We start from the raw sequence: 142640 nt of genomic DNA, 5'->3' as shown, positions 1-142640 counted from the left end.
TGCAGCCTTGGCTGACCTCAACTGACCATCCCCTTCACCACCTCTGAGCTCTGAGGGTTACAAGCCTCTACCACCACACTTAGATTCTCAATTTTACTTGAAAAAAAAATAAATAAAAAGTCCCCTTCTTAAAATTATTCTACAAATGAGTCTTCCACATTCCTTTCTCCGCAAAACACTGCTTATCACTTGAGGGACAGTGGCTGGGCCCGGGCTGGGTGGCATTTCACTGCGATCCCAGCCCTGAGGAGGCTGAAGCAGGAGGAGGCAAAGTAGCAGGAACCCTGTCTCGGGGACAGTCACAGGCACCTCGCCTATGTGAATATTCGCGTGCTGCAGATTTCTACAGTTTATCACTAGGTACTAATTATTGTAACTGTTGCCTGTATCAGAACAATTTCGGTGCATTTATTACTCTCATATACTGTATTTCATTCGATCCTGACCACAGGTCTGTGGCGTAGATGCTAATTCCTGTCTGCAATTTTAGATGATAGAAAGAGATCTGTGGAGATGCCATGACTGCTCATGGCTTCTAGTACTTGAACTCAGATTACGAAGTCACTGATTTTCCAAGAAAATCAGAAACCCAGATTTTCAAGAGAAATGCCCTTTGTGAATTTGACTAGCATAAAGAAACAAGAAAGTCATGAGTGTCGATAACTGCGTATTAGTGCAAATACAATTGAGTTATAAAGGAAGGAAGGAAGGAAGGAAGGAAGGAGGGAAAGAGGGAGGCAGGCAGGCAACTCCATGATGTTTAAAATTTACAATTTTATGTTGGGCCACATTCTTGAGTAACCTCGGCTGCATGTAGCTTCAAGTTCAGCTCTGGGAAATAGGCTCTGAGACAGAAAAGTAAGAAAAGATTAGCACTCAAGCCTTCCTTGAAATAACAATGCCACCAGCTAATGAGTGAGGAGCCACCAAGAGGTCAGTAAGGAATTAGCCATTCCTTATTCCAGACTGAAATCTCAAAACATTTCAGAACAGGAATCTGAGTTCTGATCACAACTTGTCTGTAAGTATACACTTCTATCACACCTTCCACACTACGGTCAGAGTTATAGCGCCTCCTAGGGGACGGGGTTACAGCGCCTCCTAGGGGACAGGAGTTACAGCGCCTCCTAGGGGACGGGAGTTACAGCGCCTCCTAGGGGACAGGAGTTACAGCGCCTCCTAGGGGACGGGGTTACAGCGCCTCCTAGGGGACGGGGTTACAGCGCCTCCTAGGGGACAGGAGTTACAGCGCCTCCTAGGGGACGGGAGTTACAGCGCCTCCTAGGGGACAGGGGTTACAGCGCCTCCTAGGGGACGGGAGTTACAGCGCCTCCTAGGAGACAGGGGTTACAGCGCCTCCTAGGGGTCGGGGGTTACAGCACCTCCTAGGGGATGGGGGTTACAGCGCCTCCTAGGGGACGGGGGTTATAGCTCCTCCTAGGAGACGGGGGTTATAGCTCCTCCTAGGGGTTACAACGCCTCCTAGGAGACGGGGGTTATAGCTCCTCCTAGGGGATGGGGTTACAGCGCCTCCTAGGAGACGGGGGTTATAGCTCCTCCTAGGGGATGGGGTTACAGCGCCTCCTAGGAGACGGGGATTACAGCGCCTCCTAGGGGACGGGGGTTACAGCGCCTCCTAGGGGTCGGGGGTTATAGCTCCTCCTAGGGGATGGGGTTACAGCGCCTCCTAGGGGTCGGGGGTTATAGCTCCTCCTAGGGGACGGGGGTTACAGCGCCTCCTAGGGGTCGGGGGTTATAGCTCCTCCTAGGGGACGGGGGTTACAGCGCCTCCTAGGGGTCGGGGGGGGGGGGTTGCACCAGACCTGCCATGAGGTCTTTTGCTGCTGTCCGTATTCTTGCCTGGGCTCTTCCCTGTCTGTACCAAACCTCCCCCCTCCCTTTAGTTTCTGGTCCCAACCTTCTGTAAGCACAGTGGGGCTTTCTGTCATGCTCACTGGTCCAAGCAACACAGGTAGATACAGATGCAGTCCTTGGACAAATACGGAAAGATGTTGGGGAAGCTTCCGGAGGCACTGGAGAACATGTGTCCAGGGCAGATGTGACGGCCCCTGCTGTGGGAACAGGGGCAGGGGCAGGGGGGAAGTGCCTTCACGGTGTCAAGGTCACGGTGGCAAGGTCACGGTGGCAATGGCTGCAGTGGAGCGGCCCACTTCATCTCACCCAGCCAACCACAGGGTTGGAGAAGGGAGCGCTAACTCTGGGTTCACAGTATGTGCTGTGCAGGAAGGACCTCAAAGGGTTAACAAGCCGCAGAGGCAGGCAGAGGTCAAGGAGTGTGAGGCCAGCCTGGTCTACAGCGAGAGTTCCAGGACAGCCAGGACTACACAGAGAAACCCTGTCTCAAAACTCAAAAACAAGCATAAAAAAGGAATGTGAGGGTGAAGACCCCCTCCACAATAAGAGCCCTGGGGACAGAGGAGCTAACTGACGCTGTGTCTTTCTCAAGCTTCGCAGAGCAGCTGTCAGCCAGGAATGGCGGCCGCACTGAGGGAGAGCAGGTTTTGGAACCCCAGATGCAGGCCCCCTCCTCTGCTCCTGGGCACAGTGAGCAGAAGGCTGTGCTCTAACAGGTCAAAGGCTCTGGCCTTTCTCTCTGGCATTCGTGCTTTTCTAGTTTGTCTATTTCCAACCAAGACTGCGTGATCTCTGCCTGCTTATGTTTATGCTTATGGTGCACATCACCTTGGGAAACCTTGCTTGTTAAGTTTCCTACTCTAGTTGGGGTGGATGTAGCTGAACGAGGACCGGAATAGTCTGTCCATCCCAAGCTAGAACGATGCCGACTCACATCACAATGACATCACAATTTACTATTTCTTTACTATTTCTCACTTCTTACAGGCGGGGTGGGGCAGGGGGACAGCCACGCCTTTGAGGACAGCCTGAGCTCACAGTGAACACCAGACCGGTCTGAACTAGACAGTGGCGTGCTTGCGGCTCAAGCAGGAGTAGCCGTGTTTGGACGACAGCACCCATGTGAAAAGCTGGGCACAACCAGCTGGCACGTATGACCACAGCTCAGGGGGAGCAGAGGCAGGGACAGCCGTGAGCTGGGTGAGCAGCCGGTCTGGCTAAATCAGTGAGCTCAGGTTCAGAAGGTTGGCAGTGACTGAAGAAGGTGTTCAATGTTGACCTCTGGCCCACACACACACACACACGTTGGACTGCTGAGTTTTAAATGTCAACTCGACACAACCTAGAATTACCCGAGAAGGAGGCTCGTGAGGCCTGACTGGACTGAGGTGGTCTGCAACGGAGTGTCCTGGTTGGGTTCACGGGAAGCATGCAGGACCCATCCTGAATGTGGGCAGCACGCTGTCACGGGCTAGGCCCCGGACGTATGTGAGAGCATAAGGAAGCTGGCAAGCAGCCAGCATGAGGCAGTCCTCTCTTCACTGAGGGAGTCATGTGGCCAACTGTCTAGCTTTTGCCTCTGTGACCTCCCCAGGATGACGGCTGTGGCCTGGGATTGGAAGTGAAATACGCCCTTTCGCCCCTAAATAGCTTTCTGCCGTCGTCTTTCATCACAGCAGTGGGAATAAAACTGGGAAACGACCTCGAAGTTCTGACTCTTCCACCAAAACCTGCCAAGTGCTGTGGCTACAGCTGTGCGCCGCCACGCCTGCCCCACCCACCCTACAGGAGCTACAGCTGTGCGCCATGGTGCCCAAGGAACCACACTGAGCCCTCAACACCATGCCCAGGTTTATTTGGTGCTGGGGAACAACCCTAAGGCTTAGGGTGTGATGGTCAAGCCGTCTATTCTCTACATAATAAGGTTACAACATTCTTACCCCCAAGAACTCAATGGCCAGTCCAGTTGACGCAACACGAAAGAAGCTTTAATGAACAGGAATCATTTGCGCAAACGGGCCCCCTCAGCATGCAGGCTAGAGAGAAGCCCCCTCCCCTGGGCACAGGCAAACCCACAAGCTTAGGGAGGGGGTGGGACCCTCTGTCCATTGAGTAGTGACCCTTGGAGGCCGGATGGTCTCACTGTTAGGGTCAGCAGACCTTAGGGCCTCAGGGTGTGCTAATTAATCTTGTCTGGGCAAACCGGAGGTGCAGCTGTCTCTTTGTTTCCTAAGGACCCTATTTACCACCTGCTGACTCACGGAAAGGACGGGCAGTGTGAATTCTTGGTATCCTGCCATGTCAGGGCCGGTGGTTAGCAAACCAATCATTCCAGTTATTTGGGCTCCATTTCATTTCTTTGCTAGTTTAAGTCTTTCAATATGATTTCATATAATGTCATATACCTCCCCTTTCCTCCTTGTGAGCCCTTCCATACACCGCCCTTGTTCCTTTTCAAGTTCAAGCTCCTAACTATCACCGGCTCTTTCTGTAGAGTGTTACTTCTATGTGTGACTTCAGGGCTGAGCGTTTGGGACTGGGTGAGCAATTGGTGCGCTCTCCCCTGGACAGGACTGTCCCTCCTGCTCTCGGTTTCTCTGGTTGGCTGTCGTTCTTGGTGTGGGTTGAGGACTCCGGGCTCTGCCTGTCCACACTGACTGCTGCTGTACTTATTCCGCTCATGTGTGTGCAGTCAAGGTGACCAGACTTTGTGGGTGTAGCCTCTTTCCCGGGCCCATGCTCCTAATTCACCAATTACTGCTTCTCAAAGCCACGGGATGGGCCGGTTAGGTGCTAGGGATAGGGGCAGTGTCGTCAGGTGTCGGTGTAATCCTCTGAGGTCCCTCTAGGTGGCAGTAGTTTGACATCTTATCCTGTGGTCCTCTGGGTTTCTCTGGACTCCCGTGTATTGATTGCCTGGCTTGCCCCTCTTCTGCCTGGCTACTGGAAGTCAGGGATCCTCTCCTCATCCATAACTCAAGCAGTACACTTGGTTAGGGTCCCTTCCACAGACTCCTCCTAACATCTCAGAGGCATTGGGAGTGCCGCCCCGTCTGTGTCCAAGCCCACAGCCCCTCCCCCTCAGAGCTCTCCCATACTCCCAGAGGACAAACCACACTCCCCAAAGCAGCTGCAACAGAAACACCCTCTGGTTGCGTTCCTACTGTTCTGGTGGAAGCTTCACCCCAGCCCCTGGCATCCATATACCCAAAGGGTCTGGAATGTTCTGGTGGAATTTCCACCCCAAGCTCCCCTCCCCTGTCTCCCTCCAAACCCTACTGCACCTTAGAATGTCCTCCAAATGATGACCCCTCCCCCAGAGATGCTCAAGACCACTCCCACGGGGTATTTAAACTGCCCCCAGAAAATAGATGCGTGGTTTTCCAGTACTTCTTTCCCGTCTCCTCTCTGGAGGGCTGGAAGACCATCAGGGAGCATTGTGTCCATTAAATGTGGGCTTTTCCTTATTCGATTTGACTTGGTCTGCTCTGGAAGGCTGCATCAGTGGAGATGCTTATCAGGGTGCAGAGACTCTTTCTATCAAGTTCAAGCTGGAATTCAGGTGAAATGGCAATGTGGCCTCTGTGCAAGATTGCTTTTACCTTTGTTGGCTCTCAAGCAGTAAGTGATCTGATTGTGATAACAAATAAATAAATAAAGCAAGAGGTGGCCAATGAGTGCTGCTGCCTTTACCTACATTCACCCAGGGAAGCTAGCCAGGAGTACAGCAAGACAGAAACTGGCCAGAGGTCAGACAAGGACACAGACTCACCCCTGCACGCTCCTGTGGCTCCAATACCCAGAAACTCTCCTGCTCATACCAATGCGGCCTCCATTCCCTAACCTGCTGTGTGGTTTCCTTGGAGTCTGATTTGAAGTTTCTACTAACAGGATTTATTTATTATTTCCCATGAAATGCGTAGTAAGGTAAAGGAAATGCAAACTGCCCTCTTTCCCCCCCCCTCCCCATCTCCCCACAACCCCACTCCCCACCCCAACTAGAACAATGGTTCAGTTGGTAAAGTGCTTGCTTTGCAAGCATAAGGAGTTGAGTTCAATTCCCAGACTATATGTTAAAAAGCACCCCAAACAAACAAACAAAAAACAGAAGTAGAGGTTGTAGGGATGAGATTCCAGATGACTCAGCAAGTTCCAGGACCATGCTTGAGGTTGTCCTCCTGCGTGCGCGCGTGCACGCACAACACACACACACACACACACACACACACACACATGCACAGGAACACACACACACATGCACACAGAAACACACATGCTCTTGTCTTCTTCAAATTTCTGTGTTGTTGGCTTCCACCACAGCCAGCAAAACTAGGTCAGGACCTTTGAAGCTCCGCTGTCATGGTCCGGTGCCTCCTTTAGGGTGAGCACCCAGTGTCCCTTCCTCGCCAGCTTTTGGGACCTTGGACAGAGTCCACTGTCTTTTTTTTCCCGCCACACTGCCCTGTGTCTTGTGTCATTGCAGCTTGTTACCTGTGGTTGCAAAAGGCAGAGGGCATCTCACCAATGTGTATTGTTTGACAGCGCTCAACACTGATGCACTGAAGATTTAAAAGTGCACACACAAATGCTTGAGAAGTACGGCTTATGAAGGGTCGGCATTTCCATTTGAACACACACAGAAACCCCACAGCAGTCCCGGGAGAAGGATGGTCTTATCACCAAGTAGTCACGCCCATTCCATCCCCACAACTTCCTGTCTCCAGCCCCACCACTCCAGGAGCATGACCTCTTCACAGCTGCTCCCGATGAGCATTCAATAACGCTGAGTCAGGCTTTTAAAAACCTCAGTCGTGTATTTGAGGAGCAACTCCTCCACTCTTTTTAACTTGTGCTTTGTGTCATGCCAAAGTAAAGAAACCCAGACAAGAACTGAGAACTTACAGGTTATCCATGAGAGGGGGCCGTTCCTCACAGTTTGTCCGTTTGCGCAGTAACAAGTGCTGCCTGTGTCGCCCTCTGGTGGACATTCTATTAACTGCAGGTTTTATTTCAAGCTGTTTTAATTACATTTCTTCCTTCCCTTTTGTCCCCCTGAACCCTCTGGTTCACCCCTGTTCGCTCTCCTTCAAATTCTTGGCCCCTTTTTAATCAGTTGTCACAGAATGTATATAAGTGTTGGCATACACGCACATATCCCTAAATATAACCATCTTACCCACCCAGTGTTTCTTGTGTGTTTGTTGTTAGGGCTGACCTTTTGGCACTGGACACCAGCTGCCATGCTCTTCCCTGGGGAGGGCACCTCTCATGCTCCCAGATCTATCTGGTTACCTGTGGGATTGAGGCCTCTTCTTAGTGACAATCATTCCTACTTACTCCAAACTGGGGAAACTTCGGTGTTTAAACAGGCTTCATATAATAATAGCAGTTATTCACACTTCAAGAAACTAAGTTTCTGTTACTTGTAGGTAATATCCATTTAATCCCTTGGGTTATGGCGCTAACTATGTCTGTCTGAAGTTAGTTGTAGGGAGGGAGAGATGACTCAGTGGTTAAGAGCGAAGGAGCTGGGTTTGGTTCCCAGCACCCACATGGCGGCCTACAGCTGTCTTTAACCCCAGTTCCAAGGTATCCGACACCCTCTTTTGGCCTCCACAGTTACAGGCATGCATGCGATATGCAAATATATATGCAAGCAAACACTGGAACACACACACAAAAAGTACATCTATTCAAAACATTTAAAACATCCATATTTCGTTACATGTATTTTATCACATTAAATTAAACAGGTCCAGCAGCCCCATGGAGAGAAAGCCTTGGAAGAATCCCAAGGCAGAGTCTAGGTGTTAGGCTCCTGCAACCTCACCGTGTGTGTGTGTGTGTGTGTGTGTGTGTGTGTGTGTGTGTGTACAAGCGCATGTCGTATGCATTCATGTATATGTATGCAAGCATGAATGCCAGGGCCTTCCTAACGTGTGAGTCTGGGCAGTGGCCACATAGTGCTCCAGCCCTGTTAGAACTCTGCTGTAGGAACTCTGTGCAGAAGAGAAAATCACTTAATTTGGCAGGCAGCTTCAAGACTTTCTCCAAAAGTGGTATTTGAACTGCCTCTTAAATGATACTAATCAGATGGAAATTGAAGATATTATGCTCAGAAAGGCCAGGCTATGGCAAGCAACCAAGGTACAGAAGAACAGGACACAGGAGATAAATATGAGGAGACTGAAGAATCACATGAAATCAAGATGTCAGGGTCCCTTTCTGTGATTCATAGAACATTAAGAGGCTGGAGCGCAATCAGGGGTTAATAGCACTTGTATTTCTTGAACAGTAGCTGGGTTCAGCCCCAACAGCCACATGGTGGCTCACAACCAGCCGTGACTCCAGTCCCGTGGGGTCTGATGCCTTCCTGGAGCTGCTTCAGGGACATGGATCATACGTGGAAGCAAACACGAACACACGAGGTAAAGTAAGTATAAAAATGAAAGACAAATATGTAAATAAGCCTGCGGGGATGGCTCAGTCAGTAAGTGCTTGCTTCACACCAATGAGGACCAGAGTTCGGACCCCAGGACCCCAAGTTAAGAGTTGGGCATGGCACTACACACCTGGATCTCAGTCAGTCCCGGGAGCCGAGGCCATGAAGACCCCCAGGCTTGCTGGCAGCCATCTAGCCAAACCTTCCAGCCCCGGGTGCAGCTGCCTCAAAAACCAAAAAGTAAGGGAAGATTTGACATGGACCTGTAGGCCCCACCTGCATCTGCACACGCATGCATGCGTGGGTACCAGCACTACATGTACACGTGTCCACATGAACATGTACACACACAAAATTAGACATGATTCATTTTAAGGAGGCAAAGTCCCACTGTTTTTCCTAGGCTGGAACAGCGCTCAGGGGCCACTGGGTTGTAGAACTTCTTCCCCACGCTGGCTGAGGGAGGTGCACCCATGTCATGGACCAGTTTCTCTGTCCACTGCTATCTCCCTTACCTCTCAGAGGCTCCCAAACAATTCCCCATAGGCAACCTGAGCACAAGCCCCCACTCCGAGAAGGCCCAACGTAGGACATGGTGTGCATTGCGTCCCACAAGACTTATTTGTGCTTTGTTTGCTTAGCCTGGTTTGTTTGGAAACTTCTTCCTGGAACCCCTGGTCCCCTCCTCTCCACCTCCTGAGTTTGGAACCATAGGCAAGATCCAACAGGTCTGGTGTGTGCAGTGCCAGGGCCCCAGGCATGCTGGGTAATCATTGTACCCAGCTGCGTCCCCGGCCTCTAAACAAAGATTGAATAGCAACCTAGAGATGGAGGAGGGAAAGAAGGAGACTTGGGAACATCAAGAAGGGCGGTATACACAGCGGGAAGAATACTAACATGAAGGCCAATGGAACAGTCAATTGGGGGGGGGGGCGGCTCTTGAGCAGTATCGAGTGTCCTGATGAAGGAAGGGAGGAGGCGCATCAGTCAGGCTCTGCATAGTCTAAAAAGCTTCCTGTTTCCTTAGATTGATGATCCCTCTTATAGGCAAGCGCCTCAGACACTTGGGACAGGTAGAACAAATTACCACAGATGAGGTGGCTTAAACAGCAAACGTTAATTCTTCACAGTTCTGAAGGCTAGAAAAACCAAGGTCAGGGTACCAGCATGGCTGAATCCTGTTGCAATCGGTCTGGATCCCTTTTTTCTCCCACAAACTTAAAATTAAAGCCACTTCTGTAGCTGCTGTTTAGGAATCAGAAATTGAAATACACCACGAGGATAGCAAAGGACTGATTTGAAAAGTCAAGGAGAGGTATTCCAGGGAGTCACCAGAGGGATCTTTCCACCATGCTGGACAAACTCCACATGTGCTAGGTGTGTTCTGATTTGTCTCTCTCAACAGAAAAGTCGGTGTGTTCATCTCAAGGTGTTTTCCCCTTGATGATGTCAGCTGATGTAGTAAAACCAGAAATAACAAGTGCAGGTAGAGGATTAGGTTCAGTTAAAAAATATTCCTTGCGTTGGTGGCACACACCTTTAATCCCAGCACTCGGGAGGCAGAGGCAGGCAGATCTCTGTGAGTTCGAGACCAGCTTTGTCTGCAAGAGCTAGTTCCAGGACAGCGTTCAAAGGCACAGGCACAGAGAAACTTTGTCTCAAAAAAAAAAAAAAAAAAAAAAAAAAAATATATATATATATATATATATATATACATATATCTCACTGGGACAATACATGAGGCCACTGGCAGTGGGTCCAAGATCTAACACTAATGCACACACTGACTTAGTGGCGCCCATTCTATGTGGAGATCCCTTGCTCAGCCTAGACATGGGTGTGGGGTGGGGAGGTGCCTTGGTCCTGCCTCAAAGAGAGGATGGGACAGACTCAGTAGACTTCCTAGGGGAGGCCTTACCTCTCCAAGGACCAGATGGGATGGGGGAGAGGGGGGAGCGGGAGGAGAGGAGGGAGGGCGAACTGGGATTGGAATGTAAAAAGTAAATTAATAAAAACTAACACTGGACGGAGTGATATTGAGAAGACCCTGAAGCCACACTGCCCAGAGCTGGACGCAGCACCGTTTGCTTGCACGGCCACCAGCAGAAGGTGCCACTGCTTTGAGCCTTAGTCTGCTCACCTGCAACATGCATGATGCTTTGAATATGAAACGTCCCCCGTGGGCTCATGTATCTGAGCTCGCAGCGCTATTTGGGAAAGTTATGGAAACTTCAGGAATTGGAACCTTAGTGGAGAAAGTGCATCACTGGGAGTGAGCTTGGGAGTTTTAGCCTCGCCTCTATAAAAGAAAGCTTTTATGCGTTCTGCCTGGTCCCACAGCCGCATACAAAGTAATCACTCCGTGGCTTAATATCAATTATGATTGTTTGGTCAATGGCTCGGGCATTTTACTGACTGGCTCTCACAATTAAATGAATCCGTTTTTATTTTATTCTGTGACTACATGGCATCTCCCTGGCTCTGCCTTCTTTCTCCCCATAACTGTGTTCGGACTTCCTGCCTAGCTATACTCGGCCCGATACAGCTTCATTCATCAACCAATAAAAGCAACACACAGTCACAGCACACAGAAGCACACCCCCATCACACCCTCTGCCCTCTGTGCGCAGCTGAGATGCCAGTGAGCGCTGGGCTTCCTGCCACTGCCTGCGCCCCGCCTCCCCTGACATAAGGGATGCTTCCTCCGGAACAATTGTAAGTTAATGTCAGCTCCTTCTTTCACACGTCATTTTAGGTCGTGGAGTTTATCGCAGCAACAAAAATGATTGCTATAATTTGGGGTACTAAGAGGACTCTGCAGAGCTGCTGCTAGGATCCCTTGGCCTTTTGTTCCGCACAAACATGAGGGCTGTGCGTGCAGCAGAAGCTCTGCTTGGAATCTCAGCGCTGTGGAAACCAACACTGGAGCCAGTCTAGACAGATCAGTGAGCTACGGGTTCAGTGAGAGACGTCTCACAAGATGAGGTGGAAAATAAGGAAGGCGTGTCAGACGGAAGCTGCAACAGCTGGACAAACTGCACTGAACACCGCACGTTGGTGGAACTTCAATTGAGAGGTTTAACTTGTGTCAAAACCTGGCCGTTTAATTATAATCCAAGAAACAGCCACACAGTCCAGACAAAGCTCTAAAGAGCTCAGGGACCATCTAAACATGTGGGAGCCATGGTTCAGACTTCAACTGGCTGTGGGAACTACATTTTCAAGGCCAATGGTGGTGGGAACTACATTTTCCGGTTGGGTTGTAATCTTTCTTACAAAAATGCTCTTTCTCTAAGTGTTGTAGTGAAATGTTCGAGTGGTTTGGTTTCCCCACAGCAGGATGCCGCCAGTAATAGGGATCATAGCTACTGCTGAAGTGCTTGAGGAATTATAAAAGATTTTCCTTCCAAATGGGGGAAATCTTCCAAGGATTTCTGCCACCCCTGGGGGCCCATCTCATGTCCTCCTCCTGGTGCAGCAGACACTTCACCGGCTGCAAACCTCCCCAGCCTGCCCTTGAACTTGATATTTTCCTGCCTCAACCTCCCAGGTGATGGGATTACAGGCACGAGCTACAACAGCCAGTTCCTGCCGTCCTGGGGATTGGTCTCAAGGCCCCTGTGGCACCAAGGCACCTACTGGCTGCACTGCATGCCACGCCCACCTTTCCTTCCAGTTCCTGCAGTGCTCATTGCTCTTTCTTATTCCATTCATAATCTGGACTGCCTCAACCCCAACAGAATTAACAGCAGGTAGCCTACCTTGCTTCCCACGCAATAGCAAAGCTTCGGCTCTTTCAGACTTGCTACCTACCGGCTTTCGGTTTTGGTCGGGAAATTTACTTGTTTTCCTAGTTGCTAAAATTCTCAGTACAAGCTCGCATGAGTCACATGTACATGATCTATGTTCTCCAGAGGAATATTAAACTACCTCTAATCTGGTAAGTAAACATGGTTACCAAAGACCTGCATGACTCAGGAAAGGCGCAACACCCCAAATCAAGAAGCGTTCTTGATGCAAATAGCAAGTGTTATTCCACCAAGCTGGGATCCACAGCCATATGCCACACGGGTAGAGGACTGAGGACCCCTAGTGAAGAATTGTGCTGATAGGGGGCGCTGTCGTGGGCATCCTAAGAAGATGCAGATATCCTGGCTGTAGTCTGTCAGGCTGCTTTGTCCAGCTGTTTTGAATGTAGGATCACCTGGTACTCTGTTTCAGGGGGTCTGGCTTGATCAAACCACATTAGTCTGGAAGGAATCCACAGCTTTTCATTTTCTGTGGAAACAAAAATAGAAATCCTTTCCCCCAGTAACTTGTCCTTAGACTTAAATTTTAGAGTCGTAGCATTTTTAAAATATATAAATTGGATTGATCCAGCATTTGTTTTAACAGTTGTTATTTTCTCAGCAGTCAAAAGATACAAAGACAATATAACATCACACAGTAACCAGATTCTCTCTGAGCTTTTCATCTCTATGTGGCTTTATTATTACTCTGTTTCTTTTACTTTTTATTTTTTATTTTTTTGAGACATGGTTTCATTGTGTAACTTTTATCTGTCCTGGAATTCACTCTGCATACCAGGATTACTTTGCAAATCACAGAGATTTGCTTGCCTCTGTCTCCCGAGTGCTGGGATTAAAGGTATGTACCACCATACCCACTGTTAGGAATGGAAGATAGGAGGGACTAGGAGACAAGGAGGGAAGAGGAAGGAGGAAGGAGGGTGAGGATGGAGAGTCTGGAAAAAGCAAAATGCCGGCTGGCTCCCCAGTAAGAAAAATACATAGAAATGGGTTAATACTTAAGACAGAGCTAGCCGATAAGAAACTAGTACCAGGCCAACAAAATTATATCTAATACAGAGTCTCAGTGTGTTATTTGGGGCTGGCGCGGCTGTGGGCCAAGACCAGGCGGCAGGCGGAAAAACCATACTCCTTACAGAATTGAGATAGCTTTTATAGGATTTACATCAAAGCTAACAAGGCCAGTTTCAAAGCTAGCCTGTTATTTTCATTAGGCCTAAAAGCAAGGTCATGGGACAGTTCAAAACTTGGATGGTTAATAAGACTTCCTAGGTTACAGAGATTTCGTAGAGTATGCAGTTTTTACAAGGCGGGATTGTTTAGTGAACCTGCAAGTTTAGGGGGTTTTCTTTCTCTAGGACCAGCGGGCTCAGTGGCCTTGTCCTAAGATAATGGGGGGCAGGGAGAATGTGCTCTCCAGTCAGGGAGTTATTTGTATCTATTGGCAGAAGCACTTGTTCTTTCTGGCTTTCTCTTCTTGCCATGAGTCCCGTCTCTTTTAGTTATTAATTTTGTTTGTGGACAGGATGAACCATAACAGTTCCCAGACTGTTGTTGTGGATTTCAAATACATGCTGGTGGGTATTCTTTAGACTTCTGATTTCCAATGGTCATGGGAAAGCAAGGCTGTATATTTTTTCCTTTCAGTTACATTCACCGGCTTGGGTCATTTCTGCACTACTGTAGGGAACATTAGTGAGTCCCGGGAATTTTACCTGCTGAATTTAATATGCAAGTCCATTCTTTTTGGCGGGAAGGGGGATACCAAGCTGGCCTCACATTTGCTATGTGTGGAAGATGACCTGGAACATCTGACGTTCTACATTCCAGAGTCAGTGGATCGTAGGCGTCTACGGCTCTCTTAGCTCTTTCTAAAGTTTAGTGCTCTCTCTCCAGGTCTAGGTGACCTTTACCTCCTGGAGGCCCATTCTGTGTGAAGGTAGCATTTGCTAAACAAGCTATGTCTGAGCTGCTCCTACAGGTGCTGCCTTTATCTCTCCTTCAGTTCCCAGAACCCAGAGACCCCACTCCATCCTCCCTGTGTTTATTTCTAGCTCCAGAGATTCACTGGACGTAAAGTCTGCTTTCTGGGCATTCCAGTCCCTCCCCCCAGTGTGGTCCAAACCAAATCCTGAATCCACACTTCAGTCTCACTTGCAGAAATTGATGACTTCAAACTTCTGCACCTGTACATGCTTTTAAAAAGAGGGTCAAACCAGGCATGGTGGATAGTACATGCCTACAATCCTAGCAGCCCTGAAGCAGAGGCTGCAGAATCAGTGGTTCAAAGCCAGCCCTGGCTTCATGGAACCCCATCTCAAAACAAAACAAAACACAAAGGACCAAAATCTAATGTTTGGCTTCAAGGTGATTACACCTCCAGGGAACTGAGCCAAACATCTAAATCCAGTGCTCAGGGCAGTGTTACTGAACATGTGCGTGGGTTTTCACTGGCAAGACCAATGGTGACAGAAACTACAGACCGCATGGAGGTGCAGTCTGTTCTTTCCTGTCTTTCCTAAGCATTAGTGGGAATTGAACCTAAGTCTGTATTCCTGTTGGACAGCCACTCTACCGGTGAGCTACGACTCTAGCTTGTGTTGGAATTTTTATTTTTGACAACCAGGTCTTGTCCAGTGGCCCAGACTTGCCTTGTAGTCCAGGCCTTGAACTTGGCACCCTCCAAACTCATCCCCATGATTAGCTGGCATTATAGGTCTTAACAGCCGGGCGCCTTTGACCTACTGGTCCCCATGCCTCCAGAGTACAAGGGTCATATGCCTGAGTCACCAGGCCCATCTTGAATGCTCACATTCCTAAGTGCCTTACCACTGTGGGTATATTGTGAGTTTCTGCAGACATACAATTTGTATCTAGCTGGATTTAAATATTACTCTTGCTGGGGACATAGCTCTGTGGTTACTGTCCCTTTGAAATCCCCAGCTCCCTGCTGTGTGGGTGCCCGTAAAGATGGCTGCACTCCATCTTGGCACAAGGGCAGAGAGCTCAAAGCTGTCAGCAAGTCACAAGACCTAAAGGTCAAAGGTGTGGCTACAGGAGGATGTTTCTGCTCTGAATCTGAGGTGCGGCTACTCCTGACTGTCAAGGCTGGGCAAAGAGAAGTTGGAGCTAAGGTGTGGTTGCTTACTGAACTCTTAGGATAAGTGAGGAAGAAAAGTCTGTTCCGTATACGCGATACTGTGTTCCCCCTTTTGGTTAAGGTACATAAGAGTGGTGAAAAATAAACTCGTGGCATTTCAGTATTGACTGACCTGCCCTCCTGACCTTTATTCTGTCTCTCTCTTTCTTTATCTTCTATAGCTAGCCTTTCCTTCATCCACACTCCCCCACTCAGGTACGGACCTGGGGCCGCTCAGCTGGCTCCGATTGCAGACCTGCAAAGACTGCACTCATAAGAAGCGGGGCTTTTGACCATTCTTGGGGGGAAACCCAGGTCGTAGTGAGCGCATCCTCACCCCTCGCCTACAATCTATAACCCTTCCCACCTTACATGACTTCTCTGGCCTCATTCTCTGACACCAGTCAATCCTCCTTGGGGCTGCTTTACTCAATATACCTGTTGTACTCTTCAGCTTGATCTGGCTTACTGCACTGATATAGAAACCTGGTTTTCGGGGCAGAAAACCTATTAGTTACTTCTGACTAGCCAAGGGAAACTAAATCTTTGCCACAGAATGAACTACGTGTATCCACTTTTGCCAAATAACTAAACTCACCACCAGGAGACAAGCAATGTGAATGCCATGGGAAGTACTCAAGCCTTTATCAGCTTGCAACTTAAAGAGAATACAAGATCTGGAGACACAGAATGAATACACGACACCAGCATGTTTCGGGACAAGTGCCTTGGTCTCGTCAAGGAAAACAAAAGTGGGTGAAGAGATGGCTAAGCACTGAAGAGTGTGCACTCCTCTTACCGATGACCTGAGCCTGGACCTCAGCGCACTCGGCCAGTGGCTCCCAATGACCTCTCACTCCGGTTCCAGGAAGCCAGATCTTCTTTTGGCCTCAATGTGCACAGAAACACGCAGCTATACATATCATTAAAAAAAAAAAAAACAGTATTGTTGAGAGGAGATTGACTATGTTTAAAGAAAGAAGTTAAAACCAACATGAGGTAGGAAAACACTCATAGAATCCTGGTTTGAATACACATTACATGTAAAAGGCTGGAGAAATAACACATATTGACTGTAACTGGATGCTAAATGACAGTAGAAATACGTGTTCAGAGGAGTGTGATAAAAGGCCTCACAAGGCAATGTGTTACATAAATATTTAGAGTTGGGTGTACGTACAAATTAGTTCTTAGACAACATATTAAGCTCTTAGAAACTGTTCTTAACCAAAACCTCCAACTCTTCACTTGGGCTCAAAAAGATAGAAATCTGGTTGCTTCTTTGTGTCAGTCTCCTTAACTTTGGGGCTAACTCCTGATTAACTAGGAGGACAGAGCTTGCCACTAGACAAACAGGAAATGACGTGGCTGGGTGGAGGAGGTGGGAGGAGCCAGGAGCTCGGCTCCTTTTGACCGGGAAGTTAGGGGGTTGCAGGTGGGTGTGCCTTGCTCCTTAGTCCCTCTGACATTTCACCACCACCCACCCCCCATAGCTGATTCTAGGCTTTTATGATTCAGACCTATTAGAAGGCATGCTACACTGACCTGTGGTATTCCTGGGTTGGTGTACGTGCAGACTAAAGTGAGCACACCGCACCAGAGGCGAGGGCCTGCCTTCTAAAACACCCGAGAACAAATTCAGGGTTACAATGCCAGGTTCCAGTGACGTAGCAATTTTAATGGAAACAGAACAAAGAACATATGTCAACATACCTTTCAAGTGCATTGGTGGGAACATACCGAAAAAAGGTGGATCTCCACTGTAGGCTTCAGATGCTGACAGATTGCCTTGTGATCACAAATGTTAGATCCCACATCCAGGAGGGCAATAAGTGGCTACTGGGGGGCTATAAATGTCCAGATAATGTTGATTGTGGACCTGGGACATTCCAATCTCTCCACATTCGGAGGTCTAAACAAGTAATCAGATGATCTGGCGTTAATCAGATGACCTAGAACACTATTCTTTCCACACTCAGAGGTTAAACAATTAATCAATCAGACTTGCGTACCACTCAGTGGGAGGCCTTTTCTGGAACGCTCCCTTGCAACTATTAGAAGACTCTCCGAAGAGACTATTATTATTACTAATCTTACAGTTCTGACCATTTTTCTCACAATGAAATCCACACCACCAAGTCCAGACTTTGGTGTGTGTGATAATGCTACAGGCAAAGCAGAGAGGAGCTGAGAGTTTTTCCTCGTTCATTTGTGGCTCAAAAAGGAGCTCCCGTCTCCAATTTGAAGCCGAGGGCTTGAGGACTGTGACTGTATATTTTCCTTAATCTTTGGCAACTGAGGTGCCCAACATGGAGAAGTTTATAATCCCTCACACCCTTAACACCCCAAGCCACCATCTCAGACGCTAGGTCCAACTGGAAGATTTGAGATGAACTCGTGAACAAGATGTTTACTCCCAATGTTCACTGGCAGAGGAGTTTTTAGACAGGCTCAGCTTGCGTCTCTAAGGATGCATCCCCATCTCTCCGTGGATGGACAGTAAGTAACGTTGGACATGTTCAGAAAAGTAGGAGTCACTGAAGCTCTTCTGCTTTGGTTTGTTTAGGAGTTAGGTCTTGCTACCTAGCTCTGGCTGGCCTCAAACTGGCGGTAATCTTCCTTCTCGGTCTCCTGGCACTGGGCGTACGTCAGCTGCGCAAACAATTAAATTCCTATTTAAAATTTCAGAGGCACGGGCATCCTCTGGCTCTAGCCCAGTGTTTGAAGCTACAGTACACATTAAAGCCACGAAGTACAAGGGTTCCGCCGGACCTGACTGTCCGAGTAAAGGTCACAGTGGACCGCAGTAACCGCTCGCCTGCGCCCTCTGGCCTGGATCTGGGGCCAGCCATCCCGGGAGAAGGCGACCTCGGGGCGCTCGGGTGGCGGGACGCTCGCAGCCCTTCCCTGGGACAAGGTCGCGTGCAGAGCGCAAGCGCGCGCGAACCCGGACGCCTCCCTCTTGCTGGCACCGCTGGAGACCCCAGAATCTTCCTAACACCCCCGAATCCGCGGCCCTAGCCACGCCCCGGGGCCACGCCCCTCCAAAGCCAAGACCGACGCGTCGCCCGGTGCCGCGACCCCGCCCTGCCGCCAGGGCCCCGCCCCGTGCGGCCCCGCCCCGGGCTCCACGCCCGCCCCCATGGGCGGGACCCGGGCCGCGCGCTCCCTGCTGTGCGGAGGTCGGACCCGGCCGAGCGAGGAGTCAGCATGGCTGCGGCGTTCCGCAGAGGCTGCGGGGTGAGCGGGGCGCGCGGGGGTGCGCGGGGGCCTGCGGCTACTCCTCTCCCTTGTCCTCCCTGCCCGAATCGGGGGGCACCCGGGGCCCCCTGCTCTGGCGGGGGTGCTTCAGAAAACTGTCGCTCTGCGGCTTCGGGTGTGCGCAGGTGTTAGGGTCCCAACCGGCTGGCTGATCCTGGGAGTGTGCACAGCACAGAGCTAATCCTGCTGGAGGCTGGGGACGCGGCCGCTGCCCGCCGGGGAGGTTTGGAACGCCTGCGGTTTTGTAATGGACCGGCACGCTTCCAAAACACACACACACACGCACACACGCACACACACACACTCACACGCACACACACACACCACACACACACACTCACACACACTCACACACACATGCACTCACACACACGCTCACACACACACACTCACACACACACACTCACACACACACACGAGATCCTACGGAAGAACCTTCGCGAAGGCTGTCTGTACACTCCAGCGTTTTGTCCTCTAAAGTCTGTTCTAGTCACTAGTATCTTAACTGTTATCGACGTATTCGTAGAAGACTTCCGTTTCTGCCACTTAAAACTGGATTAAAATTGCCTTTGACCCCAAAAGATGTAGTTTTAGAACTTACAATGGTTTCTGTTATAGTATCGATTGATCTCTCCTCCTTCCCCCACCATTGCGATGTAAGTTAAGAGACTCTGAAGACAGAAACTGCAGGGTTTTTTTTTTTTTTTAGTTTTAATTCTGACAACGGAACTAGAAGAGGCTTCTTGGTTCCTCCAAGGGCAAATGAAGGAAAGTGCAACCCCATAACTAATCATAAAATGCATATTTCTTTATCTGTTTTCCCACACTGCTTGCTGTAAACCCAGACTTAAATGTCTAAGAAATTCGTTATTTAGTTGTGCTATTGTTGCAGATTTGAGACCTAAAGTTACCGTCCCATTAAGTGGAATTCTGCTGCTTTTGGCAGAGAGCCAGGAATAATTTAAGCACAACATTATGACTAGAATTTCAGAACATGGAATATGTTGCCTGTTTATGTCAGGGCTGGCACAGAGCGCACAGCTTCTCCCCTTCATTCCAAACACTGCTACCTACCTTCATCTCCACAAATCCACTAGGATTAGTGAGCCCTATTTTACAGGTCTGAATACAAGTTGTGTACTTGGAACTGTTCCTAGACCTAGACTGACATTTGGAGAACTTGGATTCAGTGTTGCAACACTAACTTCTTAACCCTGTGTTGTTTACTCAGTTTCTACTAAGATACCAACACACACACACACACACACACACACACACACACACACACACTCACCCAGAACAACCAATGAGAGGCCTGTGTGTTAAGCTACTCTAACTAAATGACTAATATCAGTATTTAACCAGCCCAGCAGTGGGCTCCACTCTAGTTTTGTAGAGTGGTTCTTTATCTAACCTCAGAATTGGGATGCCAAGGCCAGCCTGGATTCCACAGGCTGGGGCCATCCTGAACGACCTCAAAAGAATTTGTCCTAAAACAAATACCTGGAGTGTTGGCACACTCCTTTAACCCTGCACTTGGGAGGCAGAGGCAGGTGGATCTCTGGAGGTTCAAGGCCAGCCAGCCTGGTCTACAGAGTGAGTTACCAGGTCAGTTATGGCTACACAGGGAGGCCTGGTCTTAAAAATAAAACAAACGTAACAGTAACAAAAAAAAACTGCCTTCAGGGACACACACACACACACAACGGATTATGGTTTGTTTTCTTGTTTGTTTGTTGTTGTTTTTCAGTATATGAATAGGGCCTAGGTTTGCTTCCCAGCACTGATGTTGGTTGGCTCACAACTGTCTATAACTCCAACTCCAGGGGATCCCACACCCTCCTCTGGCCTTTTTAGATATCCTACGCATATGTAGACAAACACACAAGTGAAAATAAAACACTATTAAATAACATTTTCTTCATGGATAGGTATCCATCTAGCTTGTAATTGACTTTAAATATTTAGTTACTGACTATGAAAACATAGCTCTCGAATGTGACATATAGATGCTGTGCTCATTTTGGATGGTCGGTTTTCACAATTTATGTCTGTATGGGACTCTCAGGGTGCGCGGAGGCTGGAGGACAACAGTGGGAATAAGTTTTCTCCCACCGTGTGGCTCCCGGGTTAATCTCAGGTCCTGAGTCTATCAGGGCAGTGTGTTTACTCCCTGTGTCCCCCGGGTGGCCTAGCCAGCATTCTTCCGTTTGACTGATGCTCAGCCTGTCAGACTTACTTACTTGCGGTACACACATCTTTTCCAGATCCTAAGAAGTCTTCCTCACTTTGAGTGGCGAGCCCAACACACGAAGGCGTCTCTCAAGCAGGAGCCGGGATTGGGCTTTAATTTTGGTATGTGTTATGTCCTGTCCTTTGACTTGAAAAATATATGTTTGGAAACACGGTGTCTGTCGATGGGTGGAGCCACTCACCACCCACACACGGATAGTTCGCGGCTCTTCACACGTGTTACGCTGCGTCATGCTTTCGGACACACCTGTACATCCTACAGTGTTGACAGGCTGTGTGTAGCCGTCCTCTTCTCCCCAAGTGGATAGCTCAAACAAATGAGTATCTACCAATACACACCTAGAAATTAAATGCAACAAGTACTTTCTTTTTCTGGCTGGACTGGAATTCTCTGTAGATAGGCAGGCAGGCCTGGAACTCTCAAATATCCCCTGGCCTCTCCCTCCCTAGGACTGAGATTAAAGGTGCGGGCAACCACGCCTGGCTACAAACACTGTTCACAACACTTGTTCTATTCAACGCTGGATGCTGTAATAAGCCTGGTTGGGGGGGGGGGGGAGCTGGCCTGATTTATCTGAGCTACAGTGTGATGGTATTATTGACACTCTCAGACCCAAGGCCAGGAAGCAATATGGTATTAGAAAGAAAAGAAGCAAGATTTTTCTTTCCTTTTTATAAAATGAAACACTGAAGTAAAATATGTGAGAAATATCCTATTTTGGTGCCCTTTGCCCCCTAAAGGTCTTTTACTTCAGATTTGTACCTTTCCTCCAGGTAGCTTTCTATTGCTAATGGGTGTGTGTGTGTGTGTGTGTGTGTGTGTGTGTGTGTGTATACATATATATATATACACACACACACACATACATACATACATACATGTTAATCAGAATTAAGGAATTTTCAAATGGTATGAAGACAGCAGATTGGATCAGTGGGCATTTGAAGATAATAGCTCTGCTATGTATTCTCAGCTCTTTACAGACAAACTCCTACATATTAGCGCTAGCAAGATGGCGAAGCCTGCGAAGAGAGGTATTTAGGAGGGAGCTTGTGAGGCTCTGACCGAAGTACAGATAACACATCAGGCCAGTCAGTCTGGTTCTCATGAATAAAGTGGACGTAATGTCTGCAACAGGATGTCTTTGAAGATTATTGTGGGTGTGAAAGCAGTTTGCCAACAAACAGCACAATGCTAGATACCTTTCCATTGCGGTTTAATAAGGATCAGGAGAAACAATTAGGCCGAATAGATGTTTATTCAGGGAGAAATAACTCACAGCATAGACAGGTGAACACCAGCAGGTTCCTGGTCCCAAGGATGCCTCCGGAAGTTCTCCTGTCCCTGTGCTGCAAGCAAGAGCGCTCTCCCAGCCCCCTCCTCAGACTTAGTTCCCACCCCACCTGGCTCATTCTTCTGGGCTTTGGTTCTTACTCTAATTGCCTGAAGTACACAACACCACCTTTAACACCACCACCCACGTGAGGGGGAGGGGGTGGGACCCAGGACCTCACACAGGAGCAGCAGTCACTCCCGGAGCCACACTCCAGCCTCGTTTCTCACACTGGTGCACCCACACTGAAACACTAGACAGCACAGGTCTACAAAAATGCAGTTATCAATCCACACTTAACTCTGGGTGTCCGGAAAACATAGTCATCCCATTAATTTCACAATAACTACTTTTATTTTGTGTGACTGGATTGTTTGAATGTTGCCTGTTAGTAACACAGAGGGTTTTGTGTGGCCGTTAATATTATTTTGGAGAAATTTCTCATTGCTTTTACCAGTTTATTTGTGGGAACTCATATATGTTCTTCTTTGGAACATGTTTTATTGCTGTATGCGGACAGAGTGCGCCTTGTTTATTTAAGCTGCTTCCTCGGGTCAGAAGTGTGTCTTATGATAAATATAAATCTCCACATGCTAACTAACTTCATGGGGATTCTTCGTTCAACTTGATTTTCTCTTTTTTGATATGCTCAACATAATTTCCTTTAGAGCTGACTGAACAGCAGAAAGAATTTCAAACAACAGCTCGGAAGTTTGCCAGAGAGGAAATAATCCCAGTCGCTGCGGAATATGACAGGACCGGAGAAGTGGGTATCACCTGGCAGAGAGAAAAGTCTTATGCTATTATGAGATCATGCCACCATTGGGTATAGTACCACTGTGTTCCTGTTCCTTTTAGTACCCGTTCCCGCTAATTAAAAGAGCCTGGGAACTTGGCTTGATCAATGCACACATTCCGGAGAACTGTGGTAAGCGTCCTTCACATTTTTAGGGCTGAAATTTAAAAAAAAAAAAGTGGAAATTCTGTCATTGTCTAAAATGTTTGTTGTCAGCCAGTGGCTTTCCGCCTTTATCTCCCTGTTTAGAGGACATGGTATTTGTCTGCTTTGGGGAGGCTTTCCCCAGCACAGAAGGCAGGCATTTTCCGTTTACGTTTACTGACTTCTTCTCATTCCAATGCTCCGCTCACACTGTGATGCCGCAGGCGGTCTTGGACTGGGGACTTTTGATGCTTGTTTGATTACCGAAGAGTTGGCGTATGGATGTACAGGGGTGCAAACTGCCATTGAAGCAAACTCGCTGGGGGTATGTTACTAAGAAAACAATTTACAATGGGCCCTGTGAGATGACTCAGTGGGTAAAACTAAGTAAAATTATAATTTAATAGAATGTTAATTTGTTTGCCTGGGCTGTTAATGAGTCATTAATTGTGAAGTTAGGTTAAACTCTGCAAAACACCGTCAGGAAGGTTTGCTAGCCTGGCTTGGAGATACACGTGCACAGATTGGTCATGGTGGTTCTGTTGTGTCCGGGACTGGAGTTCTAGGTGGGTGTCCTTGTGAGGAAACTGCACTTTGGCTACAGCGTCCACGGGAGTTCTTGGGACAAGGGCAAGGGCTGAATCGGTCAGAAGCCACCGTGTTGGCCTGCTACCTACCTAGCGTCTGCTCACACGCTCCCTGTCATATCCTAGATTTACCCTGCGGGCATCTTAACTGTAGCCAGTCCCTGTATATCACCAGCAAGCCTGCCTACACCTTAAGGCAGTCTTCTTGCTTATTGGCCTTTTAGTTCATAGTGAATGCCAATTCTCTGAATTTACTCCCTCCGGGGAGGCAGGCAGTTCTTTTTTTATATTGTGGAATTCTGTTTCTGAGGCTGCATAACTAATAAAATAGTTTGCTGTTCTAATATTAATTTTCCTTGGTAGCAAATGCCTGTGATTCTTGCTGGAAATGACCAACAAAAGAAGAAGTATTTGGGGAGAATGACAGAGCAGCCAATGATGTGTGTGAGTAGGCTCTGCCTGTTCCTCCTGCTCCTGTCTTCCCAGGGCTGGGTCTACAGGCAGGGGACCCAGCTTATGTGGGGCCTGGGATCGAACCCAGGGCCTCGTGCACACCAGGCTCTGTCCGCAGCCCTGTCCCGTTTCTCACCCTCATCTCACACAGTTACCTCTGCTGCAGAGTACACGCTCTCCTTTCCCCTTCCCACAGTAGCCTCTCTGCTTGAGACCTGATTTAAGCATCATCTCAGAGAAGCTGGTTTCCCACGTCCAGGTGCTTAATACCCTGTGAAAACCTTGGTAGCTACTCAATGAATATCCACACAAATCAGTTTATAGAAAGTTGAACTCAATAAAATTTTCAAATATAACTAATATTTTAATATCTCCTATAATTTATTGATATCCTTTACCTAATTTTAATTTACATATTAAATATTTTAACATTTGAGCAATTTATTTGGTTTTCTGAGAACTATGATGAGTCTCTGTCCCACTAGCTCCCAAATAAAGACACAGAGACTTATCATTAGTTATGAAGGCTTGGCCTTAACTTAGGCTTGTTCTGTTTTGTTTTATTTTATACAAGTGCTCTGTCCACTTGTGTGTCTGCACACCAGGAGAGGGCATAGATCTCACTGCAGAAGGTTGTGAGCCACCATGTGGGAACTGAACTTCTGGACGAGCAGCCAGGGCTCTAGCTTCTGAGCCATCTCCCCAGCCCGCTTAGGCTTGTTTTTTAACCAATTCTTATAACTCATTTATATTAGTCTATGTTAGGCTCTTGCTAGGATACAGTTCGCTGGTAGAACACTTGCTTACCACACTTGAGAACCTGGGCTCTACCCTAACACCACCACACAAGCAAAGTGACGCTATTACCAGATACTCAGAATGCAACAAGTGATGTTTATTTCCTTATGTCCATATGTTCAAGGCCTACTGTGTTACAGAGCCCTCAGCAGGCTCTGACGTGGCTGGTATTAAGACCAGAGCAGAAAAGAAGGGTGATGAATATATCATCAATGGCCAGAAGATGTGGATAACCAACGGAGGGAAGGCAAACTGGTACGGTTCCTAACTGCTGTCTCTTGATTCTTCCCTTTTTCTTTTATTTCTGAGCCTCTCAGGTAGAGCAAGCCAGAGTTTTGAAGCTGGAAGGTTCATCCGACATTATAAATAACTCAGTGGCTCAGTAACCATTTTAAGCCCCTGAGCTATTTCTTACAGATCAATTTAAGGACTCTAGCGTGGAAAGTGCAGTGAAAATAGCTAATCTTACTTAATCTGTCCATTAGACTTTAGTCCCACCACCTCATTTCCTACACTAGGACTTCCCGGAACCCTAAAACTCTCAGCAAACAGAAAGCTATTTGTAGGATGTCTGGTTCTCGGTGGATTTGTGCTTCTGGGGTTGAACCTGGAGCTTTGTGAATACCAGGCCAGCACTATACATGGTACCCATCCCCAACAGAGCCATTCTTAAAGCTTGACTCAGCCTGGCAGTGGTGCACACCATTAATTCCAGCACTCAGGAGGCAGAAGCAGGCGGATCTCAATGAGTTCAAGGCCAGACTGGTCTACACAGTGAGTTACAGGATAGCCAGGACTAGTGCACAGAGAAACCCTGTCTCAGATAGATAGATAGATAGATAGATAGATAGATAGATAGATAGATAGATAGATAGATAGACAGATAGATGATAGATGACAGGTGATGATGAATATAGATATAGATAATAGATAGTTGATAGATTTATATAGACAGATGACAAGAGAAGAGAGAAGATAGGTAGATAAGTAGATAGATAGATGGATGATAGATAGATAGATAGATGGTAGATATATAGCTAGATGACAAAACACTTGAGTCATAAGAACAAACCCATATTTCTAGTCCTTGGAGCAAAGAATCAGGAAGAGTTCAAGTTTATCTTCAGCAACTTGGCAAGTTCAAGCCAGTCTGGGCTACATGACCATCTCAAAAAATTACAATAAAAGCTTCTTTTTATGCACAAAAGCAGGCAGTATTTGATGTTAGTAACATCTAAAACTTCCAAAATGTATAGGTCTTAACACAAGGACAAAAATCCCATTAAACATGAAAAATCATTCCCATAAACATAGGAAGTATCTGATCATTTGTTAAAGAAGAACGTTTAGTAAACAACTGTAAGTTTGATGGGATTGGCAGATGAGGGGCCGGAGATGCACTGTAGCAGTACAGTGATTTCAGACTGAGGAAACATGTGTACCACTAACCGGGGTGAGCGCAGTTGAGACAAGTCTTGACAAAAAGGACATCCAGGAGCTGTCAAGTTAGGGGGAGACTCTGGAACATGCTTAGATCTAGAACATGCTTAGAAACATTTTATCTGGTTTTGGAATACGGTTAGAATTTAAATTTTGGAATAATATTTCATGGAAAGAGGAGCAGTTACATACAGTAGCACAGGCCTTGAGCCCCCGTGCTTGGGGGACAGGTAGGGATAGAAACGTTCAAGGCCAGTGCAGGCTACAGTGAGACTCAAAGTTAGACAGATGGTAGACTGACGGATAGACAGATACCTTCCTGACCTTCTGACTAAGAGCAAATGGAGTAGGCTTCCATGGTTACTTCAGGAGGACAGTTAGGAACCAATGAACAAAAGTTAGAAAAATACAACTGTAGCTCATTATAAGGACAGTCTTCCCAGTATAGGGCCTGTAGGCCTTGCCTTGGAAGGCAGGGTCTTACCCATGACTGTAAGTACTTGACAGAAGACTTCTTAGGCAGGGTTTGGGGGATGTCTTAGTCACTGCTCTGCTGCTGGTAAGAGACACCATGAGCAAGGCAGCCCTTGCAGAAGAAAGCGTTCAACTGGGGGCTTGCTTACATTTTTAGAAGGTTAGTCCATGACCACCACGGTGGGGAGCAGACAGGAATCGTGTTGGAGCAGTAGCTGCAAGCCTCGCACTCTGACCTACAGACAGCAGGAAGAAAGAAAGGGAGACCCTGGGCCTGGAATCGGCTCTGAAACCCGGTGACACCCTTCCTCCAGCAAGGCCACACCTTATCCAATAAGGCCACACCTCCTAACCCTTCTCAAACAGGTCTACTCCCTGGTGAATAAGCATTCAGATATGTAAGCCTATGGGACCGTTCTCATCCAAACTATGGTAGACGATTAGGGTGGTAATTCTTTGTTTTTGTTTTTGACACAGTTTCACTCTGTAGCTCAGGCTAGTCTAGAAATCTCTGTGGAGCATAGTCTGAACTCAAACTCACGATGATCTATCTTCCTGCCTTAAGACTACAGAATGCTAGGATTACAGATCTGACCCGGCCCAGATGACTCTGGAAAGGTTCTACACTGTGCATGTGTGATGTGCAGCGTGGAAAAACATTCCACCATGGTGGAATGGGCAGCTCACAATTACCGTGCACAGGCATCAGAGCTGGGATAGGAATCAGGGAAATGTTTATTCTAAATATTTACCAGTCCCTTCTGAGTACCCTAGATGGGCCCAGACTATATAAACTCAGCATCCTGATCAGTATCAGTTAATGACAGCATCATTTAGTATCCTCACATCAGCATGTAATAAGGAGGTAAAAAAGCCATGACAATTGAACAAGCTAGGAGAAATATAATAATGTAATTGAAAAATCACTGTTTTAAGACCCGATTATAATTCTTTCTGGGAATGGCAAGTTCACTGAGTCATGAAATTACAAAATAATTTTGTCTTTTCCTATTATCAAATAAAACCATACCCAGTGATAAACTGATAAATTACTGGGGTTTTCAGCATAAAATTAATTCATTGTTTAAGGAAGAATAAAACACTCAATCACTCTTTCAGTGCTAGGACTGACTAGTCCAAGGCTCAGCTTGGACTCAAGCTGCATGGCTTTCCGTCCTTTTCAAAAAAAAAAAAAAAAAAAAAAAAATCTGTCAGGAAGCCTAGTTTGGATGTGGGGGTCACAGAACTTGCTTTCTCTTTATCCCCTCCTGTGCTGTATTTCTAAATATTTCTGTGGAAATCTTTCTACGTGAAAACCTGTGAATATCCCTAGTAACTGAGACACAGCGGCTTCCCTGCATACGGTACCACCCGTCACAGCAGCCAGAGCCCTGCCTGTGCATTGTACAGATGGCTTGTCCTGTGAAACAGACTGGCTCAGAGGGGAACACTCCAGCTCCTCACACACATTCTCTCAGATTGTCTTTGCCCAAGGGATTTTTACTGATGGCTCACATTCACCCTAAAGTTAATGCCACATTAGTAGAGAAGTGGATGGCTGAAAAGGGGTATCTGTGCAAATTCATTTCCTTTCCTGTTAAGTGGGGTTAGTAATGCTGGGGTGTTGGAGGCAGCTGAGACACTAATCAGTGTGTGTTATTCATATCGCCAACGTTGTGGGTTTGTGTGCCTTAGGTATTTTTTATTGGCACGTTCTGACCCGGATCCTAAAGTGCCTCCTAGTAAAGCCTTTACTGGATTCATTGTGGAAGCTGACACGCCAGGAATACATATTGGAAAAAAGGTAAACGCCATCTCTCTTAACAATTGCGTCTGTAAGTGAAATTTCAGCTGTAAATATCAAATTTCTTCTTTGTTTCCTTTAATGAAAATACTTTTAAGTTGTGTCTTGACGATATTGGGAACACAGTTTATGTGTCACTGAAAATCTTTCAAGTCATTTTGAAAGATGAGTCCTCTGTGCAGAACACATTCATGACCGCTGTAGCTGTGGACAGAAGCCCAGCTTCATTGATTGATGCCTGTCCATAGAGTTTAGAATTCTCAGAATTCTCCTTCCCAGTGAACGTGCACAAGCTTTGGTTAGGACCTTTAAAGTCACATGATGTAATGGATTACCCAGCATCCCACAGCATTAACAGAAGCAGCTGTACCTTGGAAACAAGAGGATGTCAGTTAGTGTTGGGTATGTGAAATAAGAAAGCAATGGCGTGTCTGGACACCAGCCTCAATGTTTGCAGATACAGAGTGTAGAAGACAAAGGAAATGGGTGTCATCAGAAGTCCTGCTGAGAGCTTACAAACGTGGCTTCAGATGATGACGGAAGGAGATGCTTTAGCGGAGTGGAATTTCCGAAGAAAACTGTTGATGAATGAGGGGGTCGGGAGCAAAGCCGGGATTGTGGAAGTCAAGCCAGAGTCCGGAAGGGTACCTGAGCAAACTGCCTTCCTCCCTGTGAGGGAAGGTTAGGATCACCCCCTCAGATGTTGGAGCTGGTTTCCTTAGGCTGAACGGGAAAAACAGATTTGAATTGATGGTTAATGTAAAACAGATTTCTTAGACAACTTTCTGTGTTTATTGAATCTGCTATTGTGTCCACCTCTCTTTAGAAATGTGTTGAGTATGTAAATGTTTATAACTTCTGCCTGTAATGAGTCTTTTTCTATCCCTCCAACAAGCTCCCAAATAATGTCACAGAGACTTAATATTAATTGTGAATATTCAGCCTTAGCTTAGGCTTGTCTCTAACTAACTCTTATAACTTAAATTAACCCACATCTTTTAATATACATTCAACCACATGGCTTTTTACCTTTCCTTTGTTCTGTACCGCCGACTTCCTCCGAGTCTGCTGGTGACTCTGCCTTTCTTCTTCCCAGAGTCCTCTCTGTCCCCCAGAGTCCCTCCTAACCCCTTCCTGCCTAGCTGTGGGCCATTCAGCTCTTCATTAAACCAATCACAGTGGTACATCTCCACACAGTGTACAAATAACCGACCACATCCGCCAGGTAAGGTAGTGCATGCCTTCAATTCCCAGTACTCGGGGGCTGAGGCAGCAGAGTCACAAGTTCTAGGCCAGCTGAGACTCTGTCTCAAAAAAGGAGGCAAGGACGGGACTTCTCTTTTAGCTCATAGAAGTTTGAAGGCTGAGCCCCCCACATGCTGTTTACTCCAGCCTGTTCACTGACTACAGAAACCAAGGTCCAAGTAAATGATTTACAACAGCAGAGGCTGAGTGACGTTGTATCTTTTAGTAACGATTTTAACCTGTACAATTTCTGATGCCATATTATGCTGTATTTTTAAGAGAAGATATTGAAGGCAGACTGCACTTCGCAGATAGACTAACACCATGCATATAACATAGTGTAAGCATTGTGGGTAGTCATACTTCTCCCCAGAGATTGGTGTGGGGGGGGGGGATCATGATTTCCCACTTAGAGATGGTTCCTGGCAGACTCGGGGCTAAGTCTGTCTCATCTCAGCTAAGTGAAAGACCCTCACAACTTGAGCTTCACCAGTAGTAAGCTGGTATGACAGTTGATACTGCCTCTCATTCTCACTTAGGAAGACTCCAACGGAGTCAATATTTATTACTGAATGCAGGTTGTACGTTAGGTACTGAAAAAAAATCTCCATACCTGGGGACTTGCTTTCTAGTGAGAGGTGTAGATACTTTTGTTATTAGCTACTTAGCTCCTAAAATGTTACTTTAAACAAATAGCCACTTGTAAATGAGTGAGAGTCACATAGTTAAAACATTTCCTTTGTATTAGAAATTCTGTGTTATGAGATGTAGACTCATCTTAGACTAGAAATATTTTGACTTTTTTGTGTTTCAGTTTTTTTGAGACCAAGTTCTCACTCTGTAGTTCCGTCTGTCCTGGGCTCACTGTGTAGACCAGGCTGGCCTCACACTCACAGAGATCCACCTGCCTCTGCCTCCTGACACTGGGATTAAAGGTGTGGGCCACCAGACCTGACCTTGTTCTATATTCTAACCTTTCACTGCTGCTAATTTACAAACCATGCATTATTATAATTTACTTTGCTTGTAAAAGACCCAGTTCTATACACTGCCAGACTCCTGCTTCCCCACAGCATAAAAAGTAAATCAATGCCTCCCCAGAAAATAGGAAAGCGAAATCCATATTTTGTTCAATAGATCACTTTGCTAGTGATTACAGGCTCTAGGATCATGTCTGTAAAATAATTTAACAGATAGAGAAATGGTAGCTTGCAGACATGTATAATGATTGGTTGTCATACAGAACTTCGGGCTGGCCCTGTTTCCAGCTTGTTAAATACTCTTCTTGGCCAGGCGCTGGCACCTGTCTCTAGAAAGAACCGGGTTAGAAACACGTGAGTCTTTGCAGGCCTGGGGAGGAACTTTCTGCCCCACCTGATCCCAAGTAAGCACACAGAGACTTGTTAATTATAAAATGTTTGTCTTCTCACTGACTAGCTCTCTAAAATTCACCATTTCTATTAAACTGTGTATTGCCATGAGGCTGTGGCTTACCCATATTGTCCCAGCATGCTGCTCCCTAGGCGGCTACATGGCATCTCCCTAGCTGCTCCCCTCTGCCGTCCTCTTCCCAGAATCCTCCTAGTCTGCTAGCACCACCTATACTTCCTGGCCAATCAGTGTCATTCATCAAGCAATAAGAGAAACATATCCATAGCATACAGAAGGGCATTTTCTGTCTAAATAAAAAAAAGTTTAACATAGTTAAAGTAGATATAACAAAATAGTTAAGAATATTTAGTTCATTAATGTTTGGCAAAATTGAAAGAAAATATTCTATCACCTATCTTTGTGAGTCTAAAGTCTTACATGTAACTTATCTTTTATCATAACTAATGAAAACCATAACCATAACTATCTGTCTCCAATTCCATCAAAGACCTCAGAAGGATGGTATATAAACTCTAGAACTGACAGAAACTTCTCACTGCCTGGACAGTCACCCAAAGTTTCTCTGTAACATTGGGGCATCCATCTTCAGCCTATAGGCCTAGAGTGCCTGGCAGACTCCTCAGCAAAGCAGGGAATTTGAAACTGTCCTGCCTGTATTGGCAGTTTGTCAGTCATTTTTCTGTGTCCTGCAGATTGTCTGGCAGACTCTTCCATGAAGCAGGAACCCGTCTTGTTTGCAAGTTCAGCAGTCACTTTGCTGAGGGTCCCGCATGTCCAGTTTGTATAACATACAGTCAAACAGTCCAGGCAAGGGCAGTTTCTTGCCCAAATGACTAACCTTGCCATGTCGAAGGCAGACTCCATAACGAGTTTCTTCTTTGTCATATTCCTCTCTGACTTAATTGGTATTGCCAGGAATAGTTCTGTCTCTTTTTTTAATGAAAATCCTAATAAACCATTTTAAGTGCCATATTCTGAAGGTCTTTGAAAGGTTCTGAAGAATGCCTAATCACTTAAAATATATCTCTGTATATCCAGAAAACCTAACTAACATAATGAGACTTTTAATCTCAGGGTTGTGGGTTCAAGCCCCTCATTGGGCATCAGAATGTATATGGAGTTCTTAATTGGTCTGAGTAATAAAAACCCAGAGTCAGATGTAGGGAAAAATACTGAGAGATCAGAGAGAAGGAGCAAGCTACCTCCACACCTCACCTCCTTAGTGTCTCAGCAGACAGGAGAGACAGTTCCTGTTTCTCCTTGTTTATATTCTGCTTCTGCCCAGCTACCCCACTTCCTGTCTGTGAGTACAGACCTCTATGGTTGGCTAGTGGCAAGCTCCATTCTCTGACCTTCAGACAGGCTTTATTTGTACAAGCAAGGTGTCACACACACAGCTCTGCTCTGCCATTGTACCGTCAGGACAGCCACACAAGATGAGCAGAGATGGGTATGTTTCGGGGAACAGCTACTGCGGGCCCTGTGTTGTGGCCCCTGCTTTGGGTAACTGCAAAAAGTCACAAAGGATTGGCAGCAACAGTGCCGTAACGCCTAAACGTTTCTTACGTACATGATCTTCTTGCTAGGAATTAAACATGGGCCAGCGGTGCTCTGATACGAGAGGAATCTCCTTTGAAGATGTCAGAGTGCCTAAGGAAAATGTCTTGATCGCTGAAGGAGCTGGCTTCAAGATTGCAATGGGGGCTTTCGATAGGACCAGACCTACAGTAAGTTCATCACTGCTGTAGGACCTGTTGTGTGGCTTTGAGTGAGTAGGTTATTTTAACATTACATGCCTCTACTTTTTAGTAATGGTGGTGGAGGGGAGATTGTTACTTGTACAATGTACATTTCAACTTCTTTTGCTGCTTGTATGGTAGCTAATTTAGTGGATATAAAATGGCTGTCTGCTCACCCTAACTTGATCGTTCTTGTTGATTGTGAATGACCACGTACTCTACGGCTCACTTAGAATGTGTCTGTGCAGGCCCAGTTACACAGAAATGACTTTTCTCACGGCTGTGAGCCTGGGCCTCGAACGAGGCTGTTTATTATTGCACAGCAGTGTTGATGAATTCAGGGCCTACTGGAAGCTAAGCATGTACTCTGCCACTGAGCCAAATCCCCAGCCCCTGCCATTACCTTTAATTAAAAAAATAATATACCCAAATACTCTTCGCCTGCTGCAGTGATGCCACTTCCTGTCTGTGTCCCTTATCTACTGAGAATCTTAAGGTGTACTGTGTGGCTTGATGACAACGGGAACTTTTTCATCACACAATGTTAATACCCTAGGTTGCAGCTGGCGCTGTCGGGCTAGCCCAGAGAGCTCTGGACGAAGCTACAAAGTATGCCCTGGAGAGGAAAACGTTTGGAAAGCTGCTAGTAGAGGTAATCTTTTACTCTCTCTGAGTGTGTGTGTGTGTGCGTGCGTGTGTGCGTGCTCATGAGTGAGTGCACATATTTGCACATTTATGTGGAGATCCAAGGACAACCTTGGGGTCCTGCTGTTAGTGTTTTTGTTTTGTTGAGGCAATGTCTCTCACTGGCCTGGGGCTCCCCAGTTAGCTTAAGTGAGCTCAAGGGATCTACCTGTCTGCCTCTCTGGTGCAAACACACCTGTCAGGCACCTCTGTAAGTACCTTTTGCACACGGGTTCTGGGGATCTGAACTCAGCGTCTTGTGCTTATGTGGCAAGCATTTTACTGACAACCATCTACCCAGCTCTTAAGGATGCAATCTTAGTACTGTGTTTGCTTTGGTGAAATTTAAATACACTCATTTTATCTAAATATTTAGAAATTACGTTTAAAGAAGAAAATGATCTGTTTTGCCTGGAAGAAGATCCTATAGTTTCATCACAATCAGTTGGGTTTTTGTTGTTGTTGTTTATTTTTTCTTATTTTAAATATTGATCCCAGTTCCCTCTCTCCCTCCCTCTCATCCCTTCCCCCCACTCCACCGGAGGGTGAGGCCTTCCAGGAGGGGCCATCTAAATCTGTCATGTCATTTGGAGTAGGGACTAGGCCCTCCCTCCTGCCTCTAGGTTAAGGGAGAATCCCTCAATGGGGAATGCATCACAATCACCTGTAAGAGTACATTTTTCTCAGCCAGGCAGATGGTGGTGCACACCTTTAATCCCAGCCCTCGAGAGTCAGAGGCTGGTGGATCTCTGCAACTTCAAAACTCTACAGAATGAGTTCCAGGACAGTCAAGGCTACACAGAAAAACCCGTCTCAAAATTTTTTTTTCTTCACAACTGGTCACCTTATGAATTATTCTAAGAAAAAGAAGGGCTAATATTTAAGGTACCTTCTGTACACTTTTTTGGTAGCCTTGGTTGGGCTGTATGTAGACCAGGCTGTCTCATACTCACCGAGACTCACCTCCCTATCTTTGCCTCCTGAGTGCTGGAAGACGTGTATTCCATCCAGCCTGGCTGCGTGATTATTTCTGTTAGCAGTAACTTTCCCTCACTCCTTTATATAGCAGTCCCTTATCTGGTAAAGCTGGAAAGGAGGAAGGTGGCTTCCTGTCCGGCTTCATCCGACTCTGTTGCTCTTAGCTCTTCGGTGTGTTCTCTTTCTAGCCTTGGCTTCGGAACTGAGCTCCGTGCTAAGATGTAAAGATGTCTCCTCATCATTTGTAGGTGATTTCCAAACCTAAGGTCACTTCCTGTCCCTCTTCCATTCCCCTCTTGTTTAACATTTTAGTCTCAAAGTCCAGGCAGCTTCCCGAGAGAAGCAGGTAGGAGCTCGTGTCAACCACAGCGTCCTTTGCCGCTCTCTCCCCTTAATCTCTTCCCGTCCTCTCGAATTGCACTCACTGCCACACTGATCTCAATGAAGCTGCCCCCAGGGTTCATTCTGCGCTGTGACACCATGATACCGCATCACATCATGCACGGTTTGTATGTGCGGCCCTTACTCTCTCACTGGAAGCCATTCTGTGTGAGAGTGAGTCTCTCTCTTAGAAACCCTTAGCTCTAGTCTCAGTTAACTAGCAGTCACTGAATATTTACTACATGAAAACACTTTGGGTGCTTTCTCTGTTCCAAGTGTGCCGCGTGTCCCGGCTTCTTTCTTCCGCCCCCCCATGCTATGGAGTAGGCACTGTCGTTTGTGTTTATGACATGTAAGGACATCAGGGCCATCTAATAGATGGCAGAACCAAGACTTAAACCCAGATAATCACTTACTTACAGATCCTTTCCTCTGTATGGAAGAGAGACTTTGGCAGTTTCTACCCTCAGGAACGTTTACTTTGGAGATAGATTGCTCATTATAGAACAAATACTTACAAAGAGTACAGAGCAACATTTAAGTCCCCAAATGACACCTATAAGGTGGAGTTACCAAACTCAGAAGCAGAGAGGCAGCATGGGTCATACATATATGTTGCAGGGAAGCAGCTTTTATAAAACCTTTTCAGCAGTCAATGAAAGAACCTACTATGGGCCACACCCTAAGCTATGATGTGAATCATCAAACTTACTCTTCATCTCAGCATTGTACAGAAATAACCAAAATACTGATCAGTCGTCGAAGAAGAGAGCTGGCGTCTGTGCAGCTACAAAAACTAAGAAAATTCTTCATGCACCGATAAAACTGTGCACAATTTGCTGACAAGAAAAGCTAGATGAGAAACCACCATCCTCATAGGCTAGCATGTGTGTAAAAGCATGGGAGACATTTGCATCTGTGTGTATAAACTACCTCTGGAAAGATAAAACACACACTCGTGTTACAAGTCTCCGCAGAGATTTAGACATGGTGGGTGTTAGTACTCAGGCATCTGCGCTGGCCTGTCCTGGGGGCTCTGACAGGATGTGCCCTCAGCTGCCGCCACTAAGAGCACCACCTGTGCACATTCACTACGTTCTAATAATGAGAAACTAGTAGATAAACCAAATCAAGGAGAAATTTTCAAAACAAATCAATAGTCTTCAAAAGGACAAAAGTCAGAAGATGGGAACTACATAGTCTGGAAGGTTCTCTGAGGCAGTAACTTCAGCAAGGTGGGTGGGTCTTGAGTGAGTTCAAGATCAATGTCAGCTATATAGCAAGACTGTCTTAAAAATAGAAAAGAGGGGCCTAGAGAGAGGCTCAGAGGTTAAGAGCACTGGCTGTTCTTCCAAAGGACCCGGGTTCAATTCCCGGCACCCTCATGACAGCTCACAACTGTCTGTAACTCCAGCTGCAGAGGATCTGTCACCCTCACACAGACACACATGCAGACAAAATCCCAATGTATGTTAAATACATAAATACATCTTTTTAAAAGTGGAAAAGAAGCAGGTAAATGTCTTGAGTTTGAGGCCAGCCTGGTTTACACAGTGAGTTCCAAAACAGCCAGGGTACACAGCAAAACTCTGTCTCAGAAAACCAAAAGAGAAAGAAAGAAAAAGCTAGAATCAGTCTGTCACCTGAAACAGGTAACGGAATTTGGCGGGATACTTGGCCAATCTGGCTAGGGTCTGTGTAGTTTACAGATCCCTGCCGATTGCACGGTGCTCATGTATTGAGTGTCTTACTGTTAGCGGAAGCTAGCTATAACTTTTCTGAAAGTACAAATTTAGTGAAAAAGAGAAAGCAAGAAAGTTTTAAGAAAAATATTCCAAATACTGCTAATGGTTACCCTTGACCTGTTTTCCCTGTTAAATCTAGCACCAAGCAGTTTCATTTCTGCTGGCAGAAATGGCGATGAAGGTTGAACTCGCCAGACTCAGTTACCAGAGAGCAGCGTGGGAGGTTGACTCTGGCCGCCGGAACACATACTATGCCTCCATTGCAAAGGCTTTCGCTGGAGACATTGCCAATCAGTTAGCTGCTGATGCCGTGCAGATTTTTGGAGGCTATGGATTCAACACAGAATACCCTGTGGAGAAACTGATGAGGGATGCCAAGATCTACCAGGTAGGCTGTCTAGTCTTGTTCCTGGGGGCACGGGATATCTTAAACGACAATAGCAGGCTTAAGGCTCAGAGGGTAAATGGTGGCTCCCTTGGCACGGCGCTTGACAACCTGAGTTGGATTCCTAGAATCCACATTGTAAAAAGAGAATGACTCCTAAAAGCTGCCCTGTGAGTTCCACGTGAATTCGGTTGCGCACATGCACCTACACAACACGTGTTAAAAAAAAAAAAAATAGAAAGAAACATTGTGAAATAAATGATAATTATAGATTGGAATGAGTCAGATGCATAAAAAGAATGTTGTTTTTATTAAGTGTAGCTGCTTGCTAAGAGGGAAGGGGCTAGCCAAGTAAGTGGCATAGGCAGGTGTCACCTGCCTAACTCTGCCATCTTTGAGTCTTCGGATTTTAACCAATTACAGTGCGCACTCTTTTACCCTCTGAAGAGTATGCATGCCTTTTAAAATTGTCTTGTCTTGAATGTTGCCTGGCATTTGTTTTTAATTGATTGAACCATACTTAAGAGTCAAAGGCCATGTGTCCTTTGGAAGTGATATTTGACGATTATAAAGGTAGACTGGCTTCATAAAAAAGATAGAAATGTTCGTGTTCTCCATCGTGGGTTAGTTATAGCCCATGGTTCTTAACACCCCTGCCTTGTTCTGCACACCCCCAGCAGATGCCTTGGCAAATCTTCTCACTGGAGAGGCCAAGGCGGACTGCCTGAGTAAGACATGGGCAACTGGTCTAGTTTTTGTTATTGATGGTTGTTGCTTGCAAGCAGTTTTTGTTTGTTTTGTTTTTCATTGGGATTATCCAGTATTTTTCATTTTCTTTCCATGTCTGCCTTTTCTGAACCTAATTATCATACAACAGAAAAGTCTTGTGTCATTAGCCCTAGAAAAAGAAATGCTGAAGAATTCTAACACTATCCACCCTGAAAATGAGGGGCTGGAGAGGCAGCTCAGCATCAAGAGCACTCACAGCTCTTGCAGGGGGTCTGGGGTGTGACTCCCTTCCCAGCACCCACATGTTGGCTCATAAACCATCTGTATCAACAGTTCCGGGGCTCCTGGGCTCTCTTCTGGCCTTCGCACGCCTGACCAGGCATGCATGTGGTACACACCCATACATAAATGTAATTATTCAGAGTTTTGTCTGCCTACAGGCCAGCCTTTTTATTTAAACAGGAGATGTGAGCAGCGAGCTTGCATCCTGTCTGAAGTCACCAATCTTTGGAGAGATATCAGTTCTCCCGTCCCAGACCCTGCGCCATCTCAAATTCCTCTCGCTCCCAGGAGTGAATTAACAAGTAGCTGAGATTGGAAGCTTAGATTGGGAATGGGATGCATTACCAGGAATTAAAGCCCAAAGCCTCCAATATCTTGATTTTTTTCACAGTTCCTTAGCAGCATGCTTAATAGTAAGAACAGAGGGCGACAAAGGGCATAACTAAAAACAGCTCAGAAAAGTCAGATAGTAAATGCTCTGTAACACTAAACCTTAGATTCCCCAAACATGTCGAAATAGAAACATCATTTTCTTTGATCTTTTAAGCCTGCCTCCCAAGTTTGTAAAATAAATGTTTATGACTTAAACTGTTCTCATAAAATAACATTTCAGTTTGGTTGCACAGTAGAACTTAGACTGTTGTCTGAGATACCGAATGAGTCCAGGTGTTTAAACCAAGTTGTATTTTTCCTTCAGATTTATGAAGGCACTGCACAGATCCAGAGGCTGATCATAGCCCGTGAGCACATTGGGAAGTTTAAAAACTGAAGGATTCAGAGGCTCATCATAGCCCGAGAGCACACTGGGAAGTTTAACAATTAAAGAAAATCACTATTGGAAAGATGCTTCATCCTCGTGCGACTAAATCTCAAGGCACTGTTTATACTTAAAAGAAAAAGGGCTTTATCATCTTTCCAAGAAAACACAATAAAAAATGAGTAACACAAATCTGTGCAGTTTATTCCAATGGTGGAATGGTACCTCTGCTGAACTCCCAACTCAGCAATGTGCTTTTTTTGTTTGTTTGTTTTTGTTTTATTTTTTTTTAACCATGGTTTCAGGATAAATTTATTGGAAAAATGAGTTCTCCTTAGTACCCCTGCCCCTGGATGATGTTTGCTCTGTGATAAGTTAACCACAGTTGAAGAAATACACTGGAGTTTTAATGTTCATTCAAGTGTCAGGAAAGGAAGCTTATTCAGAAAGAACTCCGTGAAGAGTCTAAAATATACATTGAAAACATGGTAGACTTGGATCTATCGGATTCCAAAGACTTAACAGTATTTCTGAACTAAAGTGTTAATTTTATAATTCTGAATATATTTACTTCATTTTGCACAAGAGTCAAAAAATTATATTCTTTTTTTTTCCATTATAAAACTGTAAGAAGTTTCTGGGAAATCTTAATAATGAACCAACATTTCACTTGTTTCTTTTAAAATAATTCAATAAAGCTAACCTTAAGTTATTTTTCTGTGACTTTTACGGTGTGTAAACCCTTTGGGCTACTGTACACGGCTGTGTTTCACACACGTGACTTTAAAAAGGAACTGAAATAGAATGAGCCCCATGCTATTCCATGGTGTCCTGCGCCTGTGTGCAGGACTTACCACTGAACACCAGAGTATATAAACATGGAGTGACAGCCACATTTGTAAATTTGGTATTAAGTACTACAAACGTAAATTCAGCAAGGTGGGGATGTTTTCTGATTCTTGCCTATGTCACCCAATGTTCTGACAGACCAGGGCCCTTCCATGAGCCAAAATAAACAGTTCCTTATGTTGCTTTTGTTGAGGTATTTTTTCACAGCAACGAGAAAAAAGGCTAAGAGAAAACTATACTATTTCACACATTCTGGGTCTTTAGGGTACTATGCTCTGTCCAACGAAGCTACAAATTCAGGTGTTACCATGACTCCAGCGTTACTAATAAGCAGAGGGCTCAGAGCTCTGGAAAACACCCTACTTACATGCGTTCATGCTTATAAAGAATACAACTTAGGAATATACCTTTGGTTTAAAAAAAAAAAAAGAGCTAGACACAATGGCACATACCTAGTATCCCAACGTTACTAAGGCTGAAGGGTTATGAATCTGAGGCAAACTTGACACAGCAAGAAAAAACAGAAAGAAAACGGGGCAGTTAAGAGCACTTGCTCTTGAGAAGGTCCACTGTGGCTCACAACTACCCATCCCTCCTGCTCCAGGGGGACCCAGTGCTCTCTTCTGGCCTCTGAGCACCAGGGATGCGTGCGTGCGCACATACATACATACATACATACATACATACCTACATCCATATGTACGCACGTAGTACATACATACATACATATATACATGCAGGAAAAACATTCATGCACATAAAATTAAAAAAAAACACAGCACATGTTTTAAAATTACTACTATGATAATGGTGGAATGTGTGCTTTGCATGTGTGTTTAAGATCTTGGTTATGATACTTAGCACACACACCCCTAATTATATCCAGTAGCAATACACACCTTAGCTTGAGTTGTCATATCAGAGTGCTTATCAACAAAAGCAAAGTACTTCCCTCACCGCCGGGCGCTGTAATCCCAAGACCGGGCTGTCAGTGTGGCTGGCGTGTGGCCTTCGGCCACTGGCTTGTAATGCCCTTCCAAGGCAGAAAGGACCAGGTGGGTGCTGGCCTCTGCCAGGGCACTCATCCTACCCGTCAGGGCCCAGTTCAGGACAATAAACTCTCAAAGGTTATCTCCCATCAACGCTCACAATGGGGATCAGATTTAAGATCTGTTATGAGCATACACAAGCATGTAGTTTATAACATGATTTGTGTGAAGCTTAACACCAGTAAAGCCAATCAAAAGTTTAGCAAATTGCTGGGTAGTGGCGGCGCACGCCTTTAATCCCAGCACTTGGGAGGCAGAGGCAGGCCCAGCCTGGTCTTCAAAGAGAGTTGGTTCCACGACAGTCTAGAAAACCTACAGAAGAAACCCTGTCTCAAAAAACAAAAACAAAACAAACAGAAGTTTAGCAAATTGTTCATTTGGTATCTTTTGTTCTTGTTTTTTACTTTTTGAGACAGGGTCTCACTATATAATCCTGGATTGCCTGGAACTGACTGTGTAGGCCAGACTAGCCTGCGCCTCATAGAGACCCCTCGCCTCCCGTGTCCTACAATTAAAGGGGTGTCCCTCCTCGTGTGGATGTTTAAAAGACCACTATGAGCTGGGAATTTCTATGAGAACACTTTTCTCCTTTTAAATGTAGCTTCTTCAGAAGACCTGCTTTTCTGAAACAGAATGTCACTACGCAGCCCAGGCAGCCCTCAAACTTTGTGGCCCTCCTGTGAGCTAGGATAACATGCTGGCACCGGCACGGCCGGGTTAGAAATTAGTATTTACAATTCTGCAAGTTTGGGGCTTTCTTTAATAGATATCCTTATTTCCCTCTACAAATCAGAGATTCCTATTGTGAGGCTGACTAATAAATCCATCAATCTGCTCTAAAGTATGCAATCAGCAGCCACGGTGTTTTAGATCTACAGCCTGTTCAGGTCAAAAGTCAACCTCTCAGATCTCACTGCTTGTGGGGCTGTTCTTCCCAGTGCACACACATTCTTGATTTATCAGGGCTCACAGACACGCAAATACAAACTAACCAAGTCCATCAGGCACCCCACACCTAGGAGAGAACTGATTTCTGCGACGGTCAATGGACCCTGAACACTGTCCTAGTCATTGCCACATGGGGGTTAACGTTTGAGCTGTGTCTGAGCCTTCTGTGTCTGAGCCTTCTGAACTTCTTCCAGAAAGCCAGGCAAGGACAACGGTTGCCCTAAGTAGGGCTGGCGGTACTGATCTGTAGCAAGGTTTGAAGGTGAGTCCATCTAGGGTGGCAAAGCACATGATACATACAAACGCAAAGTGAATCCATTAAAAATTACAGTCAAGGAGAGATGACTCAGCATTTAAGAGCACTCGCTGCTCTTCCAGAGGACCCTGAGTTCAATACCCAGCACTCACAATATTCAGTTGCCTGTGACCCCAGTCCCAGGGGAACTACTGCCCTCTTGTGGTCTCTGTGGGTACTGTATGCACACGGTATAGATATGTACATTCCGGCAAGCATTGATACACATAAAGAAAAAAACTGAAATCTAAACATAAAATGGTCTAAATACACACACACAATGTACACATGTGTACACACATGCACAAAAATGTTTTCATAGAAATCAGGGTTCTTTGGATACATACTAAGAGAATTTCTTAGATTGACTTACGTGGTATGCTCTGGGTTCCAACCTTGGCTTCTTCACCCGGAAATCCTGAAGCATTCCTGCAGTTCTGGGATCTTCACTCTGCGTTAGGAGCTGGATTCTGGCATCAGTGGAGGAGTGTGGCGGCAGCTCCCGTTTATCTGGGTCACCACTGGAAGCTATCTTCCACACTTGGTGTGTGCATCTTCCCAATAACCCAAGTATGAAAACCCCTCCCAGGAGTGACCAGGGCTATCGCACAGTCGATTTCTAATCCAGTAAAACTGACGAACAAGGTGAGCCTTCACCATTTCCCTCTGTTTAAAATGAATGAAAAATGATGAGATAAAGGAATCAGAAACCGCGAAGCACTTAGCTTTTTCCTTTAAGTGCTGGGGATTGTGCCGAGGATCTCACACTAACCAAGTAAGTGTTCTCCTGGGGCGTCTACCTCTCCAGTGCTTGAGAGCAGGATTTTCAATGCACTACTTCAATAATCATTCCACATTTATCCCATTCATTGGCCTGGAAAAACACACCTTTCCATAGTAACATCCCAGATTCTGGATAAACAAAGATGCTGGCTACTCTTCACATTTCTCATCTTTGCAATGCAACTGTGTCTTGCAATTGACGGCATAGATGAATTGAGGTATTGCCCCATGGAATGATACAGTCAACATGTTAAGGCTGACTAGGGACGAATTATACCAAATGCTAGTGGGCTAGGTTTATGGTTCCAGAAATTCACAGGCTGGAGAGGTCAGTCACCCTGTGGTTAAGAGCAGCAATCTCTTCCTGCAGAGGATCTGGGTCCAGCTCCTAGCGCCCACATAGCAACTCACAACTTCGTGTAATCCCAGACCCTGGGAACCTCCCATCCTCCCCAGCCCTTTTCAGGCACCAGGCACACACATACATGCAGGCAAACCCTCAACGCTAAATGAAAACAAATACATCTTTATAAAACATTGTTAGTAACAGAAACTACTTCTGTCCTTTGCTTTTTGGGGTGGAGTCACACTATGTAGCCCAAGCTAGCCTGAAGCTGACCAAGTAGCCCAGGCTGGCATCGAATTTGTGATCCCTCCTGTCTCAGCTTTCCAGGTCTTGTGATTGTAGGCATTTTCTACCCTGTCAAGCTTGAGAAGCTGTTATCATTTGCACAGTGGCAGGCATGTCTCTGGGCTTAACAAAACAGATAGACAGCCATTAAACATTAACAGTATGATGTGATTCCTACAGAGTGTTTTAAATTTACTAAGTCACATTTTAAAAAGTGAAAATAGATGAAATCAATTTTTGTTTATTGTTTTTTGAGACAGGGTTTCTCTGTGTCTTTGGAGCCTGTCCTGCAACTAGCTCTTGTAGACCAGGCTGGTGTCAGACTCACAGAGATCTGCCTGCCTCTGCCTCCCGAGTGCTGGGATTAAAGGCGTGCACCACCACCACCACCACCACCACCACCACCGCCGCCGGGCAAAATTAATTTTAAAATATATTTTAATTCAGTATATCCAAAATATCATCTCAGCCGGCATGGTTTCTCGGTTTTGTTCTTTGGCCATTTCATGTATGTACATGCTCGCTTCAAACCCTTTCTTATTTTTCTCACGCCTTTTTGTGTGACCATGGCTTTGGAGCAATCCACTGATGCCTGGTGTGCTGGACACACAACTGATGACAGTGACCCCTCCTTGCCCACTCTGTGTCTGTGCCCAATAGCTCAGCAGGCAGGGGCAGGCAGGGGTCCCTACCCATCCGTGGCTGAGTGTTGACAAGGCCAGCGTGCAAGCCCAGTGCAGACAAACACAGCTGAGAACACGGCCTCGCAGCCTTCCGACCTCTTCCACCGTGTTCACTAAGCACTAGAGGGCGCTTGTCCTGGCTAGAGTTAGAACCTTGGGCAGCCAAGAGTCTGCTTTCGCCATTGCTCGCCGAACAGGAAGGCTTCTGATTAAGCCGAGGAGTCGCCTTCGTACGTGGGTATTACATAGATATTTAGAAGGCGGTCAACAAACTTTAAAACGAGCAGTAAGTATGTCACACAAGTCGTGTTTGTCAGCTACGGCGTTTTCCAGGTTGGGTTGGCCACTTTCAAATCCCTCACGTGACATTTCGGCTTTGGAGACAGATGAATTACAAATTAGGGTTGCTGCAGCGGCGGGGTGTGGGGGGAGGGCGCTAGCTTATCCTTCGCAGGACCTTAAAAAAGGGGGAAAAAGGGTGAATACAAGAGGTTGAAACATACCAAGAGAGAAATGTAACCCTTATTTTCGTAGGTCCAGGGCTCAAACCCAAGGGCTAGCGCACTTTAAAAGCATTCATGTTCACGCCTTTTAAGCACCTTTCCATAGCAACATATGTGGCAGTTTTTGAATAACTGGGTAACAGATGTACTAGTTGTTGTTGTTATTTCCAGGGAACCTGGCCTCCAAGTGCTAGCGCGTCTGGGGATTTGAACTGCAGATGCTCCCGCCTCCACAGGCCTGCAGCAGAACTCGGTGACGCGCAGCAGGCGCGGACCCCAGGGCTCGCACGCCGCGCGCCAGCCGGGGCAGCCACGGGGTCCTTCAGGCGGAAGCGTGGCCGGCTACGTCGTGACCGCGGAGTCCTTCAGGCAGCAGTGCGACCGGCTAAATCGTGGCTGCGGGGTCCTGCGGGCCGGGCTGGGCTGGGCGTGGCCGGCGGGCGGGCGCGTGTGCGCAGGCGCGCGGGCCCTGACTTGCGGTGCTCGGGCGAGCGGCTGCCTTTCGGCGAGCGGACATGGTGAGAGGCGGGCGGGCGGGCGCGGGCGGACATGGTGAGAGGCGGGCGGGCGGGCGCACATGGTGAGAGGCGGGCGGGCGGGCGGGGCCGACTCTGCTTGCGCCCCGCGGCCTGGAGCTGCCAGCCATGCCCCTGCCTCGGGCTCCTGAGGGCGGGCTGGGACGGCCCAGCGTTTCCCGAGGCTCCTCCGCGCGAGCCTCTCTGTTGGGCCGCCCGATTGATGGCTTTCTCTGCAGCAGAGACTTGGGCGCACACGTGATTTTGAAAAATAAGAAATAATTTTTTTTTTTTGCAAAGACTTGTAACATAATGGATGCCTGATCATGGTTAAGGATGCTGTTTTCTAAGTCCCGCGCTTTAACTGGGGTGGACGAGAGCCAGCCTTGGCCCGCTCCTTCAGTCCCATCCCGGCGGATCAGTTGTGGTCATTGGCGGGGCCTGCTGCCGATTGATAGGGAGGTAGCCTGCTTTTACTTTTTACGGTGACGGTAATGTCTGAGGGCTGGAGGAAGGCGCTCTGAAACCCGGAACCTGTCTCCTGTCGGGAGGCGCAATTTCCAGGCGAGCGCGGAAACGGAAATCTAAGGTCAATGATGAGCTGGCATGTATTCTGAATCTAAAGTTGATTATTAACCACTTTAGCTCTAGAATTACTCTGAGACCTGAAAGATGCCGGTTACGCGTTTGGGTCTGGGATGGCAAGGCCTTGTAAGTGACGGTGAACTCTGCTCTCTTGCTGCCAGGGCACACCGCAGAAGGATGTTACTATCAAGGCCGATGCACCTGACACCCTGTTGCTGGAGAAACACGCCGATTATATTGCCTCCTACGGCTCGAAGAAGGATGATTATGTATGTATGATTTTTGTGTTGGAAAGTTCTGACCGCTGTAACTAGTGTCCGGCATGACAGGTGTGCCTCGTATATCAAAGGTTGATAGTTGGTGGCAGCCGAGGCTCGGCTGGTGCATAAAGAGACATTTCTGAAGTGGGTTAGGGTTTGCAGGCAGGAGGGCTCTGCTCCTTTCTGGCTGGGGTACAACCTTTAAGGTCGATGATGTGTTGGCATGTATTATCTGAATTTTGCTGATGTGTAATAACACTTTAGCTCTAGAATTACGCTGAGACCTTGGAAAGGTTATGCCTGAACTCAATAGTACCTGGGGAAATGTAAGCAGAAAAGGTTGGATATTACCACACCCCTGTGACCTCAGCACCAAGGGGCTGAGCAGGGTCCCTTGGGGGGAGGAGAAAGCCCATGCTAAATAGGGAAACCTCCAAAGAGGAGGCATCATTTCTATAAAATATTTATATTCAGCAGCCGTTTATCTGGGTCTTAGAGAGCATGAGGCATTGGTAAACACATGCTACTTAGCTATTTCCATAACTCTAGGCCCTAACACTAGGAGGATTTAAATAGGCCTAAATGTCCTCTGGGCTTCCTGTGAACTCTACACGGGCTTTTAAGCCACCCTGGGTTTGGCATTTGGGAGACTCTGGACCCTCGTTTAAAGTCGGTCCTGGTTGTGTGTGAGATGGCCTTTCCTGAGTTGAGATTGACAAACTAGAAATTTCTCCTAGGAATACTGTATGTCTGAATACTTGAGAATGAGCGGCATCTATTGGGGCCTGACAGTGATGGATCTCATGGGACAACTTCATCGAATGAACAGAGAAGAAATACTGGCTTTTATCAAGTCTTGCCAGCATGAGTGTGGGGGGATAAGCGCTAGCATTGGGCACGATCCACACCTTCTCTACACCCTCAGTGCTGTCCAGGTAGGCGCTGGTGGCTCCATCTGGGGGCTTGGAGGCTGGTAGAGTCAGTATCTATTGTGCTTTGGAGGGAGGTCCGTCCTACAAGGTCAGTGATGTCCTGGCATGTATTAGCTGAATGCTGATGTGATGCAAACTCTCATGATGCTGAGACCTTGGAGGGCAGTTTCGTCTTCGTAACTGAATTTGGTTGATTTTAGGGTTGTCAAAGGTTTATGTATGCATTTGAGAAGTCTGTAGGAAGCATGGGAAGGCGTAATTGGTGACTTAGATCGGCCATACTTGTCTTCCAGATTCTTACTCTGTATGACAGCATTGATGTCATCGATGTAGACAAAGTGGTGGCCTATGTTCAGAGTCTGCAGAAAGAAGACGGTTCGTTTGCTGGAGACATTTGGGGTAAGGCGGGTTTGTAGTCAGCTCTTCCATACTCAGAAAGTCTTTATTTTGGTAGTGATCCTAAGATTTCAAGCTGTTCATCTTTTCAGGTCCCACTAAGCAGTTGGTCTAACTGGAATAGATAGCCTGCTGGAAGTCCCAGCATGGCTTATCAGCACACCACACTAAAAGATAAGGTAGGTTCAAGTTTTATCCCCGATATTTGGTAGCTAAACACCCTGAAAAGAGGAAGTCCTTGTTTATCAAATCACTAAATACTGAGTTGGGAGATGGAAAGAAAATTCATTAGGACCAATATAGATGATTTGTTCTGGGGTGGGTCAAAATGCAGGCCTGAGACCAGCTGCTTTGTGGGATGTGAAACTATTATAATTATAAATAAGGTAGGGTGTCGGTTTGAATATAGTTTGTAGGTTCCTTCCCTTTTTGGGCCTCTAAGCTATTTTTTTCCTAGCTGATTTCCTTATGTAAGTTAGCCTGCTTTGGGGAGTTAAATGAAACTGTCCGTTGGAAATTTGTGGCACTTGCATGACCACCTTGGCCTTTTTTTTGTCTTTTAGGAGAGATTGACACCAGGTTCTCCTTTTGTGCGGTGGCGACTTTGGCTCTCTTGGTAAGCTGTGGTGGCATTGACGGGCCTAATTAATTAAGCACTGGTGAGTGCTCTGGGTAGTTGTAATAGGTTTTATTTCTTTTTGTAGGGCAAGCTTGATGCTATTAATGTGGAAAAGGCGATTGAATTTGTCTTGTCCTGTATGAACTTTGATGGTGGATTTGGGTGCAGACCGGGCTCCGAATCTCATGCTGGGCAGGTAATTTTGCTATTAAGATGTATCGATAGTGAAACATGAAAGTTGTGTTGTAATGACTGTGCCTTGTTAGGTGAGGACCTTGGTTTCTGGTGTGTGCACAGCTTCCGTCCTCTGATGCATTCCTTCCTGTCTGGGATTGCAGACATGGCTCTCCACATACGACTAACTTTAATCACACAGTGAGAACATTCTAACCTAATCCCCTGTGTCCACCTTAGCATATATTTGCTTGTTCAGAAGTATTTTGTAAGTTGTATTTTAGGCATAGAATTTCACTGAGACATTGAATCCTAATAACCTGATACAAGATGGAGTCTTAATAGTTTTTGGTAGTGTTTGCCACTCACTATTGAATTATACCTGTGTACTTTATGTCTGTAATTTTAGATCTATTGTTGCACAGGATTCCTGGCCATAACTAGTCAGTTACATCAAGTGAACTCGGACTTGCTTGGTTGGTGGCTTTGTGAACGACAGTTGCCCTCAGGCGGGCTCAACGGAAGACCTGAGAAGGTATGGTGATATTGTAATGGCCCTCCGTTACAACCTCCACTGGGTGTCCTGTGCTTGAGACGCGCTTAATTTGAGACTGAGCTTTTATGAGAGTGAATGGTCATATAAAAATTTCTTCTTGGCTCAGTGCATTTTCAGGCTTGGGGAATGTCCAGTACTCTTAGTGCATTTTCTGCCATGGTGTGCTTAAAAAATGATGCTGGTGTCGGCTCAGCGCTTAATTGAATCACATGACCTGGAAGGCACCAGCACGAGATCTTGGTAAATTTGGAGCTAGTCTGGTTTGTTTAGGGAGCCCTACTGTAGCCAGGGATCTGAATCTAGGCTGATCAGGTAACATGCATGCTAGACATAACTTTACCATAGGCACAGCAAAAAGAGAATTTTTTTTTAACTTGAAGTAAAGTGTGTTAGAGATCCCATCCCAAAGCTTCTGCAGACACTGAAATCTGAGAGAAAGATTCTTATTTTTGCAGCGCATTTTGTAGCCATGTAATGTGTTTGCTGTGGGGAAATGATATCTTAATGTGCCTATTAGTCACGGAGCTCAGTAAAATGCAGATTGTGGCTGAAGGATTCTCAGGTGTATCTACCTGGACAGCACTAGTTAAAAAACCTGTGTCTGGAAGGAAAATCCTGTCTTACAGGTTTCATAAGTAAGTCTGCACTAATCCTCAGCTGAAAACTGAGCAAGCTATGACGGTTAGATTAATGTGTTTGCCACCTAGTACTGAGGAGGAGTGTGGAAAGTGATTTCAACCTGGCCAATACTCATTCCCGGGTTTTTATGATCTGGGCAGTAATAGTGCCAACAGCCTGTGTCTGCTCCCCTCCCTTCTAGTTACCGGATGTGTGCTATTCCTGGTGGGTTCTGGCCTCCCTGAAGATAATTGGGAGGCTTCACTGGATTGACAGAGACAAACTGCGCAGCTTCATCTTAGCATGCCAAGATGAAGAGACGGGCGGCTTCGCAGACAGACCAGGAGATATGGCAAGTACAGTTCTGTGGTTTGCAGCTCGGCAGTGCTCGTTGGCTTCTCTGGTTCCGGGCCTGTGAAATTGCTTTATATGTCACAGTCCCAAGTTCGCTTTGCGAGCTTTTGTTAATGTGTAACATAAAGGCTGGAGCTTATCGAAATGACTACAATAATGCTGTTTGTGAGGTGTGGAGTCTTTCAGAAAACTTGTTAGAGCTCTGTACAAAAATGAGTAAACTTGATTCCATGGATACATTATTGACCTTTTAACTGTGTTAACATGCCCCAGGTGGATCCTTTTCATACCTTGTTTGGCATTGCTGGATTGTCACTTCTGGGAGAGGAGGAGATTAAGCCGGTCAGCCCTGTCTTTTGCATGCCTGAAGAAGTGCTTCAGAGGGTGAATGTCCAGCCGGAACTGGTGCCCTAGTCAGGCAGGGCACCGCTGCACTCAGTGTGTGCCAAGCCTAGAGGTGACTGTTAATACTGTGTATATCATGTTAAAGATAAATTATATAATTAAATGTATTGTAAAATAAGTATTATAGTACTCTAAGTACAGTTTTTGTTTCTACTTGAAGTTTGTTTCTGATGTCTCCATAACAGCAAACTGGAAAGTGCTAGATTTTATCGTTGCCTCCCTGTATCCTCTTGATCTGTAACAATTGTGATGGAAAATGATTTGTTAACTGATGCAAATGTGTAAAACTCGGGATTTAAATTAAAAGATTTATAAAATTGAGTGGCTGTGCATGTAGCTGTTTCTTTATAGCGTTCAGATAACCCTTTTGGAGATGAAAGGTTCAAAGGGATTATCTCCAAGGTGGTACTGTAAACAGCTGACTGGGAGGGTTATTGAGTGGGGCTGTGGGTGAATTTTTGAGGGACCTCCCCCTGGGGTTTCTCTATGTAGCCATCTTGAGACTAGCTCTCTAGACCAGGCTGGCCTTGAACTCACAGATAAACTTTGCCTCCCAAGTGCTGGGATTAAAGGTGTGTGGCACCACCTGGAAATCATTCTTAATAAATTCTCTTACTTGATGGGTTTAGGTGGAATTGTTTCTTGGGTCTGTTGGGCCCCTGTGTTTGAGTTAAACCTGGAGGCTCATTGGACACTTGAGATTATTGCCTTTGAATGTGATTGGTGTGGATTGGTTACAGATTAGGTGAACTATTGGTATAAATTTGGATTTAGTGCATTACATACCTGCTTCTAGGGTTCCAGGCATCCGCCTGCTTTCAAAGCTTGTAGCCTGTCAAAGGCACACACCTGATCTTCAGGTTAGTGTCCAGGTGTGTTTCACAGCTCAAAAGAAAGCCTTTAGCTGGGGCTTGGTTTCTGAGGTTTACTAGCATGGTGGCCCACAGGCATGTTGCTAGAGAGGTAGCTGAGTTCTAACATCTGGATTGCAATGAAACTTCAGTCACACAGCAGCAAGCACAGTGCCTTGCACTGCATAAGCATTCAGGTAAAAAAGCCTCAAACCGGTACACAGAGAACATTCTGTCATCTGGAAGTTGGCAGTGACTGAGTGAGTGTTCCAAAGGTTAAGTGCAAAGCTGTGTTAAAACTTTAAAAGTACAGTTCTAGAAGTCAGGATCGGTAACTGCAGACTTTACTATCCGCGTGCTCTGTGTCTGGTCGACACAGCCATGTGTACCTCCATCCTTGGGTTCTAGGCACACGGTGATGAACTAAACCTCAGGGTAAGTGTTGGGGTGTGATTGTGAGGCATGCGTGTGCAAAACCGTGGGTGCTCAGCGAGGTCCCCTCAGAGTGCTTGGGTATTAAATAACTTTCGCTGTTGTGACAACTGACATCCCAGGCTGTTGGTCACTGCTGGGCCTTGAACTGCTGGACCTGCTCTTCCGAACAGCATGAGCTTTCCCGCACCAGCCAGGCTGGGTGGCGAGGGCCGGCGCCTGCGCGCTGCGTCCTCCCGCCCTGAGCGCACTGCGCCTGCGCCTGCCGTCCCGCCTTTTCGGGCTCGGGCTCGGGCTCGCCGTCGAGCCGGGCGGGGCGGGGATGCTGCGGCCGGGCGCCTCCTCCTCCTCCTCCACCATCGCCTCCACCGCCGCCTCCTCCTCCTCCACCGCCTCCTCCTCCTCCTCCACCGCCGCCTCCTCCTCCACCGCCGCCGCCTCCGCGTCCCCGCGCCGGACCCCGCGCGCACGGCCCTCGGCCTGGGCCTCGGCGTCCCGGCCCAGCACGGAGGGCGCCGCGGCCGACAGGAGCAGCAGCAGCGGCAGCGGCAGCCCCGGGCGGCCGCCAGGCAAGGGCAAGCCCGGGGGCAGGAGCGGGGGCCGGGGGGCAGGAGCGGGGCCGGGGGGCAGGAGCGGGGCGGGGGGGGGGCAGGGAGCGGGGCCGGGGGGGGGCAGGAGCGGGGGGCGGGGGGGGCAGGAGCGGGGCTGGGGGGGGCAGGAGCGGGGCTGGGGGGGGGGCAGGAGCGGGGCCGGGGGGGGCAGGAGCGGGGCCGGGGGGGCAGGAGCGGGGGCCGGGGGGGCAGGAGCGGGCCCGGGGGGGCAGGAGAGGGGGGGGCAGGAGCGGGGCCGGGGGGGGGGCAGGAGCGGGGGCGGGAGGGGGGCAGGAGCGGGGCCGGGGGGGCAGGAGCGGGGCCGGGGGGGCAGGAGCGGGGCGGGGGGGGGTCAGACTGAGCCCCGAGTTTGACAGCCTCAAATCTTAACTCATGGGGTGAGCTGGGGGCTGGTTTGTGCCTTTAACCCCAGCACTGGCGACCTCAGTTCAAGGCTAGCCTGGGCTACAGAAGGAGCCGTCTCACAATTGCAAACCAAACACGAGTAAAAGGTCTCCACTCTTCACAGCGGTTTTAGGAGCGGATAGGAAGTGTGGCCTCCGCTAAACTAGTATTTCCATGGTGGGTTCTCCGTGGCCCAGGCTTGCCTTAAATTCACTAACAGAAAAGCCTGGCCTGGAATTCTTCAAGCAGTCATCCTGCCTTGGTCTCTTTAGTGCTGGATTTGGTTTACCATGAGCCATCCTGCCAGGCCTTCAATTTCCTCAAAGAAAAAAGTATACGCACACACACACACCATATTTCACCTTTTCAAACCCCTGCGCGTATGTATGTGTAGTCGGGTTGACATGCAAAGGACGTGTGGAGGTCAAAGGACAACTTCTGGACACAGCTCCATCAAGTGGGCTCTGGGAGTCAGGCCTGGGGGAATAAATACCTCTGCCCATGAGTCACCTGGCTGGCCCCCTGCTTCTTAGAGTATTGATGAGTGGGGGACTGTGCCAAAGTTTTCTGATAGTGGAGAGCTGAGCTTTGGCTGACGGGTTTAGTCTTTAAGGTCTAAAATGAGATGGTAGGTTAAAGTGAACATCTCACCCAGTGCTCCCTGTTAAAAATCGGCCCTTCTGGGGCTGGAGTGGGGCCTCAGCCCTTCAGGGCACTGGCTGCTCTTCCAGAGGCCCCGTGTTCAGTTCCCAGCCTCACACGGGGCCCTCACACTAACTCTGAAGCCAGAGGATCTGCTGCCCTCTTCTGCCTCTGGTGCACAGCATGCATGCCAACCAGATCCCATGCCTTTAAAGGGGTGAGTGCAACTCATGTGAGGCCTTCCGTGAATACTAGTTAGAAGTGGTTAGGAGAGGGTTTAGGAATTATGGAGACACGAGGACGAACTGTCTGTCTGACAATTCTTAAATGGGATCTGGAACAGAACTGAGCCACAAGACACATTCATTTATTTTGTACGTGGCTGTGTGGTGTGCGTGCGTGCGTGTATGTTGGAGTGTGTGGGGGCTTGTTGTGTGAGCATAAATGGTCCAGGCTGATATTAGGAGTCTCCCTCGGTCACGTCCCACGTTCCTCACTGAGGTAGGGGTTCTCAGTTGATCCCAGCGTTGATGTGGGTAATCTAGCTAGCCAGCCTGCTCCTGGAACCTGTTTTCTGTGCACACTGTGGGAGTCAGGACCCCGTCTTCATCTGTGCACACTGGGAGTTAGAACTCTGGCTCCCAGCTTGTGCTTTGTCCTCCAAGCCATCTTCCCAGCCCCGAGAACATTTTTTTTTTTTTTTTTTAAAGATAATGACTTAGCTGGATATGGTGGAGTGTGCCTGTGATCTCCCTGTTTTCTATTTAAGAGGCTAAGTAAGGCATGAGGATTTTGAGGCTGGCCTGGGCTGCAGATTAAGACCCTGTAGAAAGAGGGTCTTATATTTGTATATTTATAAATTTTAACAGTTAGTAAAGTGAGTGAATAAAAGCTCTACATGGCTGATAATAAAGTGAACACTGGTAGAAAGATTATGTGTTCACCCTTTGACATTTGGACATTCTGGGAAGACATAAAAGTTGATGTTCAAGAAGTTGTTAGATATGGTGACATTTCTTTATTTTATAGAGTTACCTACTCTGTATATATATGAGTTATCTGTGTGTAGCCCAGGGACTTGGTCTCAAACTCCCTGTGTAGCTCTGTCCAGGCCCTTGAAGTTGCGATGCTCCTACCTCAGACCCTCAGCACTGAAATTGTAGGCATGACCACTACACCTGGCTGGTGTGTGCTGGTTCCCACCTGATGACACCACCAGGGATCCTCTTCCGTGCCCTTCTATCTCACCCTTTGAGACAGACTCCCCTTGAACCTGGAAGTCACCTTCATCAGCTAGGTTGGTGGTGGGCAAGCCTCGGGCCCAGATTCTTGGATGGTAACAAGCTGGGATCTGAACTCAGGTTCCCATGGCTGTCAGCAAGTGCTCTTAACCTCTGAGGTGTCCTGCTAGCCTCTAATGTTTAAATTTTCCTTTGAGATAGGGTCCTATATGTAACCCAAACTATCCTGGAACTAGCTGTGTAGACCAGGCCAACCTCAAAAACAGGGTTTATTCTGTAGCCCTGGCTGTCTGGGAAGTCAGAGGTCCACTTGCCTCTGCCTCTCAAATGCTTTAATTAATTTTATATACTTACTTATTCATTCATTCATTCATTCCAGACAAGGTTTTTCTGAGAAATAGTGCTAACTAACTGCCCTGGAACGCACTCTGTAGACCAGACTGGCCTCTAACTCACAGAGATCCACCTTTCTCTGCCTCCCAAGTGCTGGGATTAAAGGTGTGTGCCACCACCCCCCAGCAAGTTTTGAATTTTTAAAGGGTTGAAAAAAATTGAAGATAGTGTTTTTTTGGGCATGTGAAAATTATGTGAAATTCAAAATTCAGTATATATAAATTCTTCTGAAAAAAAAATACAACCATGTTTGTTGATTTATGTATTACCCTATTGTAGTGCTGAGTTGAATAACTGTGACAATGACCATGTGGTCCATAAAGCTTCAGACATTTGTCGTGTTTTCACTGGAAATTTTTTGGGGTTTTTAGAGACGAGGTTTCCCTGTGTAGCCCTGGCTGTCCTGGAACTCAAATGTGTAGACCAGGCTGACCTTGAACTCACCGAGATCCACCTGGCTGTGCCTCCTGAGTGCTGGGACCACTGGGCTCCGTGACTGGAAATCTTAGCCACGCTGCACTGTGTGGGCGATGAGTGAAGGCTGCAAATGAAAATCTGAACATTATCAGGAGATGGGTGTCAATAGAAGCCAAGACACGGATGAAATGTTGACTTAGTAGTGAACTGTGCAGGCCAACACTGAAGAGGAGGCGGAGGAAGAGGGCGTGGTGTAGGAAGCTGTAGGTAGTGTAAGGGAACAAAGACACGTAGTGTAGAAATCGCGGCAGTGGGAGAGCCTTGTCCTCGCTTGTCCGGAGCGTTGTGTGTTACCAGGCGCTGTGTGGGCTGTTTATGTACACGGTGCGAACATAACACGGTATGGCATAGCAGTAAGAGGGTGTCGTGTAAGCAACTTCTGAAAAAGTACTGAAGCCGTGTGAGCCCAAAGTTGACTTTGTTAGATGAGGAGGTTAAGGAAGGAAAAGACAATTACAGTGTGGACTCACCTGGGGGCTGAAAGGGAGCTTCTGGTTTTATCATGAGTAGTCTCAGTGAACTCACAGAAGCAAGAGCTGCATCAGAATACCTCCTCAATGAATAATGCTTTTGAAGCAAAATCCCCGGCACCTCCTGCTGGTCTCAGCTCACTCTGTAGGTAACAATGACCTTGAACTCTGCTCAGTCTCACTTGCTGAGAGTTGAGGTTTGTGTCCTCTGGCTTATGTGGTGCTGGGGATGGCACTCTGCCGCATGCACACCAGGCAAGCAAGCACTCTACCACTGAGCTGCATCCCCAGCCCTGTATCAGCATGTTAGTGCATGACTACCAAGCCAGGTGTGCTGGCACATGCCTGTAATTCCAGCACTCAGGAGGGCCATAAATTGGAGGCAAGTCTGGACTATGTAGTGAGTTCAACCAAAGCCTGCCTATTTAGTGAGATTTGTCTTAAAAACAACAAACAAAAGTTACCAGTGATCAAAAGACAGGAAGGTGGAAGGGGTGTGGCTGGGAAGAGGAGGAGTCGGTGAGCGTGAGTGTCGGAGGAGCACAGGAAAGCATAGTGATGGAGGTGGAATGTGGTCATGATACAATACATACGTGTTTGGAGGTGTCACTAGGGAACCAGCTATCAGGATAATACAGACTAGGAAAGTCATGAACACAATTGTCAATCATTTCTTCGTTAAAATGTTCAAACTATCAGATTGAATTTATAAGTTTTAAGATTAATACATAATTGCTTAATGCTAATCACTGGTTCATGGTTTCTGAAATTCAGGTTCATCATTTGGGAACAGAGGGCCTTGTGCAAGGCGCACAGCTGCACCCAATCTTCCTGTTGGCACAAGTTCATCTTCTGCAAGAGATGCCAGTTATCCACAAGAGTTTAGAACGCCGTTATCTGCTGGGAATCCCCACAGGTCAGGCTACAGAAGTTGGACACCGCAAGTAGGCTATTCAGGTAAAATTGGTGAAAGGGCTGTAAATGGCAGGCTGGGTGGTTAGCTCACTGCCAGTCACTGACACAGAGGACTGGAAGACACACGTGTCACCGACCCATGTGCTTCTCAGGTATGGTGACGTGGCTACGCCCTTCCTATTGTTGGTTAATAAATGTAACCCTGCATTATTTAAACTATTTTGACAAAAAGGGGAAAAAAATCTTTCATGTGATATTGAAGTGAGAATTTTGATCCTAATAGTACTTCTGAGCGTTTTTCTAATACTGAATCTTTAATTTTTATCTAAATGTACTCAGTTTTGTTGTGGGGTCAGGGAGTGGATGCTTTGCATGCACCAATTCTATAGGGCGTATAGAAGAATATGTCTTCACTATGGGTGTGAATGTTAGCTGACTTTTCCAGGGAAGGTAGACCAAGGAAATGACTGCACTGAGTGGCTTCCCCAGGCACAGGGTGAGGCCCTGCCTGGAGCTCTGCTGAGCCTGCAGGCAGCTGCACCCAGTCTCCTGCTGAGGGAACTGCTCCTGCTTATACTGCTCCAGAGGGACTGCCTCCTTCAGAGAAAACAGCCTGATACAATACTTTGAGCTTTAATAGTTCTATTTGTTTTGAGTAATAGAGTTTTTGTTTCGTTTTTTTGAAAATAAATGTTTGACAGGCAGTGGTGAATGCCTTTACTCCCAACACGTGGGAGGCAGAGGCAGGAGGCTCTCTCCAGGACAGCCAGGGCTACCCAGAGAAACTGTCCTGAAACCTAAAACAGAGAAGCAAACACAAACGATAAATCTTCTTTTGAATGTATTAACTAGATGTGGTGCCTGCACAAGACCCATACAAGGTCGAGGCAACAAGATCTGCCCCCATTCCTGCAGGCAGTACTAATGGGCCTCAGAGAACAAGATGGCGGGAGACACGTTGGAGTGGGAATGTTCATGGAGTCAGAGTTGGGCAGGGTGGTGGTGGGTATGGCCAGTGGTTGCTACACTTTGTGTTTCATGTATGAAATTATCAAGGATAAAGGTAGGCTGAGATACGGAGGGATATACCGACCGTCAGCACTCATAAGTGCTGTTTGCACGCTGTTGCCAGCCACGTCCTCTGCAGTGTCCGCACATGCCGCCTCAGTCATTGTAGCCGTGGTGGAAGGGAGAGGGCTGGCCAGAGGAGAGATAGGAATGGCCAGCGTTGACGTAAAGAGCCCACAGATTATATTGTCACAGTTTGCAGACAACACGACATATGCAAAGGTAAGGATTCTTACAGCGTATAAATTTGAAGTGACTGTGTATGCACAAAAGCAAGAGATCCAGGCACATTAATTCAAAACATCTTGTATTTGCAATTAATATTTGATAAACTCAGATTAATTTTGAGTTTAGACTGGTAAAAGCCAGGGAGTAAAATATGGCCTATGTTTCTGACTATTTTATATTTGTATTAAGTAGATACGTTTACTACATTAGCATTTGAAAAGCATTTTAACAGAAACTTTGAATTAGGACTGTTGGGTTGTATCATTTTAGCAGTTCACTTCTTAGAATATTATAAAATTGCTTTGAAAACTGTCATTTGCTTACATTTAGAAAATGATTATTTAACAATTTCAGGTGATCACTAAACTCAAAGTTTTATCACCTTTGGAAATAATAATGTCAAATACTGCTTGTGTTGTGGGAAATTCAACCAAGTTGTTTACTCTGATCACAGAAAATTTCAAGGTAAGAGAATTTCATTCTGGTAACATTCAAACTTAATTATTTAGAATCCATTTCATATTATAAAAAGCAATTGTTTGACTAAGTGTATATTTAAGGTCTTAAATGCAATAAATTCTTGCAAACTGTAGTCTAATATGTTACTGAAAATCATAAAAATTGTTGAGGATAGTCTTGATGTGGCACCTGTGTTCTACTAAGCAAAACAGAAAATTGTATGGGGGTAGTTAGGTGTTCTGATTTGATGTCTGCTGCTGTGGTATAAAACTAATCAAAAAGCTACTGGGGCGGAGCCAAAAGGTGCTTCAGCTCACAATTGCAAGGCACAGGTCAGGTGTGGTGGCAGAGGCAGGTGATGTCAGTTTTAGGCCAGCTTGGTCTATAGAATGAGTTCCACGACATCCAGGCCTATATAGAGGGACCTTGTCTCAAAAACAAACAAAATTTTTAAAAAATTGGAGGGACATTCCATTATCCCTAGGACATAAAGGCAGGAACCTAAGCAGCTAGTGGTTATATACTAACAGAGTCCTGAGTGGAGTAAAGGAGCAAGCCGGGAAAGTATTTCAGACAGAGGCATTGAGGGAAATCAGTGTGATCTGATTACACCGATTACAGTGATTACAACTGTCCCTGTTGTAACCCACTCCGCATACGGGGAGCTGAGAGTCGGAGCGGCAGGGAGGGGAAGGAATGTGACCCTCAGGGTGACAGGTGCCAGCTCTAACCAGGGCGGTGCGCCAGCAGCTCCTGACCATTCAGAATTTTACTTGGAGAAGACTGTGTTGTAGAGCTCTGTGAAGGTTAGACGAGATACCTACCTGGCGTGTGTGTCCTTGCCTGCTGAAGGTTGCTGTTGTCTTAGCAGAGCATGGCCCATGCCCATTGATCTCTAGGGAGAGGGTCTTTGAGTTAGGGCCGCATGCACTACTTCAGGCTGGCCTTGCGCTCTTGTTCCTCTTGCCCTCACCTCAGTGGAACTCCTGTTCACACTCTGTGCTCATTTCCTCTATTGCGTTAAATTAGGAGGCCACTGTCACTCCACATGGTGCCAGCACACCTTCACTTGGTATTCCCAGCCCAGGATGTGCCACAAGGGGACAGGGGACACTTACCGTTCCAAAGACTCTGGTAAATCACTACTTAGGTGGGTCTCTGTTATGAGCAGATTTCACCCAGCCTGGTCCCAGAGCCTCGTCAGCCCCAAATAACACAGAGACACGCTGTATTGGATATAAAGCTGCCTGTTACTCGCGTTTCTTATCGGCTAGCTCTGCCTTAAATATTAACCCATTTCTATTAATCTAAGTATTTTCATGTGTTCTTATCTTACTGGAGAGAGGGTCCAGACTACTCTCTCAAGTCCCTACATCTTAAATCTTCTCCTACGTCTTCCAGAATCCTCCTTGTCTCCTAGTCCACCTATCTTGCTTTCCTATTGGCCAACAGTGCTTTATTCATTACCCAATAAGAGAAACATATTTACAGAATGGCATCTCCCATCAGGCCACTGATCAAGCAGGGCTGCAGGACAAGGAGCCTGGTGTCTCCTGACTGCACCGGGAAGGGCCGGAAGTGAGGTTTATAAGCACAAAACTCGCACACATTTACAATTTTCACCAATCAGGATTTAGAGATTGGGGCTCCCTTGATTATTGCAACATTGCCAATTGATATACGATACATGCCTTTCAGCCCAACCAATCAGAATCCTTTGTTCTCTCTGTTGTTAAACACGTTTCTGAAGAACTAAGGGTGCATAACCACTATTTTCATGGTTTTGGGAGGCGGTTGCCCATTCATTGGAGAGCTCTCAGCTTGCCTGGATTTTCATGGTTTAGAGAGGCGGTTGCCCACTCATTGGAGAGCTCTCAGCTTGCCTGGATTTTCATGGTTTAGGGAGGCAGTTGCCCACTCATTGGAGAGCTCTCAGCTTGCCTAGTGCTTGGGAACCAGAACTTTATCTCACCCTACAGGTAAGACAGAGTCTGGGGTAAAAGTGGCAGTGCTTAGGCCAAGGTGCTTTTGGCTGCTCCCTTCAGATTGGACAAGGACATCTAGTCTGAAGAAACAAAAATAAACAATAAGACATCCCAGGAGCTACTGTCTTTTTTTGAATGATTCCCCACGTAGATTTGATGTGGAATTGATGTATTTCTACCATTGCGCCACCTAGATCTAGGGGTGTGCTGCCTTTTCTCTGTTATTTTAGCTTCCAGAGGACCAGAAAACCTGTGTGATGCTTCTGTGGGATACAGCTCCTGGACGCCAGAGATTCTCATGCTTATTATTTCGTTATTGTCCTTAATATATCCAGTTAAGTTCATGAAAGTAATTTCTAATTGAGAGTTACAGACTGTACTGCCATTCACACAGAAAGATGGACAGCCATTTTTCTCCTTCTTTCTTTGTTTCTTTTCTTTACAACAGTGTCCTGGAACTCACTCTGCAGATCAGGCTGGCCTCCAACTCACAGAGGTCCACCTGCCTCTGCCTCCCAAGTGCTGGGATTAAAGGCGTGCACCACCAATGCCTGGCCAGATTGTTTTGTTTTTAAGACAAGGTTTTACTCTACTTTGAACTTATGAGACCTTTCCTGCCCCAACTTCTCCAGTGTTGGGGTTATAGGTATGATCCACTAGGCTTAGGTAAGAGGTCAGTATTGAACAACAGCATGACAATTTAATGATTTATTTTAAAATTAAAATCTCTTTTCAGAATGTTAATTTCACTACAGTCCAAAGGAAATACTTCAATGAAACGAAGGGCTTAGAGTACATTGAGCAGCTGTGCATAGCTGAATTCAGCTCTGTGCTAATGGAGGTTCAGTCCAGGTGAGTTACAGCGCTCAGAGTGTGGGGCTCACAGTGAGACCTCCTCTGTCCTGCTCCTGCTTCGATTACTGTCTACCACCTAGAAAGGGACCCAGGTATTACCGAAATAACTTGTACAAGATGCATACTTACTAAATTTAGACCACTTGTTGCTCTACTAGTAGATGCTCACTTACCTCATAGTGAAAATCATGATTAGCTCTACAGGATGCTGGGAATCCACGTCCCAGAAGAGAAGCACAGTTAGCCAGGCATGGTGGCCCATGGTTGTGATCTTAGCACTCCAGGGGCTGAGGCAGGGGGATTGCTGCAAGTTTGAGGCCAGTTAGAGCTATCTAGTAAGTTCCTGGCTAGTCAGGCCTACAAAGTGAGATTGTCTTAAGAAGCAAACTGTAGTCAGACAGTGAAGGCACGCTCCTTTGATCCCAGCACTCAGGAGGCAGAGGCCGGTGACCTCTGATTTGAAGACAAGCGTGGTCTACACAGTGAGTTCCAGGAGTACACAGAGAAACCATGTCTTCAAAACAACAACAACAAACCAAATCAGTCCATCAGTAAACGACGACAATTCTTCACCCATGCCCCTCACTCCTTTTCTGTGCCCTCCCTGCCCACTCCATCTCTCTCACTGTGTAACCCTGGCTCACCTGGAGCGTGCTGTGTACACCACGTTGGCCCCTGCCTCTCGAATGCTGGGATTAAAGACATGCCCCTCTGGGCCCCTCTGCATGTTGTCTTCTAATATGCAGTCTGTTGAAGTATACCGCTCTGCAAGTGATAGACTTCAAAAATCTGCTTGTTTAGCTGAGTGTGGTGGCTCAGGTCTCAGCCTGGAGGAGGCTGGAAGGAGGGTGCTCAAGGGTGGTGGTGGATTCGGGCAACCCTAAACTAGAGTAAGACTAAAACATAACGTCTGTGCATCATTAAGTCAGTTACTTTCCAGAACTGGCGTTCTCAACATCCTTTCCTCTTTGGGTTACGGGGAATTGAACACCTCCCCCTGCAGCAGCTGTTTGTGTGTCCTAAGTTTACATGCTGTACCATGCTCACTCACAGGTATTACTGCCTTGCAGCTGCTGCAGCCTTGCTAAAATATGTCGAATTCATTCAGAATTCAGTTTATGCACCAAAATCGCTAAAGATTTATTTCCAAGGTAGTGAGCAGACAGCCATGATAGACTCATCATCAGCCCAGAACCTTGAATTGCTCATTAACAACCAGGACTACAGGTAAGACAATCTGAATTGTTCTTGTAAAATGCCATTGATTTCTGTAAATAATTACTTGACATTTTTAATTAAATTATTGATGGAGAAATAGTAAATAAACATTTTAAATCAGTGTCCTGTTCTTGCTGAACCCAGATTTTTCACAAAATCAGGTTTTCAAAATAATTAACTTAACAACAAAAAACAAACCTGTGGTTGCCAAGATTGGGTGAAGGAGCATAGGCAAAGTAGACAAACGGGTGGACAGACGGATGCCCCGTGTGAGCACAAGTTCCCAGGACAACGCTGTGCCTTCCACGGTGCCATCTGCAAGGCTGATTAAGTGGTAGACCGCAGTGGTTGTGGAGAGGCTGGCTATTGCATGATTACAGTTGCTCTCAAACTGTCTTGAGTCTTTACCAGCCATCCCTTGCCCACCTCTGCACTGTATTTAGCACCCTGTGATGAACAGATAAAAGCGTTTCCTTGGAACGTATTAACAAAACTTTATGTTCTACCAACCTAAAGGCCAAGAGGCGGTGGCTGAGATGTCTCTGCTTTGCTGTTTTTTTTCTCCTGTGCATCACCCGTTTATTACAAAGTACCTAGCTTTAGGACCTTTGTTCTGTTACAGTGAACATTTTATGAAACTGTATCCATGCTGGAACATGGAATTTGGGGTAGTCTAAATCTACATTCCGGGGCCATGGTCCACTCCCATTTGGCTCCAGAATAAACCATCTGTTCTGCCCCATGAGGTAAAAGTTGTGTTTTTGTGTGGACACCAATAAGTACATGGCTAGATGCTCACCATCACTTGCCAGAAGGGAACGCAGATGTTTGCATTTGCTGCCACCTGGCACTACTAGCATGTCCACTGAAACTGCTCTACAGTTGCTTCTCTGTCACCCTTCATACATTATCCATCAGAGCATAAAAGCCTGTGATTAATCCTGATACTTATTTAAATTGGGGGGGGGGTTAGTGAGATGGCTTAGCAGTTAAGAGCACCGGCTGTTCTTCCAGAGATCCTGAGTTCAATTCCCAGCACCCACCTGGTGGCTCACAACCATCTGTAATGGGATCTGGTGCCGCCTTCTGATGTGCACGAAGACAAGACAGCTCACTCATATACATAAATAAATAAATGCTTTAAAAATTATTTAAATTTTTTGTTTTGCTTTGATTTAAGTGTATGTTTGTATCTCTCTCTGTGTGCATATGTGCATGTGTGCATACTCACACACATTACTATTATTATGGGTTTTTTTGGGGGGGTTGGTTTTTTGAGAGACAGGGTTTCTCTGTAGCTTTGAAGCCTGTCCTGGAACTTGCAGAGATCAGCCTATCTTGCATCCCGAGTGCTGGTATTAAAGATGTGCTGCCACCACCTGATACGCACACATATCCTTTAGCATGTATGTAGAAGTCAGAGGAAACTTGCAAGAGTTGGTTTTCTCCTTTTCCATGTGAGCTCCAAGGATCAAAGTCAGGTCACCAGTCTTGGTGGCAGGCACCTGTTTCCACCCAGGCGTCACACCACACCAAGATTTTTGTCTCCCCCTATTCTTTGTTTTGTTCTTAGTCATATCAGTAGGTTGATAAAAATTATTGGCCATCAATCACTGTCTTGGTTAGGGGTTTTGTTGCTATGAAGAGACACCACGAAAATAGCAACTCTTATAAAGGAAACCATTTAATGGGGATGGCTTACATTTTCAGAGGCTTAGTCTGTGGTTGTCATGGCAGGACATGGTGGCATGCAGGCCGACTGCAGAAGGAGCTGAGAGCCCTGCAGCTGAATCTGTATGAGCTGAGAGCCCTGCAGCTGGATCTGTAGGCAACAGACAGTGAACTCTAACACTGGTGTAGCTTGAGCACAAGAGACCTCAAAGCCCACCCCCACAGTGACACACTTCCTCCATAAGGCCAGGCCACACCTCCTCCAGTAAAGCCACGTCCTAATAGTGCCACTCACTATGTCTGCCTTGTGTGCTCAGTTTTAGCGTGGGACACACTGTTGGCTTGTTAGTCAGCATGTGGTCCATGATGTCATACTTGGGGTGTAGCAAGAAGGTTCTCAACCAGGCTTGCACGCATGCTGTGCCTCTAATACCAGCATTTACGAGGTGGGGTTAAGAGGGTCCTGAGTTTAAAGTCATGCTGTGGTATTTATCGAGTTCAAGGATATCCTGTGCTACAGGAGACTAATCATTAAAACATAAACATAAAACAAAATGCAGGTTTAGGCCTTAACTCAGATTTATCGAATTAGGATCCCCATATAATCTGTATAATAAAATTTATGAATTACTGATATAGATTATAGGATTATTCAATTACAAAGTTAAAGAGAAATTATCTTGGAATTTTCTTTTTCTCCTTAATGAAATTTCCAATTTGTCTTTGGAAGGAATAACCACACTCTGTTTGGTGTTTTAAATTACACGAAGACTGCGGGAGGGAGCAGAAGGCTGCGTTCTAACATCCTGGAGCCACTGGTTGATGTGGAAACCATCAACATGAGGCTGGACTGTGTCCAGGAGCTGCTTCAGGACGAGGAGCTCTTCTTTGGACTACAGTCGGGTGAACAGTTTATTGTTGACTTATTTAGGTGTAGCCCTTTCGCTTCTCACCATCTTCCCATCCTACCCTCGTCCACTCCTCAGGGAGGGTGAGTCCTCCCATGAGGGATCATCAAAGTCTGTCACATCCCCTGTGTATCTAGGCCGAGAGAGTAACCCTCCATAGGGAATGGGCTCCAAAATGCCAGTTCATGCACTAGGGATAAATTGCCAGTGGCCCCATAGACTGCCCAAGCCCCCCAAAAGACACCCTCCTTCAGGGGACCTCTAGTTCAGTCCTATGCTGGTTTCCCAGCTACCAGTCTGGGGTCCCTGAGCTCCCCCTTGTTCAGGTCAGCTGTTTCTGTGGGTTTCTCCAACATGGTCTTGACCCCTTTGCTCATCACCCCTCCCTCTACAACTGGAGTCCAGGAGTTTGGCTCAGTGCTTAGCTGTGGGTGTCTGCTCCTGCTTCCATCTGCTACTGGATGAGGGCTCTAGGATGGCATGTAAGGTAGTCATCAATATCATTATAGGGTAGGGGCATTTAAGGTAGCCTCTCCCCTATTGCTTAGATTCTTAGTTGGGGTCATCGTTGTGGGTTTCTAGACATATCCCTAGTGCCAGATTTCTCTTTAAACCTATAATGGCTTCCTTTATTATAGTATCTCTTTTCTTCCCCCGACTCCATCTTCCTGATCCCTCATGGTCTCCTCCCCCTCCTCTTCTCCCCTTCTCTTTCTCCTACCTTCCTCCCTCTCCCCCATGCCCCCAATATGCTCAGGAGCTCTTGTCCCTTTCCCCTTCTCAGGGGGTCCATGTATGTCTCTCTTAGGGTCCTCCATGATTCCTAGCTTCTCTGGGATTGTGAATTGTAGTCTGGTTGTCCTTAGCTCTGTGTCTAATATCCACTTTTGAGTGAGTATACACTGTCTTTGTCTTTCTGTGTCTGGGTTATCTCACTCAAGATGGTTTCTTCTAGTGCCATCCATTTACCTGTGAATCTCAAGATGCCATTGTTTTTAACAGCTGAGTAGTACTCAATTGTATAAATGTATCACATTTTCTTTATCCATTCTTCAGTTGAGGGCCATCTAGGTTGCTTCCATGTTCTGCCTATACAAATAATGCTGCTGTGAACATAGTTGAACAGATATCCTTGTTGTCTGAGTATACATCCATTGGGTATATGCCCAAGAATGAAATTGCTGGGTCTTGATATAGACTGATTCCCATTTTCCTGAGGAATAGTCATACTGATCTCCAAAATGGCTGTACGAGTTTGCACTCCCACCAGCAGTGGAGGAGTGTTCCCCTTTCTCCACATCCTCTCCAGCATAAGTTGTCATTGGTGTTTCTAATTTTAACCATTCTGACAGAAGTAAGGTGGCATCTCAGAGTTGTTTTGATTTGCATTTCCCTGATGGCTAAGGATGCTGAGCAGTTCTTTAAGTGCCTTTTACCAAGTTGAGAATTCTCTCTTCAGTTCTGTACCACATTTTTAAATTGGATTATTTGGGTTTTGGTGTCCAGTTTCTTGATCTCTTTGTATATTTTGGATGTCAGGTGTGGGGTTGGTGAAGATCTTTTCCCATTCTGGAGGGAAATATCTTCCATGTTCTTGGATCGGTAGGATCAACATAGTAAAAATGGCAATCTTACCAAAAGCAATCTTCATATTCAATGCAACCCCCAACAAAATCCCAGCACAGTTCTTCACAGACCTTTAAAGAATAATACTCAATTTCATGTGGAAAAACAAAAAACCCAGGATATCCTGTATAATATAGGAACTTATGGAGGCATCACCATATTGCGGTAAATAAGGATCAGGATAAACAAATAGGCCGAATAGATGTTTATTCAGGGAGAAATAACTTACAACCTAGACAGATGAACACCAGGAAATTCAACCCGATCCTCTCCTGTCCGAGTCATGCCAGAAAGAGCGAGCTTTTCCTGGCCCCCTCTGACCTCCTTCCACAGGTCACTTCCGCCCATGGCTCCACCCCCCAATGGGCGTGGTCAGTGCCACAGAAGGAGACAAAGTGAATATCCCACTACATCACCATCCCTGACTTCAAACTCTACTGTAGAGCTCTAGTAATGAAAACAGCATGGTATTAGCACAAAAATAGATGGGTGGACCAACGGAATCAAATTGAAAACCCTGATATTAATCCACACACCTATAAAACCTGATTTTTTTTATACAAATAAGCTAAAATTATACAATGGAAAAAAGAATCTTTAACAAATGGTGCTGGCATAACTGGATGCTGACTTGTAGAAGATTGCTAATAGATCCATATCTATCACCATGCACAAAACTTAAGTCCAAATAGATCAAAGACCTCAACATAAATCCAGCCACACTGAACCCCCTAGAAGAGAAAGTGGGAAGTAGCCTTGAAAAATTGGTACAGGAGACCGCTTCCTGAACGTAACTCCAGTAGCACAGACACTGAGAACAACAATTAGTAAATGGGACCTCCTGAAACTAGAAGCTTCTGTCAAATGTTTTGCATGTGGGTGTTTTGCCTACAATTATGTCAGTGCATCATGTGTATGTCTGGTGCCTGCAGAGGTCAGAAGAGGGCACTGGGTCTCCTGGAACTGGAATTACAGATAGTCTTGAGCTGCTTATGTGGGTACTAGGACTCAAACGCAGGTCCTCTGGAAGGGTAGCCAGTGCTTTTGACCACTGAGAAATCTCTCTCTGGGGCCCAGGAAAAGAAACAGCTTAAGTATTTGTGTTAATCCTGGCCTCAGTTTCCCCTCCCACCTCTCCTTCCAGCCTTCCCCTGCCTCCCATCTGTTCCCCACCCACTCCTCCATTTTTATTCAGAAGAGGGCAGGCCTCTATGGATACCAGCAGGCTATGTGTCAGCCTTGCTTTACTGTTCACAATATCTTGTTAGCTGTTTATCTAGCATTCATGAAAACCCAAGTGCCAAAATTAGGGCGTTGTTTTACACTGAAGTGGGTCAAGCTCCAGCTATCGGGTGTTCTAAACGTCCCTCACCAAGTGCAGCATGCACACTGCTTTTCCTGTCCCGTTCACCTAGAAGCTCTACACCACTTCTGTTCGTTGCTAACGCCTTCGTCTGGCTACACGCCTATGCGCCTGGCTGGTCGCCCGAGTTTCTCTTTCTATGTTTATGGACTTCTTCCATGAGGACTTGAATTCTCCCTGGATTTCACGTTCCCCGGCTCTCACCGTATTTTTCTTCTGTTCTTAGCAAACTTGGAGGAAAGCTCAGGTCCTCTTCATTGTATGCCAGGCCGCTGCCATTCTGTTTCTGGGCTCAGCGCTGCACCGCGACCTTGTGTCAAAGGCTGCCTTGCAGGTGTTTGCTTTCTTAAGCTCATGGGTCCCTTTACATTATGTCACAGTGAGCTTTTGCTTCTCATGTCACACCTAGCCTCTCTGGAGGCTACCTTTGATGACAACGCTAGGAAAGCTCAGCTCTGTCACACTGACATAGTGTGACACACTGAACTCTAGAACCCCTTCGCAGGATCGGTGAACCTCTGCAGGCTTTTCTTCTGGAATTGTTTCTCTGCCCCCTCCCCCCTCCTGTGTCTCCCTCCCTTTTCCTTACCTCCTTCCCTTTCCCCTCTTGCCTTTTCTCCTTTCTTAAAGATGTGTGTGTGTGTGTGTGTGTGTGTGTGTGTGTGCACCAGCATGCATTTATGTACACCACATGCATGACTGTAGTGGCCTCTGTCCAGAAGTATTGGATCCCTTGGAACTGGGCTACAGCCCCTCCCTTCTCTTTGAGACAGGGTCTGCTCTGTAATCCAGACTGACTTCACATTTGCGAGTCTGAGAATGTCTGTATTATAGGCAAGCCTGTGCCACTGTATTCAGCTGAAGACACATTCTTGCCAGTTTTCTTTGTCGCATTCCTCTTGGTTTCTTTTTGGTGCACATCCTTGCAAATAACCCACTTTACACACCAATCTTCATGCGCTAACATGATCACTAACAAACTCGCTGTTAAATTTAGTGGGTTCATATTAGATCACAATTTGATAGTGAACATCTTCCTAATTCCTATTGAGTCTTGAAAAAATCACAAAGGTAAGGGTTAGACACAGTGTTTTGTGTATGTTGGGTGAGTATTGCACTACTGAAGTAAGTATATATTCCCAGCCCAGAACTTGAAGTTATTTACTTTTGTGTGTGTGCTTGTATAATGTGTGCCTGTGTGTGAAAGCAGAGATTGACAGGGAGTTTGCTCAGCTGCTCTCAGCTTTATGAAATGAGGCAGAGAAGTGGGTTCTTTGAGAGGAACAAATCCCTTCTAGGCTCTGAGTGGGCTTAACCAGGGAGCTGGGGTCCCAGAAATGTAAGAAGGAAACACAGACAGGGAGGATGTAGGCAGAAGTGTTTCCTAAGGAAAATTAAGAAGAGTTGGAGGATGTCAGGGAGAAGTTCTGCTGTGCTGAGCTGAGCTGAGCTGACCAATGGCTTCTACTGGGGGTTGGGGGTTAGAGGAACCCTGGCTGAGGTCATTTCTAATGGAACTGCTCTTCTTCCTTCCTTCCTTTCTTCCTTCCTTCCTTCCTTCCTTCCTTTCTTTCTACTTTCTTTCTTCTTTCTCCTTTCTTCCTTTCTTCTTTTTGTTTTTTTGTCTCATTGAGAGTTGAATAAGTTCCATAGTCACAGGCCTTAGTTTATGTCCCCCTGGCAAAATGGGGGAGCCTCTTGTTCATTCGGGATAGGGGGTTAGGGTTACATGTGCTGCTCACATAACACATGGTCACAATGAGCTAGCTCACAGTCCATCAGGAAAGAGGCTAGCGGTGGTCAGCTACATCAGGCAACATGGTCTTGTGAGGGGGGTGGTCATCACAAGGTGAGGGCCTCTTCCCTGCCCCGTGATTATATAGGATATAACCCATGCCAGAGACACCACAGACCTCTTTGTGGCATGGTTTTCTTTCTCACCCAGCCTGTCCTCCTGTGGGTAACCCCAGAATCCCCTCCCTTTGATGGTTCCATGAAGTTCAACCGCTCACTTTCTGTTTCAGTCATATCAAGATTCCTGGATACGGAGCAGCTGCTTTCTGTTTTGGTCCAGATCCCAAAGCAAGACACGGTATGTGCTATAGAGCGCCATGGGCTATTGTTACTTTGTGAGGCAGACACAGCTTGTCTTGGTGGGTAGTGATGGGGAATATAATGATGTCCTGGATAAGTACTCCTCGCTGACACCTGAGGGGGCAGCTTTTCAAAAGTTTTGCTTTGCATTATAGCGCCGTAGAAAAGTATCTCAGGCAGTTGAAGAAAAAGCATATTTGAAGAATAAGAAAACATCAAATATTTACTTAAATATCAAAATTATGGTAGTTCTAAAGAGTATACAATTATGTATATTTCTTTTTACATATAATTTGAGTAAATAGAAGAATAATTAAATACATGTATATATGTGCACATATACTTGAAAGGGCCATGTACATTCGTAAAACTTGAGTGTGATTACTTGTGTAAATTCCTTGGAACTGTGGTGATCTATTATTTATCATTTATTGAAGCTTGTCTGAGGATTCAGAAAGCAAAGTCAGCCACAACTATAGAGGTCAGGAAGTGGTGGAACACACCTTTAATCCCACGTCTCAGGAGATAAAGCCAGAAGGATCTCTGTTAGTTTATGGCCACCATAGCCTACACAAGAGTGAAGGGTAACAGAGCTCATGCCTTTGATCTCAGCACTTGCGATCACACGCCTTTAATCCCAGGACTCATGAGAGGTATTTAAGACAGGAACAGGCTCTGGCATTCTCCAGCCACCCTGAGGAAAGCATATCAGTTTGGGATTCCAGTCTGAGGAGCCAGGATCGCCTTTCGGTAGAGGTGCTTTGCTTCTCTGATCTTCAGCTTGAATCTTGAACCCCAGTATCAGGCTCTGGGTCTTTTATTTTATTGTGTGTGTGTGTGTGTGTGTGGTACTGCACACTTGGGAAGTTTCTCTGTGTTTTAGGAAGCTGGGCCTCCTCACACAAGGGGAGCCTGTGACCCAGCCTGCACTAGTGTTGCTGGAAGAGAGTCAGCTGGCTCTGAGGTGTGGCCTTGGGACTGTCCCTCCTCAGGGTCTGGGAGCATCTGTGAGGTGCTTCGCTCTTCCTTACTCACAGCATAGCCGTCAGAACCTACAATCCCCTAAGATAGACGAGACTAACTCAAATGGAATGCACTCGTGTGCCTCTTGAGGACTTTGTAAACTTACTGGCATGCAGCCGCTCACCGTGTCCCTGTCTGTCTGTCACCCCGTGTGTGCAGTGTGGGCGGTGTGCCCGCTCACCGTGTCCCTGTCTGTCACCCCGTGTGGGCGGTGTGTCCGCTCACCGTGTCCCTGTCTGTCTGTCACCCCGTGTGTGTGCAGTGTGGGGCGGTGTGCCCGCTCACCGTGTCCCTGTCTGTCTGTCACCCCGTGTGTGCAGTGTGGGCGGTGTGCCCGCTCACCGTGTCCCTGTCTGTCTGTCACCCCGTGTGTGTGCAGTGTGGGGCGGTGTGTCCGCTCACCGTGTCCCTGTCTGTCTGTCACCCCGTGTGTGCAGTGTGGGCGGTGTGTCCGCTCACCGTGTCCCTGTCTGTCACCCCGTGTGTGCAGTGTGGGCAGTGTGTCCGCTCACCGTGTCCCTGTCTGTCTGTCACCCCGTGTGTGCAGTGTGGGGCGGTGTGTCCGCTCACCGTGTCCCTGTCTGTCACCCCGTGTGTGTGCAGTGTGGGCGGTGTGTCCGCTCACCGTGTCCCTGTCTGTCACCATTTGTCTTTCTGAGTCTAACTAGCTTATTTCACTTAACGTAATCTCCAGTTTCTCTGGCTTTCCTGCAGAGCTCTGCCTCAGGACCACCTTTAGATAACATTGATCTCTCTACTTTCATCTTTCCTGTTGCATTTATTTTTGCTCTGACTGCTGATTCCATCCTGAACATTCTAATGATGGAAGCTGAAGTCATTTGACTTAAAAACCCTTATTTTCTAAGATGGATAATTAATGACAAAATTGTTCACATTATGAGTAATGCCTTAGCAATAGCCCATAATTTTGACTGAATGATGATGCAGAGATATCAGTGCCAAAGATTTAATGATCAGAAGGGGAGGTGGGGGGTAGAGGGGAAGACTCAAGTCAGGGCCATATAGGGAGCCAGCAGGGGGTGAGGAGGAGCCAGCAGGGGGTGAGGAGGAGCCAGCAGGGGGTGAGGAGGAGCCAGCAGGGGGTGAGGAGGAGCCAGCAGGGGGTGAGGAGGAGCCAGCAGGGGGTGAGGAGGAGCCAGCAGGGGGTGAGGAGGAGTCAGGGGAAGGAAAGCCTATGTGACTGCAGTGCCAGCAGGCCCTCAAAGCAGGAAGTCTCCATGAGGCTCATGCTGATGGGGTGAGGCGAGGACTTGGGATTGACTCATGTGCACCAGCCACAACTAGACTGTAGAGGGTTACAGGGGCTTGGACTGCTAGTTTGGCTTTATGACTGGAACAGCGTTAGTTGCCATTCATAGAGGATTCTTGACACACTCCAAAGGATTTATGTCTTTACTTTTTTGTTTAGATCTGTAAATCCATCTGCATTAATTTGTGTGTGTAGGACAAAGAAAGGTGTTTCCTTTTCCCTGATAGATTTGTAATTGTGTTGTTGCCGTTTACAGAAAGTTCTTTTCCTGTTTGTGCTGGGTCTGTCCCTGCACTCCTCATTTCTTCTCCGGCCTTTCCCTCTGAGGATAGTACTGAGGCTTTCTGCATTGATCTTCTGTTTAGTGTCAGGAATCCATTGTAAGAGAATACGAGATTACATCTGTAGGGACTGAAGACGTTCATGATGTTCATGATGTTTCTTGCACACTGGGTATTCTCTTCATAATCCAGGTCCTTTGTAATCAGAATCCAGGTGTGGCACCTCAGAAGGACACCATACATCAGGCTCGGTGCATCACAGCTGTGATGCCTTACACCTGTGTCCTGTTGGTGTTAAATTTGCCGCACTGTGCTCTGCTCTCCAGAGAATAGTTTTAATTTCTGTGAAGTTACTTTAAATGCCATATTCCGAAAAGCTATTATTAATTTGAGATACTGAAACTGGTAAAATCATTTGCTTACTGGATAGGAAGCAATGGGGGATGTTGTTCTACATCATCTAGGAAGCTGAGGTCCAGCCTGTTTAATAAAGGAAGCTTTATTCCCTTATTAAAACTCATGTCAGTCCCTTGATGCTGCTGGGTATTGATGCTTTGGCTATTACAATTTAAACTGCACCAAGGATGCTGGAGTAGAATGAAAGTTGATGCAGTGATGTGAACTCTCACCAGATTTTCAGGAGACCAGCATTGTGGGTTTACAGTAATCTCCAACCACCCTGAGGGCTATCATCCCACCTTGGATGATCTACACGAGGGATATTCTTGGTAGAAGTTGACTGTTAAGGGGAAAACCTATCTCGGTATTGAAATGTGGGCTGTTCACATTTGTTTTTTATCTTGACAGGTTAATGCGGCCGAGTCGAAGATAACAAATTTGATCTACCTGAAGCATACTTTGGAACTTGTGGATCCTTTAAAGGTAATCCACATGTGTGTTGCACCAAACATGAGGCATTATTTTTAGACTTTTTTTTTTCTTAAGAAAAAAGTAAACTTAGAAGTTGTGAGAACAATGTATTTTTTCTTTACATATGTAGAACAACCATATGTAAATACGCATTGTTGAACATACTCTTTTAAATTTTATTTCTTTTTATTTCATGTGCATTAGTGTTTTTGCCTCATGTATGTCTGTGTGAGGGTCTCAGATCCCCTGGAATTGCAGTTACAGACTGTGTGAGCTTTCATGTGGGTGCTAAGGATTGAATTGGGTTCTCTGGAAGAACAGCCAGTGCTCGTAACCACTGAGCCCTCTCACCAGCCCCTGAACATACTTATATTTACCCACTTGAGATAAGTCATAGTATCTAAGTACTAAATTATGTCTTTCCTATGAGCAATATATTTATCAAGCTCAGAGTACCTAACATTAATATAATACTATTGTATTAATCCCACATTTATTTTTTCAGTTGTTTTAGTATTAATAACTTTCTTTGTGGTTTCCTAAAAGAATCCTACCCATAGCCATCCATACAGTATACTTTGATCATATTTTCCCTCTTCAGTTCTTCCCAGGTATCTCCATCTACCTATGCATACAGCTTTATGCTCTTTTTTTCTTAAAAAACAAAACAGACAAAAATAGAAACAGGAACAACAACAAATAAGAAATACACAAAATCCCTACAAAAATGAAAATAAAAAAATAAACCAACCAACCAAACAAACAAGCAAGCAAAAAAAACAAGCGAAAAGTCTGGATAAGACAAAAGATGCCCACACGAGCAAAATGAGGGCAACCTGCAGAAGCAGCGGCTGAGTTAGTTTTCTGTTGGCTAAGTGCCGTGCGTGCATGCGTGCGTGCCTGCGCGTGGGGCCTGCCGTGAGGTTGGTGGGCCCAGTGACACTGTGTTGGAGAAGAGTGCTGCCCCTTGCTGGTGGCTGTCAGTTGTAGACAGCTTCTTGGTGAGGGGTGGGAGTACACCATCACTGTTGCAGGTCACAGGGGTTGTAGCTGGGTGCAGGCAGGTCACTGTTGCAGGTCACAGGGGTTGTAGCTGGGACATACTGATAATTATCTTTTCCCCCTGGTAGCACACACAGTACCTTCCGGTACCAGGAATGCTGCTCAGAAGGGATCTAACCTCTAGTTAGGCACCAGCTCCACATCTCCATGTTCAGTGACACACTGAACAGTAAGTGTTGTCTTCAGCAGTAGGGCATCACCATCAGGTTGTGCACAGTAACCAATAGCCTTGGAAACAGGCTGTGGTGTTTGGGCATTCCATGGGGATGGGCCAGCAACTCAAGAAGGTTTAATCTGTTCCTGACACTGGAAGCTTTATTTCATGGCATATGATATCTAGTTGGGGCACTATCTTTAATTTGGTGACTCCATTTAGTTTCCTTCCAATATGTGCATTGTAAGAGCCTCAGAATGAGGAGTGTCCCAATTTCGGTCAGTATCCCCAAGAACTCAATGTCCAATCCAGTTGCTGCAACACGCAAGAGGTTTTAATGAACAGGAAACGTCTGCGCAAACGGGCTCCTCCAGCACGCAGGCTAGAGAGAAGCCCCCTCCCTGGGAACAGGTGTTTTTTAAAGGCAAACCCACAAGCTTAGGGAGGGGGTGGGACCCTCTGTCCATTGAGTACTGACCCTTTGAGACTGGATGGTCTCGATATTAGGGTCAACAGACCTTAGGGCCTCAGGGTGTGCTAATTAATCTTGTCTGGGCAAACCTGAGGTGCAGCTGTCTCTTTGTTTCCTAAGGACCCTATTCACCACCTGCTGACTCACAGGAAAGGAGGGGCAGTGTGAATTCTTGGTATCTCAGGGCCTTGTGAGGGGAAGTTAGCAAATTCTAAGGAACAGATCTGGGTTAGCTTTCCAGGTCAGACAGTCCTTCATTTTGTTTAACTTCACTTTTTTGTCTTTCAGCATGTATTTAGTAGCTTCTACAGTAGTAGCTTTCCATATGGCCTTTCAAATGGCCTTTTTAGTTGCCCCTTCCTACATTCCGTCTTTTACCTTGTCTACCATCCTCCTTCCTATTTAATCCTCCTACTCTTGTTGCCCCTTTGTCTCTCCATAACAATACCTTCTTTTTCCCTTTCCTTGGGAAAGGAAAACGTCTCTTTCTAGGTGCCTAACCTCTGTGGCTATTTGGATTGTTGTTTATATATTGATAGCTTGAAAACTAACATCCACATGTAACCTACAATATTAGTCTCTTGGCATCAGGGTTACTTCACTCAGGATAATTTTTTTCCACTAGATTCTTCCATTTACCTCCCTATTTTATTTTTATTAACATCTGAATAATATTCCTGGGTAAAATACCACATTTTTATTATCCAGTCATCATTTGATGGACATCTAGGCTGTCTCTAATTTTTAACTTAGGAGTAGTATTATGAGCATCAGTAAACATAAATGAGCAAGTGTCCCTGTTGAAGTGGGATGTACAGTCTTTGCCCAAGAGTGGTACAAATGGATTTTGAGGTAGAGCTAGTCCCAGCTTCTGGAGGAATGTCTGTGGAACTGATTTCCATACTGGTTGTGCAATGGATATGAGTTCCCCTTATTACACGTCTTCAACAGCATGCAATAGCAATTGATTTTATTGATCTTGATCATTCTGACTGCTTTAAGGTGAAATTTAAAAGTAGTTTGCATCCCCTGGTGACTAAGGGTGTTGAATGTTTCTTTTCTCAGCCATTTGGGTTTCGTCTTTTGAGACTCTTCTTAGTTCTGTACCTCATTTTTTACTTAGATTAGTTGTTTTTTTAGTTGGGTTATTTGATGCCCACTTTTTGAGTTCTTCATATATTTTAGATATTAGTGTTAGCAGATGTGTAGTTGGTAAATATCTTTTCCCATTCTGTAGGCAGCCATGTTGTCCAAATAATGGTGCCTTTTGCTGTAAGCAGCTCTCCAGTTTCATGAAGTCCCATAAATTAGTTAATTAATTAACATTGATCCTTGGTCGTGGTGCCTGTGCTGTTGGTGTTTTGTTCAGAAAGTCTGTGCTGTGCCAGTGTGTTCAAGTTTAAGACTGTTCCCTACCTTTTCTTCTAACAGATTCAGTGTATTTGTCCTTATGTTTAGTTTTGTGATGGGTGTTGTATATGAGTGTTTTTGTTTTCTTCTACAAGTGGATGTCCAGCTTGACAAGTACCATTTGTTTAAAGTGGAAAAGTTTCTTAGCTTTATGATTATCATTTTTGCAGAAAGGAGAGATCACCAAGACAGCTTGCTGAAGGGCTAGTTGGAAGGCAACCTGCGCTTTAGTTTAAAGAAGACACGCATAGTGTGCATCTTCTTTTGGGAGGTTATGCTAGGAGCTAAAACAGTGGGTTTGTACATGCGAAGCACACTGAGCTACACCCCCAGCTCACATAGCATTCACCTTCAATATTGTAATGCTAGTCCTAGGAAAAGTCATTACATCCATAGTAGCTCATTTTCAGTAGTGAGAAAGTGTTTGAAGAATAGAACTACTGTAATTAAAGGAACTCTAATAATTAGAATACAAAGGTGAAATAGTGGAAATTTCAGAAATTGCTATTGGGCTGGCAAGATGGCACAGTGAGTTAAATACTTGCTACCAAGCCTGACAACTTACTTTGATTCCTAAGACTCATGGTAGAAGGCAAGAACTATTCCTACATGTTATCTTCTGTACTCCATACATGTGTTATCATGTCCATGCCCCCCCACAAAACTGAATAAACATTGCTATGAAAATTTTCTGATGCTCGTGATGTACTGATGGAAAAGGAAACATAATTATATAATTTTAAATTTCAGATGAAGATGGGAAATGTACTATAATATTTAGAGTATAAAGTCTTTGGAAACGGAATTGAATTATTAGTATTGAATTTTTTATGTTTCTGTAGACTCTTTAGTTTATTTCTCCATTCAGAAGCAGCTCACATTATGACCTTCAGTGGCATCGCCTTCAATGGCATCGCCTTAAGTGGGCAGTGAAAATAACTGTCTTCTCTTCTCCCCTTGTTCACATCGCATTAAGCAAAAGAAAATTATTAATCCTATTTTTGCTGAATACGAAAGGAGAAATTGCCCTATTTAGAAGTGCCCAAATATTGAAGTTATCTATAAGATGACTTTAGTATACAATAGTGGCTATTTAAATGCTTACTGCTGTAAGAAATTGGGTAAAATTTTTATGTAGGACACAACAATTAGAAGCCATCCCCTTGAAGTGGTGGGTGACTTTATTAGCCTGTGCTTCTCACCTGGAAAGATGCCGTGTGCCTCAACTGCATACATGTCTGAAGTCTTCTCATGAAAATGATGATGAGAACATGTAGCAACAGCATTTGATCAAGGGTTAAATATAGCGCTGAATTTGAATAATGCCTCAACTTGCTAACATTTGATTTTGTTTTTAACAGGTCGCCTTGAAGAACTGTAGCACACCCTTACTCAGAGCCTACCATGGCTCCTTGGAAGACAAGAGGTTCTGTCATCTGTTAAGAGATTATACTTTTCTTCCTGATCATAACTGATTTTAACAGTTGTGTCTTCTACAGAAAAATTACTTGATCTGGGTGTGGTGGTAAATGAGTTTAATCCCAGTACTCAGGAAGCAGAGGCAGGCAGATCTCTGAGTTCAAGGCCAGCCTAGTTTACACCAAAAGTTCTAGAACCTGTCTCTAATTCTCAAATTTCTTCTAAGTATCCATTAAGGATCTATTACACATTAATCCTGTAAGTACACTAATAGGATAGCAACACAATGGCTGTTGGTACTGATGATGGCCAGTGTTTACTTTGTAGCCATTCTCCATGGGGACAGTTGCCAGTGTCAAAATGCATCCTTCTTTTTTTGTTAAATCATAGAAGGCCCAATGAAGGAGAAAAAAAAAATCCCAATAGATAGGAATGTAGAACAAGTTCTAAAAACAATTAATATTGTTAGATTATTAGCAATAGCACCTTAGTTATGCACAAAATAGGTTATCAGGTTCAGTACTTGCCTTGTTGGGTGAGGATTTGCATCCTATGTGATGCCACTGGCTGAATTTCTCCTCAGATGAGTTCAGGGTGACGTTCAAGAACAGAATAGCTGGGAAGTGCGGACATGGATGTCACCTGGACTGCGGTTTGTGTGGGGATATTTGCTTGGTAACTAGTGGTGGTAGGATCCGGTTCCAGGGTCCCACAGCACATGCTCAGGCACATCCCCCTACTGGGAGCCCCTTGTGCCTAATACCGCTCTTGCTCTGTGACCTACATGCAAATGGAGTGGAGGAGCGTGCAGTCAGAACTTTATAGCATTTCTTCAGGGCCCGGGGCTACTCCAGCCACAGTGTCATGTGTAATTTGGGAGATGCTCCCATTAGCAAATTGACTGTGAAGGGAGCAGTTTGCCTCTCATCTGTTTTTGTTTTGTCCTAATGCTAGGTTTGGACTAATACTTGAAAAGATTAAAACAGTGATAAACGATGATGCGAGGTACATGAAAGGCTGCCTGAACATGCGCACTCAGAAGTGCTATGCGGTGCGCTCCAACATCAGCGAGTTCCTGGACATAGCCAGGAGGACGTACACAGAGATCGTGGATGACATAGCGGGTGATTATTCCAGGGTGCTTTGAGGGCTTTCACTAGTCAAGTGCTTTATCATACGCTTTACTTATTTTACTTGTGGTAGAAACTAGCTCTGTCTTTCTGTGAGACGTGTGTGTATGTGTATATGCATGTGTGTGTATATATAACTATATATCCTTGCTACATATACATATACTATATACATACACACATATGTTTATATATATAATATATATGTGCAGTGAGGCTAACACACATTGCTCTTTAAGAAGCCTCCTTTAAAAATCAGTGCTGTCAGCCTGGCGTCAATAGCACGCCTTTAATTCCAGCACTTGGAAGGCAGAGGCAGGCAGATCTCTGTGAGTTCAAGTCCAGCCTGGTCTACAGAGCGAGTTCCAGGACAGCCAGGACTACATGGAGAAACCCTGTCTCGAAAAACAAATGACAAACAAAACTGTGCTGTCGCCAGGCTTGGTGGCACACACTTTTTATCGCAGAATTAAAGAGGTAGAAGAAACGGGGCGGGCCTGGCCCACATGACAAGGCCCTGTCTCAGAAGAAAAGAAAAGGATGCTGTTGAAGTGTTCCAGAGTGACTTCATACACATGGGAAGTTATCTGAAGAACGAAGACTATCGATACTAAGATGACTCAGCTAGGGAATGGCACCAGTTTTTCAGGATTAGCATCTGAGAGGTCTAGTGATTATAGTTTGTGGTACTGGCAGAGAGATTAGAATTACTTTTTATTTTGTTATGATAATTTTTTATTTAAATTTGAAACAAGTTTATTTTAAAAGTCAATCCCAGTTCCCTCACCCTCCCATCCTCCCCTACCACCCCCACCAAACCACAGCCCATCCCCCTTCTTCTCCCCAGAGAGGGTGAGGCCTTCCATGGGGATCTTCAAAGTCTGGCTTATCATTTGGAGCAGGGCCTAGGCCCTCCCCCATGTGTCTAGACTGAGGGAGGATCCCTCTATGTGGAATGGGCTCCCAAAGTCCATTTGTGTACTAGGGATAAATTCTGATCCACTACCAGAGGCCCCATAGACTGCCCAGTCCTCCCAACTAACACCCACATTCAAGGGGTCTGGGTTGGTCCTATGCTGGTTTCCCAGCTATCAGTCTGAGGTCCATGAGCTCCCCCTTGTTCAGGTCAGCCGACTCTGGGTTTCTCCAGCCTGGTCTTGACCCCTTTGCTCATCACTCCTCCCTCTCTACAACTGGATTCCCGGAGTTCGGCTTAGGGTTTAGCTATGGGTGTCTGCTTCTGCTTCCATCAGCTACTGGATGAAGGCTCTAGGATGGCATGTAAGGAAGTCATCAATCTCATTATCAGGGAAGGACATTTAAGGTAGCCTCTCCACTATTGCTTAGATTGTTAGTTGGGGTCATCCTTGTAGGTAGGTCTCTGGACATTTCCCTAGTGGCAGATTTCTCTTTAAACCTATACTGGCTCCCTTTATTATGGCGTCTCTTTTCTTGCTCTCCTCTATTCTTCCCCTGACTCAATCTTCCTGATCCCTCATGTTCTCTCCCCTTCTCTTTCTCATGACTTCCTTTCCCCCCATGCTCCCAGTTTGCTCAGGAGATATTGTCTCTTCCCCCTTCTGTGGGGGACCATGTATGCCTCTCTTAGGGTCCTCCTTGTTTCCTGGCTTTTCTGGCCGTGTGCATTGTAGGCTGGTGATCCTTTGCTCTATGTGTAAAAACAATATATGAGTGTGTACATTCTGAGTTTGTCTTTTTGTGACTGGGTTACCTCACTCTGGATGGTTTCTTCTAGTTCATTCATTTGCCTGTGAATTTCAAGATTCCATTATTTTTTTTCGCTGAGTAGTATTCCATTGTATAAATGTACCACATCTTCTTTATCAGTTCTTCAGTTGAGGGGCATCTAAGTTGCTTCCAGGTTTTGGCTATTACAAATAATGCTGCTATGAACATAACTGAACAGATGTCCTTGTTGTATGAATGTGCATCCTCTCAGTATATGCCTAAGAATGGAATTGCTGGATCTTGTGGTAGACTGATTCCCATTTTCCAGAGCAACTGCCATACTGATCTCCAAATGGCTGTATGAGTTTGCACTCCCACCAGCAGTGGAGGAGTGTTCCCCTTTCTCCATATCCTCTCCAGCATAAGTTGTCATTTGTGTTTCTAATTTTAGCCATTCTGGCAGGAGTAAGATAGTTGTTTTGATTTGCATTTTCCTGGTGGCTAAGGATGGTGAGCACTTTCTTACGTGTCTTTTAGCCATTTTGGATAATCCTCTATTGAGAATTCTCTATTTAGTTTCGTACCCCAATTTTAATGGGATTATTTGGTGTCTTGGTAACTGGCTTCTTTGTATATCTTGGAAATCAGCCCTCTGTGGGGTTGGTGAATGTCTTTTCCCACTCTGTGGGCTACCATTTGGTCTTGTCCACTGTGTCCTTTGTCTTACAGAAGCTTCTCAGTTTCAGGAGGTTCCATTTATTAATTGTAGATTTCATTGTCTGTGCCACTAGTGTTATGTTCAGGAAGTGGTCTCCTGTACCAATTCATTCAAGGGTACCTCCCACTTTCTCTTCTAAGAGGTTCAGTGTGGCTGAATTTATGTTGAGGTCTTTGATCTGTTTGGACTTAAGTTTTGTGTGTGGTGATAGACATGGATCTACAGTGTTCTACAAGTCAGCATCCAGTTATGCCAGCACCATTTGTTGAAGATGCTTTCTTTTTTCCATTATATTATTTTAGCTTCTTTGTCAAAAATCAGGTGTTGGTAGGTGTGTGGGTTAATACCAGGGTTTTCAATTTGATTCCATTGGTCTACCTGTCTATTTTTGTACCAATACCAAGCTGTTTTCAGGACTGTTGCTTTATAGTAGACCTTGAAGTCAGGGCTGGTGATGCCTCTGTAAGTAAGTTTCTTTATTTTACAGGGTTGTTTTGGCTATCCTGGGTCTTTTGTTTTTCCATATAAAGTTGAGCATTGTTCTTTCAAGGTCTGTGGAGAATTGTGCTTGGATTTCTATGGGGATCACATTGAATCTGTAGATTGCTTTTAGCAAGAGTGCCATTTTTTCTGTGTTTATCCTACCTATCCAAGAGCATGGGAGATCTTTCCATTTTCTGGTATCTTCTTTCTTTCTTTCTTTCTTTCTTTAAAGACTCAACGTTCTTATATAGGTCTTTCACTTGTTGTTTCTGGCTATTGTAAAGGGTGATATTTCTCTGATTTCTTTCTCAGCCCCTTTATTGTCTGTATATTGTAGGGCTACTGATTTGTTTGAGTTAATCTTGTGTCCTGCCACTTTGCTGAAGGTGTTTCTCATCTGTAGGAGTTCCCTGGTAGAGTTTTTTTTGGGGGGGGGGAGGTCACTTATGTAAACTATCATATCATCTGCAATTAGTGAAAGTTTGAATTCTTTCTTTCCAATGTGTATCCCCTTGATCTCCCTTTGTTTTTTTTTGTTTGTTTTTTTTTTTTTTTGGTTTTTTTTTTTTTATTGCTGTAGCTAGAACTTCAAGTACAGTATTGAAAAAATATGGAGAGAGTGGACAGCCTTTTCTTGTTCCCGATTTTAGAGGAATTGCATTGAGTTTCTCTCCATTCAGTTTGATGTTGGCTGTTTGTTTACTGTATATTGCTTTTATTATATTTAGGTATGTTCTTGTTATCCCCATGAAGGGATGTTGGATTTTTTCCCAAGGCTTTTTCAGCATTTAATGAGATGATCATGTGTTTTTTCTTTTTACAGTTTGTTTACATGGTGAATTACATTGATGTGTTTTCTTATGTTGAACCTGCATCCCTGGGATGAAGCCTACTTGGCCATGGTGGATGATTTCTTTGATGTGTTCTTGGATTTGATTTGCCAGTATTTTATTGAGTATTGTTGCATCAATGTTCATGAGGGATATTGGTCTGTAGTTCTCTTTCTTAGTTGTGTCTTTGTGTGGCGTGGATACCAAGGTGATTGTAGCCTCATAGAAAGAGTGTGGCAATGATCCTATTGCTTCTATTGTGAGGAACAATTTGAGGAGTATTAGTATTAACTCTTTGAATTTCTGGTAGAATTCTACACTGAAACCATCTGGCCCTGGGCTTTTTTTTTTTTTTTTTTTAATTGGGAGACTTTTGATGACTGCTTCTATTTCATTAATGGGTTATAGGTATATTTAAATTGCTTATATGTTCTTGATTTAATTTTGGTAAATGATACCTATTGAGAAAATTGTCCATTTCCATTAAAGTTTCTACTTTTGTGGAGTACAGTTTCTCAAAGTATGACCTGAAGATTCTCTGGATTTCCTCTGATTTTGTTAATTTGCATGTTCTCTCTCTGCTTTTTGATTAGTTTGGATAAAGATTTGTCTGTCTTGTTGATTTTCTCAAAAACCAACTCTTTGTTACATTGATTTTTTTTTATATTGTTTTCCTGGTTTCTACTTTATGGATTTCATCCCTCAAATTGATTATTTCCTGATGTCTGCTCCTCCAGGGCGAGTTTGCCTCTTTCTGTTCTAGAGCTTTCGGCTGTGCTGTTAATTCTCTAGTGTGACTACTCTCCAGTTCCTTCATGCGGGCTCTTAGTGCTATGAACTTTCCTCTTAGCACTGCTTTCAGAGCGTCCCGTAAGTTTGGGTATGTTGTGTCTTCATTCTCATTGAATTCTAGGAAGTCTTTACTTTCTTTGTTTCTTCTTGATCCAGGGATGGTGCAATTGAGCATTGTCCAATTTCCATGAGTTTGTAGGGTTTCTGCCATTTGTGGTGTTGTTGAATTCTACCTGTAAAGCATGGTGGTCTGATAAGATACAGGGGTTTATTCCATTTTTTTAATTATTTGTTTTTTATTTTACACGTCGATCCCAGTTCTTCTCCCTCCCTCCCTTCCTCTGTCCCTCCTTTCCTCCCTTCCTTTTACCCTCTCTGCCCCCTCACACGCACCCTGACCACCCTCCCCTCCATCCCCCCACCCCAATTCCACATGTAGGGCTATGCCATCCAGGTGGGGTCATGTAGATCTGTCAAGTCCTGTGAAGTAGGGACCAGGACTTCTCTCTTGTGTCTAGGTTAAGGCAGTATCCCTCCAATTTTTTTTTTTTTTTTTTTTTTTTTTTTTTTTTTTGTACCTATTGAGGTTTGCTGTATTGCTGAGTATGTGATCCATTTTAGAGGAGGGTCTATGTGGTGCTCAGAAGAAGGTATAGTCTTTTGTGTTTGGATGGGATGTTCTATAAATGTTTGTTAAATCCAATTGGGTCATAACTTCTGTTAGTTCCTTTGTTTCTTTATTGAATTTCTGTTTTGTGGTCTTGCCTAGTGTTGAGAGTGGGTTCTTATATTCTCCCACTATAACTGTGTGAGGTTTTATGTGTGATTTGAGTTTTAGTAATTTTTTTTTAAACAAATGTGTGTGCCTTTTTATTTGGGGCATAGATGTTCAGAATTGAGACTTCATCTTGATGGGTTTCTCCTGTGATGAGTAAGAAATGAACCTCTTCAACTCTTTTGATTGATTTTAGTTTAATGTCTTATTCATTAGATATTAGGATAGCTATACCCACTTGTTTCTTGGGTCCATTCAATTGGAAAATCTTTTCCCAACCCTTTACTCTGAGGTAATGTCTATCTTTGAAGCTTAGATGTGTTTCTTGTATGCAGCAGAAGGATGGGTTCTGTCTTCGTATCGTTAGCCTGTGACTTTTCATAGGCAAGTTAAGACCATTAATGTTGAAGGATAGTAATTGATTGTTAATTATTGTTTGTTTTGAATTTGTTGGTGGTGGTATTGTGTGTGGATCTCCCCCCTCCCCTGCGATGTTTCTTTTGGTAAAGTGGGATCTATTGCATTGCATTTGTTTTTGTTGATGTAGTTAACTTCCTTGAGTTGGAGTTTTCTTTCCAGAACTCTCTGTTTGGATGGATTTGTAGATATGTATTGTTTAAATCTGGTTTTTGTCATGGAATACCTTGGTTTCTCAATCTATGGTGATTGAAAGCTTTGCTGGGTATAGAAGTCTGGGCTGGCATCCTTGGTCTCTTAGTGTTGGTGGAATATCTATCCAGGACCTTCTGGCCTTCAGAGTTTCCATGGCAAAGTCAGGTGTAATTCTGATAAGTTTGCCTTTATATGGTACTTGGCCTTTTTCCTTTGCTGCTCTTAATATTCTTTCTTTATTCTGTATGTTTGGTGTCTTGATTATTATGTAGCTAGGTGACTTTTATTTTGAGATCCACTCTATTTGGTGTTCTGTTAGCTTCTTGTACTTTCATTGGCATGTCTGTCTGTCTTTAGGTTGGGAAAGTTTTCTTCTATGATTTTGTCGGATATGTTTTCTGCACCTTTGAGTTGGGTTTCTTCACCTTCTTTTATACCTATTATTCTTAGGTTTGGTCTTTTCCTCTTTTAGGGTCTCTGTCATCTTCATGAAGAGATGCCTCATCTGTGTTGGAATGTTCAGGTCTTGCTGGTGTGGAGTCCCTAGACTTCGGTGGTGTCATATTGATCTTTTCTGTTGTTGACTGTGTTCTTATACTGTCGTCTATCCATCCCTTCTTCCAGTGTGTACTGGTGGGGTCTCTCCCTCTCCTGGTGGGTAGGAGACCAGGGTTCTCTTCTGGTGGTTGCAAGCAGGTCCAATACTCCGATGGCTTTCCTCTTCCAGTGGGTGGAGGTGGGACTCGGGAGCTGGCAGACTCTGGGTGGGTTGGTCCACTGAGATGGGTTACCCCATGGCAGTCCCCAGTCCTCAGGAGGCTCTGAGCAGGGCGCGGAAGGTAGGCTCCTTCCGTGGGTGGGGGCGGGTCCAGTTAGGATTACTTTTCAAATTATCTGATATCAATTTCATTCTGGGTATAAGCTGGTAAAATCAAGGTTGTGGCAATTTATATAAGTTCTGTTTTCAGAATTACACAGAACTTTCCACCAGGAAATGCTTGTTGTTTTTCTGTTCCTGGGCCTAGGAATGATATCACAGCTCGCAGAGAAGTACGGTCTTCCGTTGCGGACCAGCTTTAGCTCTGCACGGGGCTTCTTCATCCAGATGACTACAGACTGTGCGGCGCTCTCCAGTGACCAGCTGCCCTCGGAGTTTATTAAGGTTGACGTGCACTGGCAGGACATGGCTGTTGCTGGGTTTATGGAGTTGCATGGGTAGACTTTCTGTACTCCTTAAGTTTAGCTTCTCTACCTGCTTGTTGAGCAGCACACCAAGCTGTGTGATAGGCTTGAGGGGGACAGCCAAAGGAGGCAAAAGGCAAAGTAAGAAACGAAGTCTAAGAGGTGAATTTGACAAAAGAATTCAGGAAAATACTCCACTACCTTCTGTTTAAGAGTTTTTGAGTTCATTGTTGTGTGTGTGCATTGGAGGTCAGAGGACATCTTGTGGGAGGAAATCCTCTCCTTCTGCCATGCAGGTCTCCAGGGTTGAGCTCACTCAGGTCTCCAGGGTTGGCCATACCTGTCAACCAGCTCACCTACCTTTCTTCTACACAGTTTTCAGGTGCATTTTCCCATTAAAGATTTGAGAATTTCTGCAGAAGGAAATGCATTTGTTTAGTGCAGTGTTTTAAGCCTGTGAGCTGTGTAGTGCCTTTCCTATGCACATGTTCACCCTGCTGCTGTAGCCATTTTAGAGCAGTATTGCATTTTTAATGTTTTTTTTTTCCTGCTTCCCAGGAGTAGAAAAGTAAACCATTTAGTGTTCAGATATATTTATATGTTCATGTATCTGTGTTCATAGACAAATACATGTGTGCATAAACAATACATATAAACACGGTCTTACTGGCAGTGAGGTTTAGACAGGGTAGTTGTGGGACTAGAGACCAAATGAGGACAAGGACTCAGGAGAGGCAGAGAGAGAATGAGGGTCACACAGGGTCCTCCTCCCTGTCCATCATGTGTGTTACCTGCTACTGAGATGGAGTCTTCTAATCTAACTTTCCTGCAAGGCCATTGCAGAACTTACCGACTAGTCGTGCTGGAGAGATTGGGTAAAAAATATCTGATTTTATCTTTGCTTTTATTTTTCACAGATATTATTTAGAACCTTTTTGTGATAGTTTATTTCAGAAATTAGAGTGGTTAACCCAAAACCTATCTTTCTGCCCTATAAGCCATGTTTTATCTCATGCATGTACACATATCTTAACGTTCATTTTTGAATTCCTGCAGATTTCTAAAGTGAAAAACTCATATAGCTTTACATCAGCAGATTTAATTAAAATGAATGAGAGATGCCAGGAGTCTTTGCGGGAAATCTATCACATGACTTACATGTAAGAACATTTGAAGTATTTGAATACTGAATTAAATTGTTTTAATTTGAGTAACCATAACAGCTTTAATTAATTGACTCTGTCTGCTTACAGACAGTTCGGTTTTGAACGTTAGAAAAGAAAGTCTGCCTTCCTGTTGGGAATGAATGGGCTCATGGGAAGTGTGGGGACATCCATCATGGAGTCTTGCTGCCTTCCCGGTGCTTTCCCGGCACAGCACCTGTGTAGAGCTCGGGCGTGGCGGGCACATTCCTTCCCTGTGGTCTGTGAGCCTCGCTTCTCACACCGGGACAGTTCTCCCTTCTCACCGACCGTAGCCTTGGAGTTAGGAGACGCAGGGCGCTTGGAATTGGTGGGCCAGATAGAGGGGGGAACTTAGGCTTTAAAAAACAGTTTCAAGTTCTGGACCTCAGATAGATACTATTCATATAATGTCAATTTTGGGTACATATTCGTCCTTGGAAGGGTGAAAGTCCCTGGAGTGTGTTACATTATAACCCTGCTCATGAAAATCTAATAATGACATGATGTGCACCCGTGTGTATGTTTGTTTGTTTGTGTGTATTTGTGTCTGTGTGACTCAATTTCTGGACCCCCTTATGTTTCTGTCTTTGTGTGTATTTCTTTTTGTGTTCCTGTCTACTTGTGTGTCTGTTTTTATGTATGAATACTTGATTAGATCTATATAAAATATTTTATACTTTCTCTAACATAACATTTTATTGAAAATACCTATTTTGTTTATATTTAATGAGGCTGTCATTTCAACAGCACATATAGAAGAAGATGGATTATTTTTTACCTGGTAGATGTGACTTAAACGGAGGCATCAATATCCTCATTTTATCTAAAATGAGCTAACCACGCAGTTGACGTTTTGTGTAGTGTACAGCTCAACTGTGAATGTTATTTTCCCAGCAATTAAAACCTGTGTATCTTCTTTTGAAAAACCTCACCGTGTCTTGCCTACCATGTGCTTTCAGGATCGTGTGCAAGCTGCTTAGTGAGATTTACGAGTACATTCATTGCTTGTACAAGCTCTCTGACACCGTGTCCATGCTGGATATGCTGCTGTCTTTTGCTCATGCCTGTACTCTTTCTGACTATGGTGAGTCACTGTCTTCAGAAAGAAAAATGTGGGACACCCTGAAACTTGTATCTTATTCAGTTTTATACAGGAGTTGTGAATATTGTTTTTGCTTGAAATAGTTTCTTGTCGGTGACCCTAACTAGCACACAGGGTGGAGACAGTGAGATTAACTGTTTTAGAGGCTGGGCAGATGACTGAGAATATACTGCTCTTCCAGAGCCTCTGCCCACCCCTGCCCATGATGCCAGCTCCGTGGCTGACACCTGCTGGCCACCTCGGGTACTGTGCTCACACGCACATAGCCAAACAGACACAAGTCCATAATTATAACAGATCTTCAAAAAAGTCAACGCCAAATAATATCCATTAAAAACCGCAGAGTCAAAAAGAACCAAGCTGAAGGAATAGTTAAAGGTTCCCCAGATAGGAATGAGTGCTGTTGAAATGGTCGTGATCTGGAATTCCTAATCTGAATACTCTAGAAGCGGCACCCTGAGTACCAATAGACAGAGGCGTCCCTGCAGAGGAAGTCTTACAAAACTTATTTTATGTTTCTAAATCTCTAAAATTAAGTATTAATAGTGTCAGATGATAATAATAACAAATAACTAACAATAATCAATATTAACTTTTCACTGCTTATAGACTGAAATATTTATCCTTCCATATCGTCTTTAGGATCAGAGTGCACCTTGGAATTCACTATTGAGGGTTTCTTTGGGGGTGGGGTGGTCCTTGTGTGAACCAGGTTTCACGTATTCCAAACTGATCTCAAACTTTAGTTAGCCAGTGCATGCGGGTGACCTTTGCCATCACATCTGCTCTACCTTGCACACACACTGTGATGCCCAGCTTGTACAGCGCTGTCACGGGACGCTAGGTGTTGTGTATGGTAAGCAAGCCCTCTACCAACAGAGCCATGTCCCCAGCCTAGAATTTGCTATTCTAACAGCAGTTTTAGTCATTATTAAGCAACTTGTTGCTCTATTTTAGTTTGAGAAATAATCATATCTAAATTCCAAAATTTCAGTAGTTTTTAAAATCCCTTTAATTTTTCTGACCAGCCTTGATTTGTGATGAATGTTTTGAAGTTTACCCATGCAGCCCATTTCTCAGTGTGTACTATTTTAGTTGCCCTTCAGATGGTATCCATAGAGAGCTTTCTGTGAGCCAGTAGACCTTTAGTGCTTGGTTTTCTCCATTTCCAAAGATTGATTTTTAGACACATTTTTCAAAGGGAGTAGGGCATAAAATGACGTAGGTTTGGCTTTACTGTTTAATTACACTTCATCGTGAACACTGAGTTGCTAGAAAAGTAGTGTTTAGCGTGCACCAGGTAAACACGTTCAGTATAGGAGTCACTGGTTATTTTGAAGATCTTACCAATGGCTGTGGAGTTCTTTTTAATCTTTACAAGTGTGAAAATTTGTAAGTTGTTTTGGAACCCAGGGCATTGAAAAGGAAGTACATTCTAGATTCTCTGGGCATAAATGGAAATCATGAGTACTGATTACAATTAACAATTTAAGAGTATGTTTGGGATAAAATTGTAACTTATTGTCTCAAGTTGGCTTCATGAAATTACTAAGGTCAGCCTATATGTACACACCACAAGATATGTAGGTACAAATACACTCAGCTTTTAAAACCCTTATTTTATTTTACTTTTTTATCCAGTTCGACCGGAGTTTACCGATACTTTAGCAATCAAACAAGGATGGCATCCCATTCTTGAGAAAATATCTGCAGAGAAACCTGTTGCAAACAATACATATATTACAGAAGGGAGTAACGTTGTGATCATAACGGGGCCGAATATGAGTGGGAAATCCACGTATTTAAAACAGATTGCACTTTGTCAGATCATGGCCCAGATTGGTAAGTTACCTTTTCCTTTGTGGCCACCAGCTGTGGAGGTTTGGTTGCAAGCCTAGCCTGTGGCAGCTGAGCCAGCAGTTTGGGAGGAGTGAAAGAATGAGATTTTGTTGGAAGGGGTGTGCCTCTCTGGGGTAGACGAGGCTCAGATGCCTGTGCCATTCCCAGTTAGCGCTCTCTCTGCCTCCAACTGGAGGGTGAGCGCCATGCCTGCCTGCAGCCGTGGTCCTCACCACAACGGTCACAGACTCACCGCCTGTAAACCCTTTCTTTATAAACTGCCTGCTCATGTGTTTTCATAGCAATAGGAAAGCCACCAAGACACTAAATCCTGAGTAGGAGAAGCCGATATCTTTAGCGTGAATGGGGTACCAACAACAACTGGGGGGGGGAGATACAGAGAAATAGAGAGACACAGAGAGACAGAGACAGAGAAATAGAGAGACACAGAGAGACAGAGACAGAGAAGTGAGAGAGACAGACACACACACACACACACACACACACACACACACACAGAGAGCCCACGAATGTGTATAAATGTCTGCCACTGCTCCAGCATTGTTACATATGTCCTCATTCAGGCCTAACGTAACTCCTGTCTCTGGTAACTGGGTTTCCTGAGAACTGACCTCCACACATCAGACGCCAGGCCGGCAGCTCACATGCATATCCAGCACTGGAGAGGTGACAGGCAGGGGATCAGAAGGTCATGTGGGCCCTCACCTGCAGATTTAGCTTGACGCCCACCTGGACTATAAGAGACCCTGTATTAAAGAGTTAAGAGATGTGGGGGATTCAGTGCACTGACTTCAGACATAACTTTGCATGGTTTGTATTTACCAGCTCTGATTCAGTTTTTGTATGTGTCACATAACTGTCTGAAGGCAACTATCTTACTTTGTCCATCTTGAACTTTGAGATATGTCTGAGTATGTAAGTGTGTGTTTCATCATGCCTGGAAGCAAACTAAACTGAAGCTTGAAGGCATGTGAGCTACTAGTGTGGAGCCCACACAATCTTACACAAATTAGGACACTCTTAAGTCTCCCTTTTGCCCTGTGGAAATGGATTTGTTAATGGTAGTTACTACTGAGAAGTGTTGTGAAGACAGATAATGCTATAAATAAGAAAGAAGACTGCTCTGCAGACAGAGGTCAGCAAATGCACAAGCACACACGAGCTCAGAGGGGAGCAGGGCGGTGTGCCCTAAGAACTGCCCAGCAGAGGGAGCTCTTAAAGAGACTGAGTAGAAGTAGGCACACCACCATTAGCTGTAGATGAGAGCCAGAGCAGAGGCAGGGTGCTGGCCAGGAGCTCCTGCAGCCATAGGCAGGAGATTGCTTTTGGTAGGATGGCCAGTTTTACTATGCTTATCCTACTGATCTATGACCATGGGAGATCTTTCCCATCTTTTGGTATCTTCTTCAATTTCCTTCTTGAAAGACTTGAAGTTTTTATCATACAGGTCTTTCACTTGCTTAGTTAGAATTACCCCAAGATATTTTATGTTATTTGTGGCTATTGTGAAGTGTGTTATTTCCCTGATTTCTTCCTCAGCCCATTTGCCATTTGTTTTTAAGGGAGTTATTGATTTTTATTTTTAGTTAATTATGTATCCAGCCACTTTGCTGAAGGTGTTTATCAGCTGTAGGAGTTCCCTGGGAGAACTTTTGGAGTCGCTTATGTATACTATAATAACATATGCAAATAATATGTTGACTTCTTCCATTCCAATTTGTATCCCCTTGGTCTCCTTTATTGCTCTAGCTAGAACTTCAAATACCCTATTGAATAGATATGGAGAGAATGAGCAGCTGTGTCTCTAACATTAGAATTGTTTTAAGTTTCCATCCATTTACTTTGATGTTGGCTATCAGCTTGATGTATATTGCCTTTATTATGTTTAGGTACGTCCCTTTGTATCCCTGATCTCTCCAAGAGTTTTATCATAAAGGGGTGTTGGATTTTTGTCAAATGTGTTTTCACATCTAATGAGATGATTGTTTAATTTTTCTTTTCCTTCAAGTTGTTTAGATGGTGAATTACACTGACCGATTTTCCTATGTTGAAATATCTCTGCATCTCTGGGATGAAGCCTGCTTGGTCATGGTGGTTAATCTTTTTGATGTGTTCTTGGATCCAGATTGTGAATATTTTATTGAGTATTTTGCATTAATGTTTATGAAGAAAATTGTTCTGTAATGTTTTGTTGAGTCTTTGTATGATTAGAGTATCAGGGTAACTAATCCTATTTTGTGATTTTGTGATGTAGTTTGAGGAATATTGGTACTAGGTCTTCTTTGAAAGTCTGGTGGAATTCTGTGCTAAAACCATGTGACCCAAGGCTTCTTCTTTTTCTTTCTTTCTTTTTTTTTTTTTTTTTTTTTTTTGGTTGGGAGACTTAATAACTGCATCTATTTCCTTTTGGGTTGTAAGTCTATTTAAATTGTTTTTCTGATTTAACTTTGGTAACTAGTATTTATTGAAAAAATTGTCTGTTTTATTCAGGTCTCCAATTCTGTGGAGTACAAGTTTTTGAAGTATGACCTGATGATTTTTATCTTGATGACCTGTCCATTGCTGAGAGTGGGTTATTTAATTCTCCCACTATTAATATGTGAGGTTTGATGAGTGATTGAAGCTTTAGCAATATTTCTTTTACAAATGTAGGTACCCTAGAATTTGGGGACACAGATATTATAAAATGTCATCTTGGTGAATTTTTCCTTCGATGAATATGAAATATCCTTCCCCATCCCTTTTGATTCATTTTGGTTCAAAGTCTATTTTGTTAGACATTAGAATAGCCATATCAACTTGCTTCTTAGGTCCACTTGCTTGAAAAATCTTCTTCCAAGCCTTTGCTCTTATGTAATGTCTATCTTTGATGGTATATTTATAGTAAGCAGCAGAAGGATGGATCCTGTTTTCATATCCATCCTGTTACCCTGTATCATTTTATTGGTGAATTGAGTCCATTGATATTGAGAGATATTAATGACCAGTAATTGTTAATTCCTGTCATTTTGTTGTTGTTGTTGGTGTTGGTGGTGGTGGTGGTGGTGGTGGTGATAATAGTGTGTGTGTTTCCTTTCTTTGGATTTTGCTGGTGTGAGATTATCTATTAACCTGTGTTTTTGTGGGTGTAGTTAACTTCCTTGAATTGTTTCCTTCTAGTGCCTTCTGTAGGGCTGGATTTATGGAAAGATATGGTTTAAGTTTGACTTTGTCATGAAATACCTTGTTTTCTCCATCTATGCTGATTAAAAGTATTGTTCAGTATAGTAGTCTGGGCTGGCATCTATGGTCTCTTAGAGTTTGCAAGACATTCATCTGTCCAGTACCTTGTGACTTTAAGAGTCTCCTTTGAGAAATCAGGTGTAATTCTAGTAGGCCTGCCTTTGTTTGGCCTTTTCCCCTTGCAGCTTTCAATATTCTTTCTTTGTCTCATATACTTAGTGTTTTGATTATTATGGGGGTCAGAGATCTTTCCTGATCCAATCTATTTGATGTTCTTGAAGTTTCTTGTACCTTTATAGGCGTCTCCTTCTTTAAGTTAGGAAAATTTTCTTCTATGATTTTGTGAAATATATTTTCTGGATTTTAAAATTGGGATTCTTCTTGTATTCCTATTTTCTGATCCGTAGTCAGATGTGTTATCCATTGCACAAGTGGCCCAGTGCTCTGTCCCTATTTTCTTAGGTTTGGTCTTTTCATAGTGTCCCAGATCTCCTGGATGTTTTAGTGTTGGGAGTTATTTCAGATTTAACATTTTCTTTGACTGATGATCAATATCTGCTATTATATCTTCAATGCCTGAGACCCTTTTTCCCATCTCTTGTATTCTGTTGGTGATACTTGAGTCTATAGTTGCTTTTTTGCTTACCCAGATTTTCCATTTCCAGATTTCCCTCAGTTTGTGCTTTTGTTATTTCTTCTATTTTGATTTTCAGGTCTTGAATAGTTTCCTTCATCTATTTTTTTTCTTGGCTTTCTCAGCATTCTGTAAGGGACTTATTAACTTCCTCCAATTTTTTGGTTGCCTTTTCCTCGATTTCTTTAAGGGAATATTTCATTTCCTCTTTAAAGACCTCAATCATCTACCCAGGGCTCTGTGAGATTTGCTTCCCATTCTACATTGCTTATTTTACCTTACCATGTAGAATGACTTCATGTCACATTATGTAAAAAGATGGGTAACATAACTCACCCCCCCCCTTTGGTATGTGTTTCATTTTCTTCTGCTTTGGACACATTTCTTCGTGTTTATAGAGACACACGTTATTTGTATGGTACAGTGATTTTTCACTCAGTTTACCCACATACACATTCCCTTCATGAGCCTCACATGCATGGCCTCAAGGTTTCTCTTTGAATGTTGTTCATCAGTTAACTGCAGAACTCATCATTTATGAAGTTTAAAGTGATCTCTTTCTGATGTAGCTGAGCATCAGATCAATTCCATCTATCCCATTTGAGATTTCTAAATACCTTTGTGTGGTATTTCCCATATGAAAGGGAGTTTTGAGTGCTAGCTTCTTCCAAGAGCAGGAGAGCCATGGCCATGCTCTGTAACTCCGTGCACACCTCTCTTCTCTCCCGCATGGCTCTGCCCTCAGGCCGAGAGGCACAGTATTGTTAGTGTCGGGTTTATTAAACACTTAAGTTACTCCTTCTTTTATTTCACAGGCTCTTATGTTCCAGCAGAATATGCCTCCTTCAGGATTGCTGAGCAGATTTTTACAAGAATCAGTACTGATGATGATATTGAAACAAATTCATCAACATTTATGAAAGAAATGAAAGAGGTAACTAAACAAAACTCCTCTAGTTATAAAAGCATTGTAAGCATCCTGGCATCTGGAGCTGCTGGTGCACTCTAGTCCCTGAGAGCCAGAGGGCAGTCAGAGACAGCTTCCATTGTCTTATGAGAATGCTCATTTTTCTATCAAACTGTGTACCCTTCTGTTACTGACCAGGCAAACACCAGCTTTGAGGATAAGAAAAGTAAACAAAGTTGAGGACATCTGCGTTAGGTAGGATGTATGGGTCACTGTGCAATTAAATTTCTTTTCTGCATGTGTTATAGAACATGGTATAAATAAGCATACAATTGCTGAGCGTGTATTGAATGCTTGTGGGATCCTAGCAATATTTTAGATATATGCAGGCATGTATTTTATTTTTAATTTATTTTTGAGAAAGGGTTTCACTATATAAAATCCTGTTATGGAACTCTTATCTATGTTATGGCCCAGTGTCCAATCGGAGTCGGGTATTGGTTCAAGAGGTGGGGTTCACATTCAGCTGTTCAGAATGGATCATAGAGTTCCCCCATACTCAAGGAAGAGAGGCCCCAGGGAAGGAGGAGGGCCAGAAGGTTGCATGGGCCCTTTGGAGCTGGGAAGTGATGGTGTGTGCTGTCTCAGGTTTTTACCTTTCGTCTCCAAGTTTTATAGTATAATAAATGATAAAACAAATCCCAGTATCTGGCATCCAACATGCGGTGTGAAGTATTTTCTCTATTTTGCTAAATACAAATAGACTGGAAATTGTGAATATATTTCTTACTTGATATTTTTTTCTTATTGTATATAGTTTCATTTTGTTCAAGTTAATACCTTTCCTTTCTATTTGAACAGTATTTGGTAATTGTTATATGTAGCTTTACTGTATTAAAACCTTTCCTAAGGAGCCTCGTTAGCGCAGTAGGTAGCGCGTCAGTCTCATAAAACCTTTCCTTTTTAATTAGGTAAAAATGAGAACTCCCCAAATTTAAGGTTGGGGCAGGCTGTCCACAAAAGGTACAAACCAGGGGAGATCAATTGCAAACTCTTAATGATTGTTAAAAATGGCTGAGAATATTAACTGGCTATAGCCCACAATTGGATTAACAACTCAAGAACTAAGTAATTTATTTTAAACCTTAGAAGGTGATAAGGACTTACTTAGTCCAAGAAAATTATCAGCTGAGGAGAGAGAATTGGCTTTGGTGGAAAAGAAATTAAGATGCGCGTGTGGATCACTTGGGCCCAGAGCTTGATTGCATCCTGGTCATAATCTACTTATTTTCCTATAGGAATTCTTACGCAGAAAGAAGGTAATATTTTAGAATGGATGTTTTTGCCACACAGAGTAAAAAATGAAAGACATGTAGAAACATTTCTGAATTGATTCTGAAAGGAAAATTGAGACCCAGTAGAGATTATAGTGATCTTCAAACCCTTCAAAGACCTACAGAATATGGCATTTAAAATGTCTTAAGAACATCAGGTTCTTCTTGACAATGAGACACGTCTGCTCCTGGTGGTACCAATCTACTTCAAAAAGGGATAATGGGCATGGAGGAACCTCCACATTGGAGTTTACGTTTTTTTTGTGGCAAAAGCTAGCCTTTTGGGTGAGAAACTGCCTTGACTGCTGACAGTCAGTGTGTTGTCCAGACTGGACAAGGAGGACACAAGGAAAGTGAGTGTTGAACTCTGCCAAGACAAAACGACAGCCTTTAAAATACCCTCATTGTCAGAAATGTGTCAGATATTCTAGGCCTTTAGGTCAAAGTTGGATGCCCCAACATCACAGAGAAGCCTAGGGTGACTGTCCAGGCAGCCAGCTGTTTCTGCTATTTCCCTTAATTTTGGAAGTCACTTGCTCTGCGCTTCCTGTTTACTCAGGTAATAGTATTTCCTTCTCAGGTCATTGGTGGGTTTAAAGACTAGATAGTTACAGTTACAGTTCTCAATCTTAATAGAAAATAAACTAGGTTTATAACTTTGGACTTTTCAGGAGAGGATTGCTGATGGAGTCTCTTTTTTCTTTTCTGTTTTTGCAAATACAAATGGACTGGACCTTGTGGATGTATTCCTTACTTGATAAAATTGTCCTCAGTGTATATAGTTTCATTTTGTTAAGGTCAATACTGTTCTTTTCTATTTGGACAAATCATGGTAATTATTCTTACTGTGTATAGTTTTACTATGTTAGAATTAGAAACTTTCCTTTTTAATTAGACAGTAAGAGGGGAATGTGTTACAGGACTCTTATCTATGTTGTGGTCTGATGTCCAGTTGGAGTCAGGCACTGATTCGAGGCGGGGTTCACATTCAGCTGGTCATGGGGGTATAGCTTGGTGGTAGAGCATTTGAATGCACATTCAGCTGGCCAGAATGAATCATAGAGTCTCCCCCTGGACGTGAGGAAGAGAGGGCCCTGGGGAAGAGGAGGCAGGGGCCAGAAGATTGCATGGACCCTTTCAAGCTGGGAAGTGACGGTGATGGTGTGCCATGGCTGTGACTGCCTCGGAGTTTGGTCGTTACGTTCCACTACACGGGGACATGTATCTTTAAATAGATGCTGTGTTCCATAAAAAGCTACTACTCTATAATGTGATTAGAGGGAATTCTGTATTCTTAGAAAGAGGTTGATATTCTTCAGAGAAAGAAAGATTTCTATCAATTTTAGTCTGCTTGTTTGTCATGGATTTAAATTGGTTAAATCTGTATATTTTTCTCAGTACCTTTTGTTTTTAGCAAATATAAGTTTTGAAGTAAATAAGTTTTGAATTGGTTTTCAGCATTTTATGATGGTGATTGGTCATTTGTGAGAAGAAAATGGCCATCTTTATGTTTTATTTAAGCATTTAGTTCACTGCTTTGTTTCTCTGTGTTACAGATAATACTGTTTTGTTGTCTCATACATATGTAGATATAGGTCTTTACATATGAACTATTTGGGTGGAAGTATTAGTCATGAGATTTTCTGAAAGGAAAGCAATGTATTATTTTCTGCTCAGCAGGATTTCTCTGTTAAAATACATTTCAGATAGATGTATTAATAAAGAGACCAATTTCACTTGTTTTCTAGGAGACTGGCATCAGCTTGGTTACAATGAATAGTATTAAAATTATGTCTTCCAGATAGCATATATTCTGCATAATGCTAATGACAAGTCGCTCATCCTAATCGATGAGCTTGGCAGAGGCACGAACACAGAAGAAGGCATTGGCATTTCTTACGCTGTCTGTGAGCATCTGCTGAGCATAAAGGTATCCTTCCCTGTCCATTCAAATGGTGTCTCACAGGTGTAACATGATTGGATCTTTAGTATAGACATGGTACAGACAAAGAGTAAAATTGAGAACTACATATAATGCAAAAATCAGTTGTCTTTAATCAAATTGAAAAACAAGATATGTAGATATTTTCAGAGTTGTTTTCACATGTAATAATCTCTGTGGCATCGTAAAACAGACAAATTAGCATTTGTGGTCAGGCTGGCTAGCCGTGAATGTCTGACAGTTGGTTAGACATTACTTGGGAATGTCTGAGGGTATTTCTAGAAGTGAACATCTGACAACCTTCCCTGATGGGTATGGGCCCTGTCCAGCAGCCTGAGAGCCTGAACAGATCACAAAGGCTTACTCTGCCAAGTGTGAGAGGAACTCTTGTCCAGATGCTGTGTCTACAAGATGGGTTTCTTGCTGTCTTCAGACTCTAGCATGGTATTTCCAAATTGAAGCCTGGCGCATTCAGCTAGAATTGCCTCATAGCTCTTCAAGTCTTTAGTTTACCAGCTGTTGGTTACAGAACTTGTTAGCTTCTGTGATCGTGATCCAAGTCTTTGTAATGAGTACATGTGTATAAGCATACATGTGCACGCAATCTTGGACCCTGTGGGTCTGATTCTTTTGAGACCCCCAGCTGATACAGTATCCATCTCTGTGATATTCTAAGAGTAGTTATCTGTTTCAGGATATTTGATCACACTGTGAACCCCAAATTTCATTATTATTGGAAAAACGTGTTTCTAGTTGTGGTATGGCTCAGCCCTATCTCACACCTTTAATCTAAGAGCTTTCTGTTTAACTATTGTAAATAGGATTAAATAAAGTCAACCATAGGCCAAGAGGTGGAGCAAGCAACCAGTTGACAGGAAGTGAACATGGGATTATTAAAAACCACAGGAAGCAATAGGGAGTCAGGAGGATGGATAGAGACACACAGGCAGTGGTGGGCAGGGCATGCAGTCAGAGGAGACTTGTTCAAGACAGCAGGAGAGAGGGGGAGGAGGAAGGCCATCTGGGTGCTTTTCTGCCTCAGCATCCCATTCCTGAATCTTTATGCGTAAAAATCGAACTGTCGAGATTTTTGTCTAAAACAGGTATATTCAACACTTTAAAATTCCCTTTCTCATTGGAACATTGGGAGTGTGTGCCATCTCTGTTAAAATGTTTACTGTTATGTTGGCTTTCTAACCCTGAACCAATGCTTGATTGGTTCTAGTGCAGTGTTTCCAATCTGTAGGCCCTGAAAAACCCATTTTACATTGAATTTGTCTAATAGAGCTTAGAAAGTTTTGTTGTTGTTGTTTGGTGGTGGTGGTGGTGGTGAAGGCCCTCCAGGGCCTGGCACGTGGTATTCAAGTACTCTACCAGAGCAACATCTGCAACCCTTAATGCACAACTTGTAAGCACATTATTTTCAAGAACAGCCACTAGTTTCTACAGTGTGGAGGCCGGTTACTTACTACTCTTGTTCTTTTGTATCAGCCACCCCTTCCCCAGAGACTTGCCCCCAAGAGCTGTGCCCGTGACCTCTCTCTAAGCCCCCAAGAGCTGTGCCCGTGACCTCTCTCAAAGCTAAGCCCCCAAGAGCTGTGCCCGTGACCTCTCTCTAAGCCCCCAAGAGCTGTGCCCGTGACCTCTCTCAAAGCTAAGCCCCCAAGAGCTGTGCCCGTGACCTCTCTCAAAGCTAAGCCCCCAAGAGCTGTGCCCGTGACCTCTCTCTAAGCCCCCAAGAGCTGTGCCCGTGACCTCTCTGAGGCCCCTCTTTAAAGTCCTCATCTCCATGTGCTGCCACACAGAGACTTGGGTGCCAGCAGTTAACCTGCGCAGTATTCCCAGCAGTATCCAAACCACTTGTCATGGGTTATGGAGGATTTTCACACTAATCATATGTCAAAGTTCCCTTTCTTTGCTATTATTTTTGGTTGAGAAATTTTACCAGCCAAATATTTAATTTGCTTTCTTTGGGACAGAATCTTGCTGTCTAAGCCTAGCAGATGGCCCGTTATTTTCTGTGTAGACCAAACTGGCCCCAGTCTTCCTGCTTCAGCCTCTCAAGTGATGGAATCTCAGCCATGTTCGTATTTAAAGTTTTAACCGGCCCTCTATCAATTTTTCATGTGTAGTATCTTAAAATATAACCAGTTGTTCAAATCTCTCTTCTTTAGTAAAACAAGAAACTTCAGGGGATTTCTCATTGGATTTAATCCCTGACATCACAAAAGAGAACCAGAAGAAGCAAACACAAAATAAAACGGTTGAGAATTCAGATACCTTGTATAGTTGATATTGCCATGTTCCGATACTCCCTATAGGAGGGGACTCAGTATGGCTTGCAAACGGTTAAAGGAGTTCTATGAGTATGGGCAGGGGAGCTGCAGTAGCTCCCTACAGAGTGTCACCTCCCTCAGTGTCTGCTGCCTTCACCTTTTTACTATGGAAGTTGTTCTCTTTCACATAATATATTGTGCACGCACAAAGTTGACTTTGTGGATATAAACTTCAAGAACTGATGATGTCAGTGTCCAAGACACTGGTTTCCATTCCTGTGTCTTTGCAAAGCTCGTTGGAAAACTTTAGCTAACCTGTTATGTTTAAGTTGTTAAAATAGAATTTTCTATAATTTAAAAGTACTAATACTGTCTGTTATACATTGTAGGCATTTACACTCTTCACGACCCATTTCCTGGAACTATGCCACATAGATGCTCTGTATCTTAATGTAGAAAACATGCATTTTGAAGTTCAGCATGTAAAGAATACCTCAAGAAATAAAGACGCAATTTTGTATACTTACAAACTTTCCAGGGGACTCACAGAAGAAAAAAACTATGGTAATGCACATAGAATTTACATTTAGACATAAAAGTAATTCATGTCTCCTAAGACAAACTTCCTTTCCCTTTATTTAGCTATTGCTCATCCTTCCCGGTGTTTATATGCTTTCCAAGACTCTAGTATCATTGTCAAACCCAGATTATATAGGTTTAAGGTCCTTGATTTTTCTGTAGAATTACAATGATGCGTGAAAGCCCTGGAAGTATTGGCATGTTAGGAAGTGTAACAGGTTTTTTTTTTTTTTTTTTAAGATTTTTATTCTATATATATGATGGTTTTGCTTGCATGTGTGTGCACCTGTATGGCTAGAAGAGATTGTCAGACTCTTTGGAACTGGAATTATACATGGTTGTGAGCCATCTTGTGGGTGCTGGGAACTGAACCTCAGTCCTCTGAAAGAGCAGCCAGTGTTTTTACCACGGAGCCATCTCTCCAGGACATTATAACAGTTTATATTTACAAATTATATAACTGAAAATATTGTGTTGTTTTTCCTATATACTCATTGCCACAGTTGATTTGTTTTCAGTTTTGGGGTATTTTATAATTAGATCTAAAAATATTAAAATAGAATATACCAAGCCATAGTATATTTTCAAACTCTTGTCAACTACTTTCTATGTAAACCTTATGTAACACACAAAATTTCAGGTTCTGGGTATTTCCTACTTACCCATGTATTGAAATGCCCACATATTTTTTTTTTAAATGCATATAGAGTATTTTTTATTTAATTTTATATAACAAAGTCCAATTAAATGAAAACAAACATTTATACACAATATTTGGGAATTTGGGCGTCGTTCTTTCCAAACTACTTCCTGCTGGTAAGGGGCGCTGTCTTGGGGGATTCGAAGAAGATTCAGATATCCTAGCTGTAGTCTGTAGGGCTGTTTTGTCCAGCTGTTTGGAATGTAGGATCAGCTTGTACTCTGTTTCAGGCGGTCTGGTGTGATCAAACCACATTAGTCTGGAAGGAATCCACATCTTTTCATTTTCTGTGGAAACAAAAATAGAAATACTTTTCCCCAGTAACTTGTTCTTCAACTTAAATTTTGGAGTCAAAGCGTTTTTTTTTTTTTTTTTTTTATTATTATTTTACATGTCGATCCCAGTTCCCTCTCCCTCCCTCCCTCCCTCCCCCCTAGCCCTCCCTCCCTCCTTCCCTCCCTTTTGCCCTCTCTACCCTCTCCCATGCACTCTAAACACCCTCCCCTCCCAACCCCCCACCACAATACAATATGTAGGGGAATGCCATCCAGTTGGGGTCATGTAGATCTGACAGGTCCTGTGAAGTAGGGACTAGGGCTTCTCTCCTATCTCTAGAATAAGGCAGTTATCCCTCCATGGGGGATATGTTTGCAAAGTCCTTTTGTGCACCAGGGATACGTCCTGGCTCCACTGTCTGAGGTCTCTTAGGCTGCTCAGACCTTCTGGCTGAGACCCATATTCAGGGGGGTCCGAGTCAGACCCCTGTTGGCTTCCCAGCTATCAGTCTAGTGGCCCTTAGCGCCTCCTTGTTCAGGTAAGCTGTCTCTATGTACTTCTACCGCATGGTCTTGTCCTCTCCATCTGCTTCTGGGTTCTAGTTTGACTCAGTGTTTATGTATGGGTGTTTGCTCCTGTTTTCAACAGGCATTAGTTGAGGACTCCATGGAGAAGTTAGTTGTTGATCTCACTCTCCGGGAAGGGCATTTATGATAGCCTTTCCACGGAAGCTGAGATTGTTAGTTGGGAGCAGTCTTGTAGTTCCCTCGACCTTTCTTTGTGTTCAACTTTATCTTCAAACCAATATTGGCTCCCTCTTTTATGTTCTCTCTCTCTGTCTCTGTCTCTCTCTCTCTTTCCTATTTTCCATTCCTAACCAGGCTCAATCCTCCTGGTCGCACATGCCTTCCTCTCCTCCCTCTCATTTTCTCCTACTTCTCTCTCCATTAGCTGTCCTCCCCCACTATACCTGAGGTCTGGGGGACTTGTCCCTTCCCTGTTCTGTGAGGGACTTTATATGAATCTCTTAGAATACAACTTGTATCCTAGTTCCTCTGGTGATGTGAATTATAGGAAATGCCCACATATTAAAATCACTTTTATCTATGGATGTGACTCCCTGAGAAAGAAGAAAACACTGCCTTCCTTTTTTAAAGTGGGAAATGAGCTGGACAGCTTCCTTGCATCAGAGGTATACTGCTCATAACGCTCAATTCCACTGTCTTTGGAACTGGGTGAGAAAGGCAGGGTTTACCGTGTATGGGGTCATCCGGGTCAGTGCATGGTCAGATATCAGCCACTGTCATAGTAAGCCTAGCGATCAGTACCATCAGTACATTCGCAGTGAACATGCGGGCTGCTTCTGTTGCTGTTAGAACCACAGAGAGAGCAAGCTGTGGCACATAGGAAGCCTCTGGGATGGCATCTGCATGTGTGAGGGAGCTGACACTGGGGAATTGTGTAAGGTAATCATGCAGGAATTTTGGTCTGCTACATCATGCATGGGACATGCAACTGAGACTAGGCAGAAGTGATTTAAAGTCTATTCTTTCTAATTTTAGGATTAAAAGCTGCGGAGGCCTCCTCACTTCCACCATCAATTGTCTTGGATGCCAGAGAGATCACAACACAAATTACAAGGCAAATTTTGGTAAAAAAAAAAAAATTAGTTTTGTTTTGGTTTTTTTTTTTTTTTTTTTTTTACATTTTTTACATTTCCTTACTATAAGGCACACTTTATTGTAAAGAACTGCATGCAGCTAGACATAGCTATTCAAGTAGACTGTCCAGACCCAAAGTCTGTGCATACCCGAAGACCCTCCCCAGACCCAAAGTCTGTGCATACCCGAAGACCCTCCCCAGACCCAAAGTCTGTGCATACCCGAAGACCCTCCCCAGACCCAAAGTCTGTGCATACCCGAAGACCCTCCCCAGACCCAAAGTCTGTGCATACCCGAAGACCCTCCCCAGACCCAAAGTCTGTGCATACCCGAAGACCCTCCCCAGACCCAAAGTCTGTGCATACCCGAAGACCCTCCCCAGACCCAAAGTCTGTGCATACCCGAAGACCCTCCCCAGACCCAAAGTCTGTGTACCCGAAGACCCTCCCCAGACCCAAAGTCTGTGCATACCCGAGCCCTCCCCAGACCCAAAGTCTGTGCATACCCGAAGACCCTCCCCAGACCCAAAGTCTGTGCATACGTGAAGACTCCAGACCCAAAGTCTGTGCATACCCGAAGACCCTCCCCAGACCCAAAGTCTGTGCATACCCGAAGACCCCAGACTCAAAGTCTGTGCATACCCGAAGACCCTCCCCAGACCCAAAGTCTGTGTACCCGAAGACCCTCCCCAGACCCAAAGTCTGTGTACCCGAAGACCCTCCCCAGACCCAAAGTCTGTGCATACGTGAAGACCCTCCCCAGACCCAAAGTCTGTGCATACTTGAAGACCCTCCCCAGACCCAGTCTGTGCATACGTGAAGACCCTCCCCAGACCCAAAGTCTGTGCATACCCGAAGACCCTCCCCAGACCCAAAGTCTGTGCATATGTGAAGACCCTCCCCAGACCCAAAGTCTGTGCATATGTGAAGACCCTCCCCAGGTCCAAAGTCTGTGCGTACCCAAAGACCCTCTTGTACTGCGATGACACCGTGAATGCCACACTTCCCACTCTGAGTCCTCCTATCCTCAGACTCCAGCCTATCCCATGTGTGTGCGTGTATGTATGCAAGCAGATGTGTGTGTGAACATAGTAACTCTGTCATGGTGTTTTGTTCTGTTTTTTGGCGTGAGGTTGTAGTAGATAAGTGCATGAAATGTTTTAATATTGCTTTTGATTTAAACATTCATAATCAAAGTATTTAAGATAGAAAACCTAATTCCTAAGTAAAGAAAAGGGGTTTTTGTTTAGTTTTTAAGATTTATTTATTGTGTATACAGTGTTCTGCCTGCATGGCAGCAGAGGGCACCAGATCTCATTACAGATGTTTGTGAGCCACCTTGTGGCTGCTGGGAACTGAACTCAGGACCTCTGGAAGAGCAGCCGGTGCTCTTAACCTCTGAGCCATCTATCCAGCTCAAGAAAATTTTTTTTTTTTTTTTTCAAGATTAGATTGTTACAACTTTTCCCAGCAGATCAACTAGTAACAGACAAATTCTGTTCCTGTAATTGTTGCTAACTTTATTTTTAGAAAGTAAATCTATTTGAAATGTGCATTTTAAAAACAGTGTACAACGGAATCTATAGGTATTTTCATATTTCCCATATCTGACTTTAGTACATTGGAGGGCATATGTCACAATGTATGTCTCTCTCCCTCCCTCTCTCCCTCCCTCTCTCCCTCCCTCTCTCTCTCCCTCTCTCTCTCTCTCTCTGTGTGTGTGTGTGTGTGTGTGTGTGTGTGTGTGTGAAGGTCAGAGGACAACAGGAGCTGGTCTTCTATAAAGTGGGTCCCAGGGACTGAACCCAGGTCATCAGACTTGGTGACAAACACTTTTTTTTTTTAACCTGTTGATGCATCTTGCTAACCCTTTTTGAATATATTCATCTATTTTAAATCAAAACTTGAATTACCATCTGTTGAAAAGCACTCTCTTGTGTGCTCACTCCCAAGTATCCCTCCCTATCGTGGCCACGTGTGACTTCCTCACAAGCATGCGATGGGGGTGTCCGTCTGGACATGTTTCTTATTGGTTAATGAGTAAAACACCATCTGGCCAATGAAGCAGGAAGAGAGGTGGGGCGAGGAGACAAGGAGAATTCTGGGAAAGGTAGGCAGGAGAGCCTGCCAGGGGGAGACAACAGGTAGTCACCAAAGGAATAAGAGGTTCAGATCCTTCTCCAATATGCCAAGACCACATAGATTAAGACACAGCTAGCCAATAAGACTTCCCAGCCCCTGGCCAACAGTTTCTTAATTAATATAATGTCCGTGTGTTTATTTGGGGTCTCAAGAAGCTCTCGTAACAAGCACGACTCGTTAAGACCACTTGCTGATTCTTTTTCCTGACTCATCCTATAACTCTTCACACTCTCTTAGTGTGTATTACCATGCCTCATCAGAAGTCAGTCTGATGCTTGTCAAGTTACGGCTGAGCCTCCAAAGTCTTCTGTAATTACCTCACTTAGGACCCTGGGCTCTGGTGGCTCAGGAATTTGTCCATTTCTCAGCTTTGCTTTAGGGGTTCTTTTCTGTTTGTTTATGCTGCCTTTGTCCCACTTGGATCACATACTTTGCATTTCTGTCACTTGTCATTTCCCTGAGAGTGTTCCAAGTCTCTCCTATGCCTGCTTAGCAGCTCCTCGACCCAGAACCCTCCCTTCTTGGCACTTCTCCCAGTCATGATGGGCTCCAGATTCTCCATCTTATGTAAGCTTTGCCTGATCTGAGCTGAAAGTGAGCTTTCCTTCTCTGAGCGTTGTGTGTCTCTCTTACAGAACTTTCTATAACTACAATCAACTGCTATTCCATCAGCACACCAGATGTACATGTTTGTAGCCCAGCAGACACCCAGACACAAGCTCTGGTGCCTGCAAGACACCCAGTGACTTTTATATGAATGAGATGATTATCCTGTTCTACCTTATAGAATAATTTTACTGTAGTGAAAGAAGGGTAGAGTCACAGAATTGTCTGCCCCAGAAGAGTTGAGGAGATAATACAAAGGTTTACCAAGTATTTAGTGTTGAAAATGTTGATTCTTCATCTGTCTCAGTCAAATATGTAAATTAGAAGCTTAATAAATTCTAGTTCCATCTTCTATTCCTATTGGAAGATGAGATATTTTAAATATTTTCTGATATCCTTAAGTATTATTTGTTAAAAATCAGTCATAATCTTATATCTCAATTTATGTTCACTTTTAAAATGTGTTTTATTCCTCTGGCAATATTTTCTATTTGGCTCCAACAGTTTCTATATCTTTTGGGCAAGTGGTTTTCTGATGACTCATTCCTGGATGATTATGGCTACCTTTGAGCGTGAACAGTACTGTGGTCCCACAACTTCTAAATGCAGTGTATTTGCAGACCCATCTCATTGCTGGATTTTCTGTTACTTTTTGGAATTTTGTTTATGAAGTTGACTGATTTAGCAGGATTTTTCTTTAAATATTATTTGCAATGCTATGAATCATAAAGTAGTAAATGTTTATGAGAAATTTAATTTTCCAGGATAGCATGTGTGTGTGTGTGTATGTGTGTATGTTGCTATTGTAAGAAAGGAGAAAGGATAATACCAAAATATGAATTAAATAAACATCTATTTTGATTTCATGTTTCAAAACAGCAAAATCAAAGGAGTTCCCCTGAGATGGATAGGTGGAGAGTTGTGTACCATCTTGCCACAAGGCTTGTCCAGGCCGCCCGAAATTCTCAGCTGGAACCAGACAAGCTACGGACATACCTGTGTAATCTGAAGAAGAAGTACCAAGAGGACTACCCCAGGGCTGCGGAGCACTCCCCCAGGGCTGAGCAGGACTACCCCAGGGCTGCGGAGCACTCCCCCAGGGCTAAGCAGGACTACCCCAGGGCTGCGGAGCACTCCCCCAGGGCTGAGCAGGACTACCCCAGGGTTGCGGAGCACTACCCCAGGGCTGCGGAGCACTACCCCAAGGCTGCAGAGCACTCCCCCAGGGCTGCGGAGGACTACCCCAGGGCAGCGGAGGACTACCCCAGGGATGCAGAGAATTACCCCATGGCTAAGGAGGATTACCCCAGGGCTGCGGAGCACTACCCCAGGGCTGAGCAGGACTACCCCAGGGATGCAGACTGTCCAGACAGGACCGAGGAATGATAGCTCACAGCTTATACAGTGACTGTGTCTCAGTTTCTCAGTTTTATATTTCAGTTGAACATTACAGTATATTAACATAATTTTTACCTAAGCATTCCAGATGGAGAATATTCATTAGAATACCTTTAAAAGTGAAACTTTTGAAAGAAATAAAGGTTTTGATTTACTTACTTTTTCCCTTTTCTTTCCTTTATTTTGGTTTTTCAAGACAGTGTCAGTGTTTCTGTATCCTGGCTGTCCTGGAACTCACTCTGTAGACCAGGCCTCAGACTCAGAGATCAGAGATCCACTTACCTCTGTCTCGTGAGGGATTAAAGGCATGTGGCATCAACACCAGGCAAAGAAAAGTTTTCATTTGTGAAGTCAGGTTAAGTTTGTACTTTCCCTCACTAAGTGTGCACTCACGAGTGACACTTCCGGGCGCTGCAGAAATGTTCCAGCTCTGAAAGAACCCTTTAGGTCTGAAAAGCTACTCAGACATTGCATTCTATCCTGACATAATGCTTAATGAGTCAGTCACATCTTAACCAGGCTTCTCCAAATCAACACCAAACAGCCTTGACTTCATTAGAATGATGCTGGGAATTAAAAAGTCCTAACAGTAAAGATAAGCACTGTGTAACACGGCAAGCGAAGCTGGACTAGGGGTTGTAGGCATCCCTGCTTCCCTGCTCACGACTCGGGTTTTCTGCTTGCTGAAACAGGCAGCTGGTCTGCCTCCCTTGTGTATTCCCAGGGGACATTTTCGCTGGTTCACAGGTTCATGTCTGGTGGATGGAGTATGTTACTACCAAAGGAAAAGGCTACGTGTCTCCTGTCACTTTTGTGTGAAGAACCCTGGAGTTTGAAGGTGTTTTTATTGTTGGAGGTTGAGGTGTGTGGTAGTGGTGATGCAGGTTGTAAGATGATTCCAGTATCATTTTACGGACACCATGAGTGGTAAGATGAATTGATCTGAGGTAGACCAGCAGACTAGATCGTTTCAGTAGAGTCTGTGGTAGCGATGCCAGACTGAACAATGAGAAGAGGCAATGTATGCAGGAGAGTAGAAGGAAATGGCCAGTGAAGAGAACATACTGGCTTAAAAGACACTGTGGTTTTGTTACGGTTTAACCAGATTCAGTGACTGATCTGTCAACCAGGGGAACTTTTTGTTGAGTTCTGTGCAAGCATATGTTCAGTTTCCAACTTACTACCACCAGCACAGCAAGAGAAGTCAGGTGCATTTGTGTCCCAGAGGAAGAGCAGAGACCTTGGGGACTTTCCAGCTTTTATAATGAACTTAGGCAAACCTACTCAACCTTGGCCCTGGAAGAGAATGTAAGCTTGGCTTTGATCTCACAGCTATATCTTGGTATCCAAAGCTTCCCTCCGTGCAGAGGGAATAAATAGCTAATCCAGTGAGAGACAAAGCCTCTGCTCTGAACCATGGGTAGAAACAGCAGAGACCCTTGAAGATTTGTTTCTAATTCTGCCTTTGTGTGACAAGCTGGACAGCACAGAAAAATCTAGCACCCTAGGTATTTTTTTTAAAAACTAAAAAATGTGCTTTGAATACATTTTTATAACATTAAAATTTTTATAGCTGAAGATTTGATATATGTTATTATACCAAAATAGATCTCTTTTTATTTACTGCATATAATTTATTTCACTGCATAGAAGGTAATGGGTAGGGTTACTTGGACTTAGGATAAATGAAAATATATTTTCTTTAAAACATTTTTTTTTAAAGATTTATCTTACCTTGTGTATGTGTTTTGCCTGAATGAATATATGTATACCACATGCATGTCTGGTGCCCACAGAAGTCAGAAGTAGGCATCAGGTCTCCTGGAACTGGAGTTATGGATGGTTTCTGGCCACCATATGGGTGCTGGGAATTGATCTCAAATCTTCTGTAAGATAAACTAGTGATCCTAACCACTGGGAAATGTCACTAGCTCTGAAAAGGTATCTTTTAACAGATTATCTACTGCAACAAACTTGTGTGAAGTTAATAGTTTATTAACTTCTAAATTTACAGTGCTGTCATCCTAAAGAACTGCATACAGATGCATGTTAGCTTTCCAGATTTAGGAAGTTTTGTAGACGCGCGGGAATTAAAAGTGAAAATATTCCATTTGGGAGCATATTGTTGGCCAACAGTTGGGTCCTGATGGTTATTCTGCAGAGGTGGACGAGTTCACACGGATCTTTGTATCTCGTTGGAGGGATGTAGTCCAACCAATTTTGAATAATTGGACGTCTTCCCAAGCTCAGCTGTGTCTGGAGAAAAAGAAAGCTTTTTTTTTTAACCCCTTGAATCAATCTCAAGTATTTAGCATTTTTAAGAGATAGTGAATTTATATAACCTTCATAACCTTTGTTTATCAAAGCCTTTCCACCTTATAGGTATTCTGATGTTGTTCTCCAAGTGATAAAATAACAGTATGTGGGAAGGCACTAAGCAAAATTTAAACTATAAGCAGGGAAGGTGTTCGTTCCAGATGGAGCATCCTTCTACGTCATTTCAGGTGGAGCACACTTCTACGTCATTTCAGATGGAGCATGCTTCTACGTCGTCACCTCTTATGAGACCCTGTCACCAGCACAGCCACGTGAAAAAACCATCCAAAAGCTGAAGGTACCAGTCAGTGCTCAGGTCCTATTCAGAAAGTCCAATTCTAGAAACAGGTGATGTAAATCATACATGCTTCCAGTTGGACCCAACCCATGTAGATCACCAAGACCTCAGTGGTGGCCTGCCTGAATAAAAGATCTGGTAGTTTTAGGAAGCCATCTTTTAAAAGATTCTGTCCTGGGGATGGAATGCCAAAGGAAGGGTATTGCTGCTTTGAGAGATTTCCCCAGGAACTCACATAGCACTGGAAGATGAGAACCAACTCCACAAAAGTGCTCCCGACCTCCAGCTGTCCCACATTGCACACGTAACAGTTAAAAAACATGACAAAACCCTTTGTACTGGCCTTGAGACACTCGGCCACATTGTCATGTGCATACATTTAGTGTTCAGTTATCAACTATGTAAAGGACATCTCATTTATATTCAACCGTGGGAGGAGCTTGGGATAATGACTATGTATGCGAAGCAGACAGTGTCTGTGCTTACAAGGTGTGGTATAGAGACACTCAGACACACTTGAATATGTGTGCTGTAGAAGTGGTGGCGGCACCAGACAGTGTGGACCTGGCCCACGCCTTGCACACAGAACTGCTCCTTGCCTCCCGGGTGACTGGGATCAATTTTATCCTGGTACTTTCTGTTATAGTTTTACTTGGGGAGTTTTTAGACTGTTCTAAATTCATGTGTTCTGTAATAACCATGCAGGGCAGTTAACTACGAAACAAAGATGTAAAACAGTGAAGACATTAAAGACAATTTAAGTATGTTCTCTTTTGAAACCAGGTCGCCAGTTATCATCTGACCCATTTGCTTGCCTTACAACTGGCCCACACATTAAGATTTCTTATCAAGGCATTCAAAAAACCAGCAAAGTATATGCCCTGTGAGTCTATTTCTGAAGTAACTCTAGAGGAGCTGTTGACTCCTTGTTAAGCTGGCTGGTTAAATTTGTAGGATTAACTTCCCTTTATACAGATTAATTAACTTCTTGCTATTAATGGGCATGATACAATTTGATACTGCAATTTGTAGCTCATTTTGAAGAATGAACATTCCAAATTTATGGTTGATATATGGGTGATTTTTTTCTCTTCTAACTTGGTCTAGCCCCAAAACCTTATTAAAGAGAAGGTCTCCATATGTCGGAGAGAGATTTTCAGTTGAATAAATATTTTATGTCTTTATATTTCTATAATGCTTAAAATTGCTTTGGGATCATGAATGGGAAAATGTATTTCTTGGTATGTGATTGTATTTGTGGGGAGAAATGGAGCTGTCATTTTGAAATATTCTACTGGAAAGAAGAGCTGTTAAAATTTTAACTTATTTTGTTCTTATAAGATAGAAATATTAATACAGCTTGTTATTGAAATATAAAAATTTACATCTACTTAGCACTAAAACTAAATGCAACTTTTGAAGTTCATGATAACAAAATCAACATTTAAAGGACTAATTTTAGCTAATTTGGATTTTGCCTCATTTTTAATTAGAGCCTATGAGCAGTGATTAATTCATCATTGGAAATAGTGCATAAATTAAGAACACTTTTCTTTTGCCTTCATAATTACATCTTAGCACTTGTATGCTGGATTGAACCCTCCAAGTGCAAGGTCCTGCTCACCTCCCCAAAGAGCAATGCCCTGCTCACCTCCAAGAGAAATAAATGCCCTGCTCATCTCCCCATCTCCCCCTAGAGTGATGTCCTGCTCATCTCCCCCTAGAGCGATGCCCTGCTCCCCTCCCCTGAGAGCAAAACTGGACTTACCTCTATCTCCCGGATGGAGATTGCAGAAAGCACTCTGGAACATAGTATTAAACATGTCTTGGCATCTTCTTGAATGTCAATCAACTCATGATCAACCATTATTCTCACTCTCGAAGGGTACAGTAGTATTGTTAAAACAATGTTGATAGGTTTTTTTTCTCTTTCTAGGATTCCATACTGCAGGAGAATTTTTAAGATATTTGACTGTCTTGTCTGAGCCACATAGAGTAGAGGTGTGATGCCACTCAGTGGGCTAGGGCAGTACACAGGCGTGAAGGTTCTGCAAGCCAAAGGCAAGTTATGCAGCATCATAAGCACCCTGCCTTACCAGGGACAGAAAGGCAGCTACAGACAGAATCAACTGCTCGCCTGTGAGCACCATGCAACTAACACTTATGCCTAATGTCTTAAGAAGAATTTGACACTGTACGTATAGACCAAACTGAAGGAGGAACGAAAACTCCCACCAAATGCTGAGGCCTCCTTACACAAGGCTGTGGCTTTCTGTCACAGAGGTCTCACTGCGGAGTCCCCCACAACGGTGGTGGGTAGAGACCTCACCAAGCCCTGCAAATACGGAATGGAAGTGAAAGAAAAAGTGTTTACACCTCTTACCTTTTTAGAGATTTTTATTTTTAAATTATGGGTCTATGTACGTGAATTTGTGTTGCGTGTAGGATCCAGAGGAGGCCAGCAGAGGGCGTCAGATCCTCTGGAGCTGGAGACTGTGAGCTTTGGGTCCTTCTCCCCAGCCCAGTTTACTGTATTAATAGAAATATTTATCATTTCTATATCTTTTTGCTTTTGTTCTTGATCATATATTAGACATGAGGTTGAATCGAGAGTGGAGATTAGATGAAAAGCAAGTATAACCATCCTAGTCTTATTTTTCCATTTTAGTATAGTAGGAACTATAAGTTACGGTGAGACCTATCCGAGGTCCTCAGAAGAGAATCTTATTTAGGACTAGAGCGGTAATTCATCCAGTGGAGCATGAGGACTACATTTAACCCTTAGAACCACTGTTCTGGTGGCATCTTAGTGATCAAGTGGCTAGCTAGCCTGCTTGATGAGCTACAGGTTCTGTGTCTCAGAGAAGTGAGCATTCAACTCTGCCCTCCGACCCATCCCCCCTTTTTTTTTAAGTTTTAAAATTTCTAGATAGCCAGGGCTTCATTGCGAGACTGAGTTTTTGAAAGGGGGTGTAGCTAGAGTACCGACTTAGCAGTTGAGGGCAATTGCAATTGCTGTTTTTTAAAGCAGCCTGGATTTGTTTCCCAGTACCTGTGTGCAGCTGGCATCTGTGTATAACTTCAGTCCGGGGGCTCTGATGGCCTTTCCTTGCCTCCAGTAGCAAACAGGCATGCATGTGGTATGAAGACAGACGTGCATACAGGGAAAGCATCCATACATACCCAGTAACCGCATCTTACTCAGGGTATCACATTGTGGCTAGGTGTCAACATTTCAGTTCTCTATTACAGAAATGAAATGGTGTGTGATGTTTGAGACTGTCACACAGTACACTTTTGTGCTCTTTACTGAATTATTTGCTGTAAATGTAGAGAAAACATGGTAGCGTCTCTGACCACAGGGGACTTGATAGTAAGGTGCTTAATTTTGCCAAGTAACATGCCTTTTGAGATTTGCCCTCATGTATTTGAACATTTCCCCTCCAGTTGTGGGAGGAAGTGTGTCATGGTGGCAGGCTTCGAGAGTCTGAAGCCTCGCCCTATTTCCAGCTGCTCTCTGTTTCATGCTTGCCATTCAAGACGTGAGTGCTCGCTCAGATCCTGCCCCAGGTGCCTGCAGCTGGCTCCCACCCTTCCCTCTATGGTTGGCTCCTAACCTACTGGAGCTGTAGGCTCAGACACACTCTTCTGTAATTTGCCTTGGCTACGGCTTTTATCACAGCATCAGGAAAGGAGCGTATAGGATGAGTGGCTCCGGGGTAATGCCACCAAGCCCAGAGAGCTGAGTTTGATGGCTGGAACCATTTTGTGGAAGGGAAGAACTTTCACAAGTTGTCCTCTGATCTCCATACCTGTGCCGCAGCACACATGTACTCCCCCACCCATGTACCCGCCCACATACCCACTCCCACACACACGCACATGCAAAATAAAGCTTTCAAAACTGCACATATTGGATGAGATGGAGCAGCATGCTCTGGTGGGCGCAGTGGAGCAGCCCTGAGGCTCTGCAGCTCTGCAGCTCAGCCCTAAGCATCTGTGTGGCTTGGGTCAGCATCCTCAAGGCTTGCTTCCTCCTGTACAGATGCACTTGGCCCTGCCCCTCCTTTCACGGAGTGCTTACTCGACAGCTGCATGTCCCAAGTGTACGGAAGAGCAGGGATAGAAAGGGAAGATGCGGGAGTAGCACTACACCCTCCCCGGGGCAGTCATCTCCAGTCAGGTAACTAAGAATGAAGGCTGGGAGGATTAGCAGATGTCCTCCAGCGGAAAGTTCAGAGTGCCCTGGGCAAAGCATATGCTGGCATTGGAGTATTGTTCCTGGACACTAAAGGATGGGACCATCCCTGGTAAAAGTGGAGCCCTCTGTCCCTTACCAGATCCCTAGTCAGTCACTGGAAGTACAGTTGGACAAATCACTAGCTTAATCTAATTCTAAAGCTCCGTGGAACTCTAAACGACAGAGCTCTGTCACTTACAGGAACAGTATGATATAGAGCTATTTAACATTTTAGACATCAAGATGTGTCTGTCTTCACTCTGCTAACAACACTGTGTGCACACCTACTGATCCTTCTCCTCTCCTGAAACCAGTATTTTCCTGGACATCTTTTTTCTTAAGTACTTCCAAAATATATCGAAGAGGGAACTCCAGCTGCTTTCTGGGTTATCTCCCGTCACTACCCTGAGTCAAGGTCACTGCAGCATCAAGGTCTGTCACCGCCGTCTTCGTGTTCCCCAGTGGCAATCCTGAGACCCGCACAGCCCATCCTAGGAGACTGTCCGATAAACTCTGTGAAGAGCTCCACGGCCACCCAGAACCCTCTCATGATGGCCTTTGAATCTTCAATCCTCTTGCTCTTACGATTTTCCTGTTTTTGAAAACTTGCTTAGCATTTTTACATATTAATTTTTCTCTTTAGAAAAGAAAGTGGTTGAGCTAGATGCACTCTGATGATTTAAGCTCCAATAGGGATATTCTCTTTCCTTCCCCCACCTCTCTGACTCCCTCCCTCCCTCCCTCCCTCCCTCCCTCCCTCTCTCTCTCTCTCTCTCTCTCTCTCTCTCTCTCTCTCATCTGTGTAAATAAGATGACACCTTGCAGGAATCAGTTCTCTCTTTGTACCCTGTGGACTCCAGGGGTGGAACTTGAGTTGTCAGGCTTTACTGGCAGCTGCCTCTGCCAGCTGAGATCTCACTGGTCCAAGGGAAGAAATTCTTGTGGTTTTGGCTCACAGCTATATTTATGAGAGCTTAAAACAATACTGACTCTGTTGGAGTCAATCAAATGCTTTTTATTGGAATTTTATTTCAATCCCAATAAGTTTGTGTGTGTGTGTGTGTGTGTGTGTGTGTGTGTGTGTGTGTGTGTGTGTGTGCTTTATACTTATTTAAACCTTTTAAGGGCAAGGTAATTCTTTTTATCTTGCTAATTCTTAAGAAGGTATTTGGCTTGACCTTTTTTGGTACGGGGATTCCAGAGCACAAAGCAAGTGGTCACTGTTAAGATTGAAGAGATTCGGATACATTAAAATTTACACTACCTCTAGGACATATCGAGTCAATATTGATTGAAAAATGTTGAAAATATGACTAAAACTCAAATAGGTTTAAAATGAGATTTAAACATCTAACCTGTACCCACATGATGCTTGATTAATCCTTGCGTTGAAAGAGTATGGAACTGTAAACCAAAATTTGCTTAATCTGTCCTGACAGTTAATTATAACAGTATTTATGTGGATGGAGCGAGGCAAGCATCACAAGGACTGGTTTTTAAGTGTGAGTTTAATGCGCTGAGCCCGTGTGTCTGTAAGCTTGTCATACTTGCTTATGTAACGACGCATAATGTTTCTGTACAGACACATAGTGGATGACTCTGCTTTGTAGATAGACATGTTTCTGATTCTACTTTCTCTTTTGACTGAAACTGGATAGACTTTTTCCTCATAATGATGTGATCTCTTGTGCGTACATAGTGTGCGTTCTTGAAGCGTTGTTTCCCTGCAGACCAGCCTCGGGTTCCCGTGCAGCTTTGTAATCTGTTCCCTCAGCCCCCTTGTCTCCCCGCTGTCTAACAAGTTGTGCATGCCACGCCAGCCAATTCCGACTTGACCATTACCGTGCGATTTCATCCACAACCACAATGCCAACTACTCTTCATTTATTTCAACAAGTGCTGAAGGTGCCAAGGGAAACCCACTATGCTAGACACTTGTGTTGCTGAACAAGATAAAACCCTTGCTGACTTCTTAATGGTATACCAATTACCAACAATACGGGGCCCACACATAGGACGTTACTGGAAGGTTACATCTGCACAGAGACTGGGAGACACATTGACTTAAGCTGCAGCAGAATGTAAGTGCCTGGAGTGGTGAAGGAAGAGCCAGGGAGTCGCTGTGGTCAGAGGGTAAGACTGAGGTCAGAGGAAGAGCACCATAATGCGTGTCAGAAAACCTTTTGGCGCCACATGGAATGGATACGCCCAAGAGGCCAGGGATGTAAGAGTAGGATGACTCTATCAGCTGTGCGACCGAAGTAAAGCGTCCGTTGAACTTAGGACAGGGTGAGGGCAGTTCAGACAGCCATAGTTTACCACTGCTTGCAGGTGCTCAGAACCAACAGATACCACAACAAATTAGATGTAGGAATAATAAAGACATCAAAGGTGGCATTATGTATCCAGCCACTTGCATACCTCTACCTGAATATCCCCTGGGCAGCTCAAACATGTCTGTCCAAAATGAATTTAGTGGGTGTATGGTCACACTTGGTCGGTTTATATCAGCACCACTGGGGCAACTGGACATGGGGATTTCTAGAGCTTGATGGTATAAATGGCTAGTACACGCATGAGATGTAACTAGAGATTATCATGTTAAGTCAAATATGCCATACCCCAAAAGCTTTCTCTCTAGACTCAACTATATGAACAGTAATTGGAGGAAGATAAAATTGTATGCTTTCTCTCATAAAGAATTTAGATTTAATTCTATAGGTACATACACATATAACAATGTAGCATCTAGGAAACCATACTAGGAAACATGGTAGGGGAGGAGGCACAGGAGATACCTGGGGAGGGCATGAGTATAAAAAAGGCACAGTGACATCAATGCTTGAATGTGTCATAATGAAACAATTATTTTGTGTACTAGCTTTTAAAAGTTACACTGGGAGATTCTGTTGCTGCTGTCGTGGTAAGAGGTGACAGTGGCTCCATCAGAATTAGACACAAAGAACTAAGTGGGCTCTGTTGCTATAGACAGTCAAGAGGACCTCACTGCTGTGATGGCAAAGGAAGGAAAGAATGTGGAATAAATCCCAATGCCCGCCTTGAGCTATAGGGCCAGATGCTACAGAGGTAAGAACCAGACCAGCCTGGGGATGGATGAGTCCAGCTGGCATTTTTATCCCATGTGGCGATCTCAGGTAGACAGAGAGGACGGGAGATTGGGGCTAGAGATAATGACTTGGAAGTTGCTGTCATGCACATAATAATTCAAGTCATGGGACCAGGTAAATATTTGAGGGAGAGTATACAGCCCACTGGCCATGGGCAAAGGATGTTTTTTATCAGGATGATGTGTAATACAGATGCTAGCAGGAGAGAATGGAAGCTGGTGGCCTGGAGTGCTCTACACAAGGTTGCCACACATAGAAAGACACCAAGAGACTGTCAACCTCCTTAAAATCTAAAACTCTTGTTCTAAAAAAACATAAGTGAGGTTTTGTGCTAAGTGGAATCGCCTGCAATGGCTTTGACTTTAATCCCGTCATTGTGGCCACACAGAAAATTTGCCAATAGTGAAGAAGGCAGTTCAGATGTAGCATGCTCGCTCAGTGAGGGCACGGACATGGGCAGGACAGGTCTTGAGTTCCATCCCACAGGGTGCAAAAGATCCTCTCTCAATCACGATCTACTGTGTCTCTTTCATTCCATCAAAGTTTCCCCTTTCTCTGCCCATATTTAATTCTTCATTTCCTCCTCTATTTCATTACACTTTCCAAGCTTAGTTATTGGAAGCTGTAACTACATAAAACATCAAAAAAAAAAAAAAAAAAGTCCTATTGGGGGTGTTGCTTACTATTTCCAGTCCCCAGGTCCGCATTCATGTGCGGGGGTGATCATTCAGAAACAGTCTGGTGGGCTCTTAGGGGTAGGGGCAGAGCGATACAGCCAGGGGCCATGGCTACTCCAGGTGGAGCCCATGCTGCCTAGTCTCCCACCATCTAGGTTCCCTGCACTGCCCACACCCGCCACTGTGCACACAGGATGTGATGGCCAGATCTTCTGTTGGGGAAAGAGGCCGGTGCACAACTGTCCTAATCAGGCTAACAGCCGAAGCCAGGGCATTCATTGACTTTGGATCAAACTCTTGAGCTACGAGGAAGGTCACCTGGGGCTTTCCTTAAATTGTCTGGTAGATTGACAGGCCCAGACTGCAAAACCTCGGCCACCAAGGAACGTGGTTTCCATTGAACTCAGTCGTGGAAGATTTGAAGTCAAGTTTGTTAACACAGATAGGGAGCTCTTGTGCTGACTGCTGGCCACGAGGTGACGGATGTACTCTGAATTGTACTTGAGGGAGTGAACTATATGCATACACTCTACAAATATGCAGTCTCAGTAGCACCAAAAGAAGCGGCCACAGTAAGCCATGAGACAAGGTCTCCTTCCTTTGACGGGAGTTTTAATACATTTGCTAACACCTCCTCACACTGATGATGGTACATGACATGGTAAAAATTCATAGTCCACAATGAGGCCAGAGACATCCCCACCACGCAAGCTGATCTAAGAGAACAGTTCATGCACCTCCCTCCCTCCCTCCCCCCCCTCTCCAAAGCCTAAGAGTACCTCCATATGAGCGCCAGGTTGCAGCTTCTGTCCTGGACGTAGTCCTTCGTCTTCTTGAGAAGAAGCTCCACAAAGTCAGGGTTTCCTTTTCTGGCAAAAACCCAGTACAGAATGGTATTCACGCATATTTCAGTAAATTCCAGGTTGAAATTGAGTTCAAAGCGGTGCCCTGACTTTTCCACAAATGCAATATAGTCACTGAGGAGTGTGTCAAAGCCATCCAAGTCAACATACCTCAGAATTTTTGCCAGCGTTCTGTAAATCCTGGGCTCGTAGCAGTGGTATCCCCACTGACCCAGGAACTGCAGAGAAGGTCTCTTAACTATCTTGTCAATGAGGTTGCAGAATATATTGCCTCTTGGAAAAGAAGTCTTATGGCATAATTTAAAAGAGTTATTCATCGCTTCTCAAGGGTAGAAAGGAAACCACTGGCAGTCATACTGTGATCCTTCAGTTACATATTTTGAGTTGTAGTAGGCACTACTCCACACACACATACCCTTCAGGCCAGCCGGAGGGAACACAGTGCTGGGTGACATCACAATACTTGCAGAGCTGTCATCAGCACAGGTCAGCAAACTGAGGCAGCTTGTGTAGTTGGTGACATTGGAGAGACCCAATGGGCAGCAATGGTGTGCAGGAGAGCCTGGAGGGACACATTTAACTTCCCCAGAACTCCGCTCTGTGTCTCTCAGGTGTGAGAAGCGCCCTGTGTACATCACATTAGCTGCCTGTGGGAACCGAGTCAGGGACGGCCCCTCAGGTCCTGCCCACTCTAGTCCTCACAGGCTCTTCCCCCATTTCGAAGTTGCGAGCGATGACGTAGGTCACTTAACTTGCCATCCCCGCATGTAAAATCCTAGTAAACAAAATCTAGAAACTTGGTTTTAGGATTTCAAGTTTTGTAGATGTTATTCCTCTGCACACCTGGCAGGAGCCATATAATTGGAGCGTTTAAGGAACTTCAAGCAAGAGTCTCTGAGGGGTGAGTGGGTCATTAGTAGTGTAGGTCTCGATGTGGTGAGAAGTTCTTACTCCGTTTTCTAGAGGGAATGCCATCCACATGTGAACCCAGTTCCAAGGGATCTGACACACACACACACACACACACACACACACACACACACACACACACACAGGGGGGGGAGGGAGAGGGAGAGGGAGAGGGAGAGAGACTTCACAATCACATTGGTGGAACACCCACACACTTAGCAGTAACAATGACAATGAAGAGAGCTGAGCTCCTTGCCAGGAGGTAACAGAAGGGCCAGCCTCTGTTGCCAGTGCCACCTGGACTTAAGCAGCTCTGCATGTTTCACAGCTTTTTCAGACTGGAGCAATGGCCTGGGTTCTTGGGGGGTGGGGCACTTGTTGCTGGAGCAATGGGGGGGGAGGGGGGAGCCCACCCAGGGGGCTCAGCTTCAGTTCCCAGTACCCACAGCAGATGGCTCAAAACAACCTGTAACTCCAGCTCCAAGGGATCTAAGAGCCACACCCCTGCATACATACCCTCTGTGGTAGTTTGAATGTAGTTGGCCCCATAATCTCATAGGAAGTGGTTCTATTAGGAGGTGTGGCTTTGCTGGAGTAGGTGTGGTCTTACTGGAGGAAGTGTGTCACTGTGGGGGGGGGCTTTGAGGTTTCCTACACTCAGGAACATAACTGAACAGATGTCTGTTGCCTGTAAGACATAGGACTCTCAGGTAAGGCTCCAACGCTTCATCTGCCACCACCATGCTTTCTGTTATGATGATGATGGATTGAACCTCTGAAACTGTAAGCAAGGCACCCACTTCAACTTTTCCTTATAAGAGTTGCTGTGGCCATGGTGTCCTTTCACAGCAATAAAATCCCAGGACACATTCCTAACTATACAGATAAATAAAAATAAGACAAACATTTAAAAAACAAGAGTATCTCGAGATACATGACAAAGTGACTTTTTTCAAGCTGATCTTTTTACTTTCCTATTTGTGAATCAATGTAAGCTTTAGGAAATGCTAGACTTGAGCTCTCTTACAATTTAAATTTGCAAAGAACTGAAGACAAGTTGATAGATGTGTCTCTCCCTCATGGTGTCTACTCACATTTCTCACAGGATTGCTGAACTTACACTCAATTTTTAAAAAGACGTATTTTATGTTTTGCTTGCCTGTGCCTGGTGCCCTCAGAGACCGGAAGAGGGTTTAGATTAATCTACCTTGGTGCCCTCAGCCCTGGCGCTGGAGTTAAACTGTTGTGAATCACCATGATGTGCAGGAACAAAACCCAGGTCCCCTGGAAGAGCAGCCAGTGATCCTAAGAGCTGGGCCATCTCTCCAGCCCCTCGCCTCAAAATTTTATACATGAGTTTTCCTCGGTCTCATATCTTACCCTGAGGCTGGTCATTTCTGGCAGGGAAGGCAGACTATAGATTAGCAATATCATTACACTTAAAAAAAAATAAACAAAGGATGCACATTTATACAACAAGGACATCTGTTCAGTTATGTTCATAGCAGCATTATTTGTAATAGCCAGAACCTGGAAGCAACCTAGATGCCCCTCAACTGAAGAATGGATAAAGAAGATGTGGTGAATTTACACAGTGGAGTACTACTCAGCAGGGGAAAAACAATGGAATCTTGAAATTCTCAGGCAAGTGGATGGAACTAGAAGAAACCATCCTGAGTGGGGTAACCCAGACACAACATGGTATGTACTTGCTCATATATGGGTATTAGACATAGAGTAAAGGATAACCAGCCTACCATCCACACCTCCAGAGAAGCTAGGAAACAAGCAGGACTCTAAGAGAGACATACATGGTCCCCTGGAGAAGGGGAAAGGGACAAGATTTCCTGAACAAATTGGGAGCATGGGGGAGGGGAGAGATGGTTAGGAGAAAAAGGAGGGGAGAAGAAGAGGGGAGAGGAGGGCATGAGGGAGCAGGAAGATTGAGTCAGGGGAGGAATAGAGGAGAGCAAGAAAAGAGACAACATAGTAGAGGGAGCCATTATAGGTTTGAAGAGAAATCTGGCACTAGGGAAATATCCAGAGATCCACAAAGATGACCCCAACTAACAATCTAAGCAATAGTGGAGAGGCTCCCTTTAATGCCCTTCCCTGTAATGAGATTGATGACTACTTTACATGCCATCCTAGAGCCTTCATCCAGTAGCTGATGGAAGCAGAAGCAGACACCCACAGATAAACACTGAGCTCCTGGAATCCAGTAGCAGAGAGGGAGGAGTGATGAATAAAGGGTTCAAGACCAGGCTGGAGAAACCCACTGACCTGAGCAAGGGGAGCTCGTAGACCCCAGATTGACAGCTTGGAAACCAGCATAGGACGGATCCAGGCACCCTGCACATGGGTGTCAGTCAGGAGGCCTGGACAGTCTACGGGGGCCCTGGTAATGGATCAGAATTTATCCCTAGTGTAGGAATGGACACTGGGAACCCACTCCCCATAGACGGATACTCTCTCAGCCTAGACACGTGGGGAGGTGGGAAGGAGGAGGCTAGGCCATGGCCCAAATGATGTCACAGACTTTGATGATCCCCGTAGAAGGCCTTACCCTCTCTATGGAGCTGATGAGGGATGGGATGGGGGTCGGTGTGTGGGGGGCATGGGAGAATGGGAGGGAGAGGGAACTGGGAAAGACATATAAAATAAGATTGTTTCTAATTTAAATAAAAAGGAAAAAATAAACACAAATGATTATTTCTTAAGAACATTAGACTTAAAATTACTTAGATAATATAGGGCCGTGATGAAGTTTTAAGCCCTTTAAAAAACCAACTGTAGGCTGGACATACAATTTCAATGGAGGACACTGACTCTGTGTTCCAGACAAAAGAACTGGACGTGTATTGTTAATTTGGTGTCTCCATGGGAGACAGCTGACCTGGGGCTTCCTAGTTTGTTACGACATCATACCCATTTCTGTATCTTAGGGAAGCCTCTTACACAATAAATCAGCCGCTCATAGGGCCGGTGTGATGGAAGATGTCATTCTTAACTATGTTTCTCATACTGGTTAATTAATAAAGCATCATTGGCCAATAGGAAAGCAAGATAGGCGGGACTAGGAGACAAGGAGGAAACAGGAAGTAGTAAGGAGGAGTCAACATGGAGAGACTGGAGAAGGCAGAACGTCGGTGGCCTCTCTTCGGTAAGATGAGACCATGTGGAAATACATAGAAATGGGTTAATACTTAAGACAGAGCTAGCCGATAAGAAACAAGTAACTGGCCAACAGCATTATATCATATACAGAGTCTCTGTGTGTTGATAGGGGCTGGCGCGGCGGCGGAGCAAGACCAGCGGCGGGCAGAAAAACCCTACCCTTACACCGGTGAGGCAGCTCAGTGGGTAAAAGGTGGGTGCTGACAAGTTTCTCAGCCTAAGTTTGATCCCCAGAGCCCACATGGTGGAAAGGGGATTTATATCTGCAAATTATCCTTTGACTACATGCCTGTGGGTGCCCGCGCGCGCGCGCGCGCGCACACACACACACACACACACACACACACACACACACACGACAAAGTAAAAACATACATAGATTTAAAAATAAAATACAAACCAACATCTCAGGGAACAAAAACCATGAGGTTATTGGAAATTGCCACTTAAAGGTCTTACTGTGACGTTGATGTCTGAGGGGAAAGTCGGGGATATATTCATTGGTCTTTAGTTTGGTTTATTTCTGCAAAGCATCCCAATATTCTAAGCCACCGTCACTTGGCTCCTTTTATTTACTTCTATGTTGTGATAAAGAACTTCACGTTATCAGTAACCATACGTGACGTATGCACATTTTTAAAAGAATTCTGATGTTGAATTTTTTTCATGTAGAGGCTTATGATGGGTATTCACTTCTTCAAGTTCCTCTTTCAGGAGTACTTCCTCCCTCCCTGCCTCCCTCCCTCCCTCCCTGCCTGCCTCCCTCCCTCCCTCCCTCCCTCCCTGCCTCCCTGCCTCCCTCCCTCCCTCCCTCCCTGCCTCCCTCCCTCCCTCCCTCCCTGCCTCCCTCCCTCCCTGCCTCCCTCCCTCCCTCCCTGCCTGCCTCCCTCCTTGCCTCCCTCCCTCCCTGCCTCCCTCCCTTTCTATCTAAGGGATTTGTTTTCCTATTTGTCTGAGTGTGCATACATGCAGAATCCAGAAGAAGGCATCGGTGTCCTGGTCTACCGCACCGAGCCTTCCTTTGAGGCAGTCTCCTCCTGACCCCAGTGGTCCTCCTGTCTCTGAGAGCTGGGCTGCAGTCCTCATGCCTGGGCAGCCTAGACAGCCAACATCTCACCTGTTGAACATCTCTCCAGCCCCAAGTTTTCATCGAATTGTTCATAGGGATTTTATTACCAGAAATATTACCAGGTTTTCTTGCTAGCCATGTTATTTTCTATCTTTCTTTTTTATATCTCCCCCAGAAACAGTGTCATCTGAAAATAAAAATAATTTTGGTGTTTTGAGTACAGTAAAACTTTAGGCTTCCTGCCTTGCTTTCTGGGTAGAAATTTCAAGTCAATGTTAAACAACTATTGCTGGAACATTCTTTGCTTTTCCCTTGGCTTTCAAAAGAAATGCCAGTGTGCTGTGGAATATTATTTTAACTAGGCAAAGATGTGCTACAATTGTCAGATGTACTGGATCTGTTTCATCTTGTCTGCCTTGGGCACCTGATCGGTCTAATAAAAAGATGGTCCACAGTTAGGCAGTAGAGGGATAGGCAGGCAGGCAGGCAGAGAGAATAGGTAGGAGAAATCTAGGCTCAAACAGAACAAGAGAAAAAAGAGAGTGAAGAGAAGAAAGGAAGAGGAGAGAAGAGATTAAGGAAGAGAGAGACACCCGTAGCAAAAGGCCAGGCAGCCACCAGCCAGCCAGACATGAGAAGTAAGATGTACAGAAGGGAAAACAGGTAAAAAAGCCCAGAGGCAAAACGCACACGAGGAGAAACATGAGGTTAAGTTATAAAGGCTGGTGGGACAAGCATAAGGTCACGCTGAGCATTCAAACTAAATCAAGTTTCCACGAGCATTCAAACTAAATCAAGTTTCCACGTCATGATTTGGGACCCTCAAAGAAAAAGCCTGGTGCACCAGTGGCCATTTGCTTCAGAAGTCGTCTTCCTCTCCTCCTGTGGTACATGTTGGTCGTGGCTCCATCTCCTGCTGACCTGGGGGAAGGTTTGGGATCCTTGCTTGGTGCTGCTGGCAGCCATGGCCTGTTGGTGGAGATTGGCAAGGAGAGGAAGCCATGTATGCTGACCTCTGCTAACACTGTTTCCTTACTGAATGTGAACTTAGCTACGCCTACTTAATGCAGCATTTGTACCAGGAATGTGTACTGACTTTAATCAATCTGTGTCTGTCTGTCTGTCTGTCTGTCTGTCTGTCTGTCTGTCTGTCATCTATCTACGTATTGATTTCATTGGGTGACTTTTTACCCAATGGCTCACTGGTATGATATGATGGTATGGTTGTAAGGTATTTCATCACACTATGAGTCCCGAGATTGCATTATTTACTGGAAATACCTGCTTCTAGCTGTGGTGTGCCTCAGCCCTAGCACACACCTTTAATCCAAGAGCTTTCTGCTTGAATATTGCAAAGAGGATTAAATAAAGTCAACCGTAGGTCAAGAGATGGAGCAAGCAACCATTGATAAGAAAAAAAAGAGAGAGTAAGAGGAAGTCGGGAAGATACACACACATACACAGCACAGAGAGAGAGAAAGAGAGGGAGGGAGGGAGGCAGGGAGGGAGGGAGGGAAGGATGGAGGGAGTAGAACATGGGTTGGAGGAGCTGTTTGAGGTGATGCAGAAGAAAGATCTCTCTGGGACTGTGGCAGACGAAGAAGCAGCTGGGTGCTTTCTCTGCCTCTCTGAGCAGGCAGGTTGTCACCCCAGCATCTGGCTCCGGGTCTATTGATAATGGAGAATGCTAGATACTTAGTTAAAAACACCTGTGCGTGGCACGTGCATGCATTCATGTGTGCAGCTTCCTGCCTGTGCATGATTGTGGCTGCTAGAGGTTGGCATCAGCTTCGTCCCCTATCACTTTCCAGCTCTTCTATCTTGCTGAACCCAGAGCTCGCCCATGGCATGTCCTGAGCCCTGGTGATGATACAGAGAATGTGTTACAGGAAGCCGTGATTCACCTACCAGAGAATTTTAGCTGGAACTACCCTAAGTGGGTGAGAGCTCTTTTTTTCTAACTTTATATTGGTTCTATGTGGATTTCACATCATGCATCCCAATCCCATTCATGTCCCCCCCCCCCCCCCCCCGCCTCTACCTTCTGCCCTTGTGGTCTCCCACAAAACACAAAGTAAACTTCCACAGTGCGGGGGTTGTGGTGTGTCCCAGCGAGTGGTGTGTCCCAGCGAGTCGCACCGGATACCCCTTGGTCTCTGGCTTCTACTGCGCTATTGATACTGGACTCCCAATGGGACTCCTCCTGGATTCCTGTTGCTGTCTTGTGTCATGGAGATCCTGTAGCTTTGGATCTGTAGGACCGGCCCCTTCACACACGCCAACAGTTCACAGACGAGGTGGATGTTGGGGTGGGGTACCTTGTAGTCCTGGTTCTGGGGCTGGGTGGTAGCTGGGTTGGTCAGCCTCCCTCATCATCACCACCAGCGTGAGCCCTCCAGCCATCGCCCCAGATAACTTGGTCTCCTTCCCTCACAGCACCAGGACCAGCTCCACTGCTCTGCCCAGGTGAGGTACATGGCCTGCTCACCGAGTTGCTGCAGTTGGCAAGGGGTTGGGGGAGGACATATTTCCCCCACCCACGCCACCACGTGACATTTGAGGGGGAGGGCCGCTGCCAGCGGGGTCAGCTCTAGTATGCTTTTCAGGAGGGATGCGGGCTTACTCTCTTGCGTGGTATAGCCAGGGAAGGGCAGGGCCAGCTCTCCTGCCTGCCAATGGAAGGGGGGAGGGCATCTTTCCCTCACCCTTGCCACCACAAGGGTGACAGGATGAGCAGGAACCGCTCTCCAGCTTTCACACCCCCTGGGACTGCTCACCTGTCCTGCCAAGAAAGAGGTCAGCTCTACTCAGCTGCCGAGTGGTGCAGTGCCAATTTTCCAGTTCTTATGAGGCCAGGGCTAAGGGCCAGAGGCCAGGGCCAGACATCCATGTGGCCCTTGGTAGTAATACAAGCCTAAATATCCACACAGACTCTCAAAGAGCTCTTTGAAAATGATTTTTTTTTTGGATGTCTTTTCTTGTTAGCACACTTTATACTTTAAAGCACAAAAGCTTTCTATCTTGCTTCTTTTAGATAATTATTAACTAAAAAAAACATCATTGCCAACCACAATAATTAGATATTTTAAAATTCCTATTCCTATCACACTAACCTGTTCTTATATAGAAGTACACCCTGTCGTGTTAGTCACTGGAGAAAGGCTTGGAGGTTTCTAATTCTCCAGGCGGGAGCTGCTACATATGAAAGTCAGCAGAGTGGACGGGCATAGCCCCAGTGGCCATTCTCCAGGGCAGAGCCTTGCTGCTGCAGCTCTTCTAGTGTGCATGGGGTGGCTTCTGTGACTTTCCCATTATAATTCAGTCTTTAAATACAACTCAATGTGATGTGCCTGCCCCAGGCAAATGACATTTCAGATGTGATTCTTTTCACCCTCAAAGCTAGAAGGTCTGCTCTTTCTAGTAGTTGGAGTGATTTAAATGAAGTTAATTTACCAGGTCGGAATGTAAGTTGTGACTTCTCAGATTCTTTCGTTTCCATTACAAATTAGGTGAGGCAAAGGTGCCTTTGACTAAAAGACTCTGAAGAAAAGACCAGAGATGGGGGGAAGTTATTAATTTGAACACTCTTGTTTTTTAATTGCTGGTCTTGTAGGCAAAGGAATTAATGCTTCTGAACAAAATAATCCACAATGGAAATCAGTGAGTGTCCATGAGGGAGGGAGATCACTAGGTTGGCCTTTCCCATCAATGTGGCACCCCAGAGAGCCAGTACAGGAACCCAGGCCACAGCTGGACAGACAGACAGCTTTCTGTTTTTCACCCAGACACAGGAAGGTGGGTCCAGTGAGTGCTGGCCATTGTGTTTCCCCAGCTTTCCCACTCAAGCACGCGAGTCTATGGGAGCCGTCCCCATTCAGATCACACAGCTGCCGAGTTATCAGGAGAAGAGGTAAGACACTTTTACTTTTTCAAACATCTGGACTCACAATTATGCTGGAAATTTGACCCCTGAACACACATGAGGTAGACCAGAGATTTAATGTATTTAATGAAGCTTTAATGTATTTAAGATGCCTTGAGAACAACAAAAGGCTAAAGAGTTCAAGAGACAAAGCTACCGAAAGGACCAGAGCAGCACAGACACACCAAGACCGTGTTCTCAGCTTTCCAATGAACTCTGAGTTTAGAGATGACAAGAGCCCCAGCAACAGTGAAGACCAGAGCCGCATCCCAATGACGTCAGCTCTCGCCGTCATTCATCTGTGAGATGCTATGTGGTATTCCAATATATGCATGCATCGTACAATCAGATGACATATCTGAAGGGCTCTCATAGGCCCTAGCATGGCAAACAGGGCTCTGGAAGGCCTTGCCCTTCCCCCTTTCCCTCTGCCTGGCTAAAATCCATCAGATCACATTCCTAAAGCGGCCACTGAGGTCCAGCCCCTTATTTGGCCGCTTCCTTCTCCTGAGGCTGACTAACCAGGTCCAGCTGTCAAAGTATTGAAGTCCAATGTTGGGAGATGTCATTCCATAAATATGTTTCTCTTATTGGTTAATGAATAAAGCACTGTTGGCAAATAGGAAAGCAAGATAGGCGGGACTAGGAGACAAGGAGGATTCTGGGAGATGTAGAGAGGAGTCAAGATGTAGGAAGTGAGAGAAGATGTCCAGATGTTCTCTCTGGTAATAGAAGACCACGTGGAAACACTTAGAAGGAAAGAAATGAGTTAATATTTAAGACAGAGATAGTCAATAAGACTATTGGCCAACAGCTTTATAACGAATAGAGTCTCTGTGTGTTAGTTTGGGGCTGATGCGGCTCTGGGACCAGGCTGGCGGGAAAGTACTCATAACAATCCAGCAATCAAAAGCCATTTTTTGGATACCCTAATTAGCATGCCCAGTCAAAACAAACCAACTCACCCTAACGCAGGTTTCCCCTTTCTCTTTATAAACTTCCACTTGCCTATGAGCCACTTCTGACTCCTCTCTATCTGGCTCAGTCCTTTGTCCCCCTGGGGCAAATCTTCCTCCCCCCTCCCTTGTTCCTTTTCCTTTCTCCCTTTTTGTCTGTCTCCGGTCTTTGTCTCTTGTTCTCTGGGGCAAATAAAATCTCCTTTGTGCTGAGAATGTGGTTTGGATGTGTTTTCCTTCACGAGAGTTGTGGTCATGATGACTCTTCCCAGCAAGAGTGACTCTAATTAAGACAGCAACTAATAGTTTGGGTAGGAGAGCATCACCTCCTCAATACATTCAGATACTCCTATGTCTCTGACGGCTTAGCCATCTTGGAAATCTTTTCATGATTCATAAATTAGGGTCCCCACCTAGAGCTAGTGCATCTTACTGGCTCCCCCTCTATAGACTTTTAATCTTGAGCCAAGTTCATGTCTTTCACATAAACTCCCTAAATCCATGTCTCCAGCCCACATTTCCCTCTGAAGCTCTGTCTCAATGAACTTGAGTGGCTCCTCCTTTCTCCTCACCCCCATAATGAGTGTTCCTATACATTAAGCTCCCCAATGTTTTCCAAACCAGCCCTCTCTACTCCAGCCTCCTGTGGACCGGCTTGAATAAGGCCCCTGTGTCTTCTTCCTGGATTCTTCAGTTACACCTTTCCTGATGCATTTTGTTTGTTTGTTTCGCAATCAAGGATGCAAAACCAGGTGGGTTTGCTTTTGAAATCATCATTAATTTTCTGGTCATACTGCAGTTCATAAACAGACTTATTTGAAGTGTTTCACAGTGGTGTCTGAGCCACGGTGAATGAAGAGAGGTCAGGAAAGCACCAAACAGGCAAAGATGATGCTGTTTCCCCCACTGAGAACTAGATGAAGCAGTTTCAGGAAGCAAAGATCCAGGAGAACTTCCAGGGTAACAAGCCTGGGTCAGGGACCAAAATGTGATGGGCTGCTGAAGACCGGAAGGGGGCCAGCAGAGGGGAACAGAGGCGTGAGGGAGGAGTGGAGTCTGAGGACCACAACGGATGGATGTCTGATAACATCACGGTGGTAGCCGTTATTTTGTGTAAAGGTCACTCCCCGGAACTGGTTAAGTTTCTCTGAAGACAAGGCACGTGACACAAGTCAGAATAAACCTGGCTACAAGAAAGAACACGTGTGTGTGTTTTACAGTCGACTCTTTATGAGCTGTACCTGTCGGTGTTGGTGTGGAGTGCAGAGTTTCAAGCAGACAGAGTGTTAATAGAACCCCTTGATCTTTATCAATGTGTGTGTGAGTTTAGGAAAACCAGCCATGACAGCAGCGAGAGGGGCCAGAAGACATTGTGGTGGGATAGCTTAAGTCTGAATTGCCTACTGAAATATATACACAGATTTACAATAACTGATTTAACAGTATAGTTTTATATAAAATTGTACTCATTAAATCTGTTATCCATCTTGTTTGCATGTCAATTTGTAACATGAGGTATAGAAATAAATTGTCCCTGACATAAATTCTTAAAGAAAATAGTGGTGATTAAAAAAAAAAAGTTGTTAAACCAACCTATTAGAAGCAGTGCAAAATTAGAAGCAGTGAGAAGTAGGTCCTCAGAGAATAACTTACTTATTTGAATGTTTCCTGATCTCTGGATCAATGCATAATTTAATGGTTTAACTGGGGAATAGAGCCGGCATATTGAACAGTAAGTCTTAGGAGAAGCATGTGTCAGTGATAGGAGTGGCTGGCATTCCACAGGTTTTGGTGACCCTGAGTGGCATGGGCACTGTGGCTCGAGTAAGGCACAGCTTCCCCCTGGGTCCCACCACCCTGGGCTGCAACTCCTTGCTTAGTCAGCCTTCAAACTACTAAAGATTTCAAGTAACCAGTCCTGTTACAAGGCTTGCTTGGCAAAGCCGAGCTTGTCCCAGCATAATTGACATAGTAAAAGACAATTGGAGCAGCAGGGTTGTGAATTTCAACTTCACCCCTGCGTGAGTTCTTCCATGTGAAACCCCGCTCCACTGTTCTGACTCCTTCCCGTCACAACCACATCCTCCTCAGCAGTCACTTACTCATCCTCTCCCTAAGCCTCGGCCTCCTCCTCACCACATGGCTCTCTCACCACACCCTGGGTCACGCCCGTGCTGTGAGGCTCCTTGACTGTGCACTGTTCCCCTCTCCCCAAAGAGCTGAACCACCCAAATAGTTAGGCAGAGAGAATTAATAGTAGGAGCCACTGCCAGGGACTTCATTGTGAGAGTGTTTAGAAGGTGGCAGGATTCGTGACCTGCTGTGGAGTACTCGCCCCAACTTGAAGTAAGTGCTGGACTCTTTCTTTCATGGTACTCTTGATAGGAGCCACCTACAAAGGAAGGGGACCAGACTCTAAAGTGCAAGGAATAGTAAGGAATGTCAGTTATGTTTTAAAGTTACCACATTGCCTTCTAGACAGAGTGTGAAACTGGGATACTTTCCCCATCTTTCTTGTTCTCTGCTACAGCTCACTCTTTTTATGGAAGTAGTAAAGGAAGAATTGTTATCAAATAATCTCTGCTGGAAGATTTCAATGTAACAGAACACGTGGAGGAGAGGTTACAATGTAACAGCATATGGAGGAGAGGTTACAATGTAACAGTGTGGAGGAGATTACAATGTGACAGGGAACATGGGGGAGAGGTTACTATGTAACAGAGCGTGTGGGGGAGGTTAGAATGTAACAGAGCGTGTGGAGGAGGTTACAATTTAACAGATCACATGGAGGAGAGGTTACAATGTAACAGTGTGGAGGAGATTACAATGTGACAGGGAACATGTGGAGGAGTGATTACAATGTAACAGCATATGGAGGAGAGGTTACAATGTAACAGTGTGTGGAGGAGATTACAATGTGACAGGGAACATGGGGGAGAGGTTACAATGTAACGGAGCATATGGGGGATGTTAGAATGTAACAGAGCGTGTGGAGGAGGTTACAATGTAACAGATCACATGGAGGAGAGGTTACAATGTAACAGCATATGGGGGAGAAGTTACAATGTAACAGTGTGTGGAGGAGAGGTTACAATGTAACAGAGCGTGTGGAGGAGGTTACAATGTAACAGATCACATGGGGGAGAGATTACAATGTAACAGCATGTGGGGAGAGAGGTTACAATGTGGCAGATCATATGGGGTGAGGTTACAATGTAACAGCGTGTGGAGGAGGTTACAATGTAACAGAGTGTGTGGAGGAGAGGTTACTATGTAACAGATCATATGCGGGAGAGATTACAATGTAACAGCATATGGGGAGAGAGGTTACAATGTGACAGCATATGGAGGAATGGCTAGCACAACCAGCTTTGAAGCATCCTTTATTCCTAGCTAGAAGACAATGCTCCAGTCCATCACACCATCATGCTGGAGTAATGTTGTGCTGGCTGGTTTTAACTGTCAACTTGACACAAACTAGAAACACAAGAGGGTCTTAAAGAGTATTATCTAGACCAGGTTGGCTTGTAGGCTTGTCGTGAGAATTGTCAATTGTGATGTAAATGTGCACAGCACCTCTGGTAGTGCCCAAGTAAAAAGACACAGAAGAGGGAATGTGTTGCTTTTGTGCTTGCTTGGACTTCACTTTTATTGGCAAGTTCATCTGCCTTGCTGCTGCTGCTGCTCTGGTGCTGTCATCAGCTTCTCTGGGCTTCCAATGTGGACTGAAGATCAGGGGCTCCCCAGGAATTCTTCAGGAGGATTACAGTGCCAGATTTGGGTGCTGAGGCACCCAGCCTCATGGACTGAGCAACAGGGTTCCTTGCCTTTCCGCTGTGAGGCAGCCATTGTTGTATGACCCTGACTTAGCCATGCCGTGTAAGCCAATCCAATAAATCCCCTTTGAATACACATCCGTTGCTTCAGTTCTGTTTCTCCAGAGAGCCTAATACAAACACAGATGGTTTGTATGAGCCACCTACATCCCTGTGCATGGCCCTGGAGGTCTCTGATATGAGCGTACCCTCCCTTGTCCTGTGCCCCGCCCCCTCCCTGCTGACTGGGGGAGAAGCGCTGTCCATCCTGACACACCCATGCTTTACTCTGGAACCCTTTGCCACCCTGCTCCTCAGCAGCGCCCTTCTTCCTCTGAGTTCTCTGCTCCACCCCGTCTTCCAGGAGGAACTGTTCCCCTTTCTCCACTCCTTCATAAAAGCCTGGACTCCACACTGAGTGGAATGCAGAGTGTGGCCTCAGGGGCAGAGAAAGTGTTTCATTTATCTCTACACACTCGGCACCAACCACAGAGCCCGACACAAAATAGCTTTCCAACACCAGTGGGCTGAGTTATGCATCGGCCGGACTGCCATGCGCAGGAGCCACCCTGCTTTCCCCTCCTGTAAGAGCCTCACACCCGCTCTTCTGGCCCAGCTGGGAACACTCACTTGATGAACAGGTCATTTAAGAAAGTTTGCGCCACAGCCTGCCTGCTTGTTCTCATTGGGTGCTTTTCACAAGAACGCTGTATAGAAAAATATCCTTTTCCTCCTACGATGCAGGTCAATGTCGCTGCGTTGATTGGATAGCTTATTTATTGAGCTGTTATTTTTCTCATAGATACTTTCTTTTATAGAAAAGATAGTTGTTTTTTTTAAAATGAATGACCTAAAACATCTGCAAGAAAAGAGAAATGTGCAGTTGACCTCTAAATCCCCGACACTGTAATAAGACAACTTGAGTACCATTGCTGTAATAACTGACAACCCAAGATAGATCTGCAGTTCATCCAATCTGTACTTCATCAAGACAAATAACTCAGACAACAAAGGCACATGAAATGAATGACAAGCAGGTCTGATCAATACTGTGATATTTATTCTGTGTCTTAAATCCAAGAGAACAACGTTGTGATATTTTTATTTCAAAGTGACAAAAAATAATTTATGTAATATGACTATCACAAGAAAGGCAATGTGGGGGCTGGAGAGACGGCTCAAAGGTTAAGAGAACTGGCTACTCTTCCAGAGGTCCTGAGTTCAATTCCCAGCAACCATATGGTGGCTCACAACAATCTGTGATGAGATCCAGTGCCCTCTTCTGGTGTGCAGGTGTACATGCAGGCAGAACACTGTATATATAATAAATAAATAATAAGTCTTTTTTTTTTTTAAAGGCAATGTGTAGTGTTTGTATTAGTGTGTGCCAGGCATTGTACTCAACAAATTATTCAATAAATACTTAACTTCCTCTTTTAATTTTTTTTGTACAATGTAAGCCCATATTTGACTTTGATTTATATAAGAATATAAATGTGGTGTCCTATACAAATAGGGAGTGACTTAAATCCCAAGCAAAAATGAAATGCAGTCCCTTCTTCAGATGAATGAATGTTATGGTCCCAAGGTCCATTCATAAACACAGAGTCAATAAGGTAAAGTAACTTCTCCTGTGGAGCATAGTGCCCTAACTCGGCCCCAGGTTGTCTGAGTTATTTGATTTGATGAAAGTACAGACTGGACAAACTTCATAACTATCTTGGGTTGTCAGTTATTACAGCAATGGTACCTGACTTCTGGTAATATGTGTGTCTCCTTTTGTCCTTTGGCTGGAAGTTTGCTATGTTTCTGGTGACTTCATGTCTTTTCTCTTTCTGTCATTGTCCCTGATGATCCGGGACTGGAGGAGCCAGAGAGGAGCCTCTAATGTTTTAGCAGATCAATCTTTCCTGTTCCAATTTTCTTCTGGAGAAGTAAAAATGGGGCAGGTTAGTGCATCAGCTTGCTCATTCCCTTCTTTGGGTGGGTAATAAACAGGCTGCCTGTTGCTACTTCTGCCCCAAAGCTGTGTCCTCTGGCAAGGTCTTCATAACTACACCCCTGACCTTTTCTTCCTACTTTTGGAATCTTTTGCCTCCTGAAGCTTTGTGAAGGAAAGGGATCTGATAATAGTTATGTTTCAAATTTCTGTCTTACTTGATATTCTATTGCTGTGAGAGGTACTGACCACAGCGACTCTTATAAAGGAAAACATTTAACTGGGCCTGGCATATAGTTCAGAGGTTTAGTTCATTATCATGGCTGGTCATGGAGGCATGGAGCAGACATGGTACTGGAGAGGTGGCTGTGGGTTCTAAGTTCAAATCCACAGGCAGCAGGAAGAGGGCTAACATTTCTTTTTAATTGTGTGTGTCCATGTATGTCTGTGGGTGGGTATGGTCGCCAGAGTACAGAGCAGTACGGATCAGACCCCTCCAGAGCTGGGGTTACAGGCAGTTGTGAGCTCTCTGACATGGGTACTGGGAACCTAACTCGGGTCCTCTGTAAGAGCAGTTTGCACGTAACTGTTGAGGCATATCACTAATCCCCAATTCCTCATTTAGAACTTAGTAATCTGTTGTACTTCTTGGGGTTCTCCAGGGAATAGAGTCAATATATATGCATTATACACCCACATACACATATCCATGTATGCATACATACATAAATACATGCATTATACAGGCTAATAAACTTTCTCTGTAGGTTCAATACCATCCCTGCTTTGTAGATGAGGAAGGAAAGATTCCAGAGCTTCCCCACTAAACACCATCTCTAAATGGCAGGTGACCATCCCTAAGCTTGATTCTATCTGACCAAATTACTTTTTAAATTCACAACCCTGGCTTTTTTGTTTGCTCGTTTGAGTAGAATGAAATTTGAAACACGAATATCAGTATGTGTAGAATATAGGCTCATTGCATCTGACACTTTAGTGGAATTAATATTAAATGTATTAGTAATATTAAAAGTATTATTAGGGATGGGAGATGGCTCGACAGTAAAATGAGGACCTGAGTCGGGACGGCTAATGCTTGTGTAAATCTGGGTTAGCAACACAGGTCTGCAACTCCAGTGCTGGGATACAGAGACAGGAAGAATCCCAGGCTGCGCTTATTGCAGAGCTCCCCATTCAGTGAGTGAGCCTGCCTGATAAAATAAGATGAAGAGTGACTGAGAAAGACACCTGTGACTTCTGGCCTCTATACATATGTGTACACATAGCATGTGCACCTTCACACATGTACAAACACAGGCACACACAAAGCAGGACAAGACAAAATAAAGTTGTTATGAGTTTACTAATATAAGTCTTTGTCTTAGTAGACTTGGTAGTGAAGATGCCAAGGTGGACTTGCTCATCTGCACTCTTTCTCTCTGTTTTTCAGTATAATGATAAAAATGTATAAGTCACCGGACAAGTAATTTCTCCAATGTATCCTCTTGCAAAGATGATATTACCTTTGGGCCAGATGTGCCTTATTTTTGCTGATGTTGTTAGAAAATGACAAGGTCAGCCAAAATGAGAAATGGACAGGGTCTCTGTCTCTCCCATTTTTAATAAGTATTGTCAAAATAAATGATAATCAGGTTTGAGCTTGGTTGTCCTTCAAGCACCTTCAAAATGCTCTTGTGCAAATCTAAGGGAGATGCAAAGCAGATAGGGAAAGGTGGACGGTCGAGTGCATTTCCTTCCTCTGGTCTAGGTGTTCAGAACTCAGACACAGCGAATTGTCTTCTTGGGTGCTGGAAAATGGCAGCAAAGCTGTGTCTTCTAACAGGGAAATAAACACAGCCATCCAGGGAGGAAATGTCCTCCACAGGCTCTATCCCAAAGACTCCTCCAGACCCCTACCTCAGGCAAGAAGATTCCGGGCAAAGTTGTGTAGTGCTTACAGGTTGTGGTCTCTTCACAGCTGCTTGGAGTTAGCATCTTTCTCTCTCATGGCGCGAGGTGGAACCGTCAGCAAACCCTAAAGACAGCAGGATCATGTGACCATAGACTGAAGCCACGAGTCAAAATAAACCTGTCCCCTTTTTAGTGGGCCCAGCTCAGGGGTGTGTTAGGGTGGTGGAGAGCTGCCTGCCGGACTCTGGTCTTCCATCTTCCATCATCCTCACGCTTCCAAACCGCCATCCTTTCCTCTCTGCAGCTCACGGTCTTAGCGCAGGCTGTGATAAGCTAGACCCTGCAGAAGCTGTGATGTATAAGGGTTCTGTGTCCTCCCAGCCAGCTCTTATCGTAAGACAGCCTGCAGTGCAGTTCAAAGAGCTCTACTTTTAGGCACCAGCGGGACTGAGGAAGATTGGCTGCAATCAGTGAGGCCTTCCTCAGGTTGCCGGAGTCACACCACTTTGAAAATAGGCTCATTCTCTCTTCTCCCTGATACCGAGGTCAAGCTTGATTACGTCTCATTTCTTTTCACAGAGGCTCTCAATTTTAGCTGTTCTACCAATACCACAAATCACATTCACTTCATGCAGACTAATGCTTTGTAGGCGGAGCTTTTTGTCAGGACCACCATTCAGCTCTGGCCTGACAGCAGCCCCCCAAAAGTTAGGATCGTTACTAACTAGCTCTTACAATTTAAACCAACCCATATTTCTCATCTAGGTTCTGCCACATGGCTCACGGCTTGTTACCTCATTTTCTACACATCCTGCTTCCTCTGCCTCTGCCTCGAGGTCCCCAGACTCTGCTCTTCTGCTACCCAGGGTTCTCCCAGTCTGCTTTCCATCTGGTCTCTCCCGGCCCAGCTATAGGCCGGCCAGCTCTTTATTAATCAATGAGAGTAATACATATCCACAGTGAACCAAGATTGTCCCCCAGCAGAGCTAATGTCCCTAGTGTGTGCCTGCTGCCGCCTTAGCCCAGTCCAGAGGCAGTCCCTCCTCCCTGCTTGTCTGTCCAGGGTAATAAATCTCCTCTGGGCTGAGAATTTGGTGTCTGGGTGTGTTCTGTGCCAACTCTGAGGCCCCTTTCACCACGCCCTTCCCTTCACCTCACACCAGCTTAATCAATGTCCGCCTTTTCCAAGGGGCATAGTTTAATCAAGCATAGGAGGTGTCTTCCAAGGCACCGCTGTGGGACCATGTAAGATTAGCATACAGCTGGAGGGAGGCCCTTTGTGGAAGGACTTCACGTGGATTCCCTGACTTCTACAGGGCTTATCGTTTCACAAGAAGCACAGAAACTACACAGAGAAAACAATACAGTGAAGAGGAGCCATCAAACAGGAGAGCTGTGGGGACATACGGGCACAGCTTCCTCGTCTATGGAATAAAGGTAATGCTGCCTCATATAGTTTAGATGAGCCCCTGGTCCCCAGAAGGAGATAGGAGAAATGGACATGACTCTTGGAATAGATTCTGAAGTTGCCACTGAAGACAAAGGATAATATATAAAGGAAAACAAACAATTGTATATAAAAGGAGCATAACGCATACCTTTGGGAACTGAAAACTATGCAAATGAAAATTCTCAGTAGAGAGAAAAAAAGAAGAGCTTAATCCTGGTTAAGAGTGATGTGCCTGTCTAAATTAAAACAAAAACAAAATTTATCAAGAGACCTAGCAAGCATCCCAAGGAATGGAAACCACGATGAAAAAGAGACCCAACGTGGAGGAGAGATTTGCAAAGTACAAAGGAGAGAAATTTTGGGCTGTTCTCCAGCAAAAATAAAAAATAAAAAAATAAAAATAAATAAAAATCACGCAAACAGCAAAGGAGCCGGGGGACAGGCCATCAATACAATGAAGACAAGAGGAGAGAAACAGAAAGAATGACTGAGGCTCCCGGAGGAACAAAGGTAGCGAGGCTGATTAGAGACCACGCCTTGTCTAGATTTTTTGGACAATAAATGTGAATGTCTGGGGAAACAGATGTTTTCCTAGTAAAGTACCTACGATTCAAAGGCTGGTATAGGAAGAAGCTCGACACCCGATGATCGGATTACACTGTTAGACTTTGGAGACATAGCAAAGGTCAAGCGTTTAAGGCCAGCAGGATCAGGGAGTTTCTTGGCTAAGTTTCGTGCAGCTTTTAAAGGGGAGGTGATTCTCATCGAGGTAGTATTTGAAGACACTAGCCTGGGCTGAGATGACAATTCAGTGGGTAAAGTTCTTGCTACATAAGGGTGAGAACTGACTTTGGGTTTCCAGAACAAACATGTAAATCTGGAAAGGCATGGCAGCCTGCCTGCGGTCCTAGTATTCAAGAGGCAGGAACGGGGGATGTCTGTAGCATGACGATAGCTGTATAGACTAGCTGAACTGGCAAGCACTGAGTTCCAGTAGGGGTCTGTCTTTACCTATAAGGAGGATAACGGTTGAGAAAGACATTTCTGGTCTCCACATGCATACATACACGTACCTGCACACACATCTGTGTCTACACACATGCACAGCAGTACACAAACATACACACGCACAGGAGTCCCAAGTTGTATGGACACAAGAAAGGATGGACGCGCGGCCCGCTGTGTCCTCAAGCTTGGTATAGAGTTGAGGATGGCCTGGAATTTCCTATCTTCCTGTCCCTACCTACTCATCATGGGCATGCCGCACAGCACCCCGTTTTACACAGCGCTGTAGACCAAAACAGGGGTTTGTGCACACTAGGCAATCCCCCTGCCAACCAGGCTGTGCCATCAGCCCTCGAAAGTGGGTCTTTTTTTCCTATTTGATAGCTTACAGGGTAAAATAGTAATTATATTTCATCAGACAAATCAAGATAGTGTAGGTGCACACAAAACAAATCCAGTCACCTCCTTACCCACAATCCTCGGATAGCATGAAAGATAACAACAGAGCTTTGTGAGAGGCACATATCCACATGCCTTAGTAGTCTGGGCTAGCTTTCCCTCACCCCTCTCCTGCACACACTTTGACAATGCAGATAAGCAGATAAATGGATTTTATTTATGTTTCATGGAAATAACCAAATGATCACCTCTGGGCTTGTTGACTTTTATTTATTTTTAATATGAATTGCATCATGCTTTAAGGATTCCTCTTTAAAAATCCCTCAGTGGTTTCCCATTACATTTATTAAGTTTTTTTTTAAGAGTATAGAATGAGCATATATTCAATTTGACAAGTAAAGGACATGAGTCATTTTTAGCATACTGCGTGTATACATGTCAGTTCCTTATTTTAAGGGTTAGCCATCCGTTTCATACACAGAGCTGTTCTTTGCTACATTTACTCCCACGGTTATAGCCTAAGATTTGTGCCATCTGCTCTTGGTGTCGCAGAAAAGGAAACAGAGTTTTGGAAACCAGTGACACACAGTGTGTTTGTGTCTACAGGTGAAGTGTGTTGCCGGAAGCCAGGCTCTTTTAAACCAATGTCCGATGGTGAGCCGGGTGTCTGTCTTAGCCACATCAGAAGTTTATCTGGGGAAGGAATGTTTCCCCATGGTCCTGAGGACTGAGCATTTGTTGTGGACTGGTTGGCACTTCTTTTTGTTTTGTTTGGATTTGAGGAAATAGAAGCTTGGACACATTTTGAAGGAATCAGTAAGTGTCAATATAGGTATTATATTATCTAGATACTACAGAGGCAGGGTGTGGGGAGGGCCAGGCATCATGGCTTCCAAGTTAATTAACCAGAAAGTCTATTGCCTGTTTTTTGTTTTCCTGCCCAATACATAGAGGGACAAAGTGGAGAAAAGCCCTTAGAAGGATGGCTCCTAAGAAAGACAGCTCCCTGGAGAAGGCGGGGGCAAATAGGCATGCAGAGACTAAGCAGATAGGCAGAGAAACAGACAGCAGAGAAGCAGCCTAGGACCTGCTGGCCTGACAGACAGCTGGACAGCTAGCTGCTCCCTGAAACTCCTTTAGATGCCCCCTCATGGGGACCAGGAACTTTTACCACCATCCATCTCATTCCTGCAGGCAAAGGTCACTGAATTGTCACACTCCTCCATTTGTCTCCCAGTTCCAAACTGCAGACATTAGCGTGCAGCCCTGCTTAGTGTGCAAGAGTTTAAGTGTGTGTGAGTGCAATAAGAAGTAAAACCCAGGTATCAGTGTGATGCTTACGTGTTCTTCACAGAGGCGACTGCCAGTAAAAACAGAAAGCTCTGATGCCTTTATTTTCCCAAGAGGCTGGTGGACGGCAACAGGAGGTCCCTTTCAAGTGCTCGTACCTGCCTATGATAGTCTCCTGGAGTGAGACTTCAGTGAGAGAACTAGATGTGGTTCTGGAACAAACTCTACTCCCTCCACTCTTACCAAGGGCAGGAGAAGCTGAGCTCATGAACGGGGAGACCTACTTGATGCTGACCTCAGAGGGAAAAATACCAAGTCCTCACCCAGAAATAGACAGTGTCCACGCGTGGTTGATTTGGGCCAGGAAAAGCGTGCCTTCCCAAATCTTAACGAGTGTATCAGCTTGACTTCTCTGCGTCCCGTCTGTTTGGATGCAACATAGCACGTTAGATTGTAAGGTGGCTAGTCCCCTAGCCCCAAAACTGCATAGGAAGCTCTTGTTTCTGGGACAGTTCTCAAGTCTCTCACACATGGTGACTATTGCAACAGTTGGGGATTATTGGACTACAAGTCTTTGACTATGACAATATATGTTGATCTCTTCCTGACTGCTGACTCAATGTGGCCAGCTAGCTGCCTCACACTCCCACTGACAATTATGAGCCCCTCCTTACCCCCATTCCTTCCCTTCCCTTATGGACTGTGAGCCAATACAAGCCCATTCTTCAGCAAGGTGTTTCATGCAGCCATTTAGTTACAGTCCCAATGGCACAGAGAACTGGAATTAACTAGTGGGGTAGCAGCTGCCTGTACCATGTTGTTATAGACCTTTGGAACTGGTTGGTGGGAGAAATTCTTGAGCTGTGTCCTAGAGAAGCTTTAGAATGCTGTAAACAGAGTAGTGGTCTATGCTGTTGAGATTAGTTTAGTGGTCTATGCTGGTGGGATTAGTTTAGTGGTCTGTGCTGGTGGGATTAGTTCAGTGGTCTGTGCCGGTGGGATTAGTTTAGTGATCTGTGCTGGTGGGATCAGTTTAGTGGTCTGTGATGGTGGGATGAGTTCAGTGGTCTATGCTGTTGAGATTAGTTTAGTGGTCTATGCTGGTGGGATCAGTTTAGTGGTCTGTGCTGGTAGGAATTAAGAAGACCAGGCTACTGATTGACAGGAGGATGGTAAAGCCAAGCTCATGTTAGTTAAAGTGGGCGGGGCAAGCTGGGCGAGGGCAAATCATCTGTAATTATTAAAGAGATTAGTGCAATTATGGAGGAAACAGATGTTTTATACTGCAGTGACAGGGGTGATGCCTTAAT

At 44.9% G+C, this 142640-nt stretch overlaps 4 protein-coding genes and 3 non-coding genes across 8 annotated transcripts; 6 read left to right on the top strand and 1 right to left on the bottom strand.

Moving 5' to 3' along the window:
- The first annotated feature begins 18447 nt into the window (after positions 1 to 18447).
- On the top strand, positions 18448 to 39635 carry Acadm (acyl-CoA dehydrogenase medium chain). The gene is made up of 12 exons (XM_051195631.1): positions 18448 to 18505; positions 20794 to 20881; positions 22782 to 22879; positions 22972 to 23041; positions 23278 to 23378; positions 24004 to 24084; positions 25016 to 25146; positions 28501 to 28609; positions 32833 to 32973; positions 33542 to 33637; positions 36913 to 37161; positions 38867 to 39635. Exons 1-12 carry the CDS (start codon positions 18476 to 18478, stop codon positions 38936 to 38938), a joined length of 1266 nt encoding a protein of 421 aa, XP_051051588.1. The 5' UTR covers positions 18448 to 18475; the 3' UTR covers positions 38939 to 39635.
- Positions 39636 to 45123: 5488 nt separating this feature from the next.
- On the top strand, positions 45124 to 50402 carry Rabggtb (Rab geranylgeranyltransferase subunit beta). Of its 2 annotated transcripts, none has more exons than XM_051195612.1 (9): positions 45124 to 45185; positions 45929 to 46036; positions 46765 to 46962; positions 47253 to 47358; positions 47919 to 47971; positions 48060 to 48170; positions 48558 to 48683; positions 49525 to 49674; positions 49950 to 50402. In XM_051195612.1, the coding sequence occupies exons 1-9, from the start codon at positions 45183 to 45185 to the stop codon at positions 50088 to 50090; spliced, it is 996 nt and encodes a 331-aa protein (XP_051051569.1). In that variant the 5' UTR covers positions 45124 to 45182; the 3' UTR covers positions 50091 to 50402. The 2 variants fall into 2 exon arrangements, with proteins under 2 accessions (XP_051051569.1, XP_051051578.1); XM_051195621.1 differs by lacking the exon at positions 45124 to 45185 and adding an exon at positions 45214 to 45219.
- LOC127230833 (small nucleolar RNA SNORD45) lies at positions 45771 to 45850 on the top strand. Its single transcript, XR_007835226.1, has one exon. It is a non-coding gene; the product is annotated as a small nucleolar RNA SNORD45 (small nucleolar RNA).
- On the top strand, positions 46233 to 46314 carry LOC127230838 (small nucleolar RNA SNORD45). The gene has a single exon (XR_007835227.1). It is a non-coding gene; the product is annotated as a small nucleolar RNA SNORD45 (small nucleolar RNA).
- LOC127230846 (small nucleolar RNA SNORD45) lies at positions 47047 to 47116 on the top strand. The gene has a single exon (XR_007835228.1). It is a non-coding gene; the product is annotated as a small nucleolar RNA SNORD45 (small nucleolar RNA).
- Positions 50403 to 56636: 6234 nt separating the features above from the next.
- On the top strand, positions 56637 to 107954 carry Msh4 (mutS homolog 4). Its single transcript, XM_051195902.1, has 19 exons — positions 56637 to 56649; positions 57630 to 57787; positions 58148 to 58258; positions 60974 to 61089; positions 62146 to 62319; positions 64712 to 64884; positions 69903 to 69970; positions 73354 to 73428; positions 77876 to 77940; positions 78888 to 79057; positions 85988 to 86124; positions 87201 to 87304; positions 88288 to 88412; positions 90072 to 90272; positions 94962 to 95080; positions 98189 to 98317; positions 100995 to 101169; positions 103723 to 103811; positions 107448 to 107954. Exons 1-19 carry the CDS (start codon positions 56637 to 56639, stop codon positions 107952 to 107954), a joined length of 2709 nt encoding a protein of 902 aa, XP_051051859.1.
- Positions 107955 to 109940: 1986 nt separating this feature from the next.
- Positions 109941 to 119805, bottom strand: Asb17 (ankyrin repeat and SOCS box containing 17). The gene is made up of 3 exons (XM_051196055.1): positions 119405 to 119805; positions 112349 to 112628; positions 109941 to 110222 (listed from the first exon to the last, which is right to left on the bottom strand). Exons 1-3 carry the CDS (start codon positions 119803 to 119805, stop codon positions 110016 to 110018), a joined length of 888 nt encoding a protein of 295 aa, XP_051052012.1. The 3' UTR covers positions 109941 to 110015.
- Positions 119806 to 142640: the final 22835 nt, after the last annotated feature.

This window comes from Phodopus roborovskii, unplaced genomic scaffold (genome assembly GCF_943737965.1).
Source record: "Phodopus roborovskii unplaced genomic scaffold, PHOROB, whole genome shotgun sequence".
Lineage (NCBI taxonomy): Eukaryota > Metazoa > Chordata > Mammalia > Rodentia > Cricetidae > Phodopus > Phodopus roborovskii.
The sequence above is the reverse complement of the archived record's forward strand: the minus strand, read 5'-3'. Positions and strand labels throughout refer to the sequence as shown.

What these genes read in the sequence shown, in the direction of transcription:
- Acadm (XM_051195631.1), top strand. Translation starts at nt 18,476, where the DNA reads ATGGCTGCGGCGTTCCGCAGAGGCTGCGGG. An exon ending in CAGAGCAGCCAATGATGTGT is followed by an intron (nt 24,085 to 25,015) that starts GTGAGTAGGCTC and finishes CATATGTTCAAG; the next exon opens with GCCTACTGTGTTACAGAGCC. An exon ending in GAATACATATTGGAAAAAAG is followed by an intron (nt 28,610 to 32,832) that starts GTAAACGCCATC and finishes TCTTCTTGCTAG; the next exon opens with GAATTAAACATGGGCCAGCG.
- Rabggtb (XM_051195612.1), top strand. An exon ending in ACACCCTCAGTGCTGTCCAG is followed by an intron (nt 46,963 to 47,252) that starts GTAGGCGCTGGT and finishes CTTGTCTTCCAG; the next exon opens with ATTCTTACTCTGTATGACAG. An exon ending in TCAACGGAAGACCTGAGAAG is followed by an intron (nt 48,684 to 49,524) that starts GTATGGTGATAT and finishes CCTCCCTTCTAG; the next exon opens with TTACCGGATGTGTGCTATTC.
- Msh4 (XM_051195902.1), top strand. An exon ending in CTAATGGAGGTTCAGTCCAG is followed by an intron (nt 61,090 to 62,145) that starts GTGAGTTACAGC and finishes GCTCACTCACAG; the next exon opens with GTATTACTGCCTTGCAGCTG. An exon ending in GGCTCCTTGGAAGACAAGAG is followed by an intron (nt 77,941 to 78,887) that starts GTTCTGTCATCT and finishes TCCTAATGCTAG; the next exon opens with GTTTGGACTAATACTTGAAA.
- Asb17 (XM_051196055.1), bottom strand. Translation starts at nt 119,805, where the DNA reads ATGAATAACTCTTTTAAATTATGCCATAAGACTTCTTTTCCAAGAGGC. An exon ending in AACCTGGCGCTCATATGGAG is followed by an intron (nt 112,629 to 119,404) that starts GTACTCTTAGGC and finishes TTTGGCTTGCAG; the next exon opens with AACCTTCACGCCTGTGTACT. An exon ending in TCTCCATCCGGGAGATAGAG is followed by an intron (nt 110,223 to 112,348) that starts GTAAGTCCAGTT and finishes CTTTTTCTCCAG; the next exon opens with ACACAGCTGAGCTTGGGAAG.